At 55.9% G+C, this 135,510-nt stretch overlaps 8 protein-coding genes, 2 non-coding genes and 1 gene segment (V, D, J or C); 3 read left to right on the top strand and 8 right to left on the bottom strand.

The window, feature by feature from the left end:
- Positions 1 to 258, bottom strand: part of LOC119841728 (probable G-protein coupled receptor 132) — a 969-nt gene extending 711 nt beyond the window's left edge. Inside the window, exon 1 of the mRNA XM_038369232.1 lies at positions 1 to 258. This exon is cut by the window's left edge and continues 130 nt beyond it. Within this exon, the coding sequence (XP_038225160.1) occupies positions 1 to 258 (258 nt within the window).
- A 16,227-nt stretch (positions 259 to 16,485) lies between these two features.
- On the top strand, positions 16,486 to 34,713 carry RPGRIP1 (RPGR interacting protein 1). The gene is made up of 24 exons (XM_043495479.1): positions 16,486 to 16,573; positions 16,850 to 16,906; positions 18,848 to 18,980; positions 19,284 to 19,585; positions 19,933 to 20,089; positions 21,162 to 21,267; positions 22,022 to 22,045; positions 22,383 to 22,529; positions 22,733 to 22,806; positions 23,367 to 23,476; positions 23,838 to 23,917; positions 24,475 to 24,648; positions 24,798 to 24,915; positions 25,330 to 25,776; positions 26,159 to 26,328; positions 26,697 to 27,036; positions 27,168 to 27,352; positions 27,577 to 27,789; positions 28,140 to 28,290; positions 28,732 to 28,835; positions 29,110 to 29,296; positions 33,363 to 33,447; positions 33,991 to 34,121; positions 34,431 to 34,713. Exons 1-24 carry the CDS (start codon positions 16,486 to 16,488, stop codon positions 34,544 to 34,546), a joined length of 3,699 nt encoding a protein of 1,232 aa, XP_043351414.1. The 3' UTR covers positions 34,547 to 34,713.
- Positions 34,714 to 34,841: 128 nt separating this feature from the next.
- Positions 34,842 to 48,808, bottom strand: SUPT16H (SPT16 homolog, facilitates chromatin remodeling subunit). Its single transcript, XM_038369343.2, has 26 exons — positions 48,632 to 48,808; positions 46,766 to 46,858; positions 46,432 to 46,602; positions 45,834 to 45,986; positions 45,521 to 45,667; positions 45,161 to 45,312; positions 44,697 to 44,869; positions 44,413 to 44,503; positions 44,001 to 44,074; positions 43,519 to 43,631; positions 43,167 to 43,232; positions 42,679 to 42,777; positions 42,304 to 42,419; positions 41,713 to 41,866; positions 41,189 to 41,316; positions 40,729 to 40,864; positions 40,473 to 40,599; positions 40,242 to 40,360; positions 39,961 to 40,086; positions 39,570 to 39,682; positions 39,197 to 39,272; positions 38,758 to 38,927; positions 37,332 to 37,461; positions 36,587 to 36,716; positions 36,155 to 36,232; positions 34,842 to 35,897 (listed from the first exon to the last, which is right to left on the bottom strand). The coding sequence occupies exons 1-26, from the start codon at positions 48,695 to 48,697 to the stop codon at positions 35,746 to 35,748; spliced, it is 3,153 nt and encodes a 1,050-aa protein (XP_038225271.1). The 5' UTR covers positions 48,698 to 48,808; the 3' UTR covers positions 34,842 to 35,745.
- A 768-nt stretch (positions 48,809 to 49,576) lies between these two features.
- Positions 49,577 to 78,479, bottom strand: CHD8 (chromodomain helicase DNA binding protein 8). Of its 3 annotated transcripts, none has more exons than XM_038369337.2 (38): positions 78,301 to 78,479; positions 71,891 to 72,774; positions 71,384 to 71,758; positions 70,561 to 70,928; positions 70,000 to 70,114; positions 69,528 to 69,716; positions 69,223 to 69,291; positions 68,928 to 68,983; positions 67,532 to 67,649; positions 65,889 to 65,972; positions 65,433 to 65,570; positions 64,212 to 64,333; positions 63,807 to 64,050; positions 63,014 to 63,190; positions 62,614 to 62,757; positions 62,014 to 62,269; positions 61,401 to 61,614; positions 60,955 to 61,150; positions 60,295 to 60,462; positions 59,890 to 60,069; positions 59,473 to 59,583; positions 58,661 to 58,869; positions 58,308 to 58,507; positions 58,033 to 58,189; positions 57,487 to 57,576; positions 57,198 to 57,301; positions 56,856 to 56,970; positions 56,317 to 56,392; positions 55,995 to 56,049; positions 55,277 to 55,481; positions 54,831 to 55,039; positions 54,081 to 54,599; positions 53,052 to 53,194; positions 52,579 to 52,821; positions 52,139 to 52,252; positions 51,692 to 51,871; positions 51,028 to 51,156; positions 49,577 to 50,640 (listed from the first exon to the last, which is right to left on the bottom strand). In XM_038369337.2, exons 2-38 carry the CDS (start codon positions 72,620 to 72,622, stop codon positions 50,161 to 50,163), a joined length of 7,284 nt encoding a protein of 2,427 aa, XP_038225265.1. In that variant the 5' UTR covers positions 72,623 to 72,774; positions 78,301 to 78,479; the 3' UTR covers positions 49,577 to 50,160. The 3 variants fall into 3 exon arrangements, with proteins under 3 accessions (XP_038225265.1, XP_043351412.1, XP_043351413.1); XM_043495477.1 differs by having other exon boundaries at positions 49,578 to 50,640; positions 62,014 to 62,281; positions 78,301 to 78,454; XM_043495478.1 differs by lacking the exon at positions 78,301 to 78,479 and adding an exon at positions 73,538 to 73,668 and having other exon boundaries at positions 49,578 to 50,640; positions 62,014 to 62,281.
- On the bottom strand, positions 52,348 to 52,455 carry LOC119842431. Its single transcript, XR_005288746.1, has one exon. It is a non-coding gene; the product is annotated as a small nucleolar RNA U6-53/MBII-28 (small nucleolar RNA).
- Positions 56,476 to 56,578, bottom strand: LOC119842432. Its single transcript, XR_005288747.1, has one exon. It is a non-coding gene; the product is annotated as a small nucleolar RNA U6-53/MBII-28 (small nucleolar RNA).
- Positions 78,480 to 83,300: 4,821 nt separating the features above from the next.
- RAB2B (RAB2B, member RAS oncogene family) lies at positions 83,301 to 88,954 on the bottom strand. Of its 3 annotated transcripts, none has more exons than XM_038369600.2 (8): positions 88,633 to 88,954; positions 88,333 to 88,404; positions 87,956 to 88,023; positions 87,597 to 87,679; positions 87,409 to 87,501; positions 86,951 to 87,062; positions 86,486 to 86,554; positions 83,301 to 86,158 (listed from the first exon to the last, which is right to left on the bottom strand). In XM_038369600.2, exons 1-8 carry the CDS (start codon positions 88,676 to 88,678, stop codon positions 86,054 to 86,056), a joined length of 648 nt encoding a protein of 215 aa, XP_038225528.1. In that variant the 5' UTR covers positions 88,679 to 88,954; the 3' UTR covers positions 83,301 to 86,053. The 3 variants fall into 3 exon arrangements, with proteins under 3 accessions (XP_038225528.1, XP_038225531.1, XP_038225530.1); XM_038369603.2 differs by having other exon boundaries at positions 88,769 to 88,808; XM_038369602.2 differs by lacking the exon at positions 88,333 to 88,404 and having other exon boundaries at positions 88,633 to 88,716.
- An 8-nt stretch (positions 88,955 to 88,962) lies between these two features.
- TOX4 (TOX high mobility group box family member 4) lies at positions 88,963 to 96,843 on the top strand. Of its 4 annotated transcripts, none has more exons than XM_038369596.2 (9): positions 88,963 to 89,169; positions 91,840 to 91,908; positions 92,523 to 92,765; positions 93,021 to 93,278; positions 93,690 to 93,929; positions 94,087 to 94,158; positions 94,711 to 95,412; positions 95,937 to 96,100; positions 96,222 to 96,843. In XM_038369596.2, the coding sequence occupies exons 1-9, from the start codon at positions 89,164 to 89,166 to the stop codon at positions 96,283 to 96,285; spliced, it is 1,818 nt and encodes a 605-aa protein (XP_038225524.1). In that variant the 5' UTR covers positions 88,963 to 89,163; the 3' UTR covers positions 96,286 to 96,843. The 4 variants fall into 4 exon arrangements, with proteins under 4 accessions (XP_038225524.1, XP_038225523.1, XP_043351544.1 ...); XM_038369595.2 differs by having other exon boundaries at positions 93,687 to 93,929; XM_043495609.1 differs by having other exon boundaries at positions 89,038 to 89,169; positions 91,840 to 91,920.
- On the bottom strand, positions 96,700 to 101,570 carry METTL3 (methyltransferase 3, N6-adenosine-methyltransferase complex catalytic subunit). Of its 4 annotated transcripts, none has more exons than XM_038369597.2 (11): positions 101,359 to 101,570; positions 100,253 to 100,443; positions 99,540 to 99,938; positions 98,937 to 99,112; positions 98,433 to 98,649; positions 97,831 to 98,018; positions 97,486 to 97,524; positions 97,300 to 97,408; positions 97,151 to 97,216; positions 96,938 to 97,050; positions 96,700 to 96,861 (listed from the first exon to the last, which is right to left on the bottom strand). In XM_038369597.2, the coding sequence occupies exons 1-11, from the start codon at positions 101,450 to 101,452 to the stop codon at positions 96,750 to 96,752; spliced, it is 1,704 nt and encodes a 567-aa protein (XP_038225525.1). In that variant the 5' UTR covers positions 101,453 to 101,570; the 3' UTR covers positions 96,700 to 96,749. The 4 variants fall into 4 exon arrangements, with proteins under 4 accessions (XP_038225525.1, XP_038225527.1, XP_043351545.1 ...); XM_038369599.1 differs by lacking the exon at positions 101,359 to 101,570 and adding an exon at positions 101,123 to 101,229; XM_043495610.1 differs by lacking the exon at positions 101,359 to 101,570 and adding an exon at positions 100,635 to 100,949.
- A 4,613-nt stretch (positions 101,571 to 106,183) lies between these two features.
- SALL2 (spalt like transcription factor 2) lies at positions 106,184 to 115,905 on the bottom strand. Of its 3 annotated transcripts, none has more exons than XM_038369689.2 (4): positions 115,686 to 115,905; positions 107,414 to 109,665; positions 106,858 to 107,257; positions 106,184 to 106,470 (listed from the first exon to the last, which is right to left on the bottom strand). In XM_038369689.2, exons 1-4 carry the CDS (start codon positions 115,891 to 115,893, stop codon positions 106,385 to 106,387), a joined length of 2,946 nt encoding a protein of 981 aa, XP_038225617.2. In that variant the 5' UTR covers positions 115,894 to 115,905; the 3' UTR covers positions 106,184 to 106,384. The 3 variants fall into 3 exon arrangements, with proteins under 3 accessions (XP_038225617.2, XP_038225618.1, XP_043351541.1); XM_038369690.2 differs by lacking the exon at positions 115,686 to 115,905 and adding an exon at positions 111,860 to 111,993; XM_043495606.1 differs by lacking the exon at positions 115,686 to 115,905 and adding an exon at positions 111,860 to 111,993 and having other exon boundaries at positions 106,858 to 109,665.
- A 15,016-nt stretch (positions 115,906 to 130,921) lies between these two features.
- The window catches only part of LOC122456410, a 6,738-nt gene continuing 2,149 nt past the window's right edge, over positions 130,922 to 135,510 (top strand). The window contains 2 exon segments of the V gene segment in view: positions 130,922 to 131,133; positions 131,495 to 131,873. Coding sequence covers positions 131,100 to 131,133; positions 131,495 to 131,873 — 413 coding nt within the window.

The following is a 135,510-nucleotide window of genomic DNA, read 5'->3' as shown; positions in this document are numbered from 1 at the left end:
GATCCAGAAGGGCAGCATCAGGGTCTGCAGCAGGTCAGCTACCCCCAGGTTCAGCATATAGACAGAGAGGATGATGGACTTGTTTATCTGGGATACCAGGATCCAAAGTGCCAGGCAGTTCAGCGGCAAGCCAGCCCCCACTACCACAGAGTAGACAGGGATGAGGAAGTATTGGGTGGTGTTAAAGGCCGTTGGGCAGGGCGAGGCCATGGTATTCAGCATGAGCCAGTGATTGTTACCAAGTGCCTTAGTTGCCATCCTGCATGGAAGGGAACACAGTCCCCTGTCTTCAGGGTCACTGTCCTACAGTGGGGTCTACATCCAGTTCTCCAGGATGACTGTCTCACAAGGGGAACACAGTCACTCCACTTACTCCCAAGCTGCACTCCTCAAAGAGTCTGTAAGAGACAGAAAAACAGAGTGCTACAGGGAAAAAACAAGGCAGCCCAAGCACCTAACTGTTCTTGATTCCTTGCTCCCTTTATCAAACAGATAGGGTTGGGATTTCACTGCCTAGTAACCCTTATGTTGAGATCTGAGCTAGAGAACAAGCCTGAAACTAAGGCTTTTAACTCCTCCTTAAAGAGAAAAGGAGTACTTGTGGCACCTTAGAGACTAACAAATTTATTAGAGCATAAGCTTTCGTGAGCTACAGCTCACTTCATCGGATGCATAACTCCTCCTTGTTTGTTCAAACACTGCAGCAAAGCTGGGCTGTCTGACCAGGAAGCAGTCACAACTTCCTGTCCCCTTGACAGGCCACTTATGCTCTTAAGAAAGGAAAGTCTACCGCAAACTCCCAACAAACTAAACGCAAATAAAAGTGATGAACATTGGCTCTTGGTGCAAGGCCTCCATTTTGACAAAGCTTTTCCACTTTTATCGTATGACCTTTACAGGAACCACTCTCCCCAACCTCAAGCAGAGCTTCCCCCAACTGTGGAAGTGAGAAAAGCTGAAGACTCAGTGAAATCCCCTAGGTACCTTGCTTTGCCAAATAATGAACTTGGGAGTCACTTGAACACTGTGATGATTTGTGCCAGTATCAGAAAGAAAAGGCTCATCAAGTGTCACAGGCCAGGGCTAAAATCAAGTACAGCTAGGAACTGGCTCAAAAAATTGCACCATGTATGGGTCAAATACATCTCAGAACACCCCCCCAAGTCCCTTTTCCAACCTTTTTCAGCAAAGGGGCTTTGGACCCCATTCACCATTGTGTTGCCCCTTGTGTCATTATTTTCAGTAGTGCAAAATGCCACCTTTTAGATTCAATAGCATTTCACACCCACTTTGCATTGGTGTTAAATGATATTCCAAGATGCAAGGTCCCTTATGTGAAAGGCACCTAGTGTACTTTTTGGTTGTTGTGCAAATAATGCAGTAAGGATATGGACAAATGCACACTCAGACTTATCGCTCCACCATCATTTGTAAGCACCACATTCTCAATGCTAAGGCCACTGAGACTGTGTGCATAAAAGGAACAGCCTGGGATACATGGAAGGAGCCTTTGAATGTAAGGAAAGGACCAGGTTCAGTTCAAACACAGGAAATTGTGCCTGACCCACATATGGCAGCAGAATTGGTGGGGGGCAGAGGGATGAATGAGAGCTATAGAATGACCATAAATGGGGTCACATTACACAAAAACCCAGACTCCTCCAGAAACACTCAACTCTTCAGTCTGATTCAGTTGCAATTTAGATACTGGGCCTGGGATTTTCAAAGAGCGTAAGGAAGTTAGACATCCAAAGTCCATTGACAATAGGAGCTGGGTGCCTAACTCATCTAGGGCTGGTCTACACATAAATTTGCACTGAAATAATTAAATCAGATACAGGGCCGGCTCTAGGCACAGCAAAACAAGCAGGTGCTTGAGGCGACACATTTCTAGGGGTGGCATTCCAGCATCGGCCATGCCGCCCCTAGAAACATGCCCCCGCCGCCCCAGCTCGCCTCTGCTCCGCCTCCACCTGCTCTCCTGAGTGTGCTGCCACCTCTCCGCTTCTCCCCCCTCCCTCCCAGGCTTGTCATGTGCGAAACAGCTGTTTGGCACAGCAAGCCTGGGAGGGAGGGAGGAGAAGCCAAGCGGCAGTGCGCTCGGGGGAGGCGGCGGAGGTGAGCTGGGGTGGGGAGCAGTTCCTCTACCCCCCCATTACTTCCTGCACTCCCCCACCCACCCTCGCTCACCTCCGCTCTGCCAGCTCCCCTGAACTTGCCGCCTCTCCCTAGGGAGAGAGGAGAAGCGGAGTGGTGGCGTGTTCAGGGGAGCAGGCGGAGCGGAGGTGAGCTAGGGCGGGGGGTTGCAGGGGGGGAGCCACAGGAAGCAATGGGGGGGTGGAAATGCAGCACACCTGGGGGGAGGAGGTGGGGCCGGGAATTTGGGAAGGGGTTAATAAGGGGCAGAGTTGGGGCGGAGCCAGGGGCAGGGGGGCACGAAAAAAAGCAGGGGTGGCCAAAAATTTTTTTGCTTGGGGCGGCAAAAATCCTAGATCCGGCCGTGATCAGATATAATTCACCACTGTTGTTGTTTCAGTGCAAGTCTGTGTGTGGATACTCATTTCGGTTCAAGAGTACCCTACAGCAATTTAATACAATATTTTATTCTAAAATAAAAGTGTGTCCACACACAGAATTGAACTGAAATAGCAAAAGGGGTGAATTACAATTGATTTAATCATTTCGATGAAGGTTTGTGTATAGAACCAGCTCTAAGGGTCCTTTGAAAACTGCAGCCTAACTTGAATGGTGCTGTATAAGTACTCTGTCTGAGTGTCTGTGATCTATTTATTTGTATTATGGTAAGACCTAGCATTCCCAGATGGGATCAGGGCCCTACTATGCTAGGCATCATACAAACACATAGTAACAAACCCGAAGAGCACACAGTGTAAACAGATCAAGAGTGGGAGAAAGTGGGCGATATTATCCCCATGTTTCACGCTGGGAACTGAGGCACCACCAAACAAATGGTCATATTTTCAAAAGAGCTCAGCACTCAGCTTGTGAAACTCTGGCCACTTCATTTAGGGACCGGAGTGGGAGCTGATCTACTTTGAAAATCTGAGAGCAGAATCAGGTCCTGAGTTTAGATCAGCAGACAGCATTTTTACTGAAAGTCAGCTCAGTTTGTCTCATAGACTCATTGTCTAAGCTGAGCTATAAAATGTAAGCAGAAAGAAGTGGTTCGGGACTATTTAGAAAAGCTGGACGAGCACAAGTCCATGGGGCTGGATGCACTGCATCCGAGAGTGCTAAAGGAGTTGGCGGATTTGATTGCAGAGCCATTGCCATTATCCTTGAAAACTCATGGCGATCGGGGGAAATCCCGGACGACTGGAAAAAGGCCAATGTAGTGCCCATCTTTAAAAAAGGGAAGAAGGAGGATCCTGGGAACTACAGGCCAGTCAGCCTCACCTCAGTTCCTGGAAAGGTCCTCAAGGAATCAATTCTGAAGCACTTAGAGGAGAGGAAAGTGCTCAGGAACAGTCAGCATGGATTCACCAAGGGTAAGTCATGCCTGACTAATCTAATTGCCTTCTATGATGAGATAACTGGCTCTGTGGATGAGGGGAAAGCAGTGGACGTGTTGTTCCTTGACTTTAGCAAAGCTTTTGACACTGTCTCCCACAGTATTCTTGCCAGCAAGTTAAAGAAGTATGGGCATAGTATGAATGGACTATAAGGTGGATAGAAAGTTGGCTAGATTGTCGGGCTCAACTGGTAGTGATCAATGGCTCAATGTCTAGTTGGCAGCTGGTATCAAGTGGAGTGCCCCAAGGTTCGGTCCTCGGGCCGGTTTTGTTCAATATCTTCATAAATGATCTAGAGGATGGTGTGGATTGCACCCTTAGCAAGTTTGCAGATGACACTAAACTGGGAGGAAAGGTATATACGCTGGAGGGTAGGGATAGGATACAGAGGGCCCTAGACAAATTAGAGGATTGGGCCAAAAGAAATCTGATGAGATTCAACAAGGACAAGTGCAAAGTCCTGCACTTAGGATGGAAGAATCCCATGCACCGCTATAGACTAGGGACTGAATGGCTTGGCAGCAGTACTGCAGAAAAGGACCTAGGGGTTACAGTGGACAAGAAGCGGGATACAAGTCAACAGTGTGCTCTTGTTGCCAAGAAGGCCAATGGCATTTTGGGCTGTATAAGTAGGGGCATTGCCAGCAGATCGAGGGATGTGATCGTTCCCCTCTATTCGACATTGGTGATGCCTCATCTAGAGTACTGTGTCTAGTTTTGGGCCCCACACTACAAGAAAGATGTGGAAAAATTGGAAAGAGTCCAGCAGAGGGCAACAAAAATGATTAGGGGACTGGAACACATGACTCATGAGGAGAGGCTGCGTGAACTGGGATTGTTTAGTCTGCGGAAGAGAAGAATGAGGGGGGATTTGATAGCTACTTTCAACTACCTGAAAGGGGGTTCCAAAGAGGATGGATCTAGATTGTTCTCAGTGGTAGCAGATGACAGAACAAGGAGTAATGGTCTTAAGTTGCAGTGGGGGAGGTTTAGGTTGGATATTAGGAAAAACTTTTTCACTGGACAGTCTCTATGTAAAAGAATAAATGGACACGAATCAGATGTCAAGAATTATAACATTCAAAAACCAGTTGGAGAACACTTCAATCTCTCTGGTCACTCGATTACAGACCTGAGGGTGGCTATCCTTCAACAACCAAACTTCAAAAACAGACTCCAACGAGAGACTGCTGAATTGGAATTAATTTGCAAACTGGATACAATTAATTTAGGCTTGAATAGAGACTGGGAATGGATGAGTCATTACACAAAGTAAAACTATTTCCCCATGTTATTTCTCCCCCCCCACCCTACCCACCACTGTTCCTCAGATGTTCTTGTTAACTGCTGGAAATAGCCTACCTTGCTTGTCACCATGAAAGGTTTTCCTCCTTTCCCCCCCCCGCTACTGGTGATGGCTCATCTTAAGTGATCACTCTCCTTACAGAGTGTATGATAAAACCCATTGTTTCATGTTCTCTATGTGTGTATATAAATCTCCCTCCCCTCTGTATTTTCCACCAAATGCATCCGATGAAGTGAGCTGTAGCTCATGAAAGCTTATGCTCAAATAAATTTGTTAGTCTCTAAGGTGCCACAAGTACTCCTTTTCTTTTTTCACTAGGAGGGTGGTGAAACACTGGAATGCGTTACCTAGGGAGGTGGTGGAATCTCCTTCCTTAGAAGTTTTTAAGGTCAGGCTTGACAAAGCCCTGGCTGGGATGATTTAGTTGGGGATTGGTCCTGCTTTGAGCAGGGGGTTGGACTAGATGACCTCCTGAGGTCCCTTCCGACCCTGATATTCTATGAGTCTATGATAAGCACATCACCTTGCGGCTGCAGCACCAAGATACTATTTAGTACACCATCCTCAGACCCAAAAGATTAGGAATACGGCTTGTGGTGAAAATGCCATTTCACTTTAGCTTTCAGTGTAGAATTGGAAACAGTTACTCTTTAGCTCAGCCCTGCATTACCTGTTATACCTCTCAATTTGTCTTAGCTCAGTCATGCAGTAATGGCAACTTGCTCCATTTTTTATTTTATTGTATTACACTCTGACGTAAGGATTATGTTCCTTGGTTAAAAGTAGTCAAGGACCTTACAGCACTGCAATGGATAGTGATAGCATCCAGCATATCTTGAGTAAACCTGGCCTAGTAAAAGGGACACCCAATCCTGTGACAGGCACATATGACTGTGTACCTCATGAAGAAAAGTGATGGTAAACTACAACTTAAAAACAGCTCACTGAAAAATTAAATTGGAGGCAGGGGGATTGAGGAACGGGCTATTGGACCTTTTGGAGATATGGACATGAATATATATGGCTAAGAGGGAGTTTCAGAAATGATACAGTGTTGAGTGTGGGAGGGAGGGAGCCAGAGAAAGCTCACATACTTAGAAAGGTTTCAGAGTAGCAGCCGTGTTAGTCTGTATTCGCAAAAAGAAAAGGAGTACTTGTGGCACCTTAGAGACTAACAAATTTATTAGAGCATAAGCTTTCGTGAGCTACAGCTCACTTCATCGGATGCATTCGGTGGAAAATACAGTGGGGAGATTTATATACAAACACACACACACACAGAACATGAAACAATGGGTTTTATCATACACACTATAAGGAGAGTGATCACTTAAGATGAGCTATTACCAGCAGGAAGGGAGGGGGGGAGGAAGAAAACCTTTTGTGGTGATAATCAAGGTGGGCCATTTCCAGCAGTTGACAAGAATTTCTGAGGAACGGGGGGGGGGGGGGAGAAATAACATGGGGAAATAGTTTTACTTTATGTAATGACTCATCCACTCCCAGTCTCTATTCAAGCCTAAGTTAATTGTATCCAGTTTGCAAATTAATTCCAATTCAGCAGTCGCTCCTTGGAGTCTGTTTTTGAAGTTTGGTTGTTGAAGGATAGCCACTCTCAGATCTGTAATCGTGTGACCGGAAAGATTGAAGTGTTCTCTGACTGGTTTTTGAATGTTATAATTCTTGATGTCTGATTTGTGTACATTTATTTTTTTACGTAGAGACTGTCCAGTTTGACCAATGTACATGGCAGAAGGGCATTGCTGGCACATGATGGCATATATCACATTGGTAGATGCGCAGGTGAACGAGCCTCTGATAGCGTGGCTGATGTGATTAGGCCCTATGATGGTGTCCCCTGAATAGATATGTGGACAGAGTTCGCAACGGGCTTTGTTGCACGGATAGGTTCCTGGATTAGTGGTTCTGTTGTATGGACACACCTCTGAACAACATACTATCCCACAGAGACCTTCCTACCAACACTACAAAAAGAAGGATTCTGGGTGGACTCCTCCTGAAGGTCGAAACAATAGACTGGACTTCTACATAGAGTGCTTCCGCTGATGTGCACGGGCTGAAATTGTGGAAAAGCAGCATCATTTGCCCCATAACCTCAGCCATGCAGAACACAATGCCATCCACTTTCCACTGATGAAGTGGTGAACCAATTAATAAATCTGCATTGCTCATCTTAAGCAGTGCAAGACTGTATATTCCTGAGGTGCAGTGCTGGGAGCTGTGGGGATTGGGCTGGTACCTTTCTCTATATGATTCATGAGTGGCTCTGGAAGCATTCATGCTCCACATGTTGTTGTGCTGAGTGATCACAGCGCCTGGCAGGGTTGAGGCTGGTCACTAGCCAGGCATTGTGAGAGGCAGCCCAGACCGGAGAGAGTTCAGGGGGCACAGCGGTCCCACATTCCCAGGCTGCACCCCATGGATCCCGTCACAGTGGCACAGCAAACCGGACGAAATACACAGCTTGTTGTACTGAGTAAGATTTGCACTTAAAATCTTTTCACCAGTGTATGAAGTGAGGCTTTAAGTGTGGTGGCTAAGAACAGTCAGGAGGAGGCTACTGGTTTGTTGTTTTCTGTTTGCTTATTTCGGGAAAGGGAAGTAGGAACAGAAAAACAGGAAAATGAGTGAAAGCAGTGAAGTGATTGCAAAATTGGAGCTTTTTAGGCTGCAGGGTGCAGAAAAGGAGAGGGAGCACCAGAGACTATTGCAACTGAAAGAACTGGAGATAAAGGAGAAGTGGGAAGTAAGAGAGAGCAGGAAGAAAGAGAGCAAAAACACCAACTGGACCTGCTAGAGAAGAAGAACCAGAACCTACCAACCCCAGCGATTCCCATCATGCCAAAAATCCACAATTGGGACCATTTATGTCCTGCATCTGAGGCAGACTGTATTGCTGAATATCGGACCACCTTTGAAAGGCTGTGTGCAGCACATGAGATCCTTGATGCCAAGAGGGTTCCTACCATGATTCCTACTATGCATCCGATGAAGTGAGCTGTAGCTCACGAAAGCTTATGCTCTAATAAATTTGTTAGTCTCTAAGGTGCCACAAGTACTCCTTTTCTTTTTGCGAATACAGACTAACACGGCTGCTACACTGAAACCTACCATGATTGTAAAATTAACTGGAAAAGCTCTGTATGTATTCAATGAAATGCCTATTGAGGATGCTTTAGACTATTGTAAATTTAAAAACACTGTTTTTTGCAAAGGTTTTTTTCAGATTATACATTTCAGGAATAGAGTCAATTTTAGGAGTCTTAAGAGAGATATTGGTATGAGTAATGGGGAATATGTGAACAAATGAAAGATTTGATGGGAAAGTGGGTGACGGGCAAAGGTGTTACCAGCTTTGAGGGATTTTTGGATCTTGTTGCTCAAGAGCATTTCCTAGGCATGTGTAAGGATGATGTAAAGCAGTGTCTATGGGACAAAGATGTAACGTCTGTGGATGAGATGGCGTCTCTTGCTGATGCCTTTGAACAGACCCAGGCATCTATTGAAAACAAACTACTGAAAGGTGTTTAAAGCTGGTGGGAAGGGAAGATCCCATTTTATTCCTAGAAAGACAGGGGGTGGCTGGGAGGCTTGGTACTCACCTCCCCAAAACCATTCCTCTAACCCTCATCCCAAATCTCCTAAAATCAGATTTCAGAGTAGTAGCCGTGTTAATCTGTATTCGCAAAAAGAAAAGGAGTACGTGTGGCACCTTAGAGACTAACAAATTTATTTGAGCATAAGCTTTCGTGAGCTACAGCTCACTTCATCGGATACATTCAGTGGAAAATACAGTGGGGAGATTTATAAAGTGGATATATACCAGCCTTTGCAAACCTGAGCACATTTGCCACACACTTCAGGCAAACTCACTGGTAAAGATAAACAGTTAAATTTACAGTTACAGCGCTGTAATGAGCCTCTGGGAGGTATCCCACAATGCCTGTTCTCACCTCTCTGGTCATTGGTTTGAACTCTACTGCCCTGCCCTCAGGTGACCAACAGTCATCTCCACCCTGTAAATTCCTTTGAAAATTTGAAAGTCCCCTTGCTGTTTGCTCGGTGATGCATGCAGTGGTCTCAGCATGTCTTTCCAGGTGGCCATGCTTGCTTCATGCACCAGGCGATTCCCCTGCTTGGTGCAATGCCAAGCTGCTGGACCTCATCGGCATTTGGGGAGAGGAGGCTGTCCAGACTCAGCTGCGCTCCATAGGAATTATACCACCTATGGACAGATTTCACAATATATGACAGAAAGGGGCCATGGCCGGGACACACTGCAGTGCAGGAAGTAGCTGCAGAACGCCTACCAAAAGATGCAGGAGGCAAACCGCCACTCTGGTGCTGTACCCACGAGCTGCCAGTTCTACAAAGAGCTGGACATGATACTTGATGGTGACTCCACAGGGGCCTTCGCAGTGGAGGTGGATACTTTGTTGGCTCACTTGCCAGTCGAGCGTGGACTGAGCCAGGAGGAGGCAATCTTGGATGAAAGAGGGGGAGGGAGACCCAGAGGCAGAGGATGACTCGGAGGCCAGAGATGCATGCAGTCAGGAGCTCTTTTCTACCCCAGAGGAGCCTAGCCAGAATAAGCTTAGGGGGTCTTTCATGCAGGTACCCAAATCTGTACCCTAGAATTCAGAGTGGGGAAGGAACCCTGACAGTGGCCAAGAAGAACTAAGTAGGACTTTGAGTGAGGTTTTGATGCACTCAGCTGCCGAGAAACAGGAACTGAAGGAGTGGCGGGACAGCAAGAAGAGGGACTGAAAGGAGAATGCGGGACACCAGAAAGAAGCCACAGAGCTCCTAAACGTTATGAAGCACCAAGTGGACACACTCCAGGCGATACTAGCTCTTCAAACCGAGCAGCTCCGCACCCGCCCTCCCCTGCAGCCCCTGTCACAAAACTCTTTCCCATGCATTCCCCAGACACTGCCAACATGCTTTTATCAACCTCCTGGCTCCACTCTCTACCCACAGCATTCCACTCCCCCCCCTCACAGTCCAGCACTGTGGACTCCCACTATGCATTGCACTCAACACTCATCCCTCTGCAGTTTGGCCCTGCTGAAGTACTGTAACCACTGCATTATACTCCAAAGGAGAAGGTTGGATATGATCCCTGGACATACACAAATCTTTAGCCATCCTGGGACCCCTCCTCTTCCTGGAACCTTCCCTTCCCCCATTCCCCTCCCTGCTGATGTATTGAAAGCAATCTTTATTCTATTAATTGAAAGCAAAAAGAGCACTGAAAAGCAACATACAATTTCACCCTTTCCTTCACAAATATTATGGAGCTTACAGACACGGCTATAAGCATAGGAATATGGTCATCAGCCACGTCCAGCTTCCCATAGAGGCATCGCCAGTGGGCCTTTAAACGGCCAAAAGCACACTCAACAGTCATTCTGCACTTGTTCAGCCTGTTGTTTATCTACTCCTTGCAGCTGTCAAGTTGCCCGGTGTATGGCTTCATAAGCCACAGCATTAAGGAGTGGGCAGGGTCTCCAAGGATCACAGTGGGCACGGTGATCTTCTGGTCCTGGAAGAAAGTACCTGCTTGCAGCTTCTTGAACAGGCTGGTGTTCCAAAAGATGCATGCGTCATGCACCTTTCCGGACCAGCCTGCATTAATGTCTGTGAAATGCCCTGGTGATCCACAAGCACCTGGAGAACCATTGAGAAATACACCTTGTGATTAATGTACTCGATGGTGGTCTGGTGCCAGAATTGGAATGTTCCCCTCCGCAGTTAGGGAGGCCCATTTGTGCAAAGCCAGCCACAATCTCACGCACGTTTCCCAAAGTCACGGTCTTTCAGAGCAGGATGTGATTAATGGCCCTGCACAGTTCTATCAACACGAGTTCAACGGTCGACTTTCCCACTCCGAACTGGTTAGCGACCGATTGGTAGCTGTCTGAAGTAACCAGCTTCTACAATGCAAACGCCACGTGCTTCTCTAATGACAGGACAGCTCTCATTCTCGTGTCCTTGTGCCGCAGGGTGGGGGCGAGCCCACCACACAGTCCCATGAATGTGGCTTTCCTCATCCGAAAGTTCTCCAGCCACTACTCGTCATCCCAGATGTGCATGACAATGTGATCCCACTACTCAGTGCTTGTTTCCCGAGCCCAAAAGCGGCATTCCACTGTGGTCAGCACCTCCGTGAATGCCACAAGCAATCTCATGTCGTAGCTAGTACGCGTGGTGAGATCAATGTCACACTCCTCTTGCCTTTGTAGTTTAAGGAATAACTCCACAGCCACTCATGACGTGTTGGTCAGAGCAAGCAGCATACTAGTCAGCAGTTCAGGATCCATTCCTGTAGCCTGAAGAGGCAGGGAGCACAGTGTACAAACCATTGAAAGATGGCACCAAATGCAAACGGAAGCACAGCAATTTCTGGGATGCGAAGCAATGCATCACAGGGCATTGGGACAGGACCCAGGATGCAGTGCAACCCCATCTGCCTTCCCACAAGTCTTAGTGGCAGAAGAGAAAGAGATGCTTTGTGGGATAGCTGCCCAGAGTGCACTGCTCCGAATACTACTGCAAGTACCACAAGTGTGAACACGCTGTTGCTCAGGCAGCTGACAGTGTGAACACACCACAGCGGTTTCCCTTCAGCACTCTGAGTGGCGCTGTAACTTTGCCAGTGTAGATGTTCCCTCAGTGTCTTTGGTGCTTGCAGCATAGGTGGGGGGACAGGAGAAAGACCTTGCATGGCCCCCTGGTGTTCCGTTTTATACCCTCAGTCCATGTGCTTGGAAAACATAAGTCCAGGCATGTCTGGGAGGCATTGCGGAGTCTCCAGGCGAGGTTGAGCAGCATTCCCCCTGGTGTGACCTCATGCAGGTGAGTCATTGAATTGGTACTCCCTTGCTGGACAATGGCTGTTGATAGGTTGTTTCACACCCTGGGCCAGGGCATTGGTTACTCTCCTTGCTGTTGCCCCTGGGGAGCTAATATCTGGCTGATTCCCCAACTTACAACATGTTTTAGTGACAACCATACAACACAATTTTATAACTTCATATGTATTAAAGATAAACATCTATGGATACAGAAATGACCTTCAGCAGATCATAATCTTTCCCCTGACACCTTACAAGACATGCTTTATATGCAATATCACAATTATTGGATGAGGAACATGGGGGTTACAGGGTGCTCCCCCAAAGTACAGAATTTCACAGCCCCCATGCCCCCTTACAACTCCCCCCCCACAAGCCCTCCCCCACATGGACACAAGCCCCATACCCACACCTCTCTCACACATACATGGACACACACCCCTCACAACCCCTCCCCCACTGACCCAAACCCCTCAAGCCTCTAAACACCCCCCCCACAAACACCTCCTCACGATCCCCCCACATACAGACATGCTAACCCCTCACAATCCCCTATATACACACCCACAACTCACCACACAGACACCCCCACAAGCCTCCCACATCCCCTTCACAATGTCCTCATTTACAGACACACACAAATACCCCTCAACCTCTCCCATGTATACAAAAACACTCACCCCTAACAGATCTTCAGACTCTCCACACAGACCCCCCCACCCGATTCCATCTCACACATGTAGAGGCACACACAATCCCCTCCCACTCCACACAGACAACCCCCCCATGCACACCCTTCAGTTCCCCAGCCATGTGCAGCTGCGTGCACAGCCCCCACATCCTCCCACCCACACAGATACCTATCATTCATTCCTCTCATGCAGGTACATGCACAGACCCCTTGCAGTCCTGCTTCCACAGACTCACGCTCACACCCCTCTCATATATCCCTCTGGGTTGTGCACATCCTTCACACATTTCCACAACATGCACATGCTTCCCCAACGCACATCCCCAAAGAGGCACAAACCATCCTCATATTTCTTCCCATACATACCCTTAACACATCTCCCACATGTGCACAGACATGCCCCTCAAGCTCTCCCGCCCAAAGATGGGTGCACATGTAGATAAATCTCTGCGTTAAGCATCTTCATATAACTTTCATATGACTTTGTATTATGCCTCTTCATATAACCTTGTATTGGGTCTCTCCATGTGTGACCTTTGTTTTCATGCAACTTTGTATCAAATCCTTTTACAGAAACTTTGTATTCAGCCTTGGTATAATGTTATAGCCCCTAAGGATAGTTAAGGCAGAAGAAAAATGTCTTTTTGCTAGGAGTAGAATGAGATCTCCCCCCTTTTAATCAATTGCCCTGTTGAATGAATGAGGTGTGAATGAGCAAGGCATGGAAGGCAGCATCTCCAGACAGCTGCAACTGTTGGAGAGGGGATGGAAGCCAGACCCAAGAACAATAAAACTTGTCAAGTGGGCTCATTAAAGAAGATCAGACATATTGATGGCCTTCCGAGTTAGAAGCCGCACCTTCTTTTGAAAACACCCTCTTTGAAAATAAATGTGGCAACATTAAGAAAACACCCAGAAGGAAGCGCCACAGGTGACCAACTGACACAGACACAGACTTTGCATCTGGTATAGATTTGCACAAGGGAAGCTGCTATAAATGTGAGGTGTCTTACAAAGGACCTCAGGCCTCATCTTGTCAACATTGGAGCATCAATCCAGATTGACAGAAGCCCTGCTCCACCCCTCCCACATCTAACTCACCTGGCCAGTGAAGTTAAGGAGAGCAACTAGTCGGTAACAACAAGACAAGAGTTCAGAGTAGCAGTCGTGTTAGTCTGTATTCGCAAAAAGAAAAGGAGTACTTGTGGCACCTTAGAGACTAACAAATTTATTTGAGCATAAGCTTTCGTGAGCTACAGCTCACTTCATCTGATGAATGATCCGATGAAGTGAGCTGTAGCTCACGAAAGCTTATGCTCAAATAAATTTGTTAGTCTCTAAGGTGCCACAAGTACTCCTTTTCTTTTAAAAAGACAGAGTGTGTTTGTCTGTGTGTGTGAGTGCATGAGTGAAGTATATATCATATGCATGTGATACATGTTGATTGATACATGTATTACCAATAAATGTAGTGCTTTGCCTTATCCTCCCTGAAAAGATCCTGTGCAGTACTTTAAGTACAACACACATACCCCTCACACATACATGCAGACATACGCACATCACTCACCAGCACAACATGCCTCAGCAATTGCTCAGTAACCTCCTGAAAACCACAGAGAGGTTCTTCCCTTCCGGAGCTTGCGTAACATGGGTAGTTGGTGCCAGGGAGACATCCGATGAAGTGAGCTGTAGCTCACGAAAGCTTATGCTCAAATAAATTTGTTAGTCTCTAAGGTGCCACAAGTACTCTTTTTCTTTTTGTGAATACAGACTAACACGGCTGCTACTCTGAAACCTATCAGAGGTACAGTTCCTTCAGGCATTTCAGTTGTCTGCCTCTGACTCACCAGCTCCAGGGGTCATAGAGGGAGAGGAAGGAGGCTATGTGCATGGGGAGTGAGGGGTTGAGCAAGACTGAATGTGGGATGGGAAGAAGAAAAGGAGTACTTGTGGCACCTTAGAGACTAACAAATTTATTAGAGCATAAGCTTTCGTGAGCTACAGCTCACTTCATCGGATGCATCCGATGAAGTGAGCTGTAGCTCACGAAAGCTTATGCTCTAATAAATTTGTTAGTCTCTAAGGTGCCACAAGTACTCCTTTTCTTTTTGCGAATACAGACTAACACGGCTGCTACTCTGAAACCTGGGATGGGAAGGTACATGCAGCCACTGGGGAGTCCCTAGGGGAAAAGTGGCTGTAGAAAGAGGTGTCCTGGGAGAAGGGTGGCAGTAGAGGAACACTGTCAGTGCCTGGGGCTGAGGTTGTGTGAGGATCCTTGACAGTACTAGGGGCTGAGGCTGGAAGTGTGTCTGCACTATGAGGCATTAGCACAGTAAGGACTCTGCTGGGCACTGTTCTCTGATGCATCAGGGATCATCATCAGCAAAGCCCTTCTTCAAGCACCAAGGGCCCCATCATAGACAACTGGGCTCCCTGCAACAGACCTCCAGGCCACACACAGTCCCCCCGCCCCACTCTTCCCTGCCCAGCGTCATCTCCCACCCCCAGTTCCTGGTGTCCCCTGGTGACTCAACTCTTGTCACTCTCTTCTGCTCTCTAGACTCACAGGCTCCCTCTGGCAGTGTCCCAGACACAGATGGGTACTGAGCTGGAATGCCCATCCCTGGGGCTGTTCTCTGCCCCCACCCCCAGCTAGTTTTCTCCTGTGATCCCAATTGCATGAAAGGAATGCTCCAGGGGTGAGGGGGGTTTGCCCTCTGCTTAAGCTCATGCTGCACAAGGTGTTAAAACCCCCCTGTCCTTCCCTCCTCCTGTCCTAATGAGCTTACACAGCAGAGGATTACAAGGGATTTACACTGTCCTTCCAGACTCTCACTGGCATTGGGCAGAGCACCAGGACAGGAGACAGTGACAGGCAAGGTGAGATGGAGCAGAGTAAAAATGCAAAGCTGAAATAGCAGGGAATCTGTAGGTTGGGACTGAGGGGCACTGGCAGAGCTCCGGGGAGTCCAGGGCTGGGATAGGAGGAGAGCTGTGGGTTGGTAGTGAGGGACATTGGTAGAGCTGGGGTCAGACTGTGCAGCCCAGGGATGTGGGGACTACAAGTCATGAGCAAAGGGCATTGGCAGAACTTGAGGGAACCCTGGGCTGTGTTAGCAGGGGACTGCAGGTCAGGAGTGGGGTATTGACTGAGCTATGCTCAGGGTATGGAGCCCATGGCTGAGAGAGCTGCAAATCTGTAGGTGTGGAGTGAGGGACCTTAGCAGAGTCAGGGGGGAGCTGGGCCGGAATAGCACAGGGTCTGTGGGTTGGGAGTGAGTGGGAATGGTAGAGCTGTGGGGCATGGAGAGTCCAGGGCGGGGATAGCGGTGGCCGTCTGTGTCTGGACCGAGAAGTTTCAGTGGAACTGTGGTGGAGGGAGCCCAGTGACGTCTGGAGGAAGCTTGCACAGAAGTTGGCTCTTCAGTCTGATTCACGTCCCTGCCATTATACCCCCATGCCCTCACATGGGTGTGACTGGGCTGTGGATCTTCAGGGGGCTTGCACTACTTTTTGACAGATGGTAGCAGATTAGCTGGGAAGGAAATCCTCCTCCACAGCTGCCAAGACAGCTCTTTCCAGGGACAGAGCAGTCAGCAGGCTGGGAGGAGGTTGTGAGTGAGGGGGAGAAACAACCACCAGCTGGGGTGGGGGGGCCAGAAGGAGAGCCTTATGCAGGGTTAGTGCTGCTCCTCGTGTCTGGGGCAGGGGCCTCACAGGGCTGAGGTCTCCCATATGGGGATGGGGCAGACAGCGCAGACGGGGGGGTCTGAAGTGGAGGTCCGACCCCACAGCTGAGCTGCTCCACCATCCCACCCCCTAGGAGCTCAGCAGAGGGAGGAAGCCATCTTGGTATCCCATGTATCCACGGATATGTGATTTATTTTCTCCAGGCTAATGAGGCAGCTGCAGAGCCAAGCCCTGGTGGTCTTTCCCCACAAATGTCCAAGCTGCTGCTCTGCCTCCTCCAGGCTGGGCTCACCGACTGTGGGACATGATTGGGGGCCGGACCCCTGAGGGCCACCTGTAACTGCCTCTCTCTGCCTTCCAGACTGGGCTTAGCCTGCTGCTATGTCACTACTCCTGCTGGATGAGACAGCCAGAGACCTGCCTGTCAGAGACAGTAGCCAGAGGCCATCAGTGATCACAGCTATTCAAGGTCAGGGCCACATCAATGCAGGGATTCCAAGGAAGGGGGGAGTACAGGGACCTCCAGACTCCTTCTTTGACCTCCAAGACCTCCTCCCAGCCTCCCTCACCCATCCACTCTGCATCCCCTCACCCATTTAACCCTCCCTGATCCCCCTTCCTCTTCTCCTGTCCCCCTCATTTATCCCCATCCTCCTCACTTTCACTGCTGTCCCTGGACTCATCCCAGCACCCTTGATGCCCATGACAGAGTGATGGTCTAACTGCTTTCCTGGTGACTTTCTAGATGTGTCAGCCATTGCTCATCTCATGAAGGCCCGGGGGATGAAGACCCGGATGAGAGGTGAGCAAAGAGGCCCACCCCACACAAACGGTGAGGGGATTCAGGGTTGACACAGGCTAAGGTAGGTAACATAGCACACTAGAGAGGATGAGCCTCTACCCCCACCAGCACCCTATGTCACCACCCCATTCAGAGGAGACAGTGGGGCACAGATAGGGTACTTCCCCCAAGCACAACTCTCTTCAGGAGACAGGTATCCCTCAGTCCAGAGGCAGTCTTCCCCAGGGATACAGTCCATTTTTCTGAAGTCCGAGTTCTTACTGGGGAAGTGTCTTTTTAATGTGCTCACCTTCCTACAACAAAAACATATGGACCCACCCCCATCCTAGCTCCTGCCTGCTTCTGCAGCAGGCAAAATACCAGCCAGAACCTCACCAGTTGGGGATGAGGGCTAGTGCTGCCTCCTCATCCTGAGGACACAGCCCGCTCAGACAGACAAATACCGACTTGGAGAATTCACACCACAGAATGGATGCAAACACTCAGTTTCATATCCCCTTTCCTACAACTTCCATCACAGCCCAGGGGCAGCAGGTTTGTATAATTTTTGGTGATGCTCACAATGGGTCCAAGTCCTGCCCCCCGCCACACCTGCCTAATACTCTGGGAGGGAGTTTGGGTTCAGGAGGGGGTTTGGGCTCTGGGAGGGAGTTTGTGTGTGGGATCTGGGCTGGGGCAGGGAGTTGGGGTGTGGGAGAGGGTGAGGGGTACAGCACTTACCTTGGGTGGCTCCTAAAAGTGACCTCCACACCACTCTGGCAATGGCTCCCAGGTAGGGGGGCCAAAGGGTCTCTGCACGCCAGTGCCTACAGGCACCGCCCCCACAGTTCCCATTGGCCGCAGTTTCCAGCCAATGGGCGCTGCGGAGTCAGCTCTCGAGGCGGGGGCAGCACATGGTGACTCCCCCCCAAACTGTAGGGCCATTCCAGCCACTTCTGGGAGTGGCATGGAGCAAAGCCGGGCAGGAAGCCACCCTTAGCCCTGCTGGCGGTGGCAGCCAGACCTTTTAAATCAACCGGGGGTGGCAGGCGAGGCCAGGGGAGAGACCTTACCCTGAACATTGGTGGAGCCAGGCCCCGAATATTCCTGGAGCATGGGTACTATGGGCCCATATAACTCACCGCTCCTGTCACAGCCCATAACAGACCCCACTTCAGTTCCTCTCCTGCCCCCACTTCTCCCTGAATGACAATCTTTCAAAGCTGCCCTTCCCTCAGCTGCTTTGACCGGGACCTGTTAGGCCTAAAATTGCACTGTCTGCTAGCTTCCCAATCTTCCTCCTGTGACTGCGACCATGTGGGCCCCACACTTCTGATGTGTAATGGCCAGACTCTCAGCACAGGCCCTCTTTCTCCCCAATGAGCCTAGTGCTTAGTTCTTTCTTTAAAACTGTGACCTCAGCCTCCATAGTCCATACTCTCCAGCTTCTCATCCTTCTCTCGAATGGGCTGGTTCTGCAGGAAGATTTAGCGATAGCTCTTCCTCCAGCAGCCACTGTTGCTTCCCCTTCTCTTCCTTTACCCCATGGCAGGCCAGGTCCTGCTTGCTTTCGCTGACTTGGGTCCAAGCCCTGTCCCTTGAGACGCTCCTGCAGGCACGCCCACTATTAGACTCTGTAGATGGTTAAGTTCTATGTGGGCTTCTGCTCTGTCCTGTCAGTCATGGGAAGTCCTTCAGATCCTTCCACTCCTAAACTGGCAGGGGCTGCTGGGTTGCCCTTCTTTTCCTCACAGGGGCCCAGCTGGTCCCATACTCCTCTACATTGATCCCAGCCTCACAACTGCTATATCTGAGCTCACAGCTATGCTCTGACCCCCGAGACCCCACTCCCCTCCCAGAACTCTGAAGAGAGCTCAGCAGTCCTTGGTACTAGCCCTAGTCCCTGTAGGGTAGAATCTGTGTCAGCCCCTGGCCCCTCATTCCCTGATGTTGGTCTTTCAGGGTCGGTGGCATGGACACGGCAGCATGTGAGCCAGATGAACCGGGTGGAGCTGGAGGATGGGTTCCTGCGTCTACATGACGAGAACCTGGTGCTCAGGGAGTTTGTGTGCAAGCAGGACGACAGGGTCAAGAGGTACCAGCAGGGCCCCATAAAACCCATCACCTTCACCACTAAGATCCTAGGCTCCCAGAGACATGATGGGGCAGAAGAGGGTACGCAGGGATTGCAGAGGAGCACGTGTAGGGGTCTGTGGTGATGCAGGAAGGGGGCCTGGGGTTAGAAGATTCACAGGGAGTGAATAGGGCTGTGCTCCCCACTCCCCCATAAGCAGGCACAGGCTGAGGGACACACCGGGGGTGGGTAAGATAGGGGCTGTGGCAGCATGTGCACGGGGATGGATTAGCTGCAGGTTCATTACCTGTGCTTCCTCCCCAGGCTGGGCACTAAGCTACTGAAACGTACCCATGAGCGGGCACAGGTTGAGGGCCAGCTGGGCTCCAGGGCCAGGTGGTCGTGCCAGAACCTGGAGGAGTCCTTGGAGGACCTGCAGGAGCGGGTATGGGACCTGGAGCGGCGCAATGAGGGGCTGCGGAGTCGTCTGCTATCCTACAAACAGCAGCTGCAGCTCCACGGTTGCAGGCACCTCTGGCCCTACGGCTCTATCCAACCCCGGGTGGACACTGGACTCCGGCGGGTCCACACCGCAGGCGGGAGAGTGATTGAGAGACATCACAGAGGTGAAGGGGATAGATCAGGACAGAGAGTGGGAAATCACCATTCCTAGGGGCTGAAGGGCCTGGATTCTTGGACAGGGTCTCCCCCAGGAAGGGGGTGGGAGCCCAGGCTGAGAGAGGTGGGGGATCTCCACCCTGAGAGAAGGTCTGGGGTAGTAGAAGCTCCAGTAAAGAGCCCAGGGTATGACCCATCCTGGCCTCCAAGCAGGAGCTCTGCTTCTGCGTATTGGAGTCTCATCTCACTTGTGAGCTGTCTGCTGGCCTCAGTCTAGTCCCCTAGGAATCCTTTTCCCCTACAGGTTTAGCATCAGGAAGACATAAGACCTCATCCACCTTTTTCTCCTGTGCAGGGTTGCGGATGCGCAGTCCAGAGTCCAGACCTACCCACACAGCTCCCCCCAGATACAGAGACCACATCACAGAGGGAGTACGAGCCAATATGGAGAGACAATGCGTCCCTCTCCCACCCAGCACCACGGAAGGAGTAGCAGCCCCTGAATCCCAGTTGTGAGTGCCTCCACTGCTCCACATCCTCTCCCTCAGATACCCCTTCCCTCCCTGCAATAGGATATAGGTGCCACACCCTCACAATCACAGACTGCTCTGAGACCATCTTACTTGAGCACACCAGCATGTACTTGCATTGTAGTTTCTCAATCCCTCTACTACCAGATCCAGACCTCTACACTGTTTTCCAGCTTTTTGGCCCCTCTTCCCGGGGGGAAGTGGGGGTGGGGAATGTGACTTGGAGGAGAATTGTGGGGTGCTCAGAGAGTTCCCTCTTGCCAGGCTCTCTCAGCTTAGCAACTTCTACTCCAGAATCTAGCATGTACTGCCTGTGCTCTTTTTAAACCTCTTGCCCATTGGCTAGTTAGCTCATTACCTTCCCAACCCCGCTGGCCCAGTAATCAGGCACAGCCCTGACTAGTTAGGCCTTGAGGGGGGACCTAATTGATGCTAATAGTGACGAGAAGGGTGATGCAAGCACCCTCTCAGTGCTCTGTCAAACTCCCTAATCCTGCCGTCTGCTCTCCAAACTTGCCTTCCAGCCCCCTGCTCTCTTTGGAGTCAATGTGGCATCACCCTAGCACCTGTGTCCTCTGATCCTGCCCCACACTTCCTTAGGGGTCAGCGCTTCACCCAGGTCCTTGCTCCCCACAGATCCCACAGCCTGGTGTTGGCAGAGCTGGAGCCTGAGTTACAATGCCTGGCATGGGGGATAGAGATGGACCTCGAAGGGGCCCCATCCCAGCAGTACCACCAGCAGGCCCTGGAGCATCGGTATGGTACTCCTGCGGGCTTGCTCAGCCCACCATTACCCCCTGAGTGAGGGGGTGGCTCTGTTGAGCCTGGGGGAGAGGGTGGGTCTATGCCTATATAGCCCTGGTGGGAAGAAGCAGTGACTCCGATTGGCTTTGGGGCTGAACAGGGGAGGGTAAGGAAGCGGGGGCTGTGCCAGGCCCAGATGATCGGGGGAGAGGTTGTGCCAGGCCCAGGTTGGGGGAGTAAGACAGATGGAATGTGGGTCCCCTGCAGGGATTGCTGCTCTAGCTCAAGCCACCCACTGCTCCCCTTGCAGAGCCGCCATCCGGGGGAACGTGGAGCTGATCCGGCTGCAGCGGCTCCTGAGGGAGCGGAGCTGCGAGCTGGCTGTGACCAGAGTCAGATTCACTGACCTGCAGGAGGTGAATTAGCCCCAGTCCTGTGCCCCCCTGGGGGAGGGGAGAGAAAGACCCCCAGATGTCAGTTCCCCTGCCCCCCAGGGGGAGAGACGAGAAAGGCCCCCAGCTGTCAGTTCCCCTGCCTGTTCCACCCTAGGGAGAGAGATGAGAAAGGCCCCCAGCTGTCAGTTCCCCTGCCCCCCAGGGGAAGAGACGAGAAAGGCCCCCAGCTGTCCGTTCCCCTGTCCCCCAGGGGGAAAGATGAGAAAGACCCCCAGCTGTCAGTTCCCCTGCCCGTGCCCCCCAGGGGGAGAGACGAGAAAGACCCTCAGCTGTCAGTTCCCCAGTCCTGTGCCACCCCGGGGAGGGGAGAGAAAGACCCCTCAGCTGTCAGTTCCCCTGCCTGTGCCACCCAGGGGGAGAGGCGAAGAGACACTACCAGCATCTAGGCACCTGCCTGTACCACCTGGGGAGAGATACCCGATTATCCAATGTGACCCCACTAACTCACCCACCTGTGGGGATGAGTAGGGACTTGGAGGGGAAGCTCTCCCTTTAGCCAACCCCATGGGGAGCTCCTGCCTTCACCCTCTTATGTCTGCATCTGTTCCTCCAGTAGGATCAGTGTAACTGCTTCCCCGGGTTGGGAATACAGGAGTGGGACAGTTCTGAGGGCGACAGGGAGAGGCCAGACCCAAAGCCCTCCCAAGTCAACACTCAGCAAATTATAGGTTCCACATAGCAGCACTGATGTTAGCTCTGTGATTTCTCTTCCCAGGCCTATGAGAGCCAGCTCCAGCAGGTAAATACTCATGTACGGGAACTCCACTCCCCAGCAACCCTCATGGGATCTGCCCTCCACCCCCCAGGAAGGCAGTGCCCCTCTGTAGTGATGGGACCAGAGCTCCCCTCCCCCCACGGGGACCCATCCCAAGGGCAATGCACTCTAGACTTGGGGGGAGGCTGGGGCAAAGAAAGTCTCTCTGTATCCAGCCCTAAGGAGACAGCCCCCACTCCCTTGTCCTTGGGTTCTCATGCTCAGTTCCAGGTCCCTCCATCCTGGCAGCCCTGCAGCAGGGAGGGGCCAGCATCCCTCTCTCCTGCCTGTGCTGGTCTTTCTTCCTTCCCTCCCACACCAGAACCAGGAGACGCTGAGAACCAGCAGTGAGGCCCTCCTGGCCCAGGTGGAGGAGCTCACCGTGCAGCTGAAGGCAGAGACACAGAAGGTGATGGTGTTGGAGAGCAAAGTGGAGAGCATCTCGTTCCTGCAGGGGGCACTGGAGGAGGTAGGGAGCCCTATCCAGCTAATCCAAACTCTGGGGACCCCCCTTTTCCCTACTCTGAGGCCAGCTTCCCTGGAGTCAGTAGTGGGGTCCCTGGTGAGCAGAGGCTGGGGGGTCCCTTTCTAACCCTAGAGAAAGATCCTGACAGGCCCACCCCTCATTGGCTGTGGGAGCCAGGTCTGGGGACTGATCTCTGTCTCTCTCAGTTTCAGGAGAGAATCAGGTCCCTGGAGAAGGAGCGAGACCTGTTGAAGGAGGATTATGATAAATTGCTGGAGAGGTGAGACTATGAGTGTGGCCGAGCCCCGCACCATGCAGTGGGGCTGTCCCATGGAGATGGTGCCCAAGTTCAAGTGAGAAGTCTCAGCCCCCATTTATCCCCAGAGATGCCACAGCCTGGGGTTCAGTCACACCAGATCTGTCTGGTGCCTGCTCAGCCCCCACCCTGTGTTCCATTCAGGGTCGGGCTGCTGAGGCTGGAAGCTCTGGTCTGCAGGAGATAGGCAAAGATCTGGAGCAGCCCCAGAGTCTGCCAGAGACAGGAGACTGATCCCAAAGGGCTGACCCTGGAGGATGGGGGGTTTTGGGGGAGAGCCTTAGGGAGACCTCTCCAAGTCTGTGGTACAGTGTGGGGAGGGCCTGGCAGAGCCATAGGGACACCCCCTCATCCTCAGTCAGCTATGCTTGGGTGGGGGCCTGGCAATGAATTGCCCCAACCATGCAGCAGCAGCTCCCAGGGCCCTGAAGGCTCATGGCACCATGTGTGCTGGAGCCTCCCATGGTGGGATTGGGGTTTGTGGCCCTTGCGGTAACACTGTAGCATTGCCCCTCTTGCTGCAGCAGTCTGGCCTGTGAGCAGCGGCAGGGGAACATCTCACGGCTGGAGGAGCAGCTGAGCTTGGAGCTGGCAGAGAAGAGGCGGCTGGTGGAGGAGCTGGCGCAGGAGAGAGGTGAGGGGGCTGGCAGGATGGGGGGGAGAATCTCAGTACCAGCACAGGGACAAGGGACTGAAATGGCAGCTTCATCCCAATGGGGAGTTCTTGCGTCCCCATTGACTAGGCCACTCTCACTGGGGTGGGGTCATTGCAGGTGCACTACAGTCTGTGAGGGGTAAGGGGTACCTCCCAGCCACACGACAGCAGTGGGGGGAGAGGGGAGGGGTGCATGGAGTCTGGCCTAAGGGAGGGTGTGGATCCTTGGTGTGCAACACGTGTGTTGGGGGTCAGAATGTGTCCCAGTCACACATCACCAGGACCAGCTCTGTATCACAACCAGTTTGGTATCCAGGCCTGACCCCCTTCTTGTCCCCAGCTCGGAGTGAGGAGCTGAAGCAGGAAGTGGAGAGAGGGAACCAAACTCCAGAGCAGAAGACTGAGCCAACCCTGTCCCAGGTGGGTACGAGCCAGGGAGGAGCCAAGATTGGCTGATCTCTCCAGGCCCCTTCCTGGGGTGTGGTAGGTGCTCCATCCTCTCGCAGCATTTGGCAGGTAAAGGGCATAGAGCTGGGTCCTGTGTGGGGGGAGTTGAGAGTGGGGTGGGGCTGGGCTGGTCCCTGTGTGGAGGAGTCAGGGGGACTGGGCTGGTCCCACCCATCATGGCAAGTACAGGGAAATCAGAGGGTGGCTGGGCTGGGCGGGGCCGGGCCCACCTGTCATGACAAGCGCAAGGCCATATGTGGGGGAGTCAGCAGGTCTGGGGTGGTCCTTCCTTCATGGCGAATGCTATGTAGGGGGAGTTAAGAGTTTAGGGAGGCTGGGCCAGCTCCCCCATCATGACAAGTGCTGCAGCCTGTGCAGGGAAGATAAGGGGGGCTAGGCTGGGCCCGCACATCCCGGCGAGTGCTGGTGCTAGGCGCGGGGGAGTTGCAGCCTTGGGGACTGTGGTGCTCCTCCCTCATTCAGCAGGGGAGGCAAGGCTCTTTTCTGCTCACTCGCCTGTTTCCCTACAGCACCCCTGTCTGGATAGGCTCCCCACCAAGACTGAGCAGAAGGAGCTGTTCACCCAGCGGAGCCTGAGCCGGAGACTCCAGGAGACAGAAGCTGCCCATGCTGACACCATCCTGGAGCTGGAGAAAACCCGGGACATGCTGATCCTGCAGCACCGCATCAACCGGGACTATCAGGTTGGGGAGATGGTGGCACGGGGGTGACTGACCCAGGTGCTGTGTCACGCTGAGCTGTGGGGTGGGGGACGGGGGGGATAAGCTCTGGGGCGGGGGTGGGGATGAGCTGTGGGTGAGCTGCTGTGTGACTGACCTGGGTGCTGTGTCAGGCCGAGCTGGAAGGTGTGATGGTGCAGGCTGAGCAGGAGACGAGGGGACATGAGGAAAAGCAGCAGAAAATGGTGCAGCTCCTGGATCTGCGCAGCACCCACATCCGCCAGCTGGAGGGTAAGGACAGAGCCAGTTCCACCTGCCCCCCGGAGCAATTTTCATCATGCCTCCCTCATGACCACTGCTGGAGACAGAACGGGGCAGGATGGACCTTTGGCTGGACCTGTGCTCTTGTTCCCTGCCCCAAGAGGCTATGCTGGGTCCCTGTATGCCCAGTGTACTGTTCAGAGGGGGACCTGGCCCCTCGATAGCAGCTGGCTTGCTGCACAGCACTTGGGCTGGCAGACGGCTACACTGGGCTTGTGGGGACTGACCCCGCAGCAAGAGGAGGGAAGACAGCAGACGGGCAGCGGGTCACTCCTGTCAGGAACGGATAGGGGAGGGGGACGGGTACAAGCTATGCCTTGGGGCTAGACGCCGGAGAAGATGGGGACATGCCCACCCCTCACAGGCCCACATCTCCTCCCCCAGAGCAGCTGAAGGATGTGGCCTATGGGACGCGGCAGCTCCCACTCCTGCGGACTGAGGGTGATGTGGACGTGGAGAAGGGCAAGGCACCTGTGTTGCGGTGTGGTGAGAACCTGTTTGAGCTGCACATTGCAGGGGCAGTGCTGTCAAGGGAGGCATTGCAGGTGCTGGGGGATGTCCAGCCCATCACCTTCTGCACCTATGCCTTCTACGACTGTGAGATGCACTGCACACCGATGGTGCGTGGAGCCCAGCCACTCTACAGCTTCACTTCTCAGTATGTGGTACAAGCTGAGCCCCTCTTCCTGGAGTACCTGAAGGGGGCTGCCGCCCGCTTAGACCTGCACCTGGCTACTGCTACTGAATACAGCACTCTGGCTTCCTGTTGGCTGCGCTTCCGGGAGGTTCTGGGGCGTGGGGAGCGCGTGCATGCCACAGCGATGCTGCACGGTAAGAGCTTTCCCTCGCCACAGTGATGCTCTATGATAAAGCACTCCCCTTGCCCTCTGCCATGGCAGCTTCTCAGTGAGGGCGCCTGGCCTTGTCAGTGCCACAGACAGTAAAACACTTCCATGGCCTGGAGAGCCATTAGCTCATCTTTCCCCCACAGTAAAGACTCCCTGGGGCCAAGGCTTGCCCTGCCCCAGCCATTCTGGCGTCAGCTTGGGGAACATTCCAGGTTTCTAACCATTCTTATGTCCTTGTGGCCTTCATGTCCTGTTACCTGCTGTCCTAACTCCTTCTTGCTTCCCCAATTCCTATCCCCTGGACTTTCTGTCCACACTGCCTTCTGCATGTCCCCTCACCCCCCTGCCCGCTCCACACCCTGTAGGTCCGAACGGCGAGAACTATGGGATGCTGGAGTATTGGATGAGGCTTCGCCTGCCCATGGAGCAGACCATGCGGCTGAACTGCGAGTGCACGAAGGCTTTGGGCTACTTATCAGCCTGCATGTCCCAGGCCAGAGCTGCCCAGCAGAGCAGGCAGCAGGGCAAGGAGGGGGTGAGGAAGCAGGGGGTATGCATGGGGAGGAGTATGTGAGGGTAAACACACACACTCGTACTGCAGGAAATGCACCCCAGAAAGGGGGAGCCTTATAGGGCCATGCCCACTGGTACAGGATCCCTGTAGGGACATATGCCCCCACAAAAGGGGCTCCCCATGGTGGCACACAACCACAGGCCTCACAGGGATATGTGCTCCACACTAGGAGCTCTCTGGCACATGTCAGAGCAGGAGCCCTGTAAGGGAAGCCTCAGGCACTCTAGACACTAAAGTGCCTTCCATGTGGCAAAGCCGTGATTCCTATGGGATGCAGGCTGGGCCCTCTGCTCATCCAGTTACCAGCCTTTCTCAGTCTCCCCCTCCAGGTGCTGGAAACTGAGTGGCTGTGGAATGAGCTGCAGGTGCAGATTGTGGGCTGCACCGGCCTGCGGGGTCATTGGCTCAGCACCCAGCCCAGCCCCTACGCCATGTACCGCTTCTTCACCTTCCCTGACCACGACACACCAATCATCCCCTCCAGCAACAACCCGCACTTTGGAGACCTGCGGACCTTCCCCATGCGCCCCACAGCTGAACTCGACCGCTATCTGCGTCTAGAGACCCTCTGGGTGTACATCTTCGATGACGAGGATACAGAGCCAGGCAGTTACTTGGGCAAAGCACAGATCCCCCTGCTGCCTCTGGCACGCGGGCACAGTATCACAGGTGAAAGATGCTGGACCCAGATCCTCTATTGTTCAAGGAACAGAGCTGGGCACAGTTCCCCTGCCCCTGGCCTCAGTGTCCAGAGCCCCACCCCCTGTGCCCTCTTATACCTCCAATTCTGTACTCTGTAGGAGATTTTGTCCTCACCAACCCATCTGGGCACCCCAATGGCTCCATCAGCCTCAGCCTGGAGTGGAAGCGTCGGTACCTGCCCCCGGGGGCCGCCCTGCACCAAGTGGCCTGGGCCAGGGAACACCAGTGTGAGAGACCCTTGGAGCAGCTGATTGAGGAGGAAAGGGCTGCACTACACAGCCAGGTACAGAATGACCCAGCAGCCCAGGATTAACACCTGCCCCCTACAATACCACCCTCCCAGTGAGGGCTGGGAGTCAGGACTCCTGGCTTCTATTCACTGCTCTTTCTTTGCCTTGCTGGGCGATGCTGCCATTCCTGCACCCCAGTACAAAAAGGAGTAGATTAGTGGAAATGGCGGAAGCAGCCAGGCTGTGGCGTGACTGTGCTGTTCTGACCCCTGCTCAGGCCTGGCTTGCTCCCAACACCTCATCATCTCAGCCTGAGGGCCAGAGGAAGCAGCTCCAGGTCTCGGTGGTCAAGGCTGATGGACGCAGGGGGAAGCGGGGAAGGCGGGATGTGGGAGCCAGCAGTCAGACCCAGCCCAATCCAGTGCCAGCAGCCAGTGGCTACACACCGGAGGAGGGAGAAGAGGTGGCTCCCATGGGAGACACTGCCGAGGTGAGAGCTGGTTAGAAGGGACCAGGAAGCGGGCAGTGAGGGTGCAGCAACTTAAGGCCCCTTCCCAATGCTTACCTCACACCAGGGGTCGTCAGTTATTTTTTCTCAGGGTCCAAATTTCTTGGGCAAGGTACAGTCAAGGTCCAGACTTCAGAGAAACAGTTTTCACACCGCAATAAAAATGATAGTAATAAGTACATAAAAAGATGTAATGGTCTGTTCACAAGCATCTGGCAGTCCAGATTTGGCCCACTAGGCAGTGCCCCACACTGAACCAGCACCCAAGGGGGGGCAGTACTAATGGGGCTCAGCCAGCTGTTCCCTGAGCCTGATGGGGTTTGTCTGTGCAGGGGATGCTGAAGGGGAAGGAGGTCCAGGCTGGCCAGGAGGAGCAGGAGGAAGAAAGATACTCAGCTAAAGACACTGAAACCTCTACCAGGACCCAGCACTTGGAGCCGAAATCCCTTGCACTGGATGTAGGCTCTGCTCCCGAGGACATGGGTACCAGCTCCTGCCTCCCATGGAGTACCCAGCTGTCAGGGCCAACTGGCCAGGCTACCCTCGGGTCCTGCACAGCCCCTCATGCTGTGCCAGAGCTGACTCTACAGGTCACGTGCACCCTGCTCCAGGTGGCACAATGTAAAACCACAGACGGGGTATCCGGCCATCCAGCTGTGGATTGGAGCTCACTGTAGTGGGGGAGGGCGATGTGGCCATCCAGCTGTGGATTGGGGCTCACTGTGGTGGGGGAGGGCGACGTGGCCATCCAGCTGCAGAGCAGGGTCCCTGCATGAACAAACTCAGCGGTGGGCATAGGTGCAGCCCCAAAGCAGGCTGCCGCTGCAGCCATGCTCTTCAAGGCCCATGGTACAGGTGGGAGCAGGGGGCACGCAGGTTCCATTCTAATTCCCCTCCCAGTAACAAATACTCTGTCCCTGCCAGCCCCTGAGGAGGCCTGTGAGCCAGCACCGGAGAGCAGCAGCGACACACAGACCACAGACAGTGACGAGATTGTGGTGGGGACCAGTCTGGAGAGCCCTCCAAAGGTGGTAATGCCCCCACCCCTGAGACAGTGCTGGAGGAGGGGGTGCACAGACCCATGGGGAGGGAGCCCTGCCAGGTACAGGAGTCAGGGAGGAGCATGGGGCAGCTACAGCTTGTTGTGACAGTGCTGAGCCCTGGGGGTTCCAAAGTGGGGTGAGTGGGGGAGACGGGAGCTTGGCTCAGCCAGCCTCCCCCCCACCCCCTACAGAAGAGTTCAGGGCCCTGGTTCCCACCCTCTCAGGCCTTGTGTGACTTGCTCTCATCTCCTCTTGTCAGGACATCGAGAGGATCCGCATTGAAATAGTCTCTCTGAGTTTGCACCCTGAGGCCATGGCCTGTGAGCACATCCAGCAGCTGTACGTTGAGTACCACTTCCCAGGGATGCCCCTGGCTGAGACAGAGACCCCCCTGTCCCTGTGCAAGCCCCGGGGCAGCGAGGAGATCTACTTCCACTTCAGCAAGGGTGAGCTGCTGCGGGGAGGGTCTGGGCTCTCGCCCTTCCCACAGCCCTACCGCCCAGAGGCAGGGCGGGCGTCTCATGCCTCATGATGGGGATGACACATGGGTGGAGAGAGGAAAAGAATCTCTCCCCCACCTCGGGATGGAGCTCATAGCTAGGCCTTTGGGCCCAGCTCTGCAGGGCTCACTTCAGACCCAGAACAGCGGTGCTATTGTTGGGAAAAAGAGGCCATGACTAATTTAATAGCGCCACTTTCCTCAGCCCCCTCCCTGGCACTCAGCCCCCACACTGCCAGTGCAAGCTGGCGAAGGCCCAGTGTCCCCGGCTCATGTTGCGCTGAGCAGCCTGGCCCAGGCCCGCCCCAGGGGGCTCCCTCCCCATAGGAAGAAGGTGGCGCTGGACCACTAGCAGCCTGGGAAGAGGAGCAACACTGGCGAGCTTGGAGATGGGTCAACTGTCACCATCTGGCCCCAGGGGAGCATCAGATTGTTGCCCTGACTCCTCCCCTTGGTGCCCCCCCAGTCCCCAGTGAGCATCGCCCTGACTCCTCCCCTTGGTCCCACCCCAATCCCTAGCAAGCATCACCCTGACTCCTCCCCTGGGTGCCCCCCCAGTCTCCAGTGAGCATCGACCTGACTCCTCCCCTTGGTGCCCCCCCAGTCCCCAGCGAGCATTGCGCTGACTCCTCCCCTTGGAGGAACCAGGCAGAGGAAAAAACGGACTAGTGAAGGAGAAATAGAGCTTAGGAACAAGTTTGCAGAGTTGGAAAACAAAGAAGGGGCTCAGCAGGCAGTTGCTGAAGGGCAAGGAAGAAGCGAAGAGAAGCTAGTCCTATAGGAAAAGGGGAAGAGACAATGGAGACTACACCAGATATGAGCCCCAGGAGGATACAGGATGGGTTGAAGAGAATTATAAGGGAAAATAGGAATGGAAAGAACTTGCAGCCAGAGGGAACAGGGGAGAGACTGGAGAATAGCACTGTCACCAGAAAAAGGCAGGTCTATGTGATCGGGGACTCTTTATTGAGAAGAATAGACAGGCCTGTAACTAGAGCTGATCCTGAGAATAGAAGGGTGTGCTGTCTTCCAGGTGCTAAGATACGGGATGTAGACCTGAGGTTGAAAAGGATCCTAAAGGGAGCGGGAAATTATCCCTTAATTATCCTTCATGCGGGAACAAATGATACGGCTAGATTCTCGCTGGAAAGTATTAAGGGAGACTATGCTAGGCTGGGGAAGACGCTTAAGAAAATCGAGGCTCAGGTGATCTTTAGTGGGATCCTGCCTGTTCCTAGAGAAGGGCAACAAAGGTGTGACAAGATTATGATTATCAACAGATGGCTTAGGCAGTGGTGCTATAAGGAGGGCTTTGGGATGTATGGCCACTGGGAGGCATTCATGGACAGAGGGCAGTTCTCTCGGGATGAACTTCATCTGAGTAGGGAAGGAAATAGACTTCTAGGATGGAGGCTGGCAAAACTGATAAAGAGAGCTTTAAACTAGGAATTTGGGGGAGATGTCCAGGTAATCTCCATGATGGATTTTAGCATTGAGAGGGAAGAAGACGAAGTAAGAAAGGATACAGCCATGGGTAGGAGAATGTATATAAGGAGCGAGGGCAGTGTGGATACCAGTCTAATAGGTTATTCTGGCTGTAGAATTACTGCGCCTAGTAGGGTACAAAATGTGAGCGAGGCCAAACAGCAAAAATTAAGATGTTTGTACACCAATGCGAGGAGCCTAGGTAACAAAATGGAGGAACTAGAGCTACTGGTGCAGGAAGTGAAACCTGATATTTCTGGGATAACAGAAACATGGTGGAAGAGTAGTCATGACTGGACTACAGGTATTGAAGAGTATGTGCTGTTTAGGAAAGAGAAATAAAGGTAAAGGGGGTGGAGTAGCATTGTATATCAAGGATGAGGTAGAATGTAAAGAAATAAGAAGCGATGCAATGGATAAGACAGAGTCCATTTGGGCAAAAATCACACTGGGGAAGATAACTACTAGAGCCTCCTCTGTGATAGTACTTGGGGTGTGTTATAGACCGCTGGGATCAAATTTGGATATGGATAGAGCCCTCTTTAATGTTTTTAATGAAGTAAATACGAATGGAAATTGTGTGATCATGGGAGATTTTAACTTCCCAGATATAGACTGGAGGACCAGTGCTAGTAATAATAGGGCTAGTAATAATAGTCTGTCTGGGCAAAAATTACATTGGGGAAGAAAACTAGTAGAGCCTCCCCTACGATAGTGCTTGGGGTGTGCTATAGACCACCGGGATCTAATTTGGATATGGATAGAGCTCTTTTTAATGTTTTTAATAAAGGAAATACTAATGGAAACTACGTGATCATGGGAGACTTTAACTTCCCAGATAAACTGGAGGACCACTGCTAGTAATAATAATAGGGCTCAGATTTTTCTAGATGCGATAGCTGATAGATTCCTTCATCAAGTAGTTGCTGAACCGACTAGAGGGGATGCCATTTTAGATTTGGTTTTGGTGAGTAGTGAGGACCTCATAGAAGAAATGGTTGTAGGGGATAATCTTGGTTCAAGTGATCATGAGCTAATTCAGTTCAAACTGAATGGTAGGATTAACAAAAATAAATCTGCAACTAGGGTTTTTGATTTCAAAAGGGCTGACTTTCAAAAATTAAGGAAATTAGTTAGGGAAGTGGATTGGACTGAAGAATTTATGGATCTAAAGGTAGAGGAGGCTTGGGATTACTTTAAATCAAAGCTGCAGAAGCTATTGGAAGCCTGTATCCCAAGAAAGGGGAAAAAATTCATAGGCAGGAGTTGTAGACCAAGCTGGATGAGCAAGCATCTTAGAGAGGTGATTAAGAAAAAGCAGAAAGCATACAGGGAGTGGAAGATGGGAGGGATCAGCAAGGAAAGCTACCTTATTGAGGTCAGAACTTGTAGGGATAAAGTGAGACAGGCTAAAAGTCGAGTCGAGTTGGAGCTTGCAAAGGGAATTAAAACCAATAGTAAAAGGTTCTATAGCCATATAAATAAGAACAAAACTAAGAAGTGGGGCCACTAAACACTGAGGATGGAGTGGAGGTTAAGGATAATCTAGGCATGGCCCAATATCTAAACAAATACTTTGCCTCAGTCTTTAATAAGGCTAAAGAGGATCTTAGGGATAATGGTAGCATGACAAATGGGAATGAGGATATGGAGGTAGATATTACCATACCTGAGGTATCAGAGTAGCAGCTGTGTTAGTCTGTATTCGCAAAAAGAAAAGGAGTACTTGTGGCACCTTAGAGACTAACAAATTTGTTAGTCTCTAAGGTGCCACAAGTACTCCTTTTCTTTTTGCATATCTGAGGTAGAAGCGAAACTCAAACAGCTTAATGGGACTAAATCGGGGGGCCCAGATAATCTTCATCCAAGAATATTAAAAGAATTGGCACCTAAAATTGCAAGCCCATTATCAAGAATTTTTAATGAATCTGTACACTCAGGAGTTGTAGCGTATGATTGGAGAATTGCTAATATAGTTCCTATTTTTAAGAAAGGAAAAAAAAGTGATCCGGGTAACTACAGGCCTGTTAGTTTGACATCTGTAGTATGCAAGGTCCTGGAAAAAATTTTGAAGGAGAAAATAGTTAAGGACATTGAAGTCAATGGTAAATGGGACAAAATACAACATGGTTTTACAAAAGGTAGATCGTGCCAAACCAACCTGATCTCCTTTTTTGAGAAAGTAACAGATTTTTTAGACAAAGGAAATGCAGTGGATCTAATTTACCTAGATTTCAGTAAGGCGTTTGATACCATGCCACATGGGGAATTATTATTAAACCACGATCTGAGGACTTCAATAGCTCAGACATAGGTGAGGTTTTTCATAGGAGTGGGTGGGTGAGATTCTGTGGCCTGCGTTGTGCAGGAGGTCAGACTAGATGATCAGAATGGTCCCTTCTGACCTTACTATCTATGAATCTATGGTGCCCCCCCAGTCCCCAGCGAGCATTGCCCTGACTCTTCCCCTTGGTGCCCCCCCCCCACTGAGCATTGCCATGGCTAACAGCCTTTTGCCCCCACCACAGTGATTCAGCTGGACACCGAGGGGGCGAGCATGCAGCGGGAACTCCTCTTCTCCATGCTGCAGGCAGGGGAGGCAGGGCAGAGCTGGTGAGCGTCCTGGATGGGGCAGGAATTCCAGTCCCTTGGGATAAAGGTCCCCAGCACATATCCCCGCTGCACCCACCCCCATCCTCTCCCCGTACAGGCTCTTACAGCCTGCTAATCACCTCTTCTGAGCACGTTCCTGTAAGTGCCTGAACACTGTGACCAATATCCACCCCGTGCTTATTCTCTCCCATGGGTGGAGTATGTGCACCCATGATGCTGTAGGTTAGAGAAGGCAGATCAAAGGAATGTGCTGGGAGGTCTGTAATGGTCCTTAGCTCTTGGAGGCATTTGTTTCACACAGGCCCAACGTGCCCCCCTGCAGCTTTACACTTCCTGCAGAAGGCTCCTTGGGCCAGAGGAGCAAAGCTGTCAGGCAGAGCCCTCCTCCTGGAGCTTTTGGCTCTCTTAGATCCCCTGGGCCCAGGCCACTGAGTGCACTAGAGGTGAGAATAGCACCCTTCACCTTGGCTTTTCTATGGGGAGCCAGGGTAGGATGGGCTGGATACAGGTGCAGGATCCAGACACACTGCCCCCTTATTGCAGGCTGCAGTTCGTGGTGGTGAGCGAGCCTCTGCCTGGGACTGGAGGCGAGTGCGAGGACGTGGGCTTTGCCTATGTAGACCTGCACGAGATCCTGCTGACAGGCAATGATGTGCTGGAGCGTGACCTCGATGGTGAGTGACGGAGCCAGCAGCACCCAAACGAGCAGTCTCCACTGCTGAGCTGCTGCCTCTGTTCCCCTGCACGCCACCTGCATGAAAGGGGGCCAGTGGAGCAGATAAGAGGCCAGGGACCTGGCCACTGAACTGGGATCTATACCTGGAAGCCAACCTCCCTCCATGTCCTGGGAGCTGCAGCTGTGCAAGTCCTGTCCCTTCCCAGGGCTGGGGGAGGCAAGTTCTACACCAGGCCCAGCCAGAGAATGGCCCTGGAGAAACACTGACCCCTCCCCTCACTTCTGCTCTCTTACCCACTCCCGGCAGTTGTCAGCCCTCAGGACCGCTCTGCCATCGGGAGGCTGAAGGTCTCTGTGGAAGCAGCTGCTGCCCTCTGCGACATCTACTGGGAGGGGAGACGAAAGGCTGAAGAGGAGGAATGAGGGCTCCGTCAGCTCCCGCAAGGTGTGCAAGGACTTGGGACCGTAAGGTTCAAACGGGAACCTCCCCTCACCTCAAAGCTCACTAGTGAAGGATGCCACCCTGCCTGAGCAGTCAGCACGACTCAAGATTGTGAGCTCCTTGGGGCAGTGCCTGTCCCTGCTCTGTCTATACAGAGCCTAGCATAAGGGGGTCCTGGGCCATGTCTGGGCTCCCAGGTGCTGCCATAATACAAACAACCACCAGTGACCAGCGTCCCCTCCCCACTGACTGAACAGACTCAGCACCTGGAAAAGGTGAACTTACAAAAACACATTTTATTGTTTCAATTCTCCAAAGTCAAAAATCCAAGAGCTACCGGCTATGAAAAAAAATTAGAGCCCTCCCCTGCCCCATCACCCCCCAGGGGCTCCCTCACCAGCAAGAAGCAGGGGCAGGTGATGGGGGCCCATGGGAGATGACACGATAAAACCCCCCAAAACAAAAGCATCTCTCCTACCAGAGGCTTGACTTGGCAACTGAGGAAACGAGATAAATACGGGACAGAGCCAGGCGAGTAAAAAACAAGAAGCCGGATCTTCTCAGGGCTAGACCACTCCCCCCATGCACCCCGCTCCCAACCCCTCCAGTGCTGAGGAAGGCAGCAGTAGGGATCGGATGGACCTGTAGGTGCCAGCCCTGCACAGTCTACCCCCCGCCTTGGTTACCAGCACCCTGAGGATGAAGTCCGAGACACTCAGAGATCCTCTGCGCTGGCTGCGTCTCCCCAGAGCTGTTGGGAAAGAGGGGATGATTCGATCGCCAGAGACTCCCTGGGGGGAGAAAGCGGCAGCCTGCGCCATGGCCATACCTATACCTCACAAGGGAATGTGCGGGTGACTAGGGAGGGACCCCAGGAGGGAGTGAAGGGGGTGGGGCGAGCAATCACTGACACCAGTGTCCTTACTCCGAGAGGCCTCTTCCTCCTTTTCATTGGCAGTGCTCATGTCCATGGTTACAGGCAGGCGGGGCCTGGAATTCTCACAGCTGATTGGTCCGTACAAATGGCCAGAAAAACTCAAGAAACAAAACAGGGAAAATTGAAAACAGGAAAAGACAAAGTTTGTGGGTGGGGCATGGTGCCCCCCCGCCCCCGGGATTGGCTGTTGAACAGGGTCTGATGCCCCAGGCGTCACTGCTGGGGAGGGTCAGAGTTCACTGCCTACTTCCTCTTCTTCTTGGGGGGCCCCGAGCTGCGGCCTGGGCTGCGGCTGTGGGAACTGCGGCGGCTGGAACTGTGGGCTGGGCCCTTCCTCTTCCTGCTCAGGCTGCGGCTTTGCTCCTCCTCTTCCTCGTACCGGCTCTCCCGGTCCGCTAGGGGAGTAGGATGGGGGTCAGGGCATGGCTGTGTAACCCACCCAATGGCTGCAGCGGGTGAGAGGCTGGCTACCTACCCCACTGACACCCTCCACTACCAGCTCTCCTGTCTGACTGCAAGGCAACAGGAGGTGCAGGACTCTGTCCCCTTCCCCACAACCATTAGGGGTCAGAGTGAACAGGGTGTCACAAGGACACCCAGATCCCATGGCCCCTGTGTGCATTTGGGAAAGGTCCCAAGGGCTGATACTCACCTTTCCTGGCCTCCTCCTCCAGCTCGTCCCAGTCCTTCCCACTCTCCTCCTCGCTGCCCATGGATTCCTTGGAGTAATCTGCAAATGGAGACAGGAGCTCAGAGGATGGCCCTGTGCGCAGCACCACCCCACAGCTCAACCCTCTGTCCAATGGAGGGCACCATCCCCCTACACTGGAACAAGGGGCCTATTCCCACCTCACTTCATCCCACCCCTCAGAATGGGAGCACAGGTGGGAGGGGGAATTAGGCAGGACAGAGCAGGTAGTGTGTGGAGGATAAGGGAGGGCTCCCAGGAGAAGGGGGTAGGGTGACCCCTGCTGCCCAGCAGAGTGTACTCTGCCAGGTGACCCCTCAGGGTCAGACCCCCAGTGCAGAGGCTTGGTGCCAAGAACCCTTCCACCCCCGGCCTAAGCTGCAGGGGCCTCCTCACCTGATTCCTCAGCCTCAGAGGAGTAATCTTCATCACTGTCCTCTTCCTCCTCCTCATACTCATCCTCCGAGGGGTTAAACGTCTCATCCTCGATCTCTGACTCTGACTCCCCGACCTCGGCATCACTGCCCTGGGGAGAGATCCCAGCCAGGAATCAGGACTCCTGGGTTCTATCCCCAATTGTCACTGATTCCCTGGATGATCTTCAGTGATTCCCATAGGTCATGGAAAAAGAAAAGGAGGACTTGTGGCACCTTAGAGACTAACAAATTTATTAGAGCATAAGCTTTCGTGAGCTACAGCTCACTTCATCAGATGCATTTGGTGGAAAAAGCAGAGGAGAGATTTATATACACTCATGTTCTCTCTCTCTCTCTCTCTCTCTCTGTGTGTGTGTGTAAATCTCTCCTCTGCTTTTTCCACCAAATGCATCCGATGAAGTGAGCTGTAGCTCACGAAAGCTTATGCTCTAATAAATTTGTTAGTCTCTAAGGTGCCACAAGTACTCCTTTTCTTTTTGCGAATACAGACTAACATGGCTGCTACTCTGAAACCTGCCATAGGTCATGGGGTGCAGAGAGAAGTGGGAGTGAGATCAGATTAATTAATGTTAATTGGGCTCAGATACCGGAGTGTCCACAGGAAATCAAAATAATCCCCCCCAACCACCATCCCTTTGCAGGGGCCCTTCCCCCTTGGGAGACAGAGCCCCCCCCGGGGAGTCGGAGTCCAGTCCCCCCCATACCTCTCCCTCGGGCTCCAGGAATGACCAACCCCCCTGCTCGAAGAAGCCCTCAGGGTCATCCACAATCGTCTTCATGATTTTGGTCCAGTTGAGGGACTGCACCCCCTCCGTGTACTTCAGGTCACAAGAGCTAGGGAGAAAGGAGAGGTCAGTATTGGGTCCCAGTGGATGAGGGGAGGAATTGTATCAGGAGGCTCCAGAGTGGATAAAAATTGATGATTTAAAATAAATAAAGTCAGATTTTTTTTTATCTAAATAGGATTTACTTTATGTAAAACTAAACAGGTTTACTCTTTAAAAAAAATAAAGCTATTTAAAATTATGACAACCGATGTTAAGGCCTAAACTTACTATAATTTATTTACATTAAATTTAATATTTTTTATCAGTAAATGTTTGCTACCAACTTTTAAGGAAAGTTAAACCACTGAACTGGTGGAAGTAGCTGGCCAAGCATTTGGAACCAGAGTTTGTTGAAGACCTAACAAGCTTTTAATAGCAGTAGCCTCCTCTGCAAGTGCAGAGAGAATATAGTCTTCATTTCCGTGTGTTCCAAGTTCAGTGCAATGACTACTTTTCAAAACTGAAAAACCTACTGGGAATTGGAAAAGCTTCCTTTGCTTAATTGGTTATAAATGCAAAACATGTTTAGATAAACTTTGATATACTTTTTTGGCTCGTATCCAGCACATTAAGACAGTTTATGAATAAAAAAGCATTTTACAATGGTAAATGTTATTTGTGCATTTTTGAATTGAATTTGAATTTCTATCCAAACAGAGCTTGGCACAAACCAGAAGTAAAAAATCATCAAGATATGGATCATTCACTATTTTCTAACAGAATAAAAAATGTAAAATTAAGAATCTGAATGAAGTGTAAACTGCTATCATTGCTGAAATAGTTTTGTATAGACATAGCTAGCATGTACTCCGGGGTAGCAAAAAGAACTAAATGTAGTGTAAAGGCTGTATTCAGTTGCAGATCAACTTGTTTTACTTGTTACCAGCCAATGAGAATCAACCTTTCTTTAGAGGAAAAAAACCTGAAAAAGTACGAATGCAAAACACAATTAAAATTGATTTAAATCATGATTAAAAACTGGTGATTTAAGTCCCTTGATTTAAATCATTCCACTCTGGGAGGGGATCAGAGTCCTGGTGTGTGTGGGGTAGGCACCAGGAGAGGCGTCCTGGGGGGGAGGGGGGCAATCCTTGGTGGGGATCCCCCAGTTGATAGCATTGGTGGGTACAGTGAGGAGGCTGGGAGCTGGGGGATTGGGATCCTGGTGAAACAGATCTCAGTGGAGGGGTCAGGGGGTGTCATTCCTCAGTGGAGACCCCCCAGTTGATGGAATTGGTGGGTATGGTGTGGATCAGGATCCTGATGAGGTAGGTATCATAGAGGAGGATGGGGGGTCACTCACTTGAGCCACTCCTTGATAGGGTCGAGGGAGGCCACGGGGATAGCATTGATCATGGTCACTTTCTTGCTATAGTCCTTGTAGACGATGACCATGTCGAAGTTCTTCAGGTGAAACTGGACTCGCTCAAAGTGAATGAGCTCCACCTCGTCCAACGTCACCACGAATGGAGGCTGCAGGGGAGGGGTGGGGTCAGGCCCAGGATGGAGACACCCCCTCACCAGCCCTGGGACAGAGACCCCCTGCCAATGGGGCCAGTAGTCACAGGGGACAGAGCTGCACCCCCAAGTCCCTTCCCACCCTACAGTGCCAGCGCTCGCCCTGAGCTCCGCCGACCCCCACAAGCACGCAGGCAGGTCCCTTGGGACACAGGTTTGCGCCAGGCCCTGAGCAGGGCTGAGACTGGGGTGGGGGCATGAACAGGTCCCCCACGGACACTCACCCACTCAGTGCAATTCACCAGGGCACTGCTGGTCGGCTGGAGCAGGCAGGTGCTTCTGTAGGGGGCACCATTGAACCTGCCAGAGACAGCAAAGCAAGTGAGGTCAGTGAGAGCCACAGACCCAGAGTGGGGGGAGGAGGGGGGGCAGACTGAGCCCCTGGTGGGCATCTTGTGTCAGACTGTGTCTACGGGGTCCAGGGCCACAAATCCCCAGGTCCCGGAAGGCACCCTCCATGCCCCCAAAGATCCCAGAAGGGCACCCTAAACGCCCTGCTCCCCCCCAAAAGATCCCAGAAGGCACCTCCACGCCCCTGCTCCCCCCATCCCTAGAGGTGCTGGAAGGGCACCTTGATGCCCTAGTTCACCCCCTTACCCCAGGTCCCGAAAGGGCACCTCGAACTCCAGCTCCTCCTTGGTCAGAGCCTCCACCTTCTCAATGAAATTCTTAAAGGCCGTTTTCAGCTTGTGCCTCATTTCACGCTCCATCTGCATGGGGCACAAGGACATCAGCCAGGCTCCCAGGGAGAGATTCCCCTGCTTCTGAGCCCCCCATCAACCCTCACGCTCCATCTGCATGGGGCACAGGGTCAACAGCCTGTCTCCTGGGGAGAGGAGCCCCCTAACGTAACCCCTCACTCTCCATCTGCAGGGTCAGCACAGCCTCCTAGAGACAGAGACCCCTCAGCCCAGTCCCCTCTCATCTCGCACTCAATCTGCAGGGACAGCAAGGTCAGCATGCAGCTGCCCCCTGCCCCACATCTCACCTGCTCGGCATAGAGGTCGTCGCGGTCATGCATGTGCTGGTGCTTGCCCAGGTCTGTGGTGATCTCGCCCACCTCGGTGTAGAACTGCACATCCGTGTGCCGCTTCTTCCCAAACATGATAGCATTCTGGGGGAATGGAGGGGGGGCATGAAGGCTCCATTGAGTCTCTCACACCCCACACCAGCCCCCGGGTCAAAACCTGCAAGAGACCACCCCAGCCCTGCACAGAGCAGGGCAAAATCAGGCCCGGAGATGGTTCCTGGGGGGCGCAGGGGCCCTACCTTGAGGTGGAAGTGCAGCACGATGATCATCTCCCCGTCGCAGGGCTGGAACAGCGCATGTTTGATGTTGTTGTACAGAATGTCGACCTTGTCTCCCCGCACAGAGGTGAAGCGGAAACCTGCCCAAGAGACAGACAGTGAGAGGGGACCCTTGGGCTGGAGCGCAACTAGGAGGAGGCGGTCCCTGGACTGGGGCTAGGAGCAAAGTGGGCTGGGGGAAGGGGCCCTTACCATTGACGTGGGCCTCCAGTGAGCCTTGCATCCTCTTCTGGGCGATGTTGGGCCGGATGTACAGGTCCTTTAGCTTAGGATTGCTCCGGTTCAGGTTAATGATGAGCGAGTCTTGCTTGACAATGCCCTAGAGAGAGGAGACGAGAGCCAGGGAGTGAGATCCCGCGGAGCACAGAGCCTCCCGGGTCTGTTAGTGTCTCTGCCCGAGACTGGGATATGGGGTCAGCTTTTCCCAGGCTCTCCACTCCTGGCTCACCTCCTTCTCCTTCTCCTCTGCCTCCCGGGTCTTGTAGCGTTTCTGCACCTCCTTGATGATGCGGAAGGCGTTCTGCAGGTTGAGGGCTGGCACCGTCTGCTCACCCGGCGTTTTCATGTTGGAGGCACGATACGTGCTGGGGGAGGCGCGGTAAGCGGTTACTGGCCATAACAGCACTGCACGTATGCAGCCCCTGCCCCACACAGCCCATGGGGCACTTGGGTGCCCAGCCCGCACAGAAAGCTGGTGCCTAGTCTCCCCGCTGCCCCATACAGCAGGCTGTTAAGCTCCCCCGTGTACAGAGACCAAGAGCCCAGGTCACACAGCCAGAGTATGCCAGAGCCAGGAGTCCCGAGTCCCAGCCCAGCCTGGGGCTCGAGGGGGCTTGCAGGGGAGGGGTTGGGGAAGGTCGTTCAAGCAGTGGGCAGAGGGTGGGGGGGCAGTGGAAGGGGGCACTCACATCTCCTTGACGAAGGTGGCCTCGGGGTTGGGGAAGATGTTGCCCTCGTTGCGCCCCAGGGCACTGCCTGGGCAGTAGAAGTTGATGCGCAAGTAGGTGTAGTCACCCTCCACCGACATGCTGATGTTCTGCACCATGGGGAGTTCGGGAGGTCAGTCAGATTGTGTGCCCTGAATGTGGCTGGGGACTTCTCTGTACCCCGGCTCCCACCTGTAAACCCCCTTCCCCTCACCCCCCTGCTCCATTCCCCAGGGTTCCCACCAGCAACCGCCCCCCAGCTACACTCCCCAGAGCTCCTGCCTGTAACCCCCCCACTCCCCAGGGCTCCTGCCTGCATGGCCCCTCGAGGCAGAGCCTCTGTGGGAAACGGCCCCCACTTTCCTTTGAGCTGAAGGACCAACACAAACCTCAAACCAACAGGTTCCCTAACCCCCTCCCTGTCCTGTGTGCTGAGAAGTCACCTTCCCGGGCTGACGGTGGCCATGTAGAAGCATGCAGGCCCCCCATTACCCAGCCCCCCATACCTTGATGGTGGCGATGTGGAAGGGTGTGGCGATGCCAAAGACTGGCATGATGACAGTCTCGTATTTTTTGTCAATGTAGATCTTCATCTCCCGGATGTGTGGCTCCTTGGGCATCAGTGATGGGTTCTTGTAGGAGATGTTCGATTTGCGGGCCCTGGGTGGGGTGGGGGAAGATGAAACACAGCACAGTCTCCAGGGGCCCCCAGATATCCAACAGGCACACACAGCTTCCCTCCAAAACACGGCACAGCCTCTAGGGCCCCCAAATATCCAGCAAGCACGCACAGCTTCCCTCCAAAAAACGGCACAGTGTTCCTCCTCCGGCACCACACTTCCAAGGAACACCAGATCACCCACAGATACAGCTCCCACCCAGGCCCTCCCAAACATACATAAACACAGAGTGACAGATAGCAACCCCGAAGCCTGCTCCACTTCTGGATCCACTTCCCCACAACTCACTTCTGGATCTGCTCACCCCACCTCTAGGCTCTTCTCCCACTCACTTCTAGAGTCACTCCCCTCCCTGCCCCCCCGTCTCCCCACTCACTCCTAGATCTGCTCTCACCCCCGAGTTCCCCTTCCACTCACTTCTGGATCTGCTGCTCGCCCTTCTGCTCCGTCAGCCGCCGCTTGGCCTCCTCGTTGAGCTGCATGGCCAGCTCCTTCTGGTGGGCTCGACGCTTCTCCTCCGCCGTCAGCTCATTCTGGCGGTAGCAGGAATGCGAGTGAGGCGCAGACCCAGACCCCAGCTCAGCAGCCCAGCCACCACCCTGCCCGAGGCAGCCCTGCAGCCACAGGGACCACTCAGCCCCAGTCCCATAGAAGCATGGTCCCCAGCCCCTCCCTTGTGAGGAAGTTAGCTCCCCCAGCCCCTTCTAGCTGCAGGGGCCCCGCCAGGTGTCCCACGTGGGCTCTGGAGCCCAACCAGCCCTGGCCAGCTCCCCATGGCAGGAGGAACCGCACCCGCGTCCGCTCCGTCAGCAGTGCTGCTGCTCGGGAGCTGCGACCCAGCAGGTCTTCAGCCTCGTCCTTCTCCTCCTCTTCCTCCTCCTCATCTTCATTCTGTGGGAGATGGACAGAATGGTCAGAGCTGGTCCCCCCACCCTTTACACCTCTGCCCCCAAGTTTCCCCGCACCCTTCATCCTCCAGCACCCTGGAAGGGATGTGCTAGGACTTACGCTGGGGACGTTTGCTGGCTTTCATTCTGCAGAATGTCAGACCAGAGAGTCGTAATGGTCCCTTCTGCCGTGGGAACCTACAGATCTATGAAATGTTGCCACTTGGCCCCATAGTGTCTCCCCAGGCCCACCCCCACCCAGCACCTTGGGGATCTTCTGTCATCCCCTCCTCCACGCAGAACTCCCTGCCACCGAAGTATGGGAGCCCCCACATGCCCTGCTCTGATATCGAGTCTGCCTTCCCCCAACCTCTCCCACACCCCCAGCCTCACCTTAAGGAAGATGCCAACGTTTTTGACCTTCTTCTTAACAGAGGTGAGAATGGTGGCCGGGCCGTCCTTGGAGAGCAAAGAGAGAGTCGGGGGGTGGAACAGATGGCAGCCCATAAACGCACATGGGGCAGAGAAGCAGAAAATACTCACCCTGTGCGGCCCCCATCCACCAGCATGGTGCCCCCCAAATAACCCTGCATGGCCCCCACCCCCACGGTGCCCCCCAAATAACCCTCCAGCCCCATCCCCACCAGCACAGTGCCCCCCAAATAACCCTCCGGCCCCTCCACACACCTCATCCACCAGCATGGTGCTCCCCAAATAACCTTGCGGCCCAACCCCCCACACCCACCTCATCCACCAGCACGGTGTCCCCAATGAACAGTGCGTATGTTCGCTCCTCTGGTTTCTTTCCTTCCTTGTTGGTCAGGTCGGAGAAGCCCACGTTGATGCTGAATACCATCCCTGCCAGCCAGATGAAAAAGGGGGTGACACGGCTCAGGGAGGTCCAGGCTGGGGTGGCAGGGCCCGGGGGACATGCAGGGAGGTCAGCAGTCGCCAACCAGTCCACATGCACAGGCAGCAGGTGCACACGGAGCTATACACGAGCAGGATATCCCACCCTACATATGATTTAGGGGAGGCCCCCGCCTGCAGGAAAAGAGATTTCGAGCCTCAAGGGCTGCATAGGGGGTGGTGTAGGGACTGGATACCTGACTGTGAAGACAATAGGGGTCTCTCCCCATAACTAAGCTGGCTCTGGCTCTCAGGGCATGGGGATGCGATGGAATCAGCAAGAAGTGATGTGTGTGTGTGTGTAGGCGTGCCTCTCACCTTTCTTGAGCCGGTGCTGGTTCTTGCTGTTGATGACGAGGGAGCCCTCTCTGAACTCAATGCCCATGGCAAATCTGTGAAAAGTCCAGGGGGCAGTCACATTACCCATAGCCACCCTCTGGCCCCGGCAATGCTCCCACCCCATAGACCTGGGGGCAGGTATTACAGGGACTACTCCAGGCTGAACAGGTATTACAGGGACCACTCCAGCAGGAGCCTGGCGCCTCACCCCTGAGCCAGGCTGAGCTGTGCAGGCCCTGGGCACATGGGGACTGGGCTGCGGCTGGAACCTGGAGCAGGGTTCTCTTCCCCTAGGTTCTGGATGCTCATGCTAAGCAGACTCGGGGCGGGCGATGCAGGGTGTGCAGTGCGTGTGGGTTTGTGTAGTGGGAGTTGGGGGGCAGTTTCTTACCCCAGGTTCTTGGTGATCTTGTTCAGCAGCTCCGGTTTCTGCTTCTTCACCACATCCATGATGGCAGCATAGACCTCGCACAGCTTCACGCCTGGGGGAGTCTCAGCATGAGCACCAGGTGGCGCGATGTCCTCCCCTTCCCTCCCACCTGGGCCAGGGCAGCATCACGTTCCCCTCCCACTCCCTGGGAGCCGGGCAGTGTGACATCCTCCACCGCCCCTCCTCCCATCAGGCAGCAGGACCCCTCCCCACTTCCCTAGCGCACCTCCCCTCCCCCCACTCACCATGCCGCAGCTCCTTGAGCATCTCCTCCTGCAACTGCAGCAGAAAGGTATAGTTGTCCTGCACCTCCTGGGGCGGGTCCACCATGAGCGTGCGCACCAGGTTGGAGCAATAGGATTTGTAGCGGATGCCCATGGCGCAGGTGATGGCCCCAAAGTGCATGTGGTTCTTGTCGCTGGTGGATGGACAGAGAGAGGTGGATTTCGGGGAGGCACTAGTCATGGGCTGGGCATGGGGTGGCTGGGGGCTGAGCCAGGAGTCCCTGGATCTTGGAAAAGGCAGGACCAGACAGACCGACCCAACCCAGCCAGCAGCACCAGCTCCCTGACACCTCTCGGGAGACAAGTCTCCAGTGTTGGGCGGTTCTGGGGGAAGCGAGGACTGACCCTGGCCCTCATCTGCCTGCTCAGCAGAGGTAGGGGTGGGGTGGCTGGGTGGGAGGGCTAGGAGCCCTGCGGGCACTGACCTGACGACACTGAACTTGAGGTTGTAGTTGCCGCCGCTCTGGATGATGGGGGGATAGCACATCTCCACTGTGGAGGGGTCAGCCCCTGACAGGTACTTCTTCTCCTCGATGGCCTTCTCCACCGACTCTGCCAGCTTGCTGTGCCGCACTTTCTGTGGGGCACATGGAGACTTCGAGTAGGAACAGCCAGATGGACCACAGGATTTGCCAGCGTCCCAGGTCCAATTCACCTCCAAGCCGCGGCTCACCCCATACCAGCCCCCTGCCACCACCTCCAAGCCATGGCTCACCCCCTACCAGCCCCCACATCCCATCCACAGCTCACCCCACCACACCCCTGGGGCCTCCCTACCCTCTCACCTCATCAGCGTCGACAATCTCCATGACCCGCTCCTTGAAGAATTTGTTAAAGACCTCAGAGGTGATGGCGGCCGCTTTGCGCATCAGGTTCAGTTCCCCGTCCTCCTTCACTGCGATAGTATAGGCCACGACTGCGCTGATATCTACCTGTTCCAGGGACAGGGAGAGTGGTGAGGGGAGCAGGTAGAGCTTCTCACATCCCTGCCTCGGCATAAGGCCACAACCCCACTGATATCCGCCTGCAAAGCCAGAGACGGGGGAAGGGAGGGGAACAGGAGGAGCTCCCCCCCACCCATCCTGCCACCCAGCACACCTTCTCGAAGCCCTCCTTGCTGAGGCAATCATTCCAGTTCTTCATGAACTCCCCGGGGAACTTGTCCTTGCTGAAGACCCCGATGCGCTTCCCGTTCTTGCTGCCCTTCAGTGCCTCGATCATCTTCTCAAAGTTCCCTTTGTTGCTCTCATTCTGCAGGGGGGCAGGGATAGGGTTAGTCCCCCAAAACGGGGGAGTGGCATTAGGGAGGAGGTAGGTTGCACCACCAGAGTCCCTGGTGGCTACCCCCAGCCCTTCACCCTGCCTCCCCAAGCAAGCCATGAGCGCAAGGCCCTCATCATCTCTCCCTTCAGCCCAGCCCACCACACCATTGACGTTCCTCAACTGCCCCATAAACAGCAACTTCAACCTCCTCCCAGCCCAGTGTGCACAACCTTCAACCACCCCTGACTCCCACAGGCTCAACCTTCCTGCAACTCTCAATGGGTGCAGCACAACACCCTCAACGTTCCCCCAGCCTGGGGTGTAAATCTTCATTCCATAACTCTCCACCCCTTAGCATGCACCACCCCATCCTGGTATGGACACCCCACTGTGCAGTGCCCCACAACCGCCAGGCAGCACCCAACACACTCGCCTTCTCCCGCACGAGCAGCGTGATGGCCGGCACGCCATTGGCATTCTCGCTGCCCTTGCTGTTGGCGATCTGCTTCAGGAACTCCACCTTCTTCTTGCTGGCCATGAACAGGATCTTGTCCTCGCAGAAAACCATGATGGTGTCAGTGAGCTCATAGCCAAAGAGCCACGTCTGCAGGAAGGGGAACCATGAGGGAAAGGAGTCACTCCCTCCCATGACTCCCTATCAGAGACTCCCCCAACCCCCACGAGTGCTACCCCAACCTCCCCTCTACTCAGCGCTTTCCTCGTTCCCAGCTCCAGCAGCATCCTCCACAGATTTCCCTCCTACTGACCTGCAGGGCAGTGGACTTGGCATAGACAATCTCCTCGTCCACCCCCACCGAGACCACGATGGCGTCGATGTTGGCATAGTCATCCTCTCCCTTCTGCAAGGGAAGCAGAGGGAAGTGAGGGCTGGGGTCTCTCCCCCACTAGCTGCCCCAAACCATGTCATGCTAATCAGAAAGGCTCATTTGACCTCTCTGCGTGCCTCTCTGGGCTCTCAATGACCTGTAGCCTCAGAGGAGCTGCTCTGAGCTTCGAAGGGTAGGGAGCAATCCTAATGTTGTGATATGAACTCGGAGGGTTCTCAGAAAGGACAGAGCAGAAACTGAAGGGGAAGGTCAGAGACCGGCAATGAGGAAGGAAGAGCGTTTAGCAGAGATGAATGAGAAAGGAGACAACAGCTGACTATAAAATTGGACAGAGAAGACTGCTTAGCCTAAGGGAGTTAGGTACCCAACCTGCAAATCAATGACTGCTGGGCACCTAACTCCCTTTGAAAATCCTAGCCTCTCACTTGGGCAGAGATGGCCTAAGCCACCTGAGGGATTTGGACACCCTACTCCCATCAGAGTGAACAGAACTGGGCACCCAAATCCCTTAGGCAGGTTAGAAAAGCTGAAACACATAGCACATTTCTCGGCTCCGGGTAGCAGAAAAAAGCCTGGGAATGCAACTCACGTGCTACCCAAAGACTTAGAAACCAAACAGCAAAAACACAAAAAAAAGACACCAAAGTTCATTAAAAAAAAAAAATCACCATTTTGGGCCCATCTCGTGATTTTGGAACATTTGGGGCTGGCAAAGGAGCCCAAAGGATCAGATCACCACTAACAACCCCTAGTCCCGCCCCCAATCAAGCTGGGAGCTTCTACCAGTCCAAAGTATTTATCCAGACCCAATTCCTGTAGTACCCGAATGTGTCGTAATCAAACGTATTTATGCCCATGCACCCCTGCGGAGTAGGGCATTGTACTGATGGGAAACTGAAGCATGGGGGGGCTAAGGGACGGGCCCAAGCTCTCACACAGAGTCTGTGGCAAAGCAGGAAATTGAACCCAGGTTCTCAGAGTCCCAAGCCCCTTGTCCTGTGCACCCTTTGATCTTAACACAGCTCTGGTGGCTGCATCCATCTTCAGCTCTGTACTTAGATGACAAAAAACTTAGGGAGGCCTCTTCTGTACAGCACCTAGCACGATGGCACTTCAATTTCTTATTGGAGGCTGCTACACGTGCAATAAACGGGGGGGGGGGGGCGCGCAGCAGAGCTCGGCACTTCACCGCTAGCAGCCAGCAGGACTCCTCACCACTAGATCCCCTCATGGGTGGGGGGCTCATTGCAACATGGTACCTTTCCCCGGCGCATGAGAGCATTATAATGGGTGGGGAATGAGAACCCCATACTCCATAACTGCACCTCATACTATCAGTGCCCGAATCCCCCTGCCACGGAGAGTCCTTGGGGCCAATCCTGAGCAGTGACTCCCGCCCCCGGGCCCACTGCCTTGCTCCCAGGCTGGAAACAGGAAAACAAAGTTAGGGGACAACCTGGTGGTGAGGGAGAAGTTGGGGTCGCCGCGGACGATCCCCTGAACAGAGGGGACTGTGCTGGGGGGGCAGTCCTAGCACCAGCCGGGGGGGAGGGGCATCGGGTCCGCGCCTGGGGATCTCTGGGGGTAGGGCTTGGTCGGGGACAGGAAGAGGGGACCCCAGGAGGATCTCCCCTAGAGATGGCTGCTGGGGGTCGCAGGCCGGAGAAGATCCCTGGCTGGGGGGGATGGGGGCGCTCAGGCTGGGGAAGCCCGGGAGTCTCCCCACGGCGGGTACCCCAGGGGAGGGGGGTCCAGGAAGTCCCGGGGGAGTTCCCCGGGCCGCACCTGCCAGTTGCCATAGAGACGCTTGACGCGGCGGTAATAGGCCTCGCGGTCCAGGCTTAGCGCCATGGAGACTCCGGCTCGGCTCGTCCCCGCGCTCCAGGCCCCGCCGCGGCCCCTCGCCCCCCGGAAGCACCTCCCACCGCCCCACCTCCCGCGACCCACTTCCGCTTCCGGGCCGCCGCCTCGCGCCCGCGGGCCTTCCCCTGCTTTTCTCGCGTTTTTTTTTTCCGCTCCCGCCACCGCGCGGCCCCGAGACGCCCCGCCCCGTCCGCGCGTGAACGGCCTCCAACAACGGCGCGCTCACCGGGCACGTGACCTTGCTAGGCATGGGTATCCTGGACACGCCCCTTCCCGCGTGACCAGCACGTGGTTACGCCGCCGCGCGGTCTCGACCACGTGACACCCTGGCTCCCACGCGGACACGCCCGCAGGGACCGTAATGCGCGCTCACGCGGGGAGTGGCCCAGCCCCCCCAAGGGCTATGGGGAGGAAAGGGAGGGGGAAGGGGCCCCTTGGGCCAGCCGGGGGCCCGGGCAGGGGGCCAGCCGGGGGCCCCTTGGGCCGGGGCAGGGGACTCCCAGCTCAGGGCAGGTTGCCCTGGAGGAAGCTAGGAGCGGAAAGCTGGCCAGGCTATGGCTCCTGTGAGGGGCAGACTATGGGCCCCGGATGGGGGGCAGGCTGGAGGCCTGCCCGTGCCCCCCACCCCTCCCCAGGCCGGTTGGGCCCCAGCAGTGGAAGGTGCGGCTGGCGGGAGGGTTCTGGACACAAAGTCCCATTTCAGAGCCAGGTGCGTAAGAGCAGGAGCACCCAAGCCAGGGGTCCCGCTGCCCAGCAGCTTACCTGACACAGTGCCCTCTGCCCCAGGCATCGCCCGCAAGCCTACAGTTCCTCCCTGCCCACCATGTACACCAGGGGATAGGGCCAGGTTTGGGGTTTTTTTTGCACATTTTGTTTCTTTTATTAGAAAAAAAAAATCCAACTACAGGAAGCGCTAACCCAACCTGCCCCACCCCCACCCTTACCCCTCACCCGCTCCAGCCACATGGCAGCCCTCACAGGGTCCCGGCCCCACCACAGCAGCCCCTCCCCACTCCTGTCATATTACACAAGACATATTACATATTTATATAAATATAGGCTTCCCCCCCATACAATACAACATTGGGCCCTGCACCACTGGGGCGAGGATAGGGGCTGCCACCCCCTGAAGGCCAAGTAAGAAGCCGGGATGTACACTGGCAGATAATGCCGCAGGTTGGGAGGTGACCCCAGCTGGTGCCTCATACTGGGATGCAGTTTTACTGGCCAAGCCCACATACTTCTATCCCGGGGAAGCTCCCCTGGCCCAGGACAGGATCTGTGCCCGTGCCCATTCCCATCACCCTAGGTCAGGGCAGAGTCCCCCCACTCTCTGCCCTGACCCCCAGCAGGGGAAGAGGATTGATGGATGTTGAGGGCCCACAATAGGGTCGCTCCAGCCATCCCCCACACAGTCAGTGAGTTCCAGTACCCCCTTCTGTCTGTTCAGCTCAGTCACCCCCCTCATGAGCACCGTCACTGGAGTCCGAGTTGGCCGGCATCATGGGGTCATCAAGCAGGGAGAAGTCCTGTTCTGAACTGGCATAGCCCTGAGACAAGTCATCCATCTCATCCTCCTCATCCTCTTCTTCCTCATCAGGTTGCGGGTGCCCCAGAGAGCCCAGGTGCATGTGCGGGCCTGGGGGATAGCTGCCATGGCCCAACCCTGGGTGCAGCAGGGAGCCAGAGGAGGAGGCTGCAGGGAAGGGTATGTAGGGCAGGGAAGAGCCAGGGGTTGGTCCAGGTTGGAAGGGGCCATGTAAAGACAGGGGCCCTATAGCCCCCAGCTGGCTCCGCCCAGCCCCCCCCATCAGGGATACCATCTTGGACAGCTCCACACCAGCCCGGCGACCCCGTGGCTGTTTCAGGCCCCCCTCAGATTCCAATGGACCTGGCAACAGCCGGCTCATCACAGGGTCAGTCACGAAGCCCTGGGCAGGGAGAGAGAGGGGGAGGAATTAGTGCTGCAAGGCTCCCCCCGCCCTCCCGCCAGTACTGCTATAGGGCTAGCCTGCCCCCAGCAGGGACTGTGGACCTCCCTTCCTCCCCTGCTAGCCCAACAGTTAGAGATCCCCCTCACTGTCTCTCCCCTCTCCCAAGAGGGCAGGCACCATGACTAGGGGGATCTGGGGGATGAAACCCAAGGAGAGTCTGGGCAGACAGGGACCCAGCCTCTGGGCCCTGCCCTTGCAGGGGGTTAGAACAAGCTGCATGAAGGTGAAGGGTAAAGGCAGGGGGTAGATAAATGGGAGGGGGGAGGTGAGCCCTGGGTGAGATGGAAGGGGGTGGATAGGGAGGGATTAGCACATGACTCTCACCTTCTTGCCGTTGTGGGAGCCACTGGCCACCCCTGGGCCTCGCTCCAACCCTGGCAGGCAACTCAGTTCCACTGTGCCTGTCTTTTTACACCGGTGCCACTTGTGCTGCTTGCGCCGATCTTCCATGTACTGGGGGGTAGGAACGGGGAATGACGCAGGGATCAGGGCAAGAGAAAGTGACACCTGGTCTCCACTTCCCCAGGCGGAGCAACTGCTTAGGGCCCCACCTCCCTGAGGAGCCTCTGACAGCAGCCCTATGGCACTAGGGCGCAGCAGCTGTCAGAGCCTCCCTCCATTTGGGGCCTAACAGAGCCCATCCCCAGTGGGACCATCTCCTCACTCATTTCAGTGGGGCCTGGGCCCACTGAACACTCCTGGCCGCAGTGTGTTCAGGGGGCAGTTGTGTCTCTGGGAGTGAGGCAGAGCCACAGGGTGGGAGGGGGCAGTTCTGGAGGATCACATGGGGGGAACAGCACCAGGGAGGGAGAGACAGGCGGGTGTGTGTGTCCCCCCGTGTCCAAAGCCTATTTCTCTCCCATCTCCAGTCTGGCACTGGGGAGCAGGAGCCCAGGGTGAAGAGGCAGGAGGACAGGAAGCTGGGGCTTGAGGGCTCCAGGCTCTCCAGCATGGCCCTGACTGAAGGGAGGGACGGGGTGACACTCACAGCCAGGAAGCGGGGGTCAATGGCAAAGTCAGGGTGTGCATGCAGCCAGGCCTCCAGATCAGCTCGGCGTGGGGCCGCCTCCCCCACCAGCAATGTCCCGTTCGCCTTGTGCACCACCGGGATCCGCGCCTCCAGATCAATGTCAGGACCCCGCAGCCCTTCCAAGCACTGCAGCTCCAGCTGGGGCAGAGAGATCCCCAGTCAGGAGAGCGAGACCTCACAGAGCCCCCCCCAGCCATCCCACCTCCCCAGGTACTACAGCTCCAGCTGGGGCACAGAGACCCCCGAATCAGGAGAGAGACCCTCCATCAGGCACTGCCGCTTCCATGAAGGCAGACACCCCTGTGCATACAACCCCCCACAGCCCTCCCAGGCTCTGCAGCTCTTGCTGGACTCAGAAAGCCCCCGCAGCTCCACCTCCTCCGATACACTCTCCCATCCCCTCACCTCCATCAACTTCTTGCTGCTCTTCTTGTGGCCCAGCGGGTGTGGATGCCGCTCATGTAGAGCGCCATTGGGGATCAGCTTATGCTTCTGGAACGTCAGCTTGATCCCCTCCTCCTGGGGAAGACAAGGTCAGCATGAGCACCAGGAAATGGGACCTAATGCTGCCCCAGGGTGACCCCCGCGACTGCCCCAGACCCACAGGGGAGCAGGCACCTCAGGTCTCCATAAGAAGCGAGTTTAACTCATTCCTCCCCAGGGCAGAGCCACATGCACTGCCAGGGAGGTGTCGGTATTAGCATGGCAAGTCATCACAGGCACCACCTTTGGATAGACATCCCCCATGCCCTGCCTGGTATTAGCATGGTGAGTTATAGGACTCTGCCCCCATCCCATGGGACAGGCGCCCCCACACCCTCCCATAGTCCTCACTCCCCACTCACGTCCTTGATCTGCACAGTGAACTCCTTCTCCTCGGGGCTGTGCCGGAGCCGGGTGTACAGGGCTGGCGCTTCCTCCTGGGGGCAGGCATGGGGAGCAGGCGAGCTGGCATAGTCACCTGGCAGCCGGGGGGCAACGTCTCCCCCCTGACCCCCACAGGGCTCCTGGCTGCGCTGACTTGAGGGCCACTTCCCCGACAGCACAGCCTGGCACACCAGGTCGATGCGGTTAATGAGCACCCGGTCCTGGGGGAAACGGGTGTCAGTGTCACCATGGCAACCACCCCATTACAACCAGCCACATAGCCATGGCAACCACCTCATTCCCCAGCAGAACCATGCCAGCCACCCCATCGAAACCTGCCATGCAACCATGACAACCCCACACTCCCCCACAGAACCTACCCCCTACCCCCGCCCAGCTCCCCAGATGATCAGGGCTGGGTTTGTGTCCCCCCGCTGCAAGGGAGCAGTACCTTGGGCCACTCGTGGGCACGCTGCCGCTGCTGCAGCAGCAGCTCCGGGGCAGTGGGCTGTGGAGAGTCACCCTCCTGGGAGGTGGGCAGGGAGAGCAGGGACTCCTCCTCCTCAGACAGCTTCCCTCTGCATGGCATGGTGCCTGAGGGTGGTGGGGGGAGTGGTGGTGAGACAGACACGCCACCCTCCCAAGGACAGCTGCCCCCGCTGGGCACCATGCCTGGGGGGTGGTGAGACAGACCCCCCCACCCCACGGACAGCTCCCCCCGGAGGGCATTGTGCCTGAGGGTGGGGAGAGACACACCCAGCCCCCTACGGACATCTCCCCCGACAGGGCATCATGCCAGGGGGATGGTGAGAGACAGATGTCCCACCCCATGGGCAACTCCCGCTACAGGGCATCGTGCCTCGGGGGCGAGGGTGGGGGGAGACAGGGGATGGTGAGAAACACCTCCTGCCCCTGCCGCAGAGAGATGGAGGCCTCCTGCTGCCCAAGGCCAGCACCCATCCTGCAAGCTGCCCTGCCTGTGGAGTGAGACAAGGCAAGGATGACGCAGAGACAAACTGACCCGCCGCCACAGATGGACCTGCCCCCACCCCCCCAGGGGCTTGTCCCTCAGGCCAGGGGACTTCCCTGCGCTCCAGAGGGGAAAACTTTGGAATCAAAGAAGGGGGGGGGGGGGAGAGAATTCCTGGCACCACGGATCTTTAAGGGCTTCTGGAGGTGGTCCAGGAGGGTACCCCCACTTCTCATGGTCACTGGAACAGGCTGTGGAGGGTGGAACATGGCTTATGGGGTTAGGTCAATTACCCTCGTTTGCAGTCAGAGCTGGCTCAGGGAGACCTTTAGCTCAGTCTGGGTACAGGGAGGAGGTATGGGGGTCCCACACTCCATGCTGTCCTCAGAGCAGGACGACGATTCGGACGTGGATGGCAGGAGGGGATCCCTGGCTCAAGGAGGGTATGGGTGACCCAGAGGGGATGGGGTGGGACTCCAAGGGGAGGGGTGCAGGGGGTCCCACACTCACCCCTCTCGTCGTCACTGTCCTCTGAGCAGGACGAGGACGACCCGGATGTGGAGGGCGAGAGCTTCCCCAGGTCGAGCTCCGAGTCCGAGTCATCAGCCGAATCAGGCTTGGAGAGAAGCACAGGCAGCAGCGGGGCCGGCATCTCACGTGTGGGGGACAGGGGGGAGGTGGTGGTGGCTCCAGCACCCCCTGCAGGGGGTTGAGGTGTCCCGGCCCGGCCATGCAGGTAGCTGAGGCGGGCGGCCAGGAAGGAGAAGTCGGGGTCCTGCATAATGGTGTCGTCGGTCTGGCTCAGCCCATGGCGTGCCGCCCCCTGCAGCAGCTCCCCATCGTGCCGCCCACACTCCCACCAGGTGGGCAGCTCGAGGCCCGGTGCCTGGCACAGGGCCAGGCGCTCCTGCAGCAGCGGGTGGCACAGGACCTGCTCCCGCAGCCGGCGCAGCAGGTCCACGCGGTACAGCGTCCTCGAGGCCCGCTCCTCTGAGATGGGCTCGATGAACAGCGTGGGGTCTGGAGACTCTACGAGGAGAGATGGAGGTGGGGGGGAGGTGTCAGAGAATTAGGGAGCCCAGCCCCTCCAACATTCCCCTATCCTCACTCTCTCTGGCATGTCCATGCCCACTCAGGGCTGCTGGCAGTCAGACATGCACCATCGCTGGCAGCCAGGGGCAGCCGGCACAGACAGACAGATAGACACTCACCATCGCTGGCGGCCGGGGGCAGCCGGCACAGAAACAGACAGACACTCACCATCGCTGGCGGCCGGGGGCAGCCGGCACACCTGCCGGCACATGGCCACAAACCCATGGAAATACTTGGTGAGGCTTTCGTCTGTCTTGCGATCGAGCCGGGCCAGCGCTCGAAAGCGGCCCCAGTGGAAGTGCAGCGTGTCGGGGTCGTACTCCACCCCGAAACTGGACACCACGCGGTAGAAATCCGACTGCTCCCGACGCGTCCACCTGGGGGCGGGGAACAGGAGAGCCTCAGCGGGCCAGTGGACCTGAGCCAGTCCCTGGGAAGATGCACCTCTGCCCCAGGCCTACCCCACTCACTCTGAATCCCAGAACGAGGCAGCCCCGTCCCAGAAGCCTGTGGTGGCTGCAGGGTGCGTGTCCCATCCCCACACCTCCACAGCACCCCCTGGAACAGGGTGGGGCTCCCCCTCCCCCCTTTGGCTGCACCTTGCCCAGCCTCACCGCTGCTGCTTCTCCCGGCGCACCATCTCCTTGAGCTTGCAAGCTGCCTCGCAGCGCCGGCGCCGCCGGTCCCCACGCTCTGCGGCCTCCATCTTCAGCTGCTCCTGCTTGTAGCTGCGCTGGCAGGCGGTAATGAGACGCCGCAGGCGGGCTGTGAGCACCGAGCCTGGTGGCCAGAACAGGTGCCCAGGCTGGGCCGGCTGGTCTGCAGGGGGACAACAGGGGTCAGAGCCCCCCCAATGCACGCAGACCCTGCACCCCAGCCTGCAGGGGGGTCAGAGCCCCCCCAATGCACGCAGACCCTGCACCCCAGCCTGCAGGGGGGTCAGAGCCCCCCCAATGCACGCAGACCCTGCACCCCAGCCTGCAGGGGGGTCAGAGCCCCCCAGTGCACGCAGACCCTGCACCCCAGCCTGCAGGGGGGTCAGAGCCCCCCAGTGCACACAGACCCTGCACCCCAGCCTGCATGGGGACAACAGGGGTCAGAGCCCCCCCAGTGCACGCAGACCCTGCACCCCAGCCTGCAGGGGGGTCAGAGCCCCCCAGTGCACGCAGACCCTGCACCCCAGCCTGCAGGGGGACAACACGGGTCAGAGCCCCCCAGTGCATGCAGACCCTGCATCCCAACCCTCCCATGCACCCCCAGCCTATACGCTAAGGAACAGTGCCTGCCTTAACCCCTTCTGTGCTCCTGCCACCCTCTCCCTCACCCCCTTACCTTCATCCCCATCCACCACTGAGATCTCCTCATCCAGCAGCATCAGGGGATCGCCCTGGGGGTGGGGAAGGGGAGACACAGTAAGGACTGAAAGTATTGTGCCTGAGCCGTTTCACCTGCCCGATATACAGCTTGCTGCCTGCCTCAGACAGGGATAGATGCTTCCAGAAGCCAATGGGGGATGGGGAGCACAGGGTCTGGGGGCGATGGGGAACCCAGCGTGGAGACGGACCTGGGGGCAGAGTGGGACAAGGTGGAGCGCCATGGAGATTAGGAGGCAGGGGGACCCTGGGGCGAGAGGGTGGCCAGGAGAAGCTCTCACCTCGTCATCCTGCTCCTTGGCCGGCCCAGACAGCGGTTTGTATTCGGGGTCCTCACAGTCTTTGTCAAACTCCGTCCTGAGGCCCATGGGAAGGGAGGGGTTAATGACTGCCAGGAACTGCCCCCAGCTGGGCCCCCTCCACAGCTCCTGCTGGGGCTGGTGCCTCAGAACTCCATGAGGAGCAAGTTTAACTCATTCCCCCCCAGGGCAGAGCCAAGCGCTGCTGGGGGGTCGGTATTAGCATGGCGAGTCATCACAGGCATGTCCCTCGGAACAGGTTACCCAGGCTCTGCCCTGATGGCCACCACTCACCCCCCCCCCCGCCCCAGACAGTCACTCACCCTGCCCCTGCAGCCAGGCCCCACCCCCTAGACAGTCAGTCAGTCATCTCACCCCCACGCCCTTATCCCCAGGCCCTGCCCACACCCCTATGGTCAGTCCATACCCTAGCCCCTAAACAGTCATTCACCCCCCAACCCCTACCCCATGCCTAGGCCCTGCCCCTGTGCCAAGGCCCCACCCGCTCAACAAACACTCACCCCTCCCCCACATCCAGGCGGTGCTCCGCAGCAATGGCCTTGTCATCCGGGCGCCCGGCCTTCTCCAAGAAGCAGAGAGCAGGGTCAGCTCGCATGGTGTTGTATTTCTCATAGCCTGGGGGGAGGGGGCACAGATGAGGGATCAGCACCTCTCTACAGGCGCGCGCGCACACACACACACACACGGGCCAGAAACAGCTTTCCTTGGCCCAGCCACATTGGAACTTCTGCTCCCTTCCCACCACATGCACAATTCATTCCCCCCCAGGTGAGAGTCCCCTCACCCCCCCTTGCTGCAAACCTAGGGGAGCTGAGTCCCCTACACCACCCCCACACACGCACCATGCTTGAAGACCCCAATGAGCAGGGACTTGTCGGCCTCAGCGTCCCACCAGCCGGTTGGCACCTCCAGCTGTTCCACCAGCGGGAACCAGATGTTGATCTCGCTGCGAGGAGAGTGGGGCAGAGAAACAAGTGAGATGCGGGCCCAGACACAGGGAGGATGGACAGACGCAGGGGCACAAGACAGGGACGGACCCAGGGACAGGGTGGGAGACAGAACAGGCAGCAATGAGGGGTGTGGGGGAGGGGGCAGTGGAGCACAGCGTGGGAGGGACAAAAGGTCCATTACCTGGCATTGGCACCAGCCAGCACCTTGCTGGCCTGGTCCCCAATCACCTCCTGGCGCAGGTAGTACAGCATCCGCACTCGCAGCAACACCCTGGTCGAGACACATCACAGGGTCAGAGAGAGCACCGAGCCCATGCTGGGCAGCAGGATGCCTGGGTCCCATTCCCAGCTGGGGGAGAGCAGCCCAAACCCCTAGGTCCCTTGTACTAGTGGGGTGAGTGTGTGTGAGAGCTGGACGCCTGGTTCCCTTACTTGTACTAGTGGGGGGTGTGTGTGTGTGTGTGTGTGTGTGTGTGTTGGGGGGAGCCTGGGTCCCTTGAACCAGTGGCATGTATGGAGGGGAGGGGGAAGGAGAGTTGGACGCTTGGGACCCCTACTTGTACTAGTGTTGAGCGTACGCGCTGGAGGAAAGGGGCCTGGACACCAGGATCCTTACTTGTACTGGTGGTAAGAAAAGTCTTGGGAAGGGGAATCCGGACACCCGAGTCCCCTGTACCAGCGGCGAGTGTGCGTGTGTTGGGGGAGCCCGGACGCCTAGGTCCCTTACTTGTTGCACTGGTGCTTGAGGTGCTTCTTGTAGCTCTCGTCCTGAAAGAGTGTGTCGGGGTTGTACTTGCGGATCCACTCGGCTTTGTGGACGTCGAACGTGCTCTGGGACTTCACCTTCTTGCCCTTGCGCCCCCGTGGCACGGGGATTGACAAGCCTGGCGGACAAATGGACAGAAAGGTCAGACTGGGGAGGGGGCTGGCGGGGCGTCGCATCCATGGCTCCTCTCTCAGGCGGGCAGGGAGGGAGCTGGGGGGTGAGCTGGGAACCCTCACCCGAGTGGTTCTGCAGCTCCTTGGCCTTGCCATTCTCAACAGGGCTGATCAGGTCCCAGATGAAACCCTTGATGTTCTCGTCGCCTCGGTAGTGCAGCAGGCAGTAGACTAGGATGGCACGGCAGATTGTCTCCACGTCCCGCTCTGACAGGCGCCGCTTGAACCTCCCGTGGGACAGGATCTCTCGCCAGCGGCCCCAGCTGTGGGGAGCCGCATGGGTCAGCACTGGCCCCGAGACTCCTCCCCTCAGTGTTCCCGGCCATACCAAGCTCTCCCACCCGCAGCTCTGGAGGACTGGCTGAGTCAGTGCCAGCCCTGGGAACCCCCAAACAAGCCCTCCTGGCCCTCCTCACCCGTAGACCAGCAGGTGCTTCTCCACACGGAAGCAGTCGGTGCGCCCGTAAGAGTGGTGCAGGGGGTGGTGGCGGTCATGACGCCTGGAGCGCGGCCGCTCCTCATCCTCACTCTCCAGGTCCGAGAACTCCACCAGGTCGTCATCCTTCAGGGTGCTGAAGTGCCGGGTCTGCTTCCGCACCCGCGGTGTGTCGATCACCAGGTTATTCTGGGGAGGGGAAGGACGGTTACACCTAGGGGGTTACATTAGGGGGTGGGGCTACACAGGGAGAGCTGCCAGCCCAGCTCCCAGAACCAGCTCCTGTTGTAGGAGGGCAGCTCTGGGTTACGCCCCCCCACTCTTCCGGCTGGAATAACCTCCTGCCACCTGGACTCAGCCTGGGAGCAGGAGGGCCCAGACACATCCCCACCTCTCCAAGGTGGCTCTGGACATGTTCCGTTTCAGGGGGGCCCAGGGAAACCTGGCACCCCAGGGCCCCTGCTGACCCAAGGCTCCAGTGCACCATGGGAGTGAGATTGAGTGGTGGGGAGCTGTGAGGGCTCACAGCACAGTGGGAAGCAGCCTCTCCTCCTGGTAGGGCTCCGACCCAATGCTCATCCACATTACTGGGGCAACTGTTCTCTGTCTGCCCAGCCTGCTGTGGGGATGGGGTCCCTAATAACCCCACTCCCCACATGCCCTCCCCCAAAACTCCACCCCCCACAATGCTCCCCATCCCCTCCTTCCACAGCTGAAGAGGACACGTCCCCAGCACCTGCGCTTCATGCCTTCAGCTCTCCAGCCCCCTCTTGCCCACTCCTCCCCCACAACCTTGCTGTTGAGCAGGTCCAGGTCCAGGTCTGCTTTCTTGGCCCATTTCTGCCAGAAGTTGGGGTCATCCAGGGCGATATCTGTGCGGTTCTCTGAGGCCACGAAGCTCGCCTGGCGGAGGCAGCCGGGGGGTTAGTAGTGTGTGTGTGGATGCGGGGCCCCCTCTGGATCTCCCAGCTACAATGCCCCACGTGTCTAGCCATCCCATTTGTCCCTTCCCGCTTCGATTCCCCACCCACAGGCTGACCTCCGAGTGTGTCCCTCTGTCCCTCCCACTGGGATGCAGGTGAGGCACAGTCCTCTAGGGCAGTGGGGTGGTAAAGCTGGACCATGGTGAAGTGGGAGCCCCTGAGGAGGGTGTTGGAGGTAGCCAGGGAGTAGCCAAGGGTATTTGTGCAGGGAAACTGGGGGGGGTACCTTAGCGAAAGTGGAGCCCTTGCCCTCACTCTCAATGGTGATGGTGGTCGTACGGCGCAGCAGGATCTGGTCAATATCCTCCTCGCAGAACTTGGAGCCCTCATCGTCCTCCTCCATGATGGCAGCGTAGGCCCCCTTGCGCAGCAGGTCCTCAATCTCCTTCTTGGAGAACTGCTGAATCTGGGGGGGAGGCGTGGGGTGGAAGGAACTGTTCACATGGGTACCCACAACATCACAGCACCCCCAGGAACCTCCTCCTCCACACCACCCTCCCACCCCAGCCCACGGGTACCCCCAGTGTCACAGCACCCCCCAGGAACCTCCTCCCCGCCACCCTCCTGAACCCACCAGTCCCTTGCCCTGGGGCAGATTGGAGCCAAGCCAGGGCTCCCCCTGCGCTCTCACCCCAGCGATGCTGCCCTCGCGCCCACTCATGGACTGCAGCACGGCCTTGTCCAGCCCCAGCTTGAGGCTGGCCTTGTCGAACATCTCGCGCTCATAGGAGTTGCGGGTGATGAGGCGATAGACCTTCACCGCCTTGCTCTGCCCGATCCGGTGGCAGCGTGCCTGCGCCTGGGGAGAGAGGGGTGGCAGGATGCTCGGTGCACTCGGCGGGGAGGAGCTGGCCTCGGGGGTGCGGGACCCTGAGCATGCTGAGGGGCAGGGAAAGGGAGGAGCTGGGGGACAGTGGTCATGGGGCCTGGGAAGTGCACAGGGGCTGTGACAGGCCCGGAGGATGCTCAGGGATGGGGCAGGGTTGGGTGGGGTGGGGGGGGGGGCAAGAGAACACTCAGGGACCCTAGAGGGCGCTCTGTGGATGGGGAGCCCAGGAGAGAGGCGACGACGCTGCAGGGAGAACAGGAAGAAAAGGGCATGACCCCGCCCCCCACTGTGTGCTGCCTCCGAGAGCTGGGGACAGGGTGTGGGGCAGGGGAGGGTCCCCGGTACCTGCAGGTCATTCTGGGGGTTCCAGTCCGAGTCAAAGGTGATGCGGGTGTCAGGGGGTGAGATGGGGCACTGAGGGGAGCTGTAGAGGGTTTGGGGTGCTGTGGGGGTCCCCAGTACCTGCAGGTCATTCTGGGGGTTCCAGTCCGAGTCGAAGATGATGCAGGTGTCAGCTGCCGTGAGATTGATGCCCAGGCCGCCCGCCCGGGTGCAGAGCAGGAAGACAAAGCGGTCGGAGTCAGGCTTGCTAAAGCGGTCGATGGCGGCCTGCCGCAGGTTCCCCCGCACCCGTCCGTCAATCCGCTCGTACAGGTACCTGCAGGGGAGGGGCCAGCACCGTGTTTACGTAGGGCCTACAGTGATGGAACCCCATGCTCCACTGAATCCCCAGCTTCATTACCACTGGCCCTGTGACACCCCTTCCAACCTGCTCCAGCTTGTGTTGATGTATGCCCTACAGCAGAGCTAAGGTCCCACCCCCTGGATCCCACCCCCCGCCACACACACAGCTGGGGGCAGGACCGTCTGTTCACACACGGTCCCTAGAATAGCAGGTGCCTCCTCACCGCCTCTGGATGAGGTAGTCCTCCAAGATGTCGAGGCAGCGCACCATTTGCGAGAAGATCAGCACCTTGTGGCCGCCCGCCTTAAGCTTGGGCAGCAGCTTGTCAATGAGCACCAGCTTGCCGGCCGAGCGCACCATGGCCTGGAGGTGCAGATCATGGGGCACGTAGTGCGGGCAGGAGTCCCGAAACTCAGCCAGGATCTTCTCTTCCGCGCCTGACAGGGAAGGAACAGTTGGGGGTGTTACCCTGGGGCCCAGCAGTCCCCCCATGCCTGGCCCCATTGAGATGCTCCCATTGCAGGGATGGGCGCTGGTGGTGAGGGGGCAGTGCTGACTGAGGGGAGAGCCCCTGCCTGGCCCCACTGAGATGCCCCCGGTGTAGGGATGGGCACCAGCAGTGCTGCCCAAGGGGAGATGCAGGGACGGGCACCAGCGGAAAGGGGGCAGCGCTGACTGAGGGGAGAGCCCCCGCCCGGCCCTGCTGAGATGCCCCCATTTTAGGGACGGGTGCCGGCGGCGAGGGGGCAGCGCTGTCCCCTGGGAGATGCAGGGACAGGCGCCGGCAGTGAGGGGCCAGCGGTGCCACCCGGGGAAGCCCTCACCCAGCCCCTCACCGTTGATGAGATAGGGGTGGTTGCAGCACTTGCGGAGCTCCATCATGGTGTTGAGCAGGTTGGGCATGTTGGTGTGCCCTGCCCCCTTGGACAAGAAGGAGAAGTTCTTCTCCAGTATGGCCCGGTAGTATTTCTTCTGGATGTTGGTCAGCTCCACCTCGATGATGGTCTCCTGCTTGGGTGCCAGGTTCTTCTCCACATCCTCTTTCAGCCGCCGCAGCATCATGGGCTTCAGGATGGCCTGGAGCTTCTGCACCTGGGAGCAGGGCCGAGGGAGTCAGCACATGGGGGAGGAGTCCTGGGCTGGGATAGCAGGGGGCTGCGGTTTGGGACTGAGGGGTACCATCAGGGGCGGGTCTTGTGAACAGGAGACAGAGGACAGGTTGGGAGCAGGAAGGGCTGTGTGTGTGGTAGACAAGGTGCTCTTGGTGTGCGAGCAGGAGGGCAGGGCGAGGCATGTGGATGGGGGACAAGGGAGGGCAGTGGTGCACGGACGGCAGGGCGGGGCGGTGATGTGTGGAGGAACAAGGGGCTCAGGGAGGGCGGGGTGGTGATGGGCAGGATGAGGCACACAGATGGGGGACACCCGCCTGCCCTTACCTGCTCCTCTGTCTTGAGGTCCCCGAAGTCCTTGAGGAACTCGGCCTCGGAGGGGAACTGCGAGGGCTCCAGGAAGTGTAGCAGGCTGAACAGCTCCTCTACCGTGTTCTGTAGCGGGGTGCCTGTCAGCAGCACCTTGTGCTCCTGGCATGGGACAGGGTGTCAGGGGGCGGCCCCACGCTACCCCTCCCTCCAAAGAGCCTCCCAGAGCCTCCTAACCCCCCACGGCACCCAGAGGCAGGGCCCACGCCTCACAGAGCCCCAAACCCCCCACTCAGGGCCCCAGCACTGGGCAGTCCCCCGACACAGCCCCAGCCTAGCTCCACCACAGCCACCTGTCTCCCCCTAGGGCTCCCCTCCATCCCATCCCTGGACATCTCTGGGCCCACAGTCATCCCACCAGGTCCATGTGCTTGAGGCTGTCCAACAGCTTGCAATTGCGGTTCTTGAGCCGGTGGGCCTCGTCGATGATGACGCAGCGCCACTCGATCTCCCGCAGCTCAGGGCAGTCCGACAGGATCATCTCGAAAGTGGTGATGAGTGCATCGAACTTGTAGGCACCAGGGATCAGCCGGCCCTGGAGAGGGGCAAGGGCAATCAGACGACACAGTGGTGGTGGGCTGCACCGGGAACCAGCACAGCTGAGAACAGCCTCCTCACAACATGCCAGGGCAGGAAACCCACCTCCTGGGGCTCGCAGAGAGCCTGCCCTGCTGGGTCCCCTGCTCCTTGCCTGCAATACACGTGCTGGTGTCCACGTCCCCCTGCGTCTGCCCCTCCCCCCGGTACCCCGGAGTCCCTGCAGTACACGCGCCTGTGTCCACATCCCCCTGAGTCTGCCCCTCCCCCCGGTACCCCGGAGTCCCTGCAGTACACGCGCCTACGTCCACATCCCCCTGAGTCTGCCCCTCCCCCCGATACCCCGGAGTCCCTGCAGTACACGCGCCTACGTCCACATCCCCCTGCATCTACCCACCCCCTCAGTGCCTCAGAGTCCCTGCAATACACATGCCTTTGTCCACATCCCCCTGCATCTGCCACCCCCACTCCCCCCGGTACCCCGGAGTCCCTGCAGTACACATGCCTGTGTCCACATCCCCCTGCATCTGCCCCCTTCCCGGTACCCTGGAGTCCCTGCAATACACGCGTGTGTCAGTGTCCACGCTCCGTGCGTCTGCCCCTCTCCCCCGTACCCGGGAGTCCTTGCAGTACATCTCGTACTGTTGGATCATCTGGCGGGAGGCCAGGCTGCCGTGATACACGATGCTGTTCATCTCAGTCCACGTGTTGAACTCGCGCTCCCAGTTGGTGATGGTGGAGAGGGGAGCGATGACCAGGAACGGGCCTCGGATGCCCACATTGTAAACTTCCTGTAGGAAGGCGATCGACTGGATGGTCTTCCCCAGCCCCATCTCGTCTGCCAGGATACAATTCTGCCTATGGGGGGAGAAATGGGGGTCAGCATCCCCCCCAACTACCTCCTCCCCCAGCCTCAGCTCCTCTGCCAGGGTACAGTTCTGCCAGCTGAGTGGGAGACAAAGCGCTAACCCCAGCCTCACCTGCCCGCCCTTTTCCTGCGTCGCCCAGACCCAGCTCACCTGTTGTACCAGTTGAAGAGCAGCCAGTTGACCCCCTCCAGCTGATACTCCCGCAGCTGGTTGCGGTTCTTGTACTCGTGGGAGAGCTCCAGTTTTTTCCAGGAGATGGCTTGGGGGCGGGCCTGCGGGAACAGTGGGGGACCCCCTCAGCATGGCAGAAAGAAGCACCCCCTGCGCCAGCGGCGGAGAGGGGGCTGCACGGAGGGGAGACAGGTGCTGTTACTCAGCATGCATGGGTGTTCCACGTTCCTGACCTGCTGCTTTTGGGATGGGAGGTAGCTGGGGGGGAGGGGGGGAAGCAATGATGGCTGAGCCAGCTTGGGATGGGGGCTCAGGTGGAAGGCAAGATGGGGGCTGTCACTCACCATTCATTTAAGCAGGGTGGCTGGAGCCAGGGTAGGGGGTGGAGCCACAGCTGTCACTCCTCCTGCCTCTGAGCTCAGGGCCTGGATGCAATTAGGCTGAGGGGACAGAGCTGGTGGCTGAGGGGGTGGAGCTGGGGGCTGTCACTCACCACGCATTTGAGCTCAGGGTGCCAGGTAGAGTTGCCAGGCATCCAGTTTTCGAGCAGAACGCCCCGTCGAAAAGGGACCCTCGTGACTCCAGTCAGCACTCTTGACCAGGCCACTAGATGTCTGGATGGCTGGCTACTAGGCGGAGGGACAGCCACGGTGGCTCGACGCGATGCCCCCACCCCAGCGCCACAGCTCCCAGTGGCCGTGAACTGCAGCTAATGTGAGCTACAGGGGCGGTGCCTGCGGATGCAAGCGGTGTGCAGAGCCACCTGGCTGCCCCTACGTCTAGGAGCTGGACATGCCGGCCACTTCTAGGAGCCACCTGACGTAAGCGCTGCCTGGAGCCTGCACCCTGAACCTCCTGCCCCAGGTCGGAATGCCTTCAGCACCCAAACTCCTTCCCAGAGCCCGCACCTTATACTCCTTCCAATACCCCAACCCCCGCTCCAGCCCAGAGCCCCTTCCCGCATCCAGAACCCCTCATTTCTCACCCTACCCTGGAACCCTCACCCCTGCATCCCAACCCCCTGTCCCAGCATGGTGAAAATGAGTGAGGGTCGGGGGAGAGCGAGCGATGGAGGGAGGGTGGATGGAGTAGACAGGGCCTTGGAGAAGGGGCAGGGCAAGGGTGTTCTGTTTTGTGTGATTAGAAAGTTGGCAGCCCTAGTACTGGGACTGGGGGGTGGAGCCAGAGATTGTCACTCACCACACGTTTGAGCTCAGGGTGCCGGGCCTGGATGCGTTTGAACTCACGAACTTTCCCCTCATCCACATCCTCCTTGAGCTCCCAGGTACTGTCCTCATAAGGCAGGGAGCACCACTTCACCAGGTAATAGATCACTGGCTGCGGGGACAGGGACAGGCTCATGGTCACAAGGGGCTCCCACGGCACCCAGCCCCCACAGCTCATCCCCGCCCCATGGAGAGTGTCAGCTCTCCCCAACCAGGCCAGGGCCATGTGCTGGGAGGGGAGAACTGGTGCCTGTTCCCAGTCCTCAACCCCCACCCCCGAAGTGAAGTTTCCTTGGAGCTTCACTCCAAGCCCCAATACCCCACATAAATCAGGGGGGTTTGCAGCCCCAGAGCCTTGGCCCCTGCCTCAGACCCCACTTCACTGTCCCAGTTCCCCCCACAGCTAAACCTCCAACCCCACCCTGGTCACCTCTCCGTTGTCCTTATCGACACTGTGGGACTCATCCAGGATCCGGTCGACCTCCACGTAGTCAGGGTTAAAAGGCTCCTCATCCTGGGGAGGAGATGTACATAACTCCCCTCTCCCTGTCCCCAGTCTCCCCGAGGGCTGGCACTCACCCACACACCCCATCCTGGCCAGCGACCCCCAGCTCCCATCCTCCCAGCCCTCTGCTGCTGTGGGGAAGGAGTCAGTCCCATGGCCACAGTGCCAAAGGGACCCCTGGGAGCCCATGGGCAGAGGGCTTCACAGGGGCCTGCTGGGTCAGTTAGGTACGTCACAGCTCACCAAAGGGTGGAAAGTGAGGTCTGTCCCGTGAGCCGGCAGCCCACCAGCCGCCAGTCCTCAGAAAATGCACGTACAGAGAACATTTACGGAGTTCTGGGTCTGTGCTGGAAATTATGTTCTTAAGGGCTTGGAGTTAGAGTGGCGACATCTTCTGAAACGCTGCTTTCAGGCCAATGGGACCAGACACTTCTCAGATACTCAGAGACTTTAATGCCAGGAAGGACCACTGTGATCTTCTCGTCTGACCTCCTGCATGTCGCAGGCCCTAGACCCTCACCCACTCCTGTAATAGACCCCCAACCTCTGGCTGAATTACTGACATCCTCAAACTAAGGTTTAAAACTTCAAGTTATAGAGAATCCACCATTCACACTAGTTAAAACCTGCAAGTGACCCACGCCACAGAGGAAGGTGAAAGCCCTCCAGGGTCTCCCTGTCTGGCAAATTGATTATTGTGGCCTCATAACGTGCACCTATTTATATAGCGAGCCATCTGCTATGTAAGAGATTGCAGCATCTATGGGAATGACAGACAGTGGGGGCGTCCTGTATACGAGGAACAGCAGAGGATTTCTGCTATACCTCGGAGTGCAAAGCAATGAACACCAGTGCTTTCACCCGGGAGGCAGCCAGCCAGCATGCCTGTCCCATGAAAGGAGGGTCACAGCCAACCTGGCTGCAAAGAATGTGGGTGAGCAATACTCATCAAGAGAGTCTGCAGCTCAGTCAGTCCAGGCTCTGGAATGGGTGGTAGTGTTTCATTTTCTAGTCACTCTCTCTTTCCAATACTTTACTTATTGCAACTGGAATCTCTACACTTTGTTAACGAAACCATATCCTCGTTTTCAGTATTAAACAGTGGTTCTCAGCCTATTTACCATTAAGGACTGCATATGTGGCTCTGTTACGTAGGCTGCCCCCCACACAATAGATACCCTCAGGGCCATACGGGTAGTGTGTCACATGGGCCGCAGGCTGAGAACCGCAGCTCTAAATGTATCCAAATGCTGAGCTGAGGGAGCAGTGATCTGAGGGCGTCCTGCCTTTTTGGGAGCAGCAAGTATGTGGATGCTGCGAGTGGCCAGGGGAGGCGTCGAGGGCCCAGAACTGGGGCGTGTCAATCGCTAACCTGTACAGTAACAGTGGGGCAGGCGAGGCCAAGGGGGCAGTTCTTGTGTTGCCCATAGAGTTGGGGTGCTGGATTGCCCTCACACTCAGGGTAGGGGTAGCGAGGAGCCTCACAGCTCTGGGTACCCCCAGGAAGTGTCACCGTTGCCCAGACCCTGTGGTCCCCGCATGGCTCACACCCACCCGCCCCATGGTACCTCATGGAAGAAGTGCCTCATCTGGGTCATCTTGGTCTTGAAGCGCTTGAGTTTCTGGTGGATTCGCTTGTCCTTCTCCAGCTGGGCAATGGTGGCCCATTCGCAGTGCAGATACGAGCTGGAGGAAGGGCAGAGGGGTTAGGCAAACGGACAGACACCCCATGAGTGATATTAGATCTGGCCAGAAACTGGAGTTTGAATTCCGTGCCTGGAAATTTTGACAGTGGGGAGTTTTCTCCATTCAGAATCTGAACAGAAGCAGAAATTTTAGAATCTCCTGAGAAACAAAACCCCCAAAACAAGTGTGACCCATGGGCATGGAAACCCGCCGTTTCCATAGGGTGAAGGTGGAGCCCTATGAATTTATGGTTTCAAGTAGTCTCATTTTATATGAAAACAGACATATAAACATGATATGTCATGCTGGCAGGCGTCGACAGCGGCCATGGCCCACAGAGCTGGTCAGCGCACCGGCCATCCTCCAGTCAAGCTAAGCAGAAGGAGCAGTTCAATGCCCTATTAGGTAGTGATTGCTGGGAGCAGTAGGTAACCATCCCCCCAGGCAAAGGGTCTGGCTCCAGAGGCAGGGTCTGGGCGTTGACGTGGGCATGGGTGAAAGCCAGCAGGAAGGAGTGATGAAGCAAGGAGCATGGGCTGGGGTGGGAGCTGAGACACGGAGCTCTTTGGGACACAGGACTGGCCACGGAGGCAGGCCTGGAGAGCATGGGCCAGGAAACTGCCTTATTGTGTCCCAGGGCATGGGACTGTGTGTTGGTTCTTTAGGACTGCAGCAAAGAGCAGACCTGATTATCACTGATTTCTCTTCATGGAAACAACCCGGCAAGGCCCCAGGTTCCGACAACCTGCCTGGGCCTTTGGGTCCCAGGATAATGTACATAAATGGAACATCCCAATTTGTTAATAGAAAAGTTGAGTCAAAAGAGAGCCAGTCAAAAGAAAACACTTTTACTTTCTGGACATCCCTGGAACGAGCATCTTCTTGTCAAAAGTTTGGTTGAAATTGTCACAGAGCTGACGCATTTTGGGGCATTTTTTTTTTAAGGGAAAACTGTTTTGCTGAAAATGTTTCAACCAGCTCTAAATGCCTCCCATCCTCCACCCCTCCTACACCCTTGACCTTCCCCAGCTGGGCACTGGTGCCCATGTGCAGTGCAGCAGTGAGCAGCAACCCCAGTGCCCCTGCCACCCAGGGACTGTGGCATTAGGTGCTCCAGATCCATCTGCCTCTCCTCAGGCCCTTGCAGGGGAAAACCAGAGCTGGGGAGATATGGCTGCACCCTCCCTACACCACGCAGGGGCAGGTGAGGAGATGGGCTCAGAGCATTCTGGGGGGGGAGCGGTGCCCAGACACCTCGGGGAAGGGCATGATACCTACTAGTTTTTGTATTTGACAAAGAATTCCTCTGCTTCTGTGAACTGCCCTGAGGGGAGCTGGAGAAAGAGCGAGAAAGAGAGAGGAGTTAGTGCTGCTGAAACCCTATACTCAATTCCCTGAACACCACCCCCTCCCAAGCCCACCAAAGCACCCAGTTCCACCCTCCTCCTCTGCGGCCAGACTGCAGCCAGCACCCCCTAGAGGAGAAAGGCCTCATATCGCAGTCCCTGGCCCCCTCCTGTGGGGCCTGGTGCCCAGGAGGCATCAGACCCATCCTTGCAGTGTGTGCTCTCACCTCCTTCTTCACCACCCGCATGGATAGCACCTTGTCTACGATGGCGGCATCCTCCTCACTGGGGTTCTCCTGAGGGCAAGGATAGGAGAGATTGGGGGAAGTGGGAATTACACGCAGCAGAAGCCTTTCACACCCTGCCCCCCAGACTGGGCCCTAGCCGCAGCTGCATCATACTTCACGGCCCAAACACTCTTGGGGCCCCTCCCACCCAGCCCCCCAGGCTTACCACAAGGAAAGGTTTAGGGTGCAGTGGTTCTGCTCCCTGCATCCCCCTGGGGCCCAGGCAGATTGGGGGGTGGACTCACCACGAAGAACTGCATGGAGGGCAGGGTCTCTCCCTCTGGCTCAGGGGCTGGGGGCTGCGGCGCGGGAGGCTGCTCGGGCCGCACCGGCCCTGTCACGTCCAGCTCCTCATCCTCCTCGTCGTCAGTGATCTTGATGTCCAGATCCTCGGTGTATTTCTTCCGCTTCACCTGCCGGTTGGAGCGACGCTTCTGGGGGTGCAGTGGGGCATGTTAGAGGCACCCCAGGACAGATACTGCACACCGAGCCCAGACGGGGCCCCACATACACACATAAGGGGTTAGAGGGCAGTGAGACAGACACACACACAGGGTGCAGGGCACAGCCCCCTGCCCCACTCAATCCCCCCAGCAGATATCATGTTGCTCTCCTCCCAGGCAGGGAACCCAGGTGTCCGGATAGCCTGTATGCCCAGGCCCCGCCGTGTGCAGTGCATGAACCCCCCCCCCCCACCACACCTCCCAGTCTCCTCACCTGGATGCTGCTTTCCTCCTCCTCGCGGGGGGATGGAGCTGGAATGGCCTCAGTGTCAGAGTTATCGGAGGAGGCGTTCCGCTTCCGCTTCTTCCCCACTACGGGGGTGATGGTGCTGGGGACGACGGGGGACAGACAGGCAGAGTGAGGGGGGGCTGGGCTCACACCCCATTGGGAGGAGTGTAGGGGGAAGGCAGGCCAGGGCTCCACTCTGCTGGACAGACAGAGCCACTACCCACCTCTCGCCAGCGCATCCAGCACAGCTCCCACCCCAGCCCAGATCTAGCCCCAACCCCTCCAGCACTGGCTGCAGCTCCCAAAACAACCCCCACCAGGGACCAGTCACCTGCCTGCACCCACCAAGGGCAAGGCAGGGCAGATGGATCCAGAGGGGCTGGGGAAAGGTGTGGGGCAGGGCTGGAACAGGGGAAGATGGGGAAACTTTCCAGCCTTCAACCCTGAGTTTCGTGCGTCTCTGGGCTGGGGGTCAAGTCTCTCCTGGGGGGACTGCGTGATGAGATGGGCGTCTCTGGACTGGGGGGGTTGTATGAGGGGTCTCACCTGGGCTTGCTGCGCCCCTTGCTTTTGCCAGAGCCCCCCTGGCCCCGGCTCTTGCGGGGCCTCTCCTCCTTGGGACCCCCACGCTCGCCCTTGCGGCGCCGCTTGCGTTCGCCCTCCTCCTCGGGCCGCACACTAGGCAGCTCATCCTCGTTCAGCACACGGGGGATGTTCTGCTCGCCGCGGGCCCGCGCCCGGGCAATGGCTTCCGCCACGATGCGGTTCGCCTTCTCCTGCTTCTTCTGGTGCTCCAGCTTGCGGGTCTCCTCTGAGCCACTGCGCGTGCCATGGCCGGACAGCGCCGCCACCTCGCTGCTGCTCAGCACCTTCACCACGGAGAGCCCAGGCGAGCTGCCCTGGGACGAGCCAGCCTGGGGGGGGGGCCGAGACCATCACCCTGACTACCCTCAGACCCCCTGCCCCAGCCTTCCCCCCGGGGAGCTCCCGTGGGATGAGCCAGCCTCAGACCATCACCCTCTGACCCAAACTCCCCTCAGACCCCGCCTTCCCCCAGGGGAGCAGCTGAGGGATAGGCCAGCCAGGGGGAGGACAACGAGACCATCACCCCCTGACACAATTTCCCCTCAGACCCCACTTTCCCCCCGGGGAGTTGCCGTGGGACGAGCCAGCGCAGGACCATCACCCCCTGACTCAAACTCTCCTCAGACGCCGACTTCCCCATGTGGAGCCACCCGGGGATGAGTGGCCTAGGGGAAAGTCACCCCCCACCCCAATTTCACAATGGGCCCGGGGAGCCTTCACAGACACCTTCACCACCCCCAACCTTGGGCAGCTCCCCCTAAGCAGGCCCCAATCCTCAGCTCACCTGTGGCTGCAGCACAACCTTGAGTGGCACGGTCAGCCTCTGCCCTGGGCCACCCACCACCTGGGCCTGCTGAACGGAGGAGACCGTCAGGGGGGGCTGCTGTCCTGAGGCACCCGCCGCTGGGGGCTGCTGCACCAGCTGGATCTTGTGAGGCCCCCCAGGCTGACCCCCTGGGGGCTGCTGCACCTGCAGCTGGATGGTCACCACCTTGGCCGGCTGGCCTGGCGCCCCCTTGGCCTGGCTCAGGGCCGCCAGCTGGTTGCCCTGCAGCACGATCTTCCCTGGCAGGTTGCCCAGCACCACATGGCGCTGCCCTGGGGGGCCACTGCCCCCCTGCGGCTGCTGGAGCACCAGAGTGATGCGCTTCGACTCACCCTGCGGGGGAAAGAGCAATGGGGGTTAGACACCAGCCCCCACGCTCCAGTGCCCTCCCCCCAGAGCGTCAGCAGGATGCGCTTTGACTCTTTCACACTGGGGTCAGACATGCCTGTCCCCTAGCCTCCTTACCTGAGCAGGGGCGGATGTCAGGGTGACAGCAGGTTTCAGGGGTGTTCCACCTGCAGCCCCCGTGCCCCCCGCCGGGCTTTTCACTGGCTGCAACACCAGCTGCTTGACGGGCCGGCCAGGCTGGACTAGCCGGTGCACAGTGGTGGGGCCACCTGAGGGGGACACCTTGGTGGCTAGTACAGCATTGCTGGAGACAATGGAGACACCAGGGCGCAGCGGGGTGCCTGTCAGTACCTTGGCAAAGGTCACCTTGCCCCCATTGGCTGCCCCCAGTGGCTGGGGCTGGGCCTGGATCTGAGCCACGTGGGCCCCTGTCACTGAACCGCCTGCTGGGGCCTTCAGGATGACAATCTTGGGGGCTGGCAGGGGGGCTGCAGCTTGCGGCAGCTGCTGCCCCACAACGGAGGAGGAGGACACCACAGCAGTGCTGGCACTGGACACGCCCATAAAGGGGTTCCCCTGGCTCAGCACCTCCTGCTCCTGGGGGAGCCCTGGTTGCGGAGGATCTGGCTGGGGGGAGACGGGTGTGGGATTCGGCTGCCCCGGCAGTGTCTCTGGCTGGGCAGGCTCTGTGGCAGGGGGCGGCGTTGGCTGGGAGGGGTCCAGTGCCCCCGACAGTCCCAGCGCCTCTTCGATGGGGTCGGGCGGTGCTTGGGCAAAGCCTTCTTCCGTCAGGGAGTCCAACCCGAAAAGGTTGGGGTCGTCGAACAGGTCCATGATGGGGTCAGCCATGGCAGTGGGGGTGGGGGAGGAAGAGGGAGCTGTCACAGTGGGGAGGGGTTTGGGGCTCCCCTCCCCAACGAGCGTCACAATTGGGGTCTCCGTGGGTCACGTCAGGCGGCGCCAGGCCTCATGGAGGAGGAAGAGCAGGAGTCCAGGTCCGGCTGCATGGGAGACACGGGAGGAGGGTTACTGGACACACCTCCAGTATCTCGATATCTCCAATATCACCTCCAGTATCTCCCAGCTAGAGAGGCCAGATGCTCCCATGTACGTGCCCCTCCTCACTCCCGCCCCACAGCCCCCTGCCGTCCCAGCTCTGCCCCTTAATCCCGACCCACAGCCCCCTGCCATCCCCACTCTGCCGCTGCCCCACAGTTCCCTGCTGCCTCAGTTCTGCTGCTGCTGCCCCTTAATCCTGACCCACAGTGCTCTGCCATCCCAGCTCTGCCCCTTAATCCCATCCCACAGCCTCATTGCCCCAGCAATGCTGACCCATCGTCCCCTGCTTTCCAAGCCCTGGGCTTCTCCCATGTCCCATACAAACACCCCAACTCTCCAACTGAGACAGAAAAGGGGGCAAATCTCTGGTATCCAAGAGTCCCCCTCTTCACGCCTGAACAGCTACCAGTCCCACAGAGCAGGAGCAGGGTCCCCAAAGAGAAGTGACCCCCCAAATCCTGTCCCAAACCGCCGCTCAGACCCACACACTGTCTTGCTTTCGCAGCACACAACAGCAGCAGGGATCCCAACTGCCCTGCTGTCACTACACAGAAACAAGAGACCCCCCACCATAGTCCTCCCCTTCCCAATAAACCAAGAATGACCACCAGGCCCTCCCCGTCCCCAGACACGGCAGGGAAACAACAAGGCGAGTTCGGGACAACCCCAGAGAAACTGAAAGATTCCAGAGCAGTCCCCCCTCACCTCAATGCACCTCGGGGGGTGCTGCACAGAGACTGGTGCCAGAAAAGGTCTCCCCAACAGCGTCCGAGGGACAAGATGGCACTGAGCAGACAGAACTGGGGAAAACACCACATTGCTCCCTCCATCCCCACACATTGCAGCCCCCACAGCATTACAGACCCTGCCCCCACACCGCACCCCCCTCACAGCATTAGACCCTTCCCCACCCCCCACACAGTGTTAGAGCCTCCCCCCCGACAGCGTTACACATACCCTTCTCCACACAGTGTTAGACCCTCACACGGCATTACAGGCCTTGCACCCCACTCTGTTACAGACCCTGCCCCCCACACACACCATTACAGATCCTGCCCCCACACAGCGTTATACATACCCTTCCCCAAACAGTCTTAGACCCCTGCACAGCGTTACAGACCCTGCCTCCCACACTGCACTCCCTACACAGTGTTACACCAACCGTGCCCCTCCACACCATACCAGAACCCCTATTTCACTGCTGCTAGTTCCCCAGGCTGTCCCATCTCCATCCCTCTCCTGCCCCACCAATCCTCTCCCCACTCAGTGCCTCACGATACTCCCCCATCTTATCCCCACCCTCCTACAGCCTGTGTCCTCTTTTCCCTTAATCCCTCACAACTCTCCAGCTCCCCATCTCACCACAACCCCTGCCCCATGCATTCTCACCACAACTACTACCATCCCCCTGCAGCCCCCGACCCAACCCCCATTTCACTCTAGCCCCAGCTCCCCTGTAAACTCAGTGTTCCCCATCCATCCCACTCCCTGCCCCCAACCCCTCTCCCACAGCTTCCCACACCCCCTTCCCCTCAGTGTTCCTTCTCCCCAACCCATACTGCTCCACCTCACCCCCACACAGTCCCAGTGCTCCCCCACCCCACCCACATGGCTCCCTCCCCTTGTGCACCCTGCCCCAATCTGCCTCAGTACCCCAATGCCTCTCGCACAGCTCCCCACATGCCCCATATACTCCCCCCCATGCCCGCAGGGCACACCCCCCATACTCGCCCCCAAGGCACCCCCCATGCCCCCCCATCTCCCCCCATGCCCCCAGGGCACACCCCCCCATACTCGCCCCCAAGGCACCCCCCATGCCCCCCCATCTCCCCCCATGCGCCCAGGGCACACCCCCCCATACTCCCCTCCCATCTCCCCCCCATGCCCCCAGGGCACACACCCCCCATACTCCCCCCCCATGCCCCCAGGGCGCACACACCCCATGCCCCCAGGGCACTCCCCCCACATACTCCCCCACCCCATCTCCCCACACATGTCCCCAGGGCACACCTCCCACATACTCCCCCCATCTCCCCCCACATGCCCTCCCCCCCAATGCTCCCCCATTCCCTCCTCACCCCCAGGGCACCCCCCACATGCCCCCCACACGCAACGGGGTCCGGGCTCTCCCGGACGCGGCTCCAACCCCGGCGTCTCGGCGGCGGGTCCGTCCCCCGGGCCGTGCGGGAGGCGGGGCCGGGGCCGGCCGCTTCCAGCAGTGCAGCAGACACAGGGCCCGGCCCCGCGGTGAAAGACCCCTCCCGCCCCCGGGACCCCCCCCAGCCTGCCCCACAGACACCAGCTCCCGGGACCCCCCCTTCCCAGACCCACAGACACCCCCCCAGCTCCCTGGGACCACCCCCAGCCCGGCCCCACAGACACCTGCCCCTACCCAACCTGGCCCCACAAAGACCCGCCACCCCCTAGCTCCCCAGGATCCCCCCAGCCTGGCCCCACAGACACCCACCGCCTCCAGCCCCACACAAGAGACCCCCCCAACTCCACCCCCAAAAGACCCTCCTCCCGGCCCCCCCATCACCCCCAAGACACCTCCCAGAGCTCCTGAGAACCCCAACATCCCACCCCACCCAGCAGACCCCCCCAGAAAAACCCACCTCAGCCCCCCCATCCTTCCCCCACCTTTCCCCCTCGAGCTGCTGCACCCCCGAGTCACTCCCAGAGCCAGCCCAGGGATGCAGGTGCTAAGTGCTAAACCCCGCCATGACTCCCCAAACACATGTTGGGGCCGACCTCTGCCACACCCCTGTGCCACACACCAACTCCCCCCCAGGAGACCAGAGACTCCCCCAATCTATTACCCCACTCCACGACAGGCCTGGGGCTCCAGCCACCCACCCACCCCAGCACATACCTACCAGCCTCCCCGCAGGGCTGTGCAAGATGCAGCCGCTTCCAAGGCCCCCCACAACTCCTCCAGCTGCCCTCTCCCCACTGTGCCCAGAGATACCCCCCATACACCCCAGAGCCGAAAGTAACACCCAACAAGCCGATGGGTGGGGGTGCAACCCTTAGTCCTGTACCTTTCCCAACAGCCCCTCTCAGCGCTATCTGCAAGCGCCCATCCCCCATGCTCACTCTGCGCCAGCTGAACCCCCAGGGCACCTCAGCCATTATGCTCCCCATACCACAACCCCCAGCTGGGCTACACTGTGACCCCCACTGCCCGGCACCCACCCATTATTAACCAAGCTCTGCTGAAGGCTCACACCCACGCCACATACCCTCTCTCTGCATGCGTCCTCCCGTCCCCCGCCCGCAGCACAGCACAAAACTGACATTGGGAGCCCATGCCATGCTCCCTGGGAGTGTCGGCATAAAACAGGGATTCCCCCATACCGTGGCCCTGTGGAGCTCAGCTGGGCTTGGGCCATGTGACGGGGATCAGGACTCCACTGCCAACCCCAGCTCCCACCTGAGGACACGTTCCTGGAGGTAGGTCCTGGGGGTCGGAAGGGTCCTCGCAGGGAGGGATCCAAGGCCATCCCACTGTACCAGGGTGAGGGGCTGCCCCCGGGGTGAGTGTGTGATGGGACAGGAGGGGAGAAAACTAACTTTCCATTCTCCCCTCAACATAGCATCCCTGCCTTGGGGGACAGGCTGGGGTTGTTGCCGGGCAATGACCTTGCATCCAGGTTGCACAACATTATTGATGGGAAAACAGCCTGGAGCTAGCAATGTGACTGGGCAACAATGGGAGTTGGGGAGCACCCCCCACTCCAGGGCTCAGGGATTCAAATGCACTCAGCTAAGGGCCTCAATGGGCAAACTGCAGAGTCAGGAGGGTGCCAATGATCTGGCTTGGCCAGGCAGTGACTAAGGGGAAGGCAACAGCTGCAGAATCTCGGGTTCATGTCAAAGAGGTCCTTCGTCATTCTAGGGTTCACACACAGAGAAGAGCATGCATCCTCTGTCCCCTCACAGCCACGCAATGTGCTGCAGCTACCAGGGCCCCCATGTGCTAGCCCCCACTTGGCCCAGAGATCATCCCCCTTCCTCCCCCGATGCCATCACTTGGTCTGAGCTGCACACGCACACCCTGCTGCTGTACAGAGCCTGCCATCCCTTGCCACGCTGCACAGCACAGCCTGCTGCACCCTGCTACTCCCCATCACCCACGCCGACAGCCCTGCAATACTGTACAAAGCTCTGTCCTGGCCCACATGGGACCCTCAACATTCGGGAGCAGGTGGGTGATGTATGCCAGGCAAGGGTCTGTCTGTGCCCCTCAGTCTCAACCCACAAACAGCAGCTATCCCTGACCTGGGGCTCCTCACCCATAGCACTGCCAGTGCCCCTAACTCCTGACCCACAGACCCCTGCAATCCCTGGCTGGGCTCCCCGCACACAATTTTCTCAGTGCCTCACTCCGGACCTGCAACCCCCTGCTAGCCCAGCCCTGGGCTCCCACCCACAGCTCTGCCAGTGTCCTTCAATACTTTTCCCCTCACCTGAGTTGCCCCTGCAACACACAGGCACCAAGCTGGTGCCTCTCCCCAGCCCCAAAACTCCCACTGAAAATATCTGATAGGATCTTGGGCTGATATCTCTCAGATCCCCGATAGTCCTTGTAACGGGGCTCCAACATCATGTGCCTCACCCTCCCACAGGTGCCCCCACCTTCCAGCCCTTCCCCTCTGTACTGCAGCCACCCCCTGGGTACACATGGGGCCTACCTACCCCTATGCACCATGGGGAGGGGAGAATTGAGTATTACCAGACACAAGGGGAGAAGAAAACCAGAGACAAGCCATGGGAAGACAAGGGTTCAGAACCCCACGGAGAGGGACTAAGGTGCTATTGCAGACACCCCACATCATCCACACTGTCTCCCCACTCAATACAATAACATGGGACCAACCTGAGTGGATGGCCCTCTACTGCTAACCAACCCCACCTCCAACCCCACAGGCAGGGGACTCCCAGGCCCTAGAGGGGATGTGGAAAGGAGGGATTTCACTCCAGAGGGAAGATTGGGCAGCACCCTCCCCACAGAAACCTCCCACAAGGGGCAGCACGATGTATCTTCTCCCTGTGCCCCCCCAGAACGGCACAGCACAGATGCACCAATCCCCCCCATGTGTTCCCTGCCCCCCCCAGGAAAGGGCTACCTGGATGCTTCCTCCCCCCACCAATCTTTACCCCTCCCCCACCCACCAAGGACAAGGTGACATGGACCCCCAGTACAATGTGGATTCAGCCCCCCCAATCCTAATGTGAACCCAGCCCCCTGCCACCGTGCAGCGTGGACCCAGCCCCCCCTCCAGTGCAGTGTGGACCCAGCCCCCCCCTCGAGTGCAGTGTGGACGCGCCCCCCCATTATCCCCTACGGGATGCGGGCTGGACCATCCCTCTCGGGGGGGGGAATCTCCCTGCCTGGCCTGCATCCCGCAGACGGGCACGTCGCCATCCCATAATACCCCTGCCGGGCAGGGGGGCGGGGACCTTACCTGGGGTCTCCCCTGCGGCTGCCTCGGCCTCACCCTTCGCGGCGCTGCCCCCCCTCCCCGGGAGAGAGAACAAGGCAGCTGAGCATGGGCGGCGCAACCTAACCCGCAGCCCCTCCAAGCCCCGCCCACCTCGCCCGGCCGCGGCGACGGGCCCGGCGGCCTAGGAGGCGGGGCCAGCCAGCAGGTTAGGCTGAGAGCCGACCAGGAAGTCTCCGCAGAGAGGAGGGGGAGGGAGAGAGGGGCCTCGCCCGCGCGGGTCTGCCTTGAGTGGTGCCTGAATTAAAATAATAATAATAATAATTTAATAAACCCGTTGTTTGTGGATTTATCCCCCCCATTCGTTTGGAAACCTGTTATGGGTAATTTTTTACACCCCTTTCTCAGTCAGGCAGTGGGTAGGTCAGCTATGTGGTATAGCCACCTTGATGTGGAATGGATGCTGAGTGTATTTTGAGGGGGGACTCCTATTTAACCCATGGGTGACCCCACACTCGCAGTGCCCCATCACCCTCCAATGCCCTGCTGGTGAACAGTCTGCCTGACCCAAGTGTCCAAAAACCATAAATCAGCTCACCCCCCAATCATGAGATGGGCCTAAATTCAAGGGATCAGGGTTAGAAATCCTGGGCTTGGGTTCAATAGTAATGAGATTGTCTTTTAAATTAATGGGATTGTGTTTAAAAATCATGAGGTTTTTTGTAAACAAGGATAATTTACGCTTCTTTTTAATTTTTTTTAAAGACTTTAAGGGTGGTCACTTTTCCAACTTTTCTCATCCAACAGCAGGGCCAGAAACTCTCTTTACAAAGTAAGAAAGCTGGCAGTCTCATATAATCAATTAAAATAATCTCTATCTTCTATCTATTGCTTTTCATCTGTGTTGATCCCAATGTGCTTTAAAAACAAGGTCAGTATAACTACCCGCATTTTAGAGATGGGGAAACTGAGGCACGACATGGTGAAGTGACTGCTCAAGGTCACTCAGCAAGCCAGAAGCAGAGCCAGGAATAATCACCTAACACTAGGAGCTGGGGCTTTAAGAGAAACACCCAATGTCCAAGACTTGCAATAAAATGATTAAATCCGGCAACACTGAAATGCTAAAAAACATTAATTAACCACCAACCCGCACAAAAAAAAAAATTTTTGTTATCCTTCTATGGTTGGAGTTTAAAGTGGAGTGGAACAGTCAGCCTCAAGGGCAGAACTTTTTGTTAAAGAGTAGCCAATTCAAAAGGCTCTAAAATCCGCAGGCATACTCAGACTGTCCTGAAAATTGCTTGGCTTCATTAAGCCTAGGGGAAGAATTAGTGACCTGTGTTTAGGGTAATTTGATCCAATGGTTCCCAAGATTCTGCCCCACACAAAATTAGCTTCTTTTAGTCTTCAAAATGCACTAAAATCCACATACACAGTGAGATCATCTTGATTGCTGGTAGACCACCAACAGGAGCTGGAGTAGGAGTTGTGCTGCGAATTTGAAGGAATTTGGTGAAGGGGTTCTAGGGACAGAACCCCCCCTTCTACCCTCAACACAAGTGAGCTGCTTACAGTTTTCAGATTCCAGAGTAGCAGCCGTGTTAGTCTGTATTCGCAAAAAGAAAAGGAGTACTTGTGGCACCTTAGAGACTAACAAATTTATTTGAGCATAAGCTTTCGTGAGCTACAGCTCACTTTATCGGATGCATTTGGTGGAAAAATTGGCTTTCAGATTACCATCCATGCATTTTGGTAATCTGCCTTAAAAGTAGTGCACCCCAGGATATGGGGGAGGTGAACACCCCACTGAGATGAATGGGGCAGCTCACACTCACTGGTATGGCATCAAGATAAATCTGTCAGCTGAAAGCACCACACTGAGATGAATGAGGCAGCTCATACCTCTACTGCAGAGCCCCTTTCCCCTCTAGCCCCGTGGGGGGATGGAGAGGTCAGGAGGGAGACAGAGCTGGTAGCTGAGTGGGAGGTGCAAGTCTCTCCTCCCCACGTAACCCTATTTCTGGGTATTACCACAGGAGAGATTTACTTTAGCCCTCTAATTCCCATTTTTCAAAGGAATAAAATGGTGTCAATCCTGGTTTTCAGAATCTTAAAGGCTGTTCTACACATGGAGTTGCTCTTGATTAAGGCAGGGTGTGAATTTAAAGTAGAACAGCTATTCTGAAAAACTCCATGTGCGGATGCTCTTATTCTGTAATTCACATCTTTAATACAGACTAATTTTTCTGAGTGCCCCCATGTAAACAAGACTTTATTGTAGAATAAAAACATACAACACAGGAAGTTATTCTAAACTATTCCGCTTTAAATTCATGCCCTGCCACAAACGGGATTAACATCCCCATGTAGACAATCCCTAAAAATGCCCACTTCTGGAGTTATAATCAGGAAAACTACACATGTACATAAACCCTCAGGCGCTGTCTACACTGTAGACTCCTGTCGACACAGGTTTATGGGTTGGGGTTGTGAAGCAGTGTGATCCCTGACTCACAAAGGTGTGCCAGCAAAGCTCTTAGCAATACTCCTCTTCTACTGGTATAGCTCTTTCACTTGAAGACCTGGTCTAAATTTACCATTGATATGAGCAGAGCTGTTTCACCAGGTGTAGTTTTGTTACCCACATACCTGTTCTAAGCTTGAGAGTAGATGGATTTATATTGGCATGTGCGCACTTTTATCTCCACCAGGAGGATTTGCCCGTGTAGTTAGACTGGTCCAGCTATGGCAGAAAAGCTTTTCTAGTGTATACAAGGCATCCGTTGGAAGTGCCAGCAAAAGCACCATCTTTTCTTGCTGGTATAAACTGTGTTCACACTAAGAGGGTTTCTGGTCTAGCTATTATAGTTACCCTGGCAAAGCATGCACAGTGGTAAACAGAAGCCAAGAACTCTTCTTCTGGAATAAGAACGTCCATATGTGGGGTTAATCTGGACAACACTGTGTATAAGCAGGCCTTAAGTCTAGGTGCCTTCTGGGCTCTGGGAGATGTGAAGGAAATTCCAGGGCAGTGAACAGAGAGATGGTGGGGCTTACTCCCCTCCAGGTCCCTGAGGATTTTACAGCTAGGATCAGGGTATGGCCAACAGAGCTTCTGTCAGTGAGAGGACAAACCCTGCAGCAGCGCCCGCTTCCTGTGGGACTTTTTGGGGCCTCTGCCCCACATTGCCCCCTGCATTGGCACGCTCAGAGGCACCATCGCAGGGTGGGAACAAAGCTGTTTGCTCGACCCCGGAGCGTTAAAAGCCTGCTTGCCTTGCTCCATTTCTGCTCTTCATTCAGAGGTCACTGCTTGAAGTCAGCGCCATGCCCCTGGTCTCAGGGCTGCAGCCTATGGCCCAGGACCCAGTCTTCACAAAGGAAGCTGAGCCCCAGTGGGATTCAAATAAAACAGGCACATTGAGGCAGGGGCAGGGTTTATTCGACATCCAGGGTCACAAAGAAACGAAGAGGAGTCCTGACAGACAGGCAGACTGAGGAGGGATGGGAGGACAGAGGCAGAGAAAAAAGCAGGTGTGTATGGGGATGGCTAGAAAGTGTGGAGACAGACACCAGGTAGAAATATGTAATGTTATCAGTGAAAGGACAGGGTGGGTAGATGAGGACAGACACTGCAGGGGGAGGGACAGACAGCTGGGTGGGTGACCGGTCAAATTCATTCTCCCCAGAGAGATGCCCAGAAACATTAGTCTCTCTGACCCATGTATTAGTCACTGCTGTGCTTTCCAGGGGCTCAACCCAGCCAGCCTATGCAGGGCCACGTCTCACACCCAGATGGTCCAGTGCAGCTCCAAGGTGTCTGAGAAGTGCAGGGAGAAATGCCCACAAAACCGCTCCAATCCTTCCATCAGAGAGCACTGGCTCACCTAGTCTAACTTCTGTACAAAGCCCAGTGACTGGTGTCTGGTGAAAGCATCCACCAGCTGGGATTCTCAGCCCTTCCAGCTTGATCCTGAGACCTGGAGCAGCTCAACACATTTTCCTCCAAAAAAGCTTTTTAATCCCAAAGGGGTGTTTCCGCAAAGCCACTTCCCACAGAAAAAGATTTATTGTTTTTTAAACAAAGTCAAAAATTGTATTCTACAAACAGTGGGGGAATTCCTTCTCTCCTCCAGTAGCCCTCCCCTTTCCTTGCCCCAGGAAAAGAGGGAGGGGATGTAAAAGTGAGGGACAGGAGGAATTCCCCCGACTCCCGCTATTCTGAAATGAAACCATTTGACAGTTTCAAAAGTTTAAATAACCCATCACCCGTGAAAAAAGGGGAACCAGAAAAACTAGGGCTCCCTCCCCAAAGTCCCGTTCCCCCCGAAACAGGAAAAAAACAACCAAACAAAAACTAATCAAAATGTTTGAATGAAATTAAAATTGCTCATTTTCTTTTTAAAATAAAATAAAAAAACTGCCCCAAAACAAACCCTAAAATCCCCAAATTTTGGACTGAATTCATAACTCCCAGATAGCTTCCCTGTGGGGCTGGACTCCCTCAGGTCAGTCCTGTCCCAGGAGATGCTAAAACCTTGTCTACACTTAATGGATACGTCAGCCAGGGGTGTGAACAAAACACAGCTACGCCAACAAAGCCCCAGCTCTGCGGGCAGAAAATGGCTTGTCAGCACAACTCATGTTGTTTGGTGAGGTCACGTTCCTCCACAGACAGAAAAACTTCTGGAGATGCAGCGCAAGCTGGCATAGCCTGTGTAGCGTAGACAGACCGTGCAAGTCCCTAGGCTTGCAAGCTGGGACTTTCCCTAACAAAGCCAACATGTGCCTCAAAACTATCTTCTGAACTTGAGTGATGGGTCGAAAGTTTGCTTTACAAAAAGCTTCAACAGAAAATGAACAATTTTTGTTTCTTCAACATTTTAAACTTTTTAAATTGTTTTTGTTTCAAAATTCGAAACAAGTTTTGTTTCAAAGTGTTTGTAAACAAACATTTACGTCATTAAAAAAAGGATTTTCTTGGTTTTTCCTTCTCTCACTTATTTTTTTTTTTTTTAATTAATTCCCTTTCTCTCCTTTTTTACCTCACTGGAGGAAAAAAAAAAAAAAGTAGAACAATGATCACTTTTTTTTGTTAAAACGTTTTTTTCTCACTGGGAAAATGTAGACACGAGAAATAAAGGGGTTCTTCCTCCCATTCTCCAACTTTAAAAACCTTTTAAACTCCTTTTTCCCCCCATAGAAAAAGCAAGAAAATAAAAATGTGAGAAAGTTGACATTTCCCCACAATTTCAAACCAAAAATTTGCAATATTTTCCCCTTCAAAATATTTTAAATTGTTAAATGTTTATGGGAAGGGGGGAATCTATATGTTTATAGAGGTGGAATCCTATTTTTCAGCAAAACATTTTTGTCCAAAATCCAATGAGCCCACCCCCCAGGGCTATTATGCTAGTAACAGGTATACAGCAGTAGCACACAAAGAGCACAGCAGGTTGGGGGCCCACTTGGTCCAGGAGACACAGAATATCCAACTGTCCCCACCTCAAGCAGCTTGCGATCTAAGGGGTGAATTTAAAATGGAGCCATTAAACCAGATTAAATCCCTGTATGGATGCTCTTATTCAGAATTAAAGTGATGCTAATTCAGTTGATTTTAATTTACAACCAAAATGAATTAAGCTAAACTGTATTCAGCTCACTTTAATTCTAAATAATAAAAGCGTCCACACAGGGGTTTAATGCACTTTAAGGAATCTACTTTAAAAGTGAATTCAGATTAACTTTTCTGAGTAGACAGCCCCTGAAGTATCATCTACATGGGGAAATTGCATCAGTCTAACGCAGCCAACCTGCGAATTCCAACACAGACATCCAAGCCAGAACAAAACATGGCACTGTCTCTCATCTGGGTTTAGAAGTGGCTTATTTCTAGGGTGACCAGATAGGAACTGTGAAAAAACGGAACAGGGTGTGTGTGGGGGGTAATAGGCGCTTATATAAGAAAAAGTCCCAAAAAAGGGGCTGTCCCTATAAAAACAGGACATCTGGTCACCCTACCTATTTCAGTTTAGTTTACAATTGGGAACAGGAATTGTAGCGTCCAACATGGTCCAGCGCCAGGTTCAAACCAATCAGCGTGTAACCCAGGGGTTGCTGTGGCCTGCCAAAATCCCCATGCCCCCCATTCCCCCCCCAAGTTATTTGCTGTGGCCGCCAAGCTCCCCCCGAGTGCGCCGCATTCCCGCTCCTCCGCCTACCTCCAGGCGCTTCCCTCCGCCAAACAACTGTTTGGCAGCGCTTAGCTTTCCAGGAGGGAAGGGGGAGGAGCGGGGAGCCTCATCCTCAGGGGAGGAGGCGGAGAAGAGGGAGGGCAGGGACAGGGGCGGAGTTGGGGTGGGGACTTTGGGGAAGGGGTTGGAATGGGGGCGGGGAAGGGGTGGGAAGAGGCAGGGCAGGGGCAGGGCCTCATGGAAAGGGTGGAGTGGGGCAGGGCCAGGGGCAGTGGGGGGCGAGGGTGTCAGTGATGCAGCCCTCGTGCTAATGTGCTAGTCCTCATGTGGCCCTCGTGGTGATTTGAGTTTGAAATCCCTGGTGTAACCGGTGCAACGTTCCCATGCAGATAAAGGCCAAAAACCTTCCAAACTCTGCAGGCGGGTGAAGTAAGATGGGGTGACTTAGTAGAATGTAGGCAGTGCTTAGCCACCGGCCAGCACAGCCCTCCAGCTGCCTGCAGCAGTGCACACAGGGTTCGGAGGAGGCCAAGGGGTATCTTTAGGGAGCTTTCCCCAGAGCTGAGAGGCAAGAATGGAAGCTGGGCACATGGTTGTCTGTTCCCTCTGGGAATGACGCTGACCTGAGCTGAGAGACAAGGGGAGTTGGGGTCTTTGCAAACCCCAGTCCTGACTGTAAAACGCTCCCCCAGCTGCACCAGTTACTCAACGCAGTCTATGGCCCCATCACCAGTGTCTATACCTCTGTGTTGTCAGCATGCTTCCCCTGCGGCCGGAGACATTGAGGCCCAGATGTTCAGAGCTCCCTAAGGGAACTGGGTGCCCAGTGAATGGGGAACTCAGTGCCTGAAGCCCCCAGAAAGCTTAGAAAAACTGAGTCCTGCCCACGCTGACAAGAGAATAAATCTCCCATCAGTGGTGCAGCCTAGAAGGTTACAGCAGTGGGCACTGGGAGCCAGGAGTCCTGGGTTCTTTCCCGGGCTCTGGGAGAGGAAGGACCACACCATGGTGCCCTGCTCCATAAGCAGAGATGCAGTGAGTGCAGATTGCAGACATGCATACGTTTAATAAGATGAGGAGCCACAGAGAGTGAGTACACAATAAAAGCCAATACAGGCTGAGGGATGGGGGCTGGGCACCTGGCCAGGAACACACAAACAGGATGTGGGGGGGTCCCCAGTTGGGACCCACAAGCCCCAGGGAAGGGTTGCGGGGGGTCTCGCTGGGGCCTGGGCAGCAAGAGATGCAGCTGAAGCGAGAAGGCACTGACGAGGGGAGATTCCAGACCCGGCTCTGCCTCTGCCCCCCACCCCAGCTTACAAGAAGGAATGTTTGGGGGGGGGTTGAACCACGGGCAGGATCTTTAACCACCTCCCAGGCATGAGTCAGGGGACACCTGTTCCTCTCTATGGGGTCGGGACAGGAGTCATGAGCTCCCTCCCACCTCCACAGCTCAGGAAGGGAGCCACCTTCCCCACCAGGGACCGGGGTGGGCTGGTCTCAGTCCCAGGGGAGCAGAGGATGACCCCCTCACCCCACTCCAGGGGCACTGGCATGCACCAGAGTGCGCAACGAGGGGCTCAACAGCAGCCTGAGCTGTCTCCTGAGCCTTGGGGGCTGTGGCGAGAGCCGGCGCCAGGGGCTGTGCCTGACGGCTGCTGGGGCCCGATCTTGATGCCATTCGCCTAGAAGAGAGAGAGGAGGTTACTAAGGTGTGCACAGGGGATGGTGCTGCCGCCGGGGGCCCTGCAACAAGACACTGGGTCTGGGAATGGGATCCCATCTCCCCTAGAAGATCTCACAGAGCTCCTGGCCCCTAGGGGAAGGGACCCAGGCATCCGAGATAGCAGCATGGGGCACTCATTCCCACAGCATATGCCTGGGAGAGGAAGTGGGAACCCAGGTGTCCAGGACAGCAGTGCCAGGGAACCCCCAAGCCATGAGGCCCTGCAGGCCCCGGGGGATGAGCAATGGGGCCCAGGTGGGGCAGGGAGTGAGGGGGTCCGGCTCACCTCGTTGTTGACATCAAAGAGCCCTTGCTGAATCTTCCTGTAGATTTCCTTGGCTGTGTCAATGAAGGCCTGAAAACCCAACACATGTGGGGCTGAAAGCAGGCTGGCCTGGGGGCGTCTCTCCCCTACACCCAAGATGTGGTTCCCAGGTGCACCCCCTAGCCCTGCTGTAAGGACAGGGACTCCTGGGTGTAACAGGGTGTGGAGTGGGGGACTGTGAGAAGTTATCCCAGGTCCCCTCTGCCACTGGCAGCTGTCTTGGCCAAGCGGAAGGTGTGGGAATGGGGTGGGCAGAACAGGGAAGAATGGGGTGGGAGAGCGGGTGGGCAGGCGGGGGGACATGGTGGGAGAGCAGGTTGGGGGATAGGGCAGGAGAGCAGGTGGGCAGATGGGGGGGACTGCAGGAGAGCAGGTGGGAAGGGGCAGTCCCGGGCCATCATCCCAGCCCCCTTTCCCCTTGGTCACCTCCTCGACGTTGGTGGATGTCTTGGCTGAGGTCTCCATGAAGACCAGCCCATGTTCCCGAGCGAAGGCCTCTCCCTCTGCTTTCTGCACATCCCGCCGGGACTCCAGGTCACTGCAGGGACACCAGGGATAGGGGGTGAGCATGGCTGGGCAGGGGTCCTGCCCCAGTGAGTCCTACGGCCCCCAAGGGCAATGCTGGAAGCCCTGCCCTCGGCTGTGGAGCCTTTCCTGGCAGGGCTGAACATGCTTCACCCTGGATCCCTGCACCGTCCAGAAAATTCCCTTACTGAGAGCCAGCTTCCCATCTGACCCAGCAGATGTCAGCCCTGCCCCCACCCACCCCCTGGGGGTTCCTGCACCCCACGGAGATGAGAAACCCCCTGGCAGCTCCCCCAGCTCCTTGACAGAAGGTCTCTGCATGGACCTGACCTGGCCTGGACCCCAACCCCCTCAGTTACCTCTTGTTACCGATAAGCATGATGACCATGTTGGAGCTGGAATGCTGCCGAGCGTCCTCCAGCCACGAGGTCAGGTGGTTAAAGGTCTCCCGCCTGCGGGGAAGAGAGGGGTTGGGAGGCGCTGTGGGGACAGACAGGCTTTGAGCATGTGAGGGAGGGGAGTGTGGGGTGAGGGAGCCAGGCCCTACCTGGTGATGTCATAGACCAGCAGCGCTCCGGCTGCACCACGGTAGTAGGAGCGGGTGATGGAACGGAAAGACTCCTGCCCGGCCTGGATGGGAGAAAAAGGGGGTGAATGCAGCTGCTCACCTGGCTCCACTTCCCTGCTGGGTCCCCTGGCTCTCCAAGTCACCCTATTTCCTGCATCACACCCACCTCCTTCCCGTACAACTCTCTCTAGCACCCTCCACACAACCACACCCCACAGCCCCATCACTCCCACTGCTCCTAGCTACCTACCCCCACACCTCCTTAGATACATATCCTAGCTCCATTTCTCCCCACAACTGTGAATGCAGCCTCCCTGCCAGCGTCTGCCCCGTCTCACCGTGTCCCAGATCTGCAGCTTGATCTGTTTGCTATCAATGTTGATCATCCGAGCTCCGAACTCCACACCTGGCAGAAAGACACAACATCAGAAACCATCAAAAGGGGGGCCCAATGGGGCAGGCGCAGTATAGTACACAGTTCCACCAGCGCCCCTCACTCCCGACCCACAGCTGGGGGCTCACCCCCTCACTCCCGATCCGCAGCCCCTGCTAGCTGAACCCTGCCGGTGGCCTTCAATCCCGACCTGCAGCCCCTGCTAGCGTAGCGTAGCCCAGCCCAGCCCAGCCAGCCGGTGTCCCCCAATCCCGACCCGCAGCCCCTGCTAGCCCAGCCCAGCCCTGCCCCCCCAGCCAGCCGGTGCCCCCCCGCTGTCACCGATGGTCAGGTCATGGACGGGCTGGAAGCGCTTGTCCGTGAACTGCAGCAGGAGACAGGATTTCCCGACACCTGGGGGCACAAAATGAGATTCTCAGGCCCGGCCCCGCCTGGGGGCTGAAGCTGCGTTTCCCCCCGGCCCGCCCCGCACTATGGGAGCGCGGGGCCAGGTGGGGTTGGGGGTAGGCAGTGAGCCCCCCCCGCTGGGCCAGCGCCCCTCCCCCACAGGACCGCTGGGCCAGCGCCCCTCCCCCACAGGACCGCTGGGCCAGCGCCCCTCCCCCACAAAACCCCTGGTACCAGTGTCCCCGATGATGATGTATTTGAAAAGATAGGCATAAGACATGACGCCCCAACCAGGTCCGCCAAGGGCCTCTCTGTCCCCGCCCAATGTCCGACTCTACTGCTCTACATCTAGTAGCCGCTCTATCCCCACCCTGTGCCGTCTCCAGTCTCCACTGCACTACTTCCGGCGAGTGGCGCCGCTCTATCCCAGCACGGGGCCTATTCTATGTTCTACTTCCGGTACGCTCTATCCTCCACCCGGTTGCCGACTCTATTATCCACTTCCTGCGCCGCTCTATCTCTGGGATAGCTAAACTCGATTGCTCTCCAGCTGGAAGCCGCTTTGGCCGGCCGCGCGTCTCCACTCCCAGCTCTACGGGAGGGCTTGGGGTTTACACCGGAAGTGACGCCAAACAGCGGTGGCGGGGGGAGTACCGTGCTGCTGGGAGCAGAGGAGGGTGGCGATTTCCGGCTCCGGGAGAGGGCTCGGGGTGGGGGGTGGGAGTGTCGCTTACAGACTCGCAGGCGGTGGCGGCGGCTGGGACCATGGAGGTGAGGGGGGCTGAGGAGGAGGTTGGGTTGGGAGGCAGGGCGGGGGGGTTGCAGGGAGCAGGGAGGTGGCTGCGGCCTTGAGGGGCTGGGGAGGTGGCAGGGGGGTGATTGCAGGGAGCTGGGGGGCAGGGATGTGGCTGGGGCCTTCAGGGGCTGGGGAGGTGGCTCTGGGACCTGGCCTGAGCTGTGTCCTGTTCTGATGCTATTTCTCTTGGGCTGGCATCAGGCGTGTCTCCATTAGGGCATGTTGGCAGCAGAGCTGCACTGATGTCCGGCTCTGTCAGCGCACCCGTGCTAGTGTAGATGAGACCTTACATCAAAGTAATGAAGGGGCTGGATTGTGACTGATACCTGCCTCCCGCTGGCGTGAAACTGGTTCAGGCAGTTCGATTCGCACCTGTAAACTTACCTGCCCACCTGAGCACTCGCGAACTCACATCACTTTGACTGAACCTGTGTAAAATCCCATCCTCAAAGAGATCTTTGCCTGTGGGTCAGGCTGAAATCCCAGATCCCTAGGCCACTTTAGAAGCACAAAAAGGCTGTGAGCCAGGTCTTGTCAACACTTAAACATGGTGGTGTCTTGGCCATGTCAGCAGCGTTAAGGCAGCAAACCCCTCACCCAGTGTAGAGATAGCTCTGCTGGTATAAAATGTTTGTGCTGGGGAAGTGAAACAAGCTCTCCTAGCATATCTTTTATATCAGTTTCACTGAGGCTCCTGTGGGGGTTTTTCTTGCATAAATGTCACACCCGTAACAGACATAGCTCTGCTCCTAAACCTTTTAGACCAGGGCTTTGCTTTAGCTCAGCTTACATGGGTTAAACTGCAGGCTGTGGGCTTGTCTGCGCATGGACTTGTTCAGGAATAGCCCTGCAAGAAAGTGGATTCAGCTAAACAGGAACAAGCTAAAGTACTTCTTTTGGCTTCCTGTCTCCAGAGTATCTGAGTGCCTGACAATCTTGAATGTATTTCTTCTCCCAGTGCTCCTGAGAGGCAGCGCAGTGCTATTAGGCCCTCTGTACAGACGGGGAACTAAGGCAGAGAGGCTCAGGGCTCCTCTGCCTGCATGGGACACTCAGAAAAATTAATGTGAATTCATTTAAAATGGATTAGTTAAACCACATTAAATACATATGAAGATGCTTGCTCTTATTCAGAATTAAAGTGGCCTCAATTCAATTTAACCTAACTCACTTGGAAGTTAATTAAAGTGAATTAGGACTACTTGTATAAGACTATCCACACAGGAGTTGTGTGCAGTTTAGCAAATCCACTTTAAATTCACACTTGTAGTTAAATTAGATTAACTTTTCTGAGTGTCCCATTTAGACAGACCCTTAGTGACTTGCCTCAGGTTCCACAGGGAGTCTGTGACAAAGCAGGGAGTTAATACATTTGGAGTAACTTGTAGTTTAAATTCTCCCTGCCTCAGTCTGGATTAATTTTCAAACCTAGATAAATGCTAAAACCTTTGAAGCCAGTATGTAGCCTGGCGGCTTGTTGTGCTAGTTTAAGAGAATTGAGGAAGAAAACACAGTCTTCATTCTTCGGTTGTTTGCAACAAGTCAGAGACAGTTTATTCTCAAGCAATTGCAAGGGGGAGAGTGCACAGGGACAGAGATTTCCCCTTCCTAGGCAGGTCTCCGCCTGATAAACAATTAAGGCATTTATACCTTTTGTTGCATTCAATAATGATCAATATGTCTTGTTTATACATATTCCTTCCTGATATCTTACTTTTCTCAGCAGTTCCTGCTGCAGTCTGCATTCCATTCTTATCTAACACAAGGTCAAAATAGCATCTCTCACAGTTTTTCCACTCTCCCAGGCCCTACCTTAAAGTCTCGCATTTAGAGTTAGCCTGACTCTTGCTCTATTCCTAAGAAACTAAGATGTCTGCATTCAAATTCCCTTTATCTCTTTTTCCACTTCCACAGATTGGTTTAAATTCAGTTAAACCAGAACAGAAACATGTGGATGGCCTTATCTCCCATTAAAGCCAGTTTATTTTGAGTTGGTTAACTGGTTATTTCGGGTGGCCCCAAACTGAAATGTACCTGCTTTAATTCATAAGGAGGGCATCTCTATAAGGCTCAGCACTGGGGTAACTGAATTGGTTTGGAAAATGGTTCAAAGTAAATCCCTGGCACTTTTAATTGATTTTAAGGCCAGCAGGGACCCTGTGTATCACAGACCAGACAATTCTTCGCAGTTCCTGCTGGAAGGTCTCCGGGCTGTCTCTGAAGCCCTCATGAGATGGAGATTCTACCACCTCCCTTGGGAGTTTGTTCTAGTGGTTAATTACCCTCATTGTTTAAAAAAAACAAACAAAAAAACCCCAAAATGGTGCCTGATTTCCAACGTGGAATGTGCCTAGCCCAGCTTCCAGGGCCAGGTTCTGGTGTATGCAGGTGAGGTTGGCATGGTTGCCTGTGTCTTACTGGAAAGCCCCATTAACACCCCCGGGACTCCTTCGAAAGGCCCGGCTGCAGATGGCAAGGGCAGGTATTTGCCCCTCGTTGCTGCCTGGACTGGGTGCCAGTCACCCCATGTACAGGGCTGACTGCCATAGCGAGGGTACGTGGGCTGGGGTTTGCATAGAGATCGAAGACACAGGCTGCTCTGCTCCCCCTCCCTCACCAGCCCACATCTCTTCTCTCCCCCGTAGTTCCCTGGAGGAAACGACAATTACCTGGCCATCACGGGTACAGCCCATCCCTTCCTGTCGGGGGCGGAGGTGAGAAAACGGGTGATGGATTTGGGGTGGGAGCTGAGCAGAGCAGGGTCTGTGGGAGGAGGCACATGGACGGAGGCTGGAACTGGGAGACCCAGGCTCACCTGGGAATGAGTGACTAGGAGAGGCAGAGAGAGGAAACCAAGACGGTTCCTTCAGCAGCATTGCAAGAAGGAGCTGTGGCTCAGCCAGAGTGGACCACGTCCCCATGCTTCTCAGTGTGAACCTGGCCAGGCTGGGTCTAGCTCGGGTTGGAAGAGGCTGGGGATTTGCTGGGGTGAAGCAGGGGGGCTGGAGCCCAGAGGCTTGGTCGTGGAGCCATGTGGCTGATTCTGGTGGGACCCCGGGGGGGTCTGTTTCACTGAAGGGACTCCTCCGAGGGATGGTTTAAAAGATGGGGTGTGGCACAGATCCTCTGGATCACTATGGGGCAGCAGAGTGATGGAGCTGGGCCCTGGCCGGGGGACGGGTAGTGAGGGACACCAGGGAGATGGGGGCTGGGCCCTGGTCGGGGGAGGGGGTAGGGGGGCACCAGGGTGATGGGGGCTGGGCCCTGGCCGGGGGAGGGGGCAGGGGGGCACTGGGGCACCGAGTTCAAGTCTCCAACCTCTCTGTAGACGTTCCACACCCCCAGCCTGGGGGATGAGGAGTTTGAGATCCCGCCCATCTCCCTGGATGCCGATCCCTCGCTAGCTGTCTCAGACGTGGTGGGGCACTTCGATGACCTGGGGGACCCCAGCAGCGCGCCGGACACCGGCTTCTCCACCCAGTATGGCGTGCAGGCCCTTGACATGCCCGTGGGCATGAACCACAGCCTCATGGAGCAGGGCGGCGGGCTCCTGACGGGGGGGCTGGCCATGGTGAGGGGCTGGGGCTGGGCAGGGGAGGGTGGGTTGCTTTGCAAGGCGCTGCCCTGTAGTGCCTGGCTGTGGGGTGTGGAGGAGCCTGGGCCCCCTAGGGGCTGGCTTGGGATGTACGTGCTGGGAGGACCAGGGCTGGTGCCCTCTAGCAGCAGGCTGGGGTATTGCAGGGGGCTGGTGCTGCTGGGCCTGCATCGGGGGAGGGGCAGTTCCCCCCAGCGCTGGCCCCTCAGCTTTGTGTCTGCCCCCCACCAGGACCTGGATCACTCTATGGGCACCCAGTATAGCACCAACCCGCCTGTCACGATAGACGTGCCCATGAGCCCTGGGGCACTGATGGGCCATGGCCAGCTGACGACCATTGACCAATCTGAGCTGAGCTCCCAGCTGGGCCTGAGCCTGGGGGGCAGCTCCATCCTGCCGCCTGCTGCCCAGTCACCTGAGGAGCGGCTCTCCACCACGCCCTCGCCCACCAGCTCCCTGCAGGAAGACGAACCTGAGGAGTTCAGACGGGTGAGATGCTGCTGGTGCCCTGGGCTGTGCCCCCCCCACGGGCAGTGCTGGCGCCCCTTGTGTCTGTCTCCCTCCCTCCCCCCATGGGCTCTGCTGCAGGCCGGTGCTCCCAGCCACCTGCCTCTCCCACCCCCTGCCATGCTCTGATGGCGCCCTCCATCCTGGCACACACACACACACACACACACACGGAGCTGTGCCAGTGTCTGGTACTCTCTCCTGCCCTCCTGCCCCCTTCCCCCCCACCTGGCTCTGTCAGTGCCCAGCCCTCCTGCTTGCCCCTCGCTCCCTACCCCACGGGCTCTGCCACGGCCTCTCGCTCCCTCCCCCACAGGTTCTGCTGGGGCCCACAGCTCCTGGCCTTTTGGCTCCCACTTGCGTGCTGCTGAATGTGATGCCTGTCTCCAGCAGCAGGTGCCGGCCCAGAAGGCAGCACCGGTGGTGCTGGATGCGGGGCGGAAGCAGAAGCCCGCCAAGAAGCAGAAGAAGAAGAAGGACCCGAATGAGCCGCAGAAGCCGGTCTCAGCCTATGCCCTGTTCTTCCGTGACACACAGGCTGCCATCAAGGGCCAGAACCCCAACGCCACCTTCGGGGAGGTCTCCAAGATCGTGGCCTCCATGTGGGACAGCCTCGGCGAGGAGCAGAAACAGGTGGGGGTGGCATGGGGGGGACTGTGGGGACTGCGGTGGGGAGGGCCGTGAGGGTCTGGGGGGAAGAGCACAGGCAGGTGAGGAGTGGGGGTGGGCCGGGCTAGGAGCAGGGTGGTGGGGTGGGCCTTGCTGCTCACTCCCTGTCCTTCCTTGCCAGGTTTACAAGAGGAAGACGGAGGCGGCGAAGAAGGAGTATCTGAAGGCACTGGCGGCTTATCGGGCTATCCAGGTGTGTCAGATAAGGGGGCCAGGCCCCCCATCCCCCTGCCACAGCTGGCCTGGTCTGCTCCCTTCTCCCCTGCCGAGTCCCTTTGCAGCCCCTCAGCAGGACACACTGGCTCCATGTTGCTGTCCGTCCCTTATCAGGTGTGCCCGGGTAGTGCAAAGGGCCAGCCGGCATGGGGACCCACTGCACTTGGCACTGTATGTATAGTCTCAGGCCGAGGGCAGGGGCTGGCAGCAAGCAGCTGCTCTGTGCCCTGCAGTTCTGAAGGCGGTCTGGGCTCAGCGGACAGAGGGGGCTGGATGAGGAGCAATGTGGAACGAGGTGGAGATGGAGGAGGAGGGAGTGGGTCAAAGAAAACGGCTCAGGGAATTCAGCAAAACTGTAACAAGTTCTTGGAAGGTCCCTGCTTCACTCCCACCCCCTAGGAGGCTCCTGCTAGTCTGTTCTCCCCTGGGTTGCCGCAGGGAGAAGGGGGCAGCCCTGAATGATTCAGAGTCCCCCCCACTTCCCTGCTTTCTCCACTCTTTGGCTAATCTTCCCTCTCCCTCTCTGCAGACAGCAGCCGAGACGGCGGAGCTGGACCTGAACCCAGTGCCGCCCCCAGCAGCTCCCCAGCCAGCTCCAGCCCCCGCGCCGCCCTCGCCAGCCCCCACACCCCCTGCCCCCTCCCCAGTTCTGGAGTCCCCACCGGCTGCCCCCCAGCCAGCACCCAGTGCCGGGAACCTCTGCTCTCCGCCGCCAGCCCAGCCCAGCTTCACCAAGATCATCATCCCCAAGCAGATGCTGCCCTCATCGCTGGCTGTGTCCTCGCAGGGAGGTGTGGTCACTGTCATCCCTGTCACCTCCGTCACCTCCAGGGGGCTGCAGCTGGGCACGGGTGCCACCCAGATAGTTACCCGCTCTGTGCTGCAGGCTGCAGCCGCTGCTGCAGCCGCTGCCTCCTCCATGCAGCTGCCCCGGCTCCAGCCCCCGCCCCTGCAGCAGATGCCCCCGCCCCAGCCCCCTGCCCAGCAGGTCGCTGTCCTGCAGCCCCCCCCGCCCCTGCAGGCCATGCAGCAGCCTGCCCTGCAGCAGAAGGTGCGGCTCCACCTGCAGCAGCAGCCCCCGCCCCTACAGATCAAGATCCTGCCTCCGCCAGCCCTGCAGATCCAGCCTGTCACCCTGCAGCCCGAGGAGGCCAGTCCTGAGCGGCCCAGCCCAGAGCCCCAGGGCTCCCCGGAGCCCGTGGAGATGATCACGGCTGACGTGGTGCCTGAGGTGAGGGGGAGGGAACGGGGGCCCTGCTCCTAGGAGTGGGGAGGGCTGGGCGGAGACACGGTGCCTCCTGTGTCCTTGTACGTCTGCCCTGCCCCGTGGTCGATGGGAGGGCTGGCAGGGCCAAGACCCAGCCCATTCAGTGCTGAGGGGTCTCGGAGAGGCCATGGGATGGGGTAGACTGGAGGGGTATAAATGACCCAGGGGTTCTCTGTGGGTCATGGAGAGGTGATGTGTGGGGACAGGCTGGGTGCAGGGGGGGATAGGCTGGGTGCAAGGGGTCTGAGGAGATGTGTGGGGTTGTGGAGGGCTGATAGGAGGGATAGGATAGGTGCAGGGGGTCTGGAGGGATGCTGTGGGGGCACATGTGGGGTTGCAGAGGGGTGAGAGATCGGGTGCGTGAAGTCGTGGAGGGTTGAGGCAGGACTGGCCTGGGGGTGGGGGGGTGGGCGTGATTTGGGCAGAAGCCCTGGGGCCTCGCACCACAGCCAGTGACCGTCTCTTTCCGCCCCCCCCCCCATGCCCAGGTGGAGTCCCCGACGCAGATGGACGTGGAGCTGGTGTCGGAGTCGCCCATGGGGCTGTCACCCCGGCCCCGCTGCGTGCGCTCTGGCTGCGACAACCCACCTGTCAGCAGCAGTGACTGGGACAATGAGTACTGCAGCAGCGAGTGCGTTGTCAAGCACTGCAGGTGAGGGGGGTGGGCTGTGCCTCCCCAACCTTCTCCTCCCCTCTGTCCTCGTGCAGGTGGCAGGGACCTGGGAGCCTCTCCAGCCTGCTGACACTCACACTCGCTCTGTCTCCCTTTGCAGGGACGTGTTCCTAGCGTGGCTGGCTTCCCGTAACTCCAACAACAGTGTGGTGTTTGTGAAGTGACCGGCACGGCAGGGGTGCAGAGTGCTCCCATTCAGAGTGTGGGGCAGTGCCTGGCACAGATACTGCAGGACAGCGGGCGAGCCCAGCACAGACACTGCAGGGGACCATGGGGAACAATGTCCCCTAGGGGTGGGCAGGAGGTGGGGTGCAGGCACAGGGATGGCACAGACTTTGCTCTTTCTACAGGCCATGCCTCTGGAGCTGATTAAAGTGGGAGGGGCTGGAGCTTTGTGAACTGCTTATTGGGGAAAGGGTCCGGGGGACAGGCTAGCTGCTGGCCTGGCCCCCATCATCACCCCCTGTTCCCTGGCCTGGGTCGCCTTCAGCCAGGAGTTGGGAGCAGAATGGGCTCTGGGGGGGCTGCCTGTGTCCAGCGCCAGCAGCTGCCACCAGTCCCAGAGAGCGAGGCCCAGCACCAGTTTTCTTGTTTTATTATGAAATAGCCCCCTGTCCCCTCCCATTCCCTACATGTTCTTGGGCTTGGAGATGATCCCGTCTGGGTAGCGCTGCTTGAACTGGGCCACCACGTCAGGGTCCAGGAGGTGGATGCCATCTAGCTGGTTGCCCAGGGTGATCCTGGCAAAGAGAGAGGGCAGGGTTAGAGGGGGTGGGGGTTTCTAGTGTCTGGGGTGGGGGTGGGGGGAACACTCACCAGTTGGGCTGCACATTATGAGGGCGGCCAAACAGCTCGATCTTGCGAGTGCCAGGAGAGAGGCGCTCGATCATGCCGTAGATCTCATCCGGCTTGTGACTGGTGGAACGGACCTGCAAGAGGTGGTGGCCATGGGGAAGCTGTGGGGAGCAGGGAAAGAGCCCTGGCCACTCCCAGCAGGGGGGCCAGAGTGTGTGGAGGAGCTGAACTCACCTCGGCTACGATGACGTCGCAGTCCAGGCCCCGGTTGAAGCCTTGGGGGTTCCCCTTGACCCCCACCTGTACAGGAGAGAGAGACGCTGAGCAAGGTGCTGGGGAGACCGCCCCATATTACCTCGGCCAAGGCAGTGCTCCCCCCATACCAGGCAGTGCTCCTTGCCATGGTTCAGCCAGTGCCCTGTCCGCCCCGTGCGAATGATTCGCTGAAGCTGGTTGGTTTTCACCCAGATGATCTCGTCCACCCGCTCATACCTGGGGCAGAAGGAGAGGGGGTTAGGGGCTGAGCGAGAGGGAGTAGGGGTATGGGGGTGAGGGAGACAGACACTCACCCCCAGAGATTGAGGCACTCGCGTCCCAGCTCCATGGCCCTGCGGGGAGAGCAGGGCGGGGGTGAGATGCTGAACGGATCCAGGTACCCTTTCAACCTAGCCTAGACCCCCCCCCCCATTGCCACACCCCACAGTGACCACACACTGCCTGTCCTGCAGCCTGACCCACCCCAGGACCCGTAGCAGGCTCACCCACCTCCTCCCCCAACCGCTACCAGTTTGTGACCCCGAGCCTCTGCTGCGTGCCCCACCCGTACTGGCTGGTGACCCAGAGGCTCAAGCCCCCCACCCCCGATACCAGCTGGGGAGCCAGAGGCTCAATCCCCTTCCCTGCCCCCCCCATACCGGCCAGTGACCCAGAGGAAGAGGAACCCTTCGTCCTGCAGGACGGGGATGTTGAGGCGCCGCATCTCATCATCGGTCAGGGTGCCGTAAGGCAGCTCCATGTGGATGTCCCAAGGCGGGTCAGCCATGACCACCGCGAACTTGCCCAGGATGCTGACGTCCAGATAGCGGATGTCGCAGCAGATCCACTGCGGGGGTGGGGGGAGGTGTCAGAGAGAAACCAAAACTCCCCATCCCCAAGGAGAACAGTCTCCGGCTGCTGATGGTGCAGCAGGGAGCCTCCACCCCACACTGGGACCGCCAGAGCCTCCCCATCCCACAGCTTGCCAGGCTATGTGCCCCTCTCCAGAGACCCGAGAGCCCCACCCCTGTAATGCTGCCCAAAGACCCAATAGCCCCATCCCCATAACACTGCCCAGAGCCCCCGTCACCCCAAACCCTTCCCCAGAGACCCGACAGCCCCCCACCAAACCTTTCCCAGAGATCTGACAGCCCCACCCCCCATAACGCTGACCAGAGCCCTGCTGTCCGATACCACTTCTTGCCTAACCCCCCCACCCCCTTTGATTCACCCAGACATTCCTCCCACCCGCCAGTGATACCTGCGGTGGAAAGAGGCGGTCGATGCTGGGGTCCCCACCCACTGCCTGGGGCAGCACCAGCTCCTGGCCAGCGTTGTGGTCACGCCCTCCAGGGGTGTCCAGGTCGGCACAGGCATCAATCTCGTAGTGGACGTACTTGCAGGTGTCCATGTGGAAGCAGGTGTTGAGGAAGGAGCAGTCGCCCAGAGACTCGTCCGTGTGCTTGTTAATGATGCGCCTGTGGGGAGAGCGGGAAATGAGGGACATCGAACCCAGGAGTCCAGGTGTCTGACTTGCCGTTCCCCCCACTAGACCACTCCCCTCCCAGAGGCAGGGACAGAACCCAGGAACCCTGGCTCCCAGCTCTAACCCACCAGCCCCCACTTCCTTCCTGGATCTGGGGAGAGAACCCAGGAGTCCCAGCTCCCAACGCCCCCGGCTCTAACCCACCAGACCACACTCCCCTCCTCGAGCCAGGGACAAAACCCAAGCATCCTGGCTCCCAGCCCCAGGGCTGGCTCTCACCTGAAGTGCAGTTTGCGGCAGGGTCGCTCAGCATCTGTGGCTTTCATACACTCCTCCTTGGTGCCATAGTCACAGAACTCCTGTACCTGGGCGCGGCCTCGCGAGCGGAACTTCTCCACGATTGACTGCTCCTTGGCCGTGGTTGTGTTCAGCAGCTCCAGGATCTCCTGGCTCACCTGGGGTGGTGGGAGAGCAGTGAGAAGGACCCAGGAATCCGGGGTTCCCTTCCCCCCACTCTACCCCAGTCCCCTCCCAGAGCCAGGGATACAACCCAGGAGTCCTGACTCCCAGCCTCCCCACCACCCTGCTCCTCCCTGTGGGAATAACTGGGGTCTAGCAGACCTTCCCCAACTGCTGGAAACTGGGTAAGGGTTCATAAATGGTCACACAAGCCTGTACCAATGAATGTTTTAACGAGGTGTGGAAAGGAGACAGACTGTATTGGTCCAGAGAAAAAGGTCTCAGGATCCCACCCCAAGCCAGGGTTGAGATCATGTTTGCTCCAACCCACTAAACCCCACTCCCCTCCCAGAGCCACAGAGAGATCCCAGCATTGGGCCCCCAGCCTGTGTTGAGGCTAGGATCCAGGTGTCCAGCTGGTACCTTCTTGCTCTGCTGCTCCTTGGTGGACTGCTGGCTCAGCAGGCTCTCGATCTCCAGGTCCAGGTCCGATGCCTGCTTCCGGGACTTCTTGGCTGGCTCCTTGGCCAGCTCCAAGGTGGTCAAGGCAGAGGGTGTGGCACCAGCTGGGGAAGGAACGGCACCCCCAGCATCCTGCTCCGCCCAGCGCTTCTGGCCCCCAGCGCTGCCTGGTTCAGGGGGGCCTTTCTGCTCGGCCACAGCGCCCATCATGGCGGAGAGCTTGGAATGGTCAGCATAGGTGATCAGAGTGGGCTGCTCCTCGTCATCCTGCAGCAGCCCCCGGCGCACCTCGATCAGCTCCTGAGCTGCGAACTTCTGCAGCAGGCTCTCCACGCTGTGCTGGGTGATGGGGGCCTCCGGCTGTGGGACAGACAGGGTCACGGGGTGGGGCAAGTGTGAAGAGAGATGGGGTCACCCCAGTGCCTGGCAGGGGAGAGAGGGTCCCCATGTGGGGAGAGATGGAGTGCAGCATTGGGAGGCAGGATGGTCAAACTGGAGGGAGGGCGGGGGGCACGTGTCAGAGGATCAGCCAACCCAGGAAACGAAGGAACACCAAACAGGAAACAGAGCAGGCGTTGCTGGGGGAAGGCGGGTGTGTTTTCACATAGATGGGTGGCGGAGGGGAATGGGCTGGGCCCCGGATTGGCAGCAAGAGGGAGGGACCGGGGTCTCACTGTGGAGATGGCCAAGCAGATGGAGAGGGCATCAGTGGGCAGCGCCAGCCCCAGGTCCGAGAGGTGATGCAGCAGCTTCTTCTCTAGCTCAGGGTCAGTGGCCAGCTCTCTAGCTGCGGTGCTGAGTGTGGGGGCTGCGGGCACTGGGCTGTCGCTGCGGAAGGGTGATGCAAGCTCTGGGTTCCTGAGGTCTGGGGAGAGAGATGGGGTGAGGCTGGTGATGTCTGAGTACCAAGAGGGGACACCCCCTTCTCCACCTCCTGCCCTGGCACCTGCCCACAACACCAAATCCCCCACCTCACCCCAATCCCAACCACCACAGGCAACTTCTCCCCCCAGCTCCAGCCAATCAGTCCTGCCCCCTTCCCCACTGCCTCTCACCCCCTGTGCCAGTGGATCCAGCTGCGGTCTCTGCTGCAGTTGCTGTTGACCCCCCTAGTGCCCCAACCCCCTGGCTTCTCCTGCCCCATGGCCCCCAATGCCTTCTGCATTCTTGACCCCCTGTATCCTCAGCACCTTGATGCCCCAGTGCCCTTTGGGGACCACTTGAACCCAAAATGCCCTTTAACTTCTAACCCCAACACAGGGGTCCTGCTTCTGTCACTGCTGCAGCCACCCTCTGGCCCTGCCTCATGGTTCCTAATCCCCCTGCCCCAGTACTCCTGCGTCTGCCCATCTGATCCAGTCATGGCCTTGCTGACCTTTGACCCCCACAGTGCCCCTGGATCTCACAACCAAGGGATCTAGCCTGCACCCCCCCACACGACCATCTACCTCCCTAAGCCCCCACTTCCCCAGCCAAACCCCAGTCCCCATCAAGTCTTGTGCCTGCCGCCCATGTCCATTGTGCCCGTTGGCTCTCCTAGTTACCCCTGATCCCTTGGTATTCTCTAGGCCCCAGTCTCTCATGCCACATGCCCTTTGACCCTGCGACACCCCTGACACCCCCCCCCAAGGAATCCTGCTGGTGTCACCCCTGCCCCCACGTGTCCTTTGCCCCCTGACCTCCTTGCATCACCAATGCCCTATTTGCCACGTGCCCTTTGACCCCTGAACTACATGGCCCCACGCTGCCCTTTGACCCCCACTACCCCCCAATCCCTCACCCAGCGGATCCTGTTTCCGCCGCCGCTGGAGCCGCTCCCGCAGCGAGTCCAGCTGCTTCTTGTGGGCCTGGATCGAGCTCCACGTGTCCGACATGGTCCGGCCCGGCCCGGCGTCTCCGGGCCCGCCGCCCTTCCCCGCTCAGGGAGCCCCGGACACCGGGGTGGACCGCTGCTGCTCACCCGAGCCGCGCAACACCAGTAACCGGAAATGCCTCGGGGGGATTGAGATAAGGAGCGCGCACTTCCGGTTTTTGCCCACACCTCGAATCTGCCGTGGCCATCATATATACTGGCAAGCGACGACCATCTTGGTTATGGGGGTGTGTGTACAGAGCGGCCATCTTGGTTAGGGGTATTTTTTTAAAGCCGCCATCTTGGTTATCTTTCTTTTAAAAGCGGCCATCTTATTTACTGGCAAACGACGGCCATCTTGGTTTTAAAGCCTCACGGCGGCCATTTTTGACTGGGGATGGCTTGGTTGCCATCTTGTTTATTGGCACTGAGACGCTTAGCCGCCTTATAATAGCCATCTTTCTTACTGGCACAAAGGCTTTGGCCCTTGTTGGCTATACTTGGGACTCCACACCAGCCCCACAGGGCAATGGTTGTAGCCATGTTAGAGTCTGGCCCCCATTTGAGGTGGCAGCCCCCCATTGGTCTCTCACATCAAGGTGGTGAATAGAGGACGTGGCAATCTCACTGTTAAACTGTGGCGACCAACAGAGCATTCCTTGCCCAAGCCAATGCAGTGGACCTGTGGAGGCAGCCATCTTGGTCACTGGCCCCTGGGCGTAAAACCCATCCCACTGGTGACTGGGGGAACTGCTTTTCGCAGGCACTAGGGAGGCCGTTCTGGAACGAAGGAGCATGGTAGTGAGCACCTGGCACTGATCCGATCCTGGGGGCTGACCCAGTGATAGTGACCAGCTCTGGGCAGGGATGAAGGCCTAACCCTGCTCCCTCTTCTGCTGCAGCTTCTCCTTTCTCTGGCGTGTTTTAGGCTGGTTTAAGGATAACATTTGCCATTCCTCCAGACCCTTTGTGTCCCCAAGCACATCACCCCCTCAACATGCACCTCTGGAGGGCAGCAGAAGAGTTTCGGGCAGCAGAAAACACACCCCTGGGTGTTTGCCCCATGTGGAGCAAAGGGGAGCGCCAGATTGCCAGGCAGTTCACACCCTAGGATTCAGGACGCCTGAGTTCCAGTCCTAGTTCCGCCACAGACTCACTGTCCTTGACTCTAGCCCTAGGTCCCTCCTGGGGGTAAAGAACTCTTCCCTCCCCCTGAGTTTAGCATGGCACCTGGCCTGAGGGGGCAGCTAATCTGTTTTGGTGAGGGGGCTGGAGAGAGACGGGAAGAGCTGGCAGATGCAGGAGGGAGGGAAAATGAAACAGGGATGGCAAGGTAGGAGGGGAGGGAAGAACAGCTGAGCTGGAGAAGGAAGGGGGGACGACTCTGGGGATTAGTGGTGGCGTTCCCCTCACCAGAGGCCTCCCAAGCAGCTCTGCCTGGGTCAGGCTTAAGCAGCTGAGCAACATTATGTGAAACTGGCAGGGGAGGGGAAAAGAGCTCGGCCTGGAGCCGTGATGCAGGGAGCAGGGCTGGAGACAGGCAGTACTGGTAATCCACTGTGGAGTGTGTGCACCCCCCTCCTGCCCCCCCCCGGTGTCAATCCACAGAGAACATGAGCGTGTTACAGCCCCCAGCCACATGGGCCTGGCTCCTTAACCACACTGGAGGTACAATCTACATACCACACAGACTATGCTGACAGCTTGTGCCACACGCTCTCAAAGAAACTGCAGAACCACCTGATCAACATCCTCTACAGCAAACAGGGAAAGATTAAGAAGGAGCTCTCAAAACTGAATATTCTCATAAAAAAACAACCTTCCACACAAACTTCCTCGTGGCTGGATTTTACAAAAACTGGACAAGCCATTTACAACACACACTTTGCTTCTCTACAAAAGAAAAAGGACACTAAACTATTTAAACTACTACAACAGTGGTTCTCTTAATCCACCCAGCAATATTGTTAATCTATCCAACTATAGTCTTAGCCCAGCAGAAGAATCTGTCCTATCTCGGGGCCTCTCCTGCTGCCCCTCCATCCCCACGAACATGATACAGTTCTGTGGTGACCTAAAATCCTATTTTCGACGCCTCCGACTCAAGGAATATTTCCAACACACCTCTGAACAACATACTAACCCACAGAGAGCTTCCTACCAAGACTACAAAAAGAAGGATTCTGGGTGGACTCCTCCTGAAGGTCGAAACAACAGACTGGACTTCTACATAGAGTGCTTCCACCGAAGTGCACGGACTGAAATTGTGGAAAAGCAGCATCACTTGCCCCATAACCTCAGCCGTGCAGAACACAATGCCATCCACAGCCTCAGAAACAACTCTGACATCATAATCAAAACGGCTGACAAAGGAGGTGCTGTCGTCATCATGAATAGGTCAGAATATGAACAAGAGGCTGCTAGGCAGCTCTCCACCACCACTTTCTACAAGCCATTACCCTCTGATCCCACTGAGTTACCAAAAGAAACTACAGCATTTGCTCAAGAAACTCCCTGAAAAAGCACAAGAACAAATCCGCACAGACACACCCCTAGAACCCCGACCTGGTGTATTCTATCTGCTACCCAAGATCCATAAACCTGGAAATCCTGGATGCCCCATCATCTCAGGCATTGGCACCCTGTCAGCAGGATTGTCTGGCTATGTAGATTCCCTCCTCAGGCTCTATGCTATCAGCACTTCCAGCTATCTTCCTGAGGAAACTACAATCCATTGGTGATCTTCCTGAAAACACCATCCTGGCCACTATGGATGTAGAAGCCTCTACACCAACATTCCACACAAAGATGGACTACAAGCCATCAGGAACAGTATCCCCGATAATGTCACGGCAAACCTCGTGGCTGAACTTTGTGACTTTGTCCTCACCCATAACTATTTCACATTTGGGGACAATGTATACCTTCAAATCAGCGGCACTGCTATGGGTACCCGCATGGCCCCACAGTATGCCAACCTTTTTATGGTTGACTTAGAACAACGCTTCCTCAGCTCTCGTCCCCTAATGCCCCTACTCTACTTGCGCTACATTGATGACATCTTCATCATCTGGACCCATGGAAAAGAAGCCCTTGAGGAATTCCACCAGGATTTCAATAATTTCCATCCCACCATCAACCTCAGCCTGGACCAGTCCACACAAGAGATCCACTTCCTGGACACTACGGTGCTAATAAGCGATGGTCACATAAACACCACCCTATACCTGAAACCTACTGACCGCTATTCCTACCTACATGCCTCCAGCTTTCATCCAGATCACACCACACGATCCATTGTCTACAGCCAAGCTCTATGATACAACCTCATTTGCTCCAACCCCTCAGAAAGAGACAAACACCTACAAGATCTCTATCATGCATTCCTACAACTACAATACCCACCTGCTGAAGTGAAGAAACAGATTGACAGAGCCAGAAGAGTACCCAGAAGTCACCTACTACAGGACAGGCCCAACAAAGAAAATAACAGAACGCCACTAGCCATCACCTTCAGCCCCCAACTAAAACCTCTCCAACGCCTCATCAAGGATCTACAACCTATCCTGAAGGATGACCCATCACTGTCACAGATCCTGGGAGACAGGCTAGTCCTTGCTTACAGACAGCCCCCCAACCTGAAGCAAATACTCACCAGCAACCACACATCACACAACAGAACCACTAATCCAGGAACCTATCCGTGCAACAAAGCCCGTTGCCAACTCTGTCCACATATCTATTCAGGGGACACCATCATAGGGCCTAATCACATCAGCCACACAATCAGAGGCTCGTTCACCTGCACATCTACCAATGTGATGTATGCCATCATGTGCCAGCAATGCCCCTCTGCCATGTACATTGGTCAAACTGGACAGTCTCTACGTAAAAGAATAAATGGACACAAATCAGATGTCAAGAATTATAACATTCAAAAACCAGTTGGAGAACACTTCAATCTCTCTGGTCACTCAATTACAGACCTAAAAGTGGCAATACGTCAACAAAAAAACTTCAAAAACAGATTCCAACAAGAGACTGCTGAATTGGAATTAATTTGCAAACTGGAATCAATTAACTTAGGCTTGAATAGAGACTGGGAGTGGATAGGTCATTACACAAAGTAAAACTATTTCCCCATGTTTATTCTCCCCCCCCACCGTTCCTCAGACGTTCTTGTCAACTGCTGGAAATGGCCCACCTTGATTATCACTACAAAAGGTTCCCCCCACCCCCCCGCTCTCCTGCTGGTAATAGCTCACCTTAAGTGATCACTCTGGTTACAGTGTGTATGGTAACACCCATTGTTTCATGTTCTCTCTGTATATAAATCTCCCCACTGTATTTTCCACTGAATGCATCCGATGAAGTGAGCTGTAGCTCATGAAAGCTTATGCTCAAATACATTTGTTAGTCTCTAAGATGCCACAAGTCCTCCTTTTCTTTTTGCGCATACAGACTAGAGACACGGCTGCTACTCTGAAAACTGGAGTTAATGTGGCCACCTAAGTGTGTATATGTTGCTGCTGACCCCTGCTGGAGGGGACCAGCCCTGCCATGTGTGTGTTTGTGGGTCCCTGCTGCCCCCTGCTGGAAGGGACAAGCTCTGCTCTGTGTGGGTGTGTGTTTCCCTGTTGCCCCCTGGTGGAGGGATGAGTCCTGCCATGTGTGCGTGATGCAGAAAACGTCTGAATCTCCCTACTCACCCCCCGCATCCAGTCCCTGGGAAGAATAAGACCCGAGTCTCTGGGGATTTGTCAAACTGCTTTAATGGTGGACGCAGACAAAGTCCCGCTGACCCTTGCCAGAGCGGCTGGGCCTTTGTTCTACACTAGAGGGCACTTCACTATGGGTCCAGGGTGGCTGGGACGAGCCCCGATCCCTGTGCCAGGGTCCTGCCCCCCGCCCAGTCCCCTCTGAGCTACGGTAAAAGTAAAAGACTAAAATGCCACTAAAGTTGTGTGGGGGCCATGTCCCCGATGCCTGATCCCCTTGCGGGGGCTGGTGCCTCTTGCAGCACGCCAGGGCTGGCGCCCCCTGGAGGAGAGAAAGAGAGATGAGGTTAGGGGGCAGTACTGCTGAGCAGAATGGGGTCGCACAACCCCCAAACTGATGGCATGACCTCTGACATCTACCCCTACTACTGACTGACCTCTGACCCCAAATCCATCCCACTGAGCAACCTCCTACCCCAGCCCTCTCCCAAGTGACCCCTAGTCTGCCCTGGCCCCCATCTTTTCCATCAACCACCCTCCCAGCTCCCCACCCCCCCAAGAAGTGGCTAAACTGGGGAAAGAGCCGTGCCATGGCTGGGAAGGCTGGGGGGATTCCCTGTGTCTCTGGGGCAGCCCCCCATCACAGCTGGGCTGGACTTTGGGGTCAAGCTCCTCCTCTCTTTATTCCCTGGGGAAGGAGGGATGTTACCTGCTGAGGGCCTGTAGGCTACTTCTCTGTCTTGCCTTGGCTCTCTGGGGCAGCCTCCCCTGCAGCTGGGGGTCCTCCCGCTGGCTTCTCCTTGGCTTCGGGGGGTGCTGCCTTGCTGGGCACTGCGGCTGGGCCAAAAAGCACAGGGGGTGCAGTGGAGGAGGAGGGGGTAGCGGTGATGGGGGGGGCCCCGGCAAGTCTTGGCAGTCAGGCCCCCCCCTGCGATGAAGGCCGTATACTGGTTCCAGAAGGACAGAGGCCCCACCAGCTGGGCCGGCACATCCCGCGCCAGGAACTCCTGCAGCTTTGCTGTGCCTCCCGGTGCTGCTAGGGCCTCTGGGACCAGACGCCGGCCACGCCGTGCTGTGCCAAAGCTCCACGCTGTGCTGCCCAGGGGAACCTGCCACAGGGACAGAGACAGACAGGGGAGCCCATTCAATCTCAAGGGAGACCGAGGGCCCTGGATAAAGGCAAGGGCAGATGGATAAGGTTCGAGCAGAGAGAGAGGCAGGGGACAGTCTGGGGGATAGGGGGTGAGGAGCAGGGGTTCTCTTACCTGGTGGTGGGCTGCCAGGGCGTGCTTACGCAGCGCTGCCCCGTCAGGGAATCCCTCCTTGCAGACCCCACAGGCCAGTGCCACCCCCTCCTTGGCCTGGCTGGCCCGTGGCTCTTCGGCTCCAGTCCCTGCTGCCCCCTCCTCCTCTCCCTCCTGTGCTCTGTCTCCTCCTCCCTCCGCCTTCTGGGGGCTAGGGTCCCCTTCTTCCTCCACAGCGGGTGGGGGGCTCCCTCCCAAAGGAGGCGAGGTGCTGCGATCAGCTGCTCCCCCCACCTCTGGCTTCCCAGCATCCTCCTCTTCCTTGGCATGAGCTGGGGCTGCTTCCTCCTCCGGGCTGGACACCCTCTCCTCGCCCGCCATGGCCTTCTCCGTACTGCTGTCCAGTGAGTCCTCATCGCTGCCTTCTTCCTCCTCCTCCTCCTCCGAGAGCTCCTCCTCGTCCCTCTGCGGGGTGGGGACCTCGGGCTGGCGGGGGCCCTCCCCCGGGGCAGCAGGAGGCTCGGGCAGCAGGGCTCCATTGGGGATCTGGCCCCCGAGGTGCATGCGGACGTGTTGCTGGAGGCTGACGGCGTTGGTGAACTTCTTCTGGCAGATGGGGCAGGAGTTCTGGGCTCGGGCAGCCGGGCTGGCCTTGTGGCCCACGAAGTGCGCTCGCAGGTTGCCCCGGGTGGAGAAGGCCCGGCCGCACACCTTGCACTTGAAGGGCCGCTCCCCTCCATGCTGCCCGTAGTGGAGGCGCAGTGCCCGGGGACAGCTCAGCACCCGCAGGCAGATCACGCACTGGTTGGGCCCCGAGGAGGAAGAGGAGGGCGGCGAGGAGGCCGAGGGGGCCGCCGGGCCGGCTCCGGGCGAGGCCCCCTGTCGGTCGATCTTTTCCACCAGCTGCTGCAGCTTGGAGGTCTCCGAGGGGGAGGCTCCCAGCGGCTCCAGCACATAGGGGAAGGGAAAGCCGGTGCTGCCCGCCTTGAAGTGGTTGGCCAGCAGGGCCCAGCTGGGCAGCTTGCCCAGGGGCACCCGGGCTCCTTCTGCTTCCCTCCCAGGTGGGGTGTTCTCGTCCCCCTTGCCCCGCCCCTCGGCCGCTTTCATCAGCACCAGCTTGTTGAAGACGGGCAGGGTCTGAGCGGTGGCTGTGCCCCCGGCCACGGTGCCCGAGAGCAGTGTCAGGCTCTCAGTGGCGCTCAGCCCCTTGCGCTCGGGGGGCGCTGCTTCTTCGCCCGGCTCTGCCTTCTCGGGTGGCACGGACATGCCATAAGGCAGCCCGGTGCCGGTCAGCACGTAGTCGAGGTGCTCAGGGACTGGGTGGGGGTTCATCTGGACATGTGGGTACTTCTCCCGGTGCCGGTGGAAGTGCACTTTGAGGTTGCCCCGGGTGGTGAAGCGGTTGCCACAGACGTTGCACTTGTAGGGGCGCTCGCCCGTGTGGGAGCGCAGGTGGATCTGCAGGGCGCTGTCGCTCCCGAAGACCTTGGCGCAGAAGCGGCACTTGTGCCGACCCCCCGGCTTCTCCTCCAGCCCCAGCTCGGCTCCCCCGGCCCCGTTCTTCTGCCGCAACAGCCCTGGAGAGGTGGCCTGCTCCAGGCCCCGTGCTGCCCCCAGACACTGAGCGGCCAGGAGCCCTGTGGCAGGGAACGCTGGGGCCAGGATGGGCTCTGCTTTGGGGCCCCTGGCGCTGCCAGGGAAGGGGTGGTAGAGGTGGAAGAAGGTGGGCTTGGGCACCTCTGGGGAGCCCGACACCTGGGTCCTCACCGGCTCGGACTTGATGGAGAAGACAGGCAAGGGGGCCTTGGGTTGGTGGGAGGCTCCTGGGGCTGGCTCTGAGGCGGGGGCCGAGGGGGCTGACTGCCCCAGGGAACCCAGCAGCAGCACCTGCCGGCAGATCTCCTCCGTCATCTGCATCTGGTGCAGCTGGCGCTGCTGGAGCACCCGCAGCTCCTCCAGGATCAGGGGAATGTTGAGGTGCCCAGAGGGGGGGGGAGCAGCTGGCGGAGCCAGGGGCGGTGGCGGTGGAGGAGGGGGCGGGTCCGGGGCCAAGGGGTTGCTGGCCAGAGGAGCCGTCTCTGTCTCCATGCCCGGGGGGCTGTCGGGCCGGGGTTCTGAGGAGGAAGAGGAGGAGGAGGAGGAAGAAGAGCCAGCGCTGTCTTGCCCATTGGCCGAGGAGGAGGAAGAGGGAGGGGGCTGGTCGGGGTGACAGGTGTCCTGGTGGGCAGCCAGCTCCGTGGGGCAGGACGGGGCTGCCTCGTCACCTGTGTCCCCTGTGGAGAGAGAGAGACAGAGGGTCAGATCTTGGAGGGGCAATGCTAGGGAGTCCCCTGCACCCCAGAGCTTCTGCAACTCCCCCAAAACTTAGGGGAACCAGAGACATTTCCCATATCTATACAGGAACCTGAGACTTCCCCCGTATCTATAGGGGGTGTCCCTGCATCCCCCCAAAGCTATAGGGGGCAGAGGAGCCTGCTTCCCTCGAGGCTCCATAAGGGCTGGGGAGCTGCCTCCCCCCAGTCCCCTCCATGCAGTCCTCCCCCTTCCCCGCTTGGAACACAGTGCCCAGCTGGCTTTCCCCGCATGGCACCCCCTGATGCCACGCACCCCCACCCCTCACTGGCACAAGAGAGTCCAGGAGGGGGGTCAGGTCCCAGGCTGAGAGGGAGACAGGGCAGGGTTCTCCTTTTCCCAGGGTGTAAATCAGGAATAATCCCATTGGGACACATGAGACATATGGACAGACAGGCAGAGGGGAGGGACAGACAGATAGAGGTGCAGGGGATGCATGCACAGACAGACAGACACAGAGGGCTGCAGGGGATGGACGCACGGACAGACAGAAAGGTGCTGGGGAACAGACAGACAGACAGACAGACAGAGGGTGCACGGGCGGTAGGGATGGACAGACAGGGGCACATGGACAGGACGGATGGACAGAAGCTGCAGGGGTCAGACAGACAAACAGAAAGTGCAGGGAACGGACGGACAGACAGACACACAGAAGGTGCAGGGGACAGGCAGGAAGGTGCAGGGGACAGGCGGACAGACAGACACACACAAGGTGCAGGGGACAGACAGAAAGGTGCAGGGGACGCACAGACAGACAGACAGAGCGAAAGCTGCAGGAGACAGACAGACAGAGCGAAAGGTGCAGGGGACAGACAGAAAGTGAAGGGAACAAGCAGACGGACAGACACACACAAGGTGCAGGGAACAGATAGAAAGGTGCATGGGACGCACGGACGGACAGACAGACAGAAAGGTGCAAGGGACAGACAGAAAGGTGCAGGGGACAAGCAGACAGAAAGGTGCAGGGGACGCAAGGACAGACAGACAGAAAGGTGAAGGGGACGCACGGACAGATAGACAGACAGAAAGATGCAGGGGACAGACAGAAAGGTGCAGGGGACGCACAGACAGACAGACAGACAGAGCGAAAGCTGCAGGAGACAGACAGACAGAGCGAAAGATGCAGGGGACAGACAGAAAGGTGCAGGGAACAAGCAGACGGACAGACACACACAAGGTGCAGGGGACAGATAGAAAGGTGCATGGGACGCACGGACGGACAGAAAGGTGCTGGGGAACAGACAGACAGACAGACAGAGGGTGCACGGGCGGTAGGGATGGACAGACAGGGGCACATGGACAGGACGGATGGACAGAAGCTGCAGGGGTCAGACAGACAAACAGAAAGTGCAGGGAACGGACGGACAGACAGACACACAGAAGGTGCAGGGGACAGGCAGGAAGGTGCAGGGGACAGGCGGACAGACAGACACACACAAGGTGCAGGGGACAGACAGAAAGGTGCAGGGGACGCACAGACAGACAGACAGACAGAGCGAAAGCTGCAGGAGACAGACAGACAGAGCGAAAGGTGCAGGGGACAGACAGAAAGGTGAAGGGAACAAGCAGACGGACAGACACACACAAGGTGCAGGGAACAGATAGAAAGGTGCATGGGACGCACGGATGGACAGACAGACAGAAAGGTGCAAGGGACAGACAGAAAGGTGCAGGGGACAAGCAGACAGAAAGGTGCAGGGGACGCAAGGACAGACAGACAGAAAGGTGAAGGGGACGCACGGACAGATAGACAGACAGAAAGATGCAGGGGACAGACAGAAAGGTGCAGGGGATGCACGGACAGACAGACACACACAAGGTGCAGCGGACAGATAGAAAGGTGCAGGGGACGCACAGACAGACAGACAGAAAGGTGCAGGGGACAGACAGAAAGGTGCAGGGGACAAGCAGACAGACAGAAAGGTGCAGGGGATGCACGGACAGACAGACACACACAAGGTGCAGGGAACAGATAGAAAGGTGCAGGGGACAGACAGACAGAAAGGTGCAGGGGACGCACGGACAGAGGCCAGACAAGCCGCTCCCCCCTCCCGGCGGCGGCGGCGGCGGCCCCGGACCGGTCCCAGGCGGGCGGGCCGAGGGATAGTACCGCACCTGCGGGCTCCGCCATGACCCGTGTCCCCGGGCGCTCGAGTTGCGGGCGCGGGGCGGTCCGGGCGCGGGGCCTGCGCGCTCCGGGCGGAGGAGAAGGAGGATGCGGGGGGAGGAAGCAGGAGGAGGGGCGGATGCAGGGAGGAGCCGGAGCGGATCCGACCCGCCGGGGCTGCAGGGACCTCTGGTGTCCGGAGTCCGGGGCGGCGAGCCTGGGGCCAGCGCTGCGGGCGCCCCGACGCACGGGCGCCCGCTCCGTGTGGAGCCCAGCCGGGGGTCCCCGAGCTCCGAGCCCAGCCGGGTCCTTGCGCCCCGATGCCCGGGGTCCCCTGCGCCCTGAATCGAGCTGTGGGGTCCCTGCGCCCAACTGGGGGTCCTTGCGTCCCAATGCCCGGGGGTCCCCGCGCCCTGAATCCAGCTGTGGGGTCCCCGAGCGCAGCCGGGGGTCCCTGCGCCCCGATGCTCGGGGATCCCTGTGCCCTGAATCCAGCTGTGAGGTCCCCGCGACCAACTGGGGGTCCTTGCGTCCCAATGCCCGGGGGTCCCCGTGCCCTGAATCCAGCTGTGGGGTCCCCGAGCGCAGCCGGGGGTCCCTGCACCCCGATGCCCGGGGGGTTCCTGCACCCTGAATCCAACTGTGGGGTCCCCGAGCCCAGCCAGGGGTCCTTGCACCCCGATGCTCGGGGATCCCTGTGCCCTGAATCCAGCTGTGAGGTCCCCGTGACCAACTGGGGGTCCTTGCGCCTCTATGCCCGGGGGTCCCTGTGCCCCGAGCACAACCATGGTTCCCTGTGCCCCGATGCCTGGGGAGTCTCTGTGCCTTGAATCCAGCCGTGGGGTCCCCGAGCCCAGCTGGGGGTTCCCGAGCTCCGAGTCAAGCCAGGTATCCCTGCGCCCAATGCCCGGGGGGTCCCCGAGCACAGCCAGGGGTTCCTGTGCCTCAAATCCAACAGGGGTCCCTGCGCCCTCATATACATGTGTCTGTGGGGGTGTCCCTGCACCCTGTAGATCCCAGCTGTGGGTCCCTGCCCCTCCTGATGTCCCGGGATCCCTGCTCCCTGATACTCCCCCATAGCCGCCCTCCCCCATGCCCAGGGCAGCTGCCACCCAGGGGGACAGGTGGAGGTGGGGTTGCGGAAGGAGCCCCCCTAGGCCAGTGGCTCTCAACCTTTCCAGACGACTGTACCCCTTTGTCTTGTGTAACCCCAAGTTTCACCTCTCTTAAAAACTATGTGCTTAAACATCAGACATGAAAATAGAAGAGTGGCCCAGCCACACTAGTACTGAACAATGGCCGACTTCCATGCTTTTACCCTATAATTATACAATAAATCAACCAGCACATCAATATTGTACCGACATTTCCGAGTCTAGTGTAGAGAGTGGTATAAACAAGTCACTGTACGCTATGCTCCTTTGTTCTGACTTCCCTAGCACATTTTCTGTAGCCTGTAATAAAACTAGGCCAATCTCTAGATAAGTTAAGATACCCCCTGGAAGAGCTCTGTGTACCCCCAGGGCTTGAAGCACTGCCACAGGCCAAGCCAGCAGGTGCAGGAAGAACCTGGTGACCCAGAAGCTGGGGGACAGATTCCCCCAAGGTGGCGTGGCTTCCCTCATGCAGGTTTACACCAGCCCGGGATCCAGCCTCGCTGGTTCTGGAGCAGCAGGGGTCAGTGTACACACAGCTGGGGCTTCACGCCCGTGGGGCCCTGCTGCTTGGTACCAAACAGACAGACAGACAGACACTGGACTGGGGGGCATGTTCGCTCTGACCAGCTGCCTCCCAGGGAGCCCCGGCCCATTTCTCTGGCTCCCTCGGCCACAGCCAAAGTCCCAAGAAGAAAAACCCCAAACTCAACACAAGAGAAGATTTCCAGGGCTCACAGGGTTACCTAGCAACCGCACAAAGGGTCCCGAGGGGGCTGGGAGGGGACCTGCGCTGCACAGAGTGGGGAAGAGACAGAAGGACGGATGGACGGATGGATGGGGATGGCTGGGTGGATGGATGGATGGACAGGTAGAAAAGCGTGTAGGAGAGGACAGATCTATAGATGGGCTGCATGGGGATAGACAGATGAGGAGGCATGGGGGGACAGATGAGGGGTGCAGGGGATCATAGATAAGGGGTGCAGGAGACAAATGAGGGGTGCAGGGCATACATTGCTAGATGTGGTGCTGAAGGACCAATGAGGGGGTACCAGAGACAGATGAGGGGGTGCAGGAGAAGATGAAAGGCTGCACAGGGATACATAGATGAAGGGTGGGGAGGGACAGATGAGGTGGGGCAGGGGACAGGTGAGGGGGTGCAGGGGATACATAGATGAGGGGTTCAGGGGACAAATGAGGGGTGCAGGGCATACACAGCTAGATGAGGTGCTGGAGGACAGATGAGGGGGAGCAGGGGAGAGATGACGGTGTGTGGAGGACAGATGAAATGTGCAGGGGGATATATAGCTAGATGGGGTGCCAGAGAACAGATGAGGGGGTGCAGATGACAGATGTGGTGGTGCAGGGGATACAAAGCTAGATGCTCAAATAAATTTGTTAGTCTCTAAGGTGCCACAAGTACTCCTTTTCTTTTTGCAAATACAGACTAACACGGCTGCTACTCTGAAACATAGCTAGATGGGGTGCCAGAAGAGAGATGAAGGGTGCAGGGGACAGATGAGGTGGTGCAGGTGATACATAGGTAGATGGGGTGCAAAGGACAGATGAGGGGTTGCCAGAGGACAGATGAGGGGTGCAGGGGACAGATGGAGTGCAGGGGACAGATGAGGGGTGCAGGGGGCTACATAGCTAGAATGGGTACAGGGCACAGATGAGGGGTGCAGGGTACAGATGAGGGGTGCAGGGGGATACAGAGCTAGATGGGATGCAGGGGGACAGATGAGGGGTGAAGGGGACAGATGGGGTGCAGGGGGATACAGAGCTAGACAGGGTGCAGGGGACAGATGGGGGTGCAGTGGACAGAAAGGGGTGCCAGGGGATACAGAACTAGATGGGGTGCAGAGGACAGATGAGGGGTACAGGGGAATACATAGCTAGATGGGGTGCAGGAGACAGATGAGGGGGTGCAGGGGACAGATGGGGTGCAGGGGATACATAGCTAGATGGGGTACAGGGCACAGATGAGTGGTGCAGGGTACAGATGAGGGGAGCAGGGAATACATAGCTAGATGGGGTGCAGGGGACAGATGAGGGGGTGCAGGGGACAGAAGGGAGTGCAGGGGGATACAGAGCTAGACGGGGTGCAGGGGACAGATGAGGGGTGCAGGGGAATACATAGCTAGATGGGGTGCAGGGGACAGATGAGGGGTGCACTGGGATACATAGCTAGATGGGGTGCAGGGCACAGATGAGGGGGTGCAGGGGACAGATGGGGTGAAGGGGGATACAGAGCTAGACGGGATGCAGGGAACAGATGAGGGGGTGCAGGGGGATACAGATCTAGACGGGGTGCAGGGGACAGATGGGGTGCACTGGGATACATAGCTAGATGGGGTGCAGGGCACAGATGGGGATACAGAGCTAAACTGGGTGCAGGGGACAGATGAGGGGTGCAGGGGACAGATGGGGTGCAGGGGGATACAGAGCTAGACGGGGTGCAGGGGACAGATGAGGGGTGCAGGGGGATACAGAGCTCGATGGCGTGCCGGAGGACAGAGCAGGGGCGGAGGGGCACAGCCCGTGGGTGTTGGAGACTTTGGAGAGTTTCACTTAGTTTGCTAACTCCCCTTGCCCCGTCTGCCCGGCCCCCCTGCCGGCCCCAGGCCCACTCCCCCGTCCCCTGCGAGCAGCACCTGCCAGCCCCCCCCCCGGCACCCACCGTTCTCGGAGGCCGTGGACCCGTCGCAGTCTGAGATGAGCTGCTGCGGTTTGCGCTGCTTGCGGCGAGACATCCCCGCAGGGGCGCCGGGCCGGGCACCCCTGGGGCTGCCGCTCGGCTCGGGAGCCAGTGGGCACCGGGAGTCTCCCAGGCGGGGTCTCTGCCCCCTCCCCGGAGCAAGGACACGCCCCCTCCTTTGCGCCCTCATTGGCAAGGCGAAGTCCTACTCTGGCCGGTCATTCGGGTCTCTTTTGTGGTTGGGGGTGGGAAGGCTCCTTAACCCCTTCCTGCCGGGCAGGGTCCGGGCGCGGGGTGGGGTGGCTGGTTACCCCGGGCCGGCCTGGCCCAGAGCTAGGACACTGGGGCTGGTTCTGCAGAGAGCCCTGGCCTGGGGCTGAGATGCAGCTGCCTCTGGGGTGGGGCAGAGGGAAGTTTAACAACTGCTTCGCGGTGCTACACGCTCTGTAGGGGCGGAGGGTTTTTAATTTTTCCGGGCAGGGCTGTACCCCCGAAACGGGGGTTAGGATGGGACGTGAAGGTGCCTCCCCTAGGCAGGGAACCTGCAGGCAGAACTTGGCAGGATGCGACTTGGGATTGAACCGCGGCACTGGCCTTAATACCCCAATTCGGGCAAACGCAGCATCCTTTTACCGCTCAACAAGTGGGCATCACTTCCCCAGACATGCCCCTCCTGCCGCACTGGGGCATTGGGGTCAGCGCTGGCAGTCCGGAGGGCGCCCCCTACTGAGCCCCTCACCCCACGCCCTGTAGCAGAGCCCCCCCAGCGAATGCCCCCTCCCTCCCCCGCCCTGTCGTCTCCCCGCGTCTCCACCGTATTACACCCGTCCTTCCTCTTTCTTCCCCTTTTCTTTCCACCTCTTCCCCGCGGCCTCCTGACCTCTCCGAGCACCACAAAAGCCCAGGCCGGCAGAGCTGGCGCTGCGGGAATGTTAATGAAGCCGCAGCACAAAGGGGGAAAAGACTTCGAAAAAACCCTCAGAAAGGGCCCCTTTGAGACAGGCTGCTGCTGTGTGTGGCTCAGTGGGGAGGGGTTGGGGGGATGGGGGTGGGGGGGGCTCTGAGAACCTCCCAACTTGCTGCCCATGGGAGCCATGCCTGCCCCTTCCATTCATGCAGCTGAGAGGAGACTCATGCACTGGGGCTGGAGAAAGGGAGATGGGGATTCTTAGGGGGTGCAGGGCCCCCTCCCTGTATAAAGGGGGTGCAGTGGGGGGAGAGGCTGCGTTTCTCATAGGGCCATGCTTTCCGTGTAAAGGGGGTGCAGGGTGTGTGTGTGGGGGGCTGCATTTACCCATACGGCCATGCTTTCCATGTAAAGAGGGTGCAGGGGGGCTGTGTTTCCATAGGACACCACTCCCTGTGTTAAGGGGGTACTGTGGGGGAGAGGAGGACAGTCTCCCATGGACTTTAATCCTCATCCCTTCCTGTCCAGTCTTCAGAGTAGCAGCCGTGTTAGTCTGTATTCGCAAAAAGAAAAGGAGTACTTGTGGCACCTTAGAGACTAACAAATTTATTAGAGCATAAGCTTTCGTGAGCTACAGCTCACTTCATCGGATGCATTTGGTGGAAAAAACAGAGGAGAGATTTATATACACACACAGAGAACATGAAACAATGGGTTTATCATACACACTGTAAGGAGAAAGAAAAGGAGTACTTGTGGCACCTTAGAGACTAACAAATTTATTAGAGCATAAGCTTTCGTGAGTTACAGCTCACTTCATCGGAAATGCATCCGATGAAGTGAGCTGTAGCTCACGAAAGCGTATGCTCTAATAAATTTGTTAGTCTCTAAGGTGCCACAAGTACTCCTTTTCTTTTTGCGAATACAGACTAACACGGCTGCTACTCTGAAAACTGTAAGGAGAGTGATCACTTAAGATAAGCCATCACCAGCAGCGCGGGGGGGGGGGGAGAAGAGGAAAACCTTTCATGGTGACAAGCAAGGTAGGCTAATTCCAGCAGTTAACAAGAATATCAGAGGAACAGTGGGGGGTGGGGTGGGGGGGAGAAATAACATGGGGAAATAGTTTTACTTTGTGTAATGACTCATCCATTCCCAGTCTCTATTCAAGCCTAAGTTAATTGTATCCAGTTTGCAAATTAATTCCAATTCAGCAGTCTCTCATTGGAGTCTGTTTTCGAAGCTTTTTTGTTGAAGGATAGCCACTCTTAGGTCTGTAATCGAGTGACCGGAGAGATTGAAGTGTTCTCCAACTGGTTTTTGAATGTTCTAATTCTTGACGTCTGATTTGTGTCCATTCATTCTTTTACGTAGAGACTGTCCAGTTTGGCCAATGTACATGGCAGAGGGGCATGGCTGGCACATGATGGCATATATCACATTGGTAGATGCGCAGGTGAACGAGCCTCTGATAGTGTGGCTGATGTGATTAGGCCCTATGATGGTATCCCCTGAATAGATATGTGGACAGAGTTGGCAATGGGCTTTGTTGCAAGGCTAGGTTCCTGGGTTAGTGGTTCTGTTGTGTGGTGTGTGGTTGCTAGTGAATATTTGCTAAAGATTGGGGGGCTGTCTGTAAGTAAGGACTGGCCTGTCTCCCAAGATCTGTTAGAGTGATGGGTCGTCCTTCAGGATAGGTTGTAGATCCTTGATGATGCGTTGGAGAGGTTTTAGTTGGGGGCTGAAGGTGATGGCTAGTGGCGTTCTGTTATTTTCTTTGTTGGGCCTGTCCTGTAGTAGGTGACTTCTGGGTACTCTTCTGGCTCTGTCAATCTGTTTCTTCACTTCAGCAGGTGGGTATTGTAGTTGTAGGAATGCATGATAGAGATCTTGTAGGTGTTTGTCTCTGTCTGAGGGGTTGGAGCAAATGCGGTTATATCATAGAGCTTGGCTGTAGACAATGGATTGAGTGGTATGATCTGGATGAAAGCTAGAGGAATGTAGGTAGGAATAGCGGTCAGTAGGTTTCCGATATAGGGTGGTGTTTATGTGACCATCGCTTATTAGCATTGTAGTGTCCAGGAAGTGGATCTCTTGTGTGGACTGGTCCAGGCTGAGGTTGATGGTGGGATGGAAATTGTTGAAATCCTGGTGGAATTCCTCAAGGGCTTCTTTTCCATGGGTCCAGATGATGAAGATGTCATCAATGTAGCGCAAGTAGAGTAGGGGCATTAGGGGACGAGAGCTGAGGAAGCGTTGTTCTAAGTCAGCCATAAAAATGTTGGCATACTGTGGGGCCATGTGGGTACCCATCACAGTGCCGCTGATTTGAAGGTATACATTGTCCCCAAATGTGAAATAGTTATGGGTGAGGACAAAGTCACAAAGTTCAGCCACCAGGTTAGCCGTGACAGTATCGGGGATACTGTTCCTGACGGCTTGTAGCCCATCTTTGTGTGGAGTGTTGGTGTAGAGGCTTCTACATCCATAGTGGCCAGGATGGTGTTTTTAGGAAGATCACCAATGGACTGTAGTTTCCTCAGGAAGTCAGTGGTGTCTCGAAGATAGCTGGGAGTGCTGGTAACGAAGGGCCTGAGGAGGGAGTCTACATAGCCAGACAATCCTGCTGTCAGGGTGCCAATGCCTGAGATGATGGGGCGTCCAGGATTTCCAGGTTTATGGATTTTGGGTAACAGATAGAATACCCCAGGTCGGGGTCTAGGGGTGTGTCTGTGCGGATTTGTTCTTGTGCTTTTTCAGGGAGTTTCTTGAGCAAATGCTGTAGTTTCTTTTGGTAACTCTCAGTGGGATCAGAGGGTAATGGCTTGTAGAAAGTGGTTTTGGAGAGCTGCCTAGTAGCCTCTTGTTCATACTCCGACCTATTCATGATGACGACAGCACCTCCTTTGTCAGCCGTTTTGATTATGATGTCAGAGTTGTTTCTGAGGCTCTGGATGGCACTGTCCAGCCTTCCTGACACATGCATGGCAGCTATGCTGCTGCAGCCCAAAGGGTGAAGTTCTCTGCCCCCGAGGTGTGGCTGGTCCTTGTATGTGTGTGGGCACTGCTGGGGGGTGGTGCGAGGGCAGAGACAGGGACCGTGCTCCTCCCCTAACCACTTTGTAAACCACTGAGCCGAAGCGGGACACTGGTTTTCAAAAGTGGCCCCAAGTTTTTGGTGCCTGGCTTGAGAAGTCTCTTTCAGGAGCTGAGCAACTCCTGAGGGGCCCCACTGGGGAGCTGCCAGTGGTGGGTCCTCTGGACAGCAGGCCCCCAGTGTCTAGAAGTGTCTGAAAATACAGGCCCCCATGGCTATGTGCACAGAACACCCCCAGTCCTGCCCTAGGGCTGAGCCGAGGGGCCCAGAGGCAGCTCTAGCTCTCTGCCCCCATACATCTCCTTGGATCTGTCCCTGGCCCCCTCCCTGCATCCCTGGGCAGAGTTAGCACTCTCCAGCGCCTCACACCCAGCCCTACGCAGCTCCCCTCGACTGCACAAAGACAAGGGGGCTTGTGATGAGGCCAGTGGGCTGAGGGGAGGAGGAAATGGCAGGCTGCACCCCAGCCCCTGTGCTGGGAAGTGAGGGGTCTGTGGAGGGTATACACAGCCAATTTGTCTAACCCCAGGAAACCCTGGGGCCTGAAGAGAAGGATCAGGAGAGAGAGAGGAACTCAGATAACAGAACTGATTGTGTTTGTGTGTGTGTGTGAGAGAGAGAGAGTGTGTGGGGGGGAGCAGCGAGATAGAGAGAGGGAATATGGGACAGATCCTGAGATGGCTGATTTACACCAGCTAGGGATCTGGCCCGCCTTGGCTCCAATGGAGCTGCGGTTGACTGACACCAGCTGGGGGATCTGGTCCTATCTTGTGTTTTAAGTCCACTGCAGCCCAATGAAGAAGCAGCACCCCTGGCTGGGGAAGAGGCCAAACTGCCTGAGAGTCGACACTAAGGTCCAATGCTCTGTCCTGGCTCCTTCCTTGAGCTTTTCCTGGTGGGGCTAGAGAAGTGGGGGGAGGGGACCCAAACGGGTGTGAAAAGGCCAGAACTGCACATTCAAAGCCTTTTGGCTACAATGGAACAAATTCGCAGGGCAGCTGCTCCTGTGGGGGTGCAGAGAACTAGTGCATCTTAGCTAGGCAGGTGGATTGCTCTATGCTCTTAGCTAAGAGCTTCTGGGGATATAGCGTGGTGCGGTCAGCCTGATGGGCTGCATCTGGTTGTGTAAACATCAGGCAATCACAGACCCACATCTGGATGGGAGAGTAGGCGCAACTCAGGCATAAATCCCACCTAGACAGGTGAGTAGGATACAACACCAGCCCACATCTGGATTATGCCTATGTGCAGAGGCAGTGAAAAAAGCAAACAGAATGTTGGGAATCATTAAGAAAGGGATAGATAATAAGACCGAAAATATCATATTGCCTCTATATAAATCGCTGGTACTCTCACATCTTGAATATTGCATGCAGATGTGGTCACCCCATCTCAAAAAAGATATATTGGAATTAGAAAAGGTTTAGAAAAGGGCAACAAAAATTATTAGGGGTTTGGAACAGCTGCTGTATGAGGCGAGATTAATAAGACTGGGATTTTTCAGCTTGGAAAAGAGATGACTAAGGGGGGATATGATTGAGGTCTATATAATCATGACTGGTGTGGAGAAAGTACAGGATCTCAGAGTTGGAAGGGACCTCAGGAGGTCATCTAGTCTAACCCCCAGCTCAAAGCAGTACCCATCCCCAATTTTTGCCCCAGATCCCTAAATGACCCCCCCAAGGAATGAGCTCACAACCATGGGTTTAGCAGGCCAATGCTCAAACCACTGAGCTATCCCTTCATATGAAGAGATATGAAGTTATTTCTTCATATAACACACAGTCAGCCTGTGGAACTCCTTGCCAGAGGATGTTGTGAAGGCCAAGACTATAAAAGGGTAAAAAAAAAAGAACTAGATAAGTTCATGGAGGATAGGTCCATCAATGGCTATTAGCCAGGATGGGCAGGGATGGTGTCCCTAGCCTCTGTTTGCCAGAAGCTGGGAATGGGCAGCTGGGAATGGATCACTTAATAATTATCTGTTCTGTTAATTCCTTCTGAAGCACCTGCCATTGGCCACTGTCAGAGGACAGGATACTGGGCTTGATGGACCTTTAGTCTGACCCAGTATGGCCGTTCTTATGTTCTTATGCCAGTTGTCAACCACATCTGGATTTGTGAGTATCATCACTACTGGCTCGGTTGCCTTACTGTGACAAAATAATGAGCCACATCTGGGTGTACAAATATGAGACAGTTGTGATTAACACCTGGATTGGTTATGAGATGACAGCCACAAACCAAATATGGATTAGTGTTTATGATACAACCATGAATCACATCTGGATGTATGAATAGAAATACACTCAAAAACCACATTTGAGTTGGTGATTATGAGTCATAATCATGAACCACAACTAGATTTGTGAACACAATACAATTGTGACTTACATTTGGGTCGGTTTATTGAGTGCAGGTGTAAACCACATCTGGATTGGTGATTATGACACAATCATAAACTACATCTGGATAAAATAATAGGCTGTAATCACAAACATCTAGATTTGTGCAAATTACGTAGTTATCACTTGATCCAGCATCACATCTGGAGTTGCAAGTTAAACCATCTGGACTGGTTAATATGGCCGTATTACTGACTGTAATACCTTGGATGGTGCTGGAGAGAGTTCCTTTTTGCAGGTGGGGGAGATTTTGCCACTTGGCTGCTGCTGCGTGCTCTGTCTCAGAGGGAATAATCAGGCAGGAGGCGTTTTTGGAGCTGGCACAAACTAAAAGATTGATGAGGAAACTCTAGCAATTTGTTCCCAGTGGGCAGGGGAGGGAGTTGGGGGAAGATTTTGTTCCAGGAATAATAAAGGGGAAATCTGTACCCAGACTAACCCAAACTGCTACCAGGGAATTGAGAACCCCAGTGGGAGAACTTGAACCCCAAATACAAAATCTAGAACCCCTCCTCCCACTGAAATTTGAATCTGTACCAAGAAGATCCTACACCTCTACCAGGAACCTAAAATCCACACATGGCACCTATAAAATGGGATAGCTACTCCCCAATGAATAATCAAAAACACCAGTGGGGAAAATGGCTCAGAATGAACCCAACACTTTTCTAGGGAACCTAGAAAGCAGTGGGAGAATCTAGAGCACAGATGAATTGACCATCTTGAAGGGAATCTAGAACCCCAACAAGTAATCTATATCCTCAATGGAGAATCTAGAAACCCAATGGGAAATCTATATCCAGAAGAACCCCAGTGACTAACCTAGAAACCCAGTGAGTAACCTAGAAAATAGACAGAGAATCTAAGAAGTTGAAAATAGAGTAGAATTTATTAAGCCAGGAGAGAGAAGTGACTGCATGGAAGCAGAAGTGTTTCAAAGACAGCAGCTATGAATGAACCACATAAGATGCCCACATGATGGCAGCATACCTTAAGCATTGAGCAGGGGTTGATGTGCTTCTGGGTGAGACTCCAGTGGCTTTCAGCACACGGTCAGTGAGAATTGTTTGTAGTAGAATCGTTCCAGTGATGACTCAGGTCTGTACAGAGCGGCTGTAGCACTGGGGAACATGCCCTGGAGTCTGACTCCTCTGTTTATTTCTATAGCACGTGTGAAGGCAACCTCCCATACACACAGACTGTCCCATAATTGGGACCACATCTCCACTGGTGCAGATCAGCATGACTTCAATTTACACCAGTTGAGGAGTGCTCTGTTTCTCTCACTCTCCATCCATCCATCCATCCACCCATCCATCCACATATACATAATCTAAACTAATCTATCTATCTATCTATCTATCTATCTATCTATCTATCTATCTATCTATCCCCATACACTCCCTATCTACAGGTTTCAGAATAGCAGCCGTGTTAGTCTGTATTCGCAAAAAGAAAAGAAGTACTTGTGGCACCTTAGAGACTAACAAATTTATTTGAGCATAAGCTTTCATGAGCTACAGCTCACTTCATCGGATGCATTTGGTCCCTACTGACGATCCATGGGTCCGACACACACCTATTGCAGGTTTCAGAGTAGCAGCCGTGTTAGTCCGTATTCGCAAAAAGAAAAGTAGTACTTGTGGCACTTTAGAGACTAACAAATTTATTAGAGCATAAGCTTTCGTGAGCTACAGCTCACTTCATCGGATGCACCTATTGCAGTGTGAGATGTGCCTCATCCAATGCACTAAATACCTCAGTAACAAGTAAGTGGCTCAAACCAGACGCTCACTACACTCTCACAACCCCTCACATGGAACAATGAAAATGAGACAAAAACACCCTGCCAGCCCCGGGCAAACATTTGTCACAAAGTGATCACTCCATATTTAACCTCTTGGGACCCGTCATCAAAGAAAACCTGCATAGCCCCTGCAAAAGACAAGCCGGGGAGCTTAAATTCATGACTTTGTTACACACCAAAAATCATGATCTTAACAAAGGCACCATCTTTATGGCTTGTTACACCAATCTGAACCCCACTAACCCTTCTTTTTTGTCCTATGACTGCAGGGATGTTAACAGGCCACTTCACCTCGAAAGGGCTTAGACTATGTTAATTACTGGGGCTAAACAAGCTGTTCTGCCTTCTGTTTTGCTGTGAGGCGCTGACCTGAAGATGAGCTCTGTGAAGCTTTTCTCTAGCACCAAGAGGAGCTGGTCCAATCAAGGCTATTACCTCACTCACCTTCACTCTCTCTCCCCATGCACAACGCTCAGCCTACCCATCCATTCTCACACGCAGCATCCATCCAGCGCTCACTCATTCTTGCTGATCCATTCAGCCCATGTGTCTCCGTGCTGTGGTAGGTTTGAGTCTGGTGCTGGCTGCAGGGATACCCAGTTAGTCTCCAGAAGGGGGGGCCATGACAGGGGATTGGAGGAACAGGGTCCTCTACCTCCGGTTTCTTTGCTCTAGTGGCTGAGTCACTTCCTGAATCATAGAATCATGGAATCTCAGGGTTGGAAGGGACCTCAGGAGGTCATCTAGTCCAACCCCCTGCTCAAAGCAGGACCAATCCCCAAATGACTCGCTGCTCTTTCAGTTTTTCTGTGTCTCCTCCACACAGCAAGGGAGAGATTTTAGCATGCACCTCAGGTGTTTCCTTGCTGCCGCTCTAGGTGGCTTTTGGGGTAAGCATGGACTTGCCCTCAGACCTATTTGCCCCTCTCGTAAGAAGTTCCTCCCACCTCCTTTGGCCCTTCCCAGGTCTCTGCAGGGAACAGAACGTGCTGACTGAAAGCACTGGGGGCTGGTTTAAATGCCGGGGAAATGCAGATTGGTGGGGCTCTCTCTTTGCTTTGTTTTTGGCCATTCCTTCCCAGATCGCTGAACCTTTGCCTAGGAGAACTGAAGACCGAGCTGGAAAAGACCTCTCTCTATCACCAGTCTGCTGCTGGCTGATCAGCTGTTAGCTTTTAGTAGCCAGTGTGAGACTTCCAAAGCTGCTAAAGTGAGTAGAATGGCCAATTCCCCATGAACAGAGGGACCTGGCAAGGTCAGGCTCCTGCCCAGCTTTTATATTCTCAGCTTAATGCAGTGCTGTGTTTTGGGGAGCCCTGTTGAGATTGCATGCACCAATGCGGCTGATCCTGCAATTCTTCTGCCTTCCAGATCAGGCCCTCAGTGACTCGGTGTCCCAGGTGCCCGCGAAAGTGATGCTGACAGATTGGCAGAGCATAACCTGAGCTGTAACTTCTCCAGCAGCCGCTCCCAGCTACATCTGTTTTGGTACCAGCAATGCCGTGAGCAGCCACCCCAGCTTATCATGCAGTGTCAATAACTACAGGCAGGAGTCATCCCAGAGTGGGCACTTCTGGGCAGCGTGGCATCCGCAGAACAACACAACTCCCCTCAGCATCCTGGGGGCAGCCCTGCAGGACAGCGTGGGTTACTACTGCACCCTGGCATCCACCCTGAGCTGGGAGCTCAGCATCCCTGTGCAAAAAAGCCTGCCAGCCTCCCCATCCTGTGTTGGGCACGGGGCTCTGCTGAACACAGCGGAGCTCTCTGCAGGGCATGGGGAGCCCAGCCTCCTGCTCTCCCAGAGATGACCAAGGTGTGTTCCTGGACCAGGTGTGATTCACCCAGATGTGCAAGACAGATGACAGCTCCCTCCCCCTAGCCAGGCTTCCCTCTGGACTTTCCTTTCTTTGAGAGTGGTACCCCTCTGCACAGTCTTTGACCATCTCGCCAGACACTTGCTGTCCATTCTGTCCGGGACCTTACACAATCTCTATGTGGCTGTCAGTGTGAGACCCCTTAATGGTTGTTTTGTTCTAGGTGTGAGGGCCCAGACCACTGTGCACCAGCCAGAGGGGCTGGTCACCATGAAGGAAGGGGACGGCTTCCAGATCAATTGCACATACCAAACTACCAACTTCTAGGGCTTGGCCTGGTACCAGCAACGGGAGGGAAAAGCCCCAGGCCTGGTCTCATACCAGGTGGCAGCTGGTCAGGAGGAGCATAGGTGATTTACTGCTTTCCTCAGCACCACTGGGAAATACAGCTTCCTTTGCCTCAAGGAGACCTGGGTCTCAGACGCTGCCTTCTACCTGTGTGCTGTGAGAGACTTACTGACTCCAGGGGCTTCCTGAGCTGTGCAGTATCTAGACAGGGGTGTGTATGGTGTATGGGCTCCTCAGATCTCCCCTCCTGCTGAGCGCAGAGTTATCTCATGCTGCTGGCTGGGAACAGTGCAGACGTTACTGGATTCAGGCCTCTACTCCACCACAGACTTCCCCGGTGATCTTGGGCCAGCACTTAGCCTCAGTTCCCATCTGTCCAAGGGGAAAACAGCCAGGGGGAGGCAAGGCTGGGAGGATCAATACGTGAAAGATTGGGAGGCACTTTAAGATCGCCCAAAGCGCTATATGAGGGAGAAGCAACAGTGTTATTAACGACCACTTGCAAAGGAACAGAAGGGCTGCTTGTCCCAGCATCATCTCGCTCAGTCTTGTGCCTATGACTACGGCTGGCACCAGCTGCTTCCGGTGTAAGAGATCCTGCAGTGTAGGCCAAGGTGGGATAATTTTCCCCTGTGAAGGTTTCCTCCTGACCTCTAGTAGTCAGAGAGGGGCTCAAGCCCTGGAGCATGAAGTTGAATGTCCCTACCAATGTTTTCTGTCACTATTAAAACTCTGGCTATTCCAGCTAGAGCCTTATAGAGCTCAGGCTGTTTGGCATATTGGAAAGAGGAATGAGAGGACTCTTCATCACACTGTAGAAACACCGGCTGCTGAAGGCCATTCAATCTGGTGGAGAAAGTCAGAACAAGACCCAAGGGCTGGAAGTTGAAGCCATGCAATTCAAATAAGAATTAAGCCCAGATTTCTAGCACTGTGGGCAATTAACTGGAGGAATAAACTCTCAAGGGGAGGGGTGAATTCTCCATCTCTTGAGGCCTTCAGATCAAGGCCAGATGCCTTTGAACCTTCTTGTTCTTTTTCCTGGAAGATACAGCATCCGATGAAGTGAGCTGTAGCTCACGAAAGCTTATGCTCTAATAAATTTGTTAGTCTCTAAGGTGCCACAAGTACTCCTTTTCTTTTTGCAAATACAGACTAACACGGCTGCTACTCTGAAACCTGTCATTAATCCAGTGTAAGCAGAGTCAGGACGAGCTCTACCCTGACATCTAGTGGTGAGTCATGGTGGTTTGTGGAAAAGAACTTCAGGGGCTGATCTCATTTGCATAGGCACACCCATTCTGCCTAGATGGTCACTTTGGCTGCTGTAGGAGCCCCAGTTTCTCTGTTATTGGGGCAGGAATAAACTGTTATTATCCTGATTATGTGAATCAAGGACAATGGAACTGTACTCGGCCTTTTCTTATGATGGAGGGACTCACTATCAACTAAGCAGTACTCGCTAGGCAAGGGTCATGGGTTCCAAAATGTAGTAAATAGAGAAGGGTTGGGGATAGATGTTAATACTTAGTGGTATGGGTCCCCTGGTGAGGGCCTTGCATGTTAATTGCAATTCCTTTTCTCTCTACTGTGGAATATCAGAGCTAATTTTGATTCTATTAGGAGCCTAGTTACAGGCTACTGAGCTGACTTTGCTTTAGGCTAATAGTGCACTAGCACTGAGGCTCCCCTACTACAAGAGCTAAAATCACAGAGTGTTGTGTTCAGTAGCGGGGGAGCCTGAAGATATATGGTGGAGCAGTTTGTCAGATGTCTGGAGCAGCTCATGGGGTGGCTTGCACAGCGGAGCCCCGTGGAGAGGTGGGGCAATCAGCTTTGGACTATATAAGGTGCCCCTTAAAACTCCCTCCCCCCAGGTTGGGAGGCAAAACTCTGCAGATAAACTTTCAAACTCTGGGGCTGCCCTGACCAAGGACAGAGACTTTTGGACTTTGGGTGATTTTGGGTTGCTGGACTCAAGAACCAAAGGGAAAGGACATGGCCCAATTTGTTTGGGGTGGGGTTTTTGCTCATGGGTTGTGTTATGAATCCTGTTGGTGGTGTTTCCCCACATAATGCCACATTGTTTCTCTCTGTTATTAAAAGGCTTTTTGCTACACTCAGACAATGTGCTTGTGAGAGGGGAAGTATTGCCTCTTGGAGGCGCCCAGCGGGGGTGGTATATATTTGTCCCAGGTTACTGGGTGGGGGCTCGAGCTGGTTTTGCATTGTGTTATTGGAATGGAACCCCTAGATACTGAACCTGGCCCTTGTTGCTGCCAACTCTGACAGGCAGAAGGGTTACACCAGCACCATTTATTGGGCTCAGAGCAACTGGCTGAAATTCTCTGGCCCGTGTCATACAGCAGGTCAAAGTAGTTTGAATGGTCCCTCCTGGCTTTCGAACTCCTGGGAGTTGGAAGTGTTAACACCAGAACTGGAGATACCCCTGGGGCTTTGAAGTGTGGTCCCCAGAAGTCACCCAGCTGTGACTCACCCACCACCGAATACTCTCCCTTCTCCATCCAGAGACGTGCTTACAGACTGGGATCCTCCAAACAGCCTAAGGGAATTGGGCATTCAAATTTCATGGGAGCTGGGTACCTGAAGCCTTTGCAAATCTCAGGCACAAACGCCTCCTATGGTAACTCCCTTGTACACACATTTGACCAGTGTGCAGTGTTCAGACAGGCTGCTGGGGGACACTAAAGTCAGGTTTCAAACCAGCCCTTCTACATGTTTTGACTCAAAAAGGTAGGAAAAGGGGGAGAATCCTGACTGTTCAGAGCTGCAAACCCGCTGAGAGCAGAGAGCCGGGGCGTTTCTTTGTCTCTTCAATGCAATGATCGTCTTGGATGGTCTCGTGGTTTTCTCCCTCTGCGTCTCATGTGGGTTTGTGGGGAAATTGCTGCCAATAATTCCTGTTAGGTGAGCTGCTCATGGTCGATAAGTAGCTACAGAGGGTGAAGAGTTGTGAAAGCAGATGGCAGGCTCTTTAATTCAAATGGGATCCAACAAGTGAGAGATGAAGCTAGCTAGACAAGTTCAGGCTGGATATAAAGGGACAATTTAGAATAGGGAGGGTGGTTTACTATTGGAACAACTTACCTTGGGAACTTGTTGGCGTCTCCATTGCTTGGGGTCTTTCTAAAAGCTAAGCTGTAGCTCACCCACTGTGAAGAAATCCCTGGGGAGAAAGGCTCTAGCCTGGGTTATACAGGGGATCTTGATGCATCTAGCGATTCTTTGAGGCCTTTACATCTCTGAATAGTCAAACTTGGGGACAAAATGTCATTTGTTTTCCTAGAAATCTGTTTAAAAAGCAAAGAAAGGTTCCATTAGAAATGTTTACATAGTAAAACAGCAAACAACCACTTGCCAAAAACCAAACCCCCAATGAACCCAAACTAATCAACCAAAGAAATGCCTGGAAAAAATGAAAAGTGAAAAAATTTCAGCTTGTGCTTTTTTGGCAGAAATCCCCCAAATTGGGCAGTGTGTCTGTGGGGAGAGCGCACTGGCATAGGACCTGGGTCTGCCGGGTTCCAGTTCCAGCTCTGCCCGCTGGATGAGCTTTGGCAAGGCCTCTCTGGGCCTCACTCCCCCACCTGTAAAACAACCTTCTCTGTCAATCTTTTTGAGATTGATGCATGAAAAACACCATGTTAGAGCCAGGGGTTGTTAGAGGGAAAGGGAAGTCTCTTATTCTGTCAAAAAAATCCCCTTTCTGTAGGAAAAAGAAGCTTCAAGAGACTTTTTTTGAGCCACCAGACATGAAACAGGTGCTTCAGTGGTGCTGTGACTGGGAGATTTCGGCCTGCCAAGGAGTGGGGAGGAGGCGAGAATGGAATTCGGGGGGCAGTAGGGGAAGGCTACCAGGAGTGGGATAGGAGTGTGATCTCTGGGCAAACAGCTTTGTACTGCCCTTTACTCTTTCGCAGCCCCACTGGCCAGAGCCCAGCAAGGCGGTAAGGATACAGTGACCCAGCCTCCTGCCACCCTGATGTCGTCTGAAGGGGAGAACGTCACCTTACCTTGCAGCTTCATGTCCATCTCCTCCACCCGCACTGTCATTTGGTATCGACAGCACCGGTCACATTCCCTGGAGTATTTGATTTGTGGAGACACCCTGGGATTCACTGACAGGGCGAATGAGGAGGAGAAACGTTTGCATTTCTGGGTGGCTAAGCAGCAAGGAGCATCCCCTCTGAATATCTCTGCAGTCGGGTCTTGGACTCTGCTGTGTTCTTCTGCATGCTGAGTCTCACAGCCCTGCCCTTGCCCTGTTTGAGAATTGCCCAGCCCAGCCCCAGCCCCCTCAGCCCCCTCCTCTGTGCATGATCCTCCCGACTTCCACATTCCCCCATAACCCCATCCTGCCCATGGACAAGTACCTCCCAATCCCAAGCCCGCCCCCACCCTTTAGCCCTGCAGCCACTGCTGCCTCAAGCAAGGATCTCCCAGCCACAACCCACTCCCCTTGTACAAGAACCTCCCAGCCCAGCCCCCGACCCCGCCCCGGCCTGCAGCTTTGAGAGCTCAGGGGTGGAATCATGGCTATCTGATGGGACAGGACAGTCTCAGAGTTGAGCACTGGGGGTGACATTCTCACCTGAGCACCAGGCCCCAGCTGCAGGACTTGCACCACTGAAAGCCTAAGAACATGGAGGCCCTGGGAATGCAGCTAGCCAGATAGAAGAGAGAAGTTTTACAATTGCTGTATCTTTAATTGTGCATTGCTCTTGCTACCTCGGAGGAGATCAAAGGGGGCTGCTGTGCTGTCTCGCGACCAGCTCTTTCCTTGTTGTTCGCCGCTTTCGCAGCTCCACAAGGAAGAGGCTGGCAGGGGTGGAGAGGGCTGTGATAGCTGCTCGGAAGCAGTTTGCTCTGTGCAGACAGATGTTTGCGGTTGCAGAGGCAGCTGGGTGGCAGGTGTCAGTCACAGCTAGAAAGCACGAAATGTGATCGCACTTTTCCTCAGCTCCAGTGTAGAAATCAGTGCTCTGAGCATTGCCATGAAGGAATTACTGCCTCTGCTGTCCCTACTCGGTGGGTAAGATTCTCCTTCTCTCGTCTTCATCCATCCCCAACTAGGCGTGAAAAATCGGGACGGGGTGGGGGATAACAGGCACCTATATAAGAAAAAGCCCAGAATATTGGGACTGTCCCTATAAAATTAGGACATCTGGTCACCCTACCCCTGGCAGGGTCTGTCAATTTATCCACCTGTCTTCCCTCTCTCTCTCTCAGGCAGGGCACTTCTGAGCACCTTTAGTATGGGTTAGAGGTGCTCATTCTTTGGGGTCAGTGTCTGTGCACCCCGGTTTTCTCTGTCTCTAGACAATTTGCGCATCACTGCCTTGGTGGCTGAGAGTTCTTCCTCTTTCACTTCCTGCCTCTCTTCCCACAGTGGCTCTGAGATGGACCCTGGCTCAGATTTTCCAGCCCCCTTGGCTCACATACATGGAAGGAGAAAGGATCTTGATCCCATGCAGCCAAAATGCCACCTCCCATGACATGATGTCTTGGTACAAACAGCCCCAGCAGGGCCAGGGGGCACCGAGCTTTCTAGGGATTGGGCATGACGGCTCCTCCACCGCCGGAGAATTCACCATGGCTGTGGACAAGGCCTCCCGCTCCACCAACCTCACCCGAGACGGAGCTGGCCTGAGCGACACCAGCATCTACTACTGCACTGTGAGACACAGCGAGGGAAACCCAAGTGCCAGCTGCACAGAAACCCACAGCCTGGCTTCCTGCTGGGCCCTCCTGAGCCAGCCCAGCGTTGGGTGCCCCTTGCTTCAAGCTGAAGTGCCTTTCTGTACAAAAGGCTTTTTTCAAAGTGCTCTAGAATCCACATGCAGGGTCAGATCTGCTGGAAAACTGCTGGGAGAGATGGGAGGTAAATCCACAGTATGTGTGGGAAAGACGGGATCATTTGGACCAGAGGTTCCTGAGATATGACCTGGTCTTAAAATTCTCACTTTTATTAGCACAGAACTAAGGAATAAACAACAGGCCAGGAAATTCAAAGGGAGTTGAGTGTCTAATTGCTTTAGGCACTCCCAGCCTGTATGACTGGATCTCTCCTATTCTCAGCTAGTGCAGACTGGTGCCAAGAACCAACTCCAAAACCCAGTGATCTATAGCCAGATGGACTCTCTCAGTGGCGCAGGGTAGGGTCGGTTCTGCAAGCACCAGCTCTGAAGTGCACGCACAGACTCAGCTCCCAGGAGGGCTGACTGGATCCTCTGCCTTCCTGCCACTTTGCTGTGTACTTTTAGTTCTTGTCCTGGGGAAGAGAGTGGGGTGTAGTGGTTAAAGTAGTGGGGCTGGGAGCCAGGATTCCTGGGCTTTTTCCTTGATTCTGGGAGGGGAGTGGGGGTTATTGGTTAGCATGGGGGTGTGGGTGGGTTTGAGAACGAGGACTCATGGGTTCTATTCCCAGCTCTGCTGTGTGACCTGAGCCATGTTGCTCCCTGCCTCAGTTTCCCCCTCTGTAAAATGGAGATGATAACCTCTTCTTACCTCCTGGGGCTATTGTAAGGACAAATCCATCAGTGTGCCTGAGCTGATAGGGGCCATGTAAACAGAGACAGAACTGGAAAAAGGTGGCAGAAAATGTCTTCTTTTGGTAGGAAGCTAAAATAATGAAAGAATAAAGGACTTGGCAAAATACTTTGGTCCTTGCCTGGCATAAATTCAGTAGGTTCCATTGCAGTCAATGGGATCTGGTCTGTCACAGTTCAGAGCTGTTCACACCTGTATTCCCCCCTCTGTGGTCCAGCCAGGGCACCCATTCTCAGGCTGCTTGCTCCCAAGCCATCACCTCTCTTGGGAGATGCACATTTCTCTTTCTCTTGACTGGGCTATTTCCAGGCCACTCAGTTCCCTGTCTACATAATGAATTCCCCAGCATATCGCACTACCTCAGCAGGGCTGCTTTGCCTGATCCTCAATGGCTATAAACAGTGCAATTTCCAACAGTTAATTCATCACACTGCCCTTTCTAAGCAAGCACATTTATTCTTAAGGTAAAAGCATTCCAGAGAACATAATTAGAAACACGAACCTACCTGCATGGGGAGAAGCTTGCTAGAGAAGGGCTCCATCAGGTGAACAGTTCTCCAGACCTCACCAAGGATTTTTTCTGGGGTCACAAGTTCATCACGGTCATTAGCTCAGAACAAGCACAAGCATGACAAGTTTAGTCCCTCCTTTATACAGCCTGGGTCTTTGGGAATAGATGATTTGTAGCCAATGGGACTCTCCATAGGGTATCGCTTCAAGAGGCTGGGTTTTTGCTTAACTGGGGGAGTTACTTTTGCAAAACCCCCACCTACCAATCTCCTGGGGACACCCACTTAGCTTTAAAAGTTCCCATTGTTTGAAACCGTCCTTTGATGTGCATAGCACTTCCCAGGGTTTACATTAGCAGGTCTCCCCACCACCCACAGTAAGACATGAATGTTTGCATGTTTTAAATGAACTCCTAAAATACTTGAACTTAATTCATTGAGGTTTGCCCAGGACATTGCAGGAAATTGCCGTATCTGTCACACAGTCTATAGCTGGTTTTTTTCTCCCCTATCAAATAGTTCTAGAGCAGGGGTCAGCAACCTTTCAGAAGTGGTGTGCCAAGTCTTCATTTATTCACCCTAATTTAAGGTTTTGCATGCCAGTAATACATTTTAACATTTTTAGAAGGTTTCTCTCTATAATATATAACTAAACTATTGTTGTATGTAAAGTAAATAAGGTTTTAAAAATGTTTAAGAAGCTTAATTTAAAATTAAATTAAAATGCAGATCTTATCAGTTTAGTGTGATCCTTGCCCTTGCTTTTCCTTGCTGAGTTTTCCAATGTCTGGCAGGTATTTGGATACTTTAAGCTGCACACAGGCTTCTGAGTGATCAGTTGTTAACCGGCTCCAAGAGGGACAGAGGACAGATTTCATGTGTGAAAATATCTGTTCACAAAGGTATGTGGATCCAAATGCTGAAACCATTGCAAATGCAGTTTTCTTCAGACAGTTAAATTTCACTGGCAGGGACTTCCAGCAGGTCAGAACGGAGGCCCCATGATCTCTCTTGGTAGCTTCAAGTGCACTCCACAGATCTCCAAACTTTGATGCCCACAATTCTGAGCTTTTTAACTGAATGAGCTGCATTTCGAAATCTTCAACACCCATCTACTGAAATACAGACGAAATCCAAGTAGCTTTCGTTGAATTTTTCAGGTTTAATTAGAAAAGAAAGCATTGGGCCAAATCACTGGAAATCTTGAAATCTGTCAGAAAATTCAGATTCCAGTTCTTGCATGTACATTCCAATCTCAACAACACTGACTGTGCAACGTGTCGATAGCTCTTTTATGTGTTGGAAGTAGTGGAAAGTCAAAGTTCAAATATCCCGAGAAAAAACTCTTAGTTTTACAACAAATGCCTTCCAGGTTTCATAAAGATCCAGAACCGTTTGCCCTGCACCCTGGAGACAGAAGTTGAGTTCGTTTAGATGAGCGGTAATGTCAGTTAGAAACATGAGCTTACACAGCCATTTGTCATCATCCAGTTTGGGGTAGTTTTGTCCTTTTTCTGACAAAACGGCCTTGATTGCATCAAAACAGTTTACAAAGTGCACCAAAACCTGGCCACGACTTAGCCACCGAATGGTGCTGTGAAGTGGAATGTCGTTATAAGCACTGTCCATCTTGTCTAGCAATGCTTGAAACGGTCTGTGAGTCAAAGCAGATCGAGCAACAAGGACATCCACAATTTGCACCACTGTAGTCATCACATTATTAAGCTCTGAATTAGAAATTTATAGTACACAGGTTTTCTTGATGGATGATACAGTGAAATTTTACTGTTGGGCGGCCAATTTGATCTTCCAGTAACTTTACAAATCCCTTCTGTTTTCCGACCATGGCAGGAGCACCATCTGTTGTCACACAAAATATTTTTCTGATGTCAACTCCTCGTTCTTGAAAATGGTTTACAAACTTTTCACTATATCTTCCCCCTTTGTTGTGTCATGAAGGGGTTTTAGGCAACAAAGTTCCTCTTGGATTTAATCGGAAGCACAATATCTTGCAACAACTGCCAAATGTGGAACGTCATTTATATCCACGCTCTCATCAACTGCAACGCTAAACACTGCTGTGTCTTTTAATGCAGTCGTCTGCTTTTCGTTAATGTTTTCTGCCATTATGCTTATGTGTCTCTCAACTGTTCTGTCAGAGACAGGCAGTTCTTTTATTCTAGATACGATCGTATCTTTATTTGGCAAATCACTGAACAAAACCTCCGAACTGTTGAGAAAAATTTCTTTTATATATTCCCCATCTGCAAACGGCTTTCCATTTTTTGCAATGCACTGTGCAATCTTGTAACTTCCTTCTGTGGCTTGATTTTTACTTACACTTAAG

This window comes from Dermochelys coriacea, chromosome 13 (genome assembly GCF_009764565.3).
Source record: "Dermochelys coriacea isolate rDerCor1 chromosome 13, rDerCor1.pri.v4, whole genome shotgun sequence".
NCBI lineage: Eukaryota > Metazoa > Chordata > Testudines > Dermochelyidae > Dermochelys > Dermochelys coriacea.
The sequence above is the reverse complement of the archived record's forward strand: the minus strand, read 5'-3'. Positions and strand labels throughout refer to the sequence as shown.

Coding starts and splice junctions, on each gene's coding strand:
- RPGRIP1 (XM_043495479.1), top strand. CDS start 16,486: ATGTCACTACTCCTGCTGGATGAGACAGCCAGAGACCTGCCTGTCAGA. Junction 19,586..19,932: donor GATTGAGAGACATCACAGAG/GTGAAGGGGATA, acceptor TCTCCTGTGCAG/GGTTGCGGATGCGCAGTCCA. Junction 26,329..26,696: donor GGCAGCAGGGCAAGGAGGGG/GTGAGGAAGCAG, acceptor CTCCCCCTCCAG/GTGCTGGAAACTGAGTGGCT.
- SUPT16H (XM_038369343.2), bottom strand. CDS start 48,697: ATGGCGCTAAGCCTGGACCGCGAGGCCTATTACCGCCGCGTCAAGCGT. Junction 44,075..44,412: donor AAGATCACCAAGAACCTGGG/GTAAGAAACTGC, acceptor GACTTTTCACAG/ATTTGCCATGGGCATTGAGT. Junction 42,778..43,166: donor ACGTTGGCATCTTCCTTAAG/GTGAGGCTGGGG, acceptor CATCTCCCACAG/AATGAAGATGAGGAGGAGGA.
- CHD8 (XM_043495477.1), bottom strand. CDS start 72,622: ATGGCTGACCCCATCATGGACCTGTTCGACGACCCCAACCTTTTCGGG. Junction 65,571..65,888: donor TCGATAAGGACAACGGAGAG/GTGACCAGGGTG, acceptor CTGTCCCCGCAG/CCAGTGATCTATTACCTGGT. Junction 51,157..51,691: donor TTGACCCCCGCTTCCTGGCT/GTGAGTGTCACC, acceptor CCTACCCCCCAG/TACATGGAAGATCGGCGCAA.
- RAB2B (XM_038369600.2), bottom strand. CDS start 88,678: ATGTCTTATGCCTATCTTTTCAAATACATCATCATCGGGGACACTG. Junction 87,680..87,955: donor AGCTGCAGATCTGGGACACG/GTGAGACGGGGC, acceptor TCTCCCATCCAG/GCCGGGCAGGAGTCTTTCCG. Junction 86,159..86,485: donor TCTTTGATGTCAACAACGAG/GTGAGCCGGACC, acceptor TCTCTCTTCTAG/GCGAATGGCATCAAGATCGG.
- TOX4 (XM_043495607.1), top strand. Junction 92,766..93,020: donor TGACGGGGGGGCTGGCCATG/GTGAGGGGCTGG, acceptor GCCCCCCACCAG/GACCTGGATCACTCTATGGG. Junction 93,930..94,086: donor TCGGCGAGGAGCAGAAACAG/GTGGGGGTGGCA, acceptor CTTCCTTGCCAG/GTTTACAAGAGGAAGACGGA.
- METTL3 (XM_043495610.1), bottom strand. CDS start 100,743: ATGCAGAAGGCATTGGGGGCCATGGGGCAGGAGAAGCCAGGGGGTTGG. Junction 98,019..98,432: donor ACCGCCTCTTTCCACCGCAG/GTATCACTGGCG, acceptor CCACCCCCGCAG/TGGATCTGCTGCGACATCCG. Junction 97,525..97,830: donor TTCCTCTGGGTCACTGGCCG/GTATGGGGGGGG, acceptor CTCTCCCCGCAG/GGCCATGGAGCTGGGACGCG.
- SALL2 (XM_038369689.2), bottom strand. CDS start 115,893: ATGAGGGCGCAAAGGAGGGGGCGTGTCCTTGCTCCGGGGAGGGGGCAG. Junction 107,258..107,413: donor CCCTGGCAGCCCACCACCAG/GTAAGAGAACCC, acceptor TCCCTGTGGCAG/GTTCCCCTGGGCAGCACAGC. Junction 106,471..106,857: donor AGCCTACAGGCCCTCAGCAG/GTAACATCCCTC, acceptor TCTCTCCTCCAG/GGGGCGCCAGCCCTGGCGTG.